This window comes from Gouania willdenowi, chromosome 15 (assembly GCF_900634775.1).
Source record: "Gouania willdenowi chromosome 15, fGouWil2.1, whole genome shotgun sequence".
NCBI lineage: Eukaryota > Metazoa > Chordata > Actinopteri > Blenniiformes > Gobiesocidae > Gouania > Gouania willdenowi.
The window spans coordinates 10,922,559-11,066,737 of NC_041058.1; the positions used below are offsets into that span (position 1 = coordinate 10,922,559).

General features: G+C 37.3%; 2 protein-coding genes across 3 annotated transcripts; both read right to left on the reverse strand.

Annotated features, from left to right (window-relative positions):
* Positions 1 to 1,138: 1,138 nt before the first annotated feature.
* Positions 1,139 to 119,022, reverse strand: adam12b (ADAM metallopeptidase domain 12b). 2 transcript variants are annotated; one of them, XM_028468579.1, is made up of 23 exons: positions 118,642 to 119,022; positions 96,855 to 96,979; positions 94,479 to 94,552; positions 69,995 to 70,073; positions 66,555 to 66,631; positions 65,964 to 66,153; positions 63,095 to 63,160; positions 62,352 to 62,423; positions 61,837 to 62,006; positions 59,945 to 60,029; positions 54,349 to 54,497; positions 32,532 to 32,709; positions 24,674 to 24,763; positions 21,017 to 21,212; positions 20,806 to 20,914; positions 20,161 to 20,359; positions 16,878 to 16,955; positions 13,498 to 13,606; positions 13,051 to 13,189; positions 11,436 to 11,544; positions 9,927 to 10,166; positions 2,878 to 3,053; positions 1,139 to 1,670 (listed from the first exon to the last, which is right to left on the reverse strand). In XM_028468579.1, exons 1-23 carry the CDS (start codon positions 118,730 to 118,732, stop codon positions 1,619 to 1,621), a joined length of 2,853 nt encoding a protein of 950 aa, XP_028324380.1. In that variant the 5' UTR covers positions 118,733 to 119,022; the 3' UTR covers positions 1,139 to 1,618. The 2 variants fall into 2 exon arrangements, with proteins under 2 accessions (XP_028324380.1, XP_028324379.1); XM_028468578.1 differs by having other exon boundaries at positions 13,051 to 13,237.
* A 7,178-nt stretch (positions 119,023 to 126,200) lies between these two features.
* Positions 126,201 to 138,943, reverse strand: LOC114476922 (uncharacterized). Its single transcript, XM_028468937.1, has 7 exons — positions 138,138 to 138,943; positions 135,060 to 135,217; positions 132,788 to 132,968; positions 130,480 to 130,543; positions 129,787 to 129,886; positions 128,867 to 128,938; positions 126,201 to 126,230 (listed from the first exon to the last, which is right to left on the reverse strand). Exons 1-7 carry the CDS (start codon positions 138,871 to 138,873, stop codon positions 126,201 to 126,203), a joined length of 1,341 nt encoding a protein of 446 aa, XP_028324738.1. The 5' UTR covers positions 138,874 to 138,943.
* Positions 138,944 to 144,179: the final 5,236 nt, after the last annotated feature.

Consider the following 144,179-nt stretch of genomic DNA (forward strand, 5'->3'; position numbering starts at 1 on the left):
AAAACAGCAAAAAGCATTTGATTTACTTGCATTTTTCTGTGTACAAACAGAGCAGGTATGCAGGGCAGCAACTGACTTAGTGGTGGAAAAAAAAAAAAGAAAAAGAAATAAAGCACTGCACACCCGAAGAGAACATAAAAGTAGGATGAAAGAATAGCGCTATGAAGTTAACACTGAAACCCTCGCCATGTAGCATCAAGTCATCTCACAATTTGAAAGAAAAGTGCCAGACTCAAAGTGCAACAAACACACTTCGAATCTAAAGAGCGATGCTGTGAATGCATAAATAATTTCAGCATTGAAGAATAAAGACGACGGAACATTTCAACAAGATTGTTGTAAAAGCCATGAGATGAAAAATGAAAAAAAAGTGCAGAGATACGGTAAAACATCACATTGTTGAACGTGGTTAAAAAGAAGCTTTGGAAATAAAAAAAAGCACAAAGTCTGTGGTGCAAAGTGAGAGTAAAGTGTTAAACGTACAAAGGATGGGGAGTTTTTTGGTGTTGCTGTAATTCTCTGGAACTCAGTCCATGTCAGATGTGTTGACACTGTTTCAGTTCAGCCAACAATTCAATACCAACCTCAACCGTGTTAAAACACCTTTTCCTCTTTGTGAACTTATAAGGTCATAAAACAACCTGATGCCAAAGCAATAAAAATCAGAGGTTTGAGGCTTTATACTACTCATGTTGCTATTTTTTATTAGATCTTTTGATGAATAACTGAGAAAACTGATGCACATTGTGAGAAACAACGACTGAATAACTCATTCCAGTAAGTTCATTTTGTCTTCTTTTAAAAAAAAAAAAAAAAACATGTTAAGGTTTATTTTATTTAGTCAAGGATTTTCAGGAAATTTCATCTACTGACATGTTTCGATAGGTGATACGCCTTGATGTGTCCCTACGAGTTCTCTCATAAGAAAAGCATCAAAGTATTTTCTGATGGCTTTCATGTAGGGACACATCAAGGCATATCACCACCGAGGATTGCTGGCAGTTGACAGTCGAAACATGTCAGTAGATAAACTTTCTCAATAAATGAAACCTTAACATATAACTGAATAACTAACTTCCAGAAAGATAGAATTTGGTGTTGCATACTACATAAATATAGGCAAAAGTAACCGATAGCTAAATTGACCACAGGCTTCACTGACTGCTCACTTGTGCTCCATTTCCCTTTATTATCATCCAAAAAAAAAAAAAATTAAAAATTTTTTGCAATTCTATTATTTAAGCCACATCACTGAATATAAAAAACATTGTGTTTTTCAACCGTATTTCATTTCCAAGAAACAAAAAAGACTAGAAATCATCCTGGAATGGCACTGGGTTTGTCTCGTTTTCAGTCTTTTTGCAGAGAAAAACAAAGGCATCGTCACCAAAAAAGCGATTTGTACACAGTTGAGTTTAAATAGTTAAATAAATAGTTCACATGTACCTGAGCATGGACAGCAAAGCACCTCATGGAGGCATAGCACCGAGGTGTGATGTTCGCCCCCTTTTCACGAGAAACTTTCTGACACCGGACCACACCAGAAGGTCTCACAGAGTCTCAATAATTAGTGCAAATAAACGGAGTCTCTGTCTACGCATTCATGATGTCAATGAGCTCAGCCGTCCTTCTGAGTCTTTGGTGGTCTGTAGGGCAGCGCCGGCGCAGATCTGAAAGAAAAAACAGAATATATGCAATAAATATAATATTACAATACATACCAGAGAAATAGCATGGATGCAAGTTTTTTTGTGGAATGGGAATAGCACCTGATTGAGATTGAGTCACAAACACTTAACCTCTAAAGCTATGGGGTTACACATGTAAAAACTCGGTCATTGTTTCATTGCCGACATATTTCAAACATTTAGCTCATTTTCCTCCCATTTAGCTAAAATATGTTCTATATCATTGTTAAAATATGTCACCATTTAGATTTAACATTTAGATTTAGACTTAACAATTAGATTTAGACTTAACATTTAGATTTCAAATTTAGATTTAGATTTAACATTTAGATTTACATTAAACATTTAGATTTACATTAAACATTTATAATAACTTTAAGATTTAGAAATTACATTGACATTTAGATTTATTTTTCATGTTTAGGTGTTGTTGTGATTTTATACTGTTACCTGCAGTACTACCTGCCCAGATGAATCCTGAATTGTACACCCTTGCCTGAGACTATCGCTGAATACTGCTAGCTGAATACTGCGAGCTGAATAGTGCAAGCTGACTACTGCTAGCTGAAAACTGTTTGCTGAATACTGCGAGCTGAATAGTGCAAGCTGACTACTGCTAGCTGAAAACTGCTAACTGAACACTGTTAGCTGAATACTGCTAGTTGAATACTGCTAACTGAATACTGCTAGCTGAAAACTGTTAGCTGAACACTGCCAGTTGAATGCTGCTAACTGAATACTGCTAGCTGAATGCTGTTAGCTAAATACTGCGAGCTGACTACTGCTACTTGAATACTGCTAACTGAATACTTCTAGCTGACTACTGCTCGCTGACTACTGCTAGCTGAAAACTGCTAGCTGAATATTGCTAGTTGAATACTGCTAACTGAATACTGCTAGCTGAATACTGCTAGCTGAATACCGTTAGCTGAATTCTGCTAGCCTGTTCGCAAACACATTCCAAATGAGCACCAAGACAGTCTAAAAATTAAGAATGGTGACAAAGTTGATTAGAGTCTAAGAAAACCAATCTCCCTCAACACCATAACATCCTTTAATTACGGTTTTATTTGGAAAATAATTCATTCACTTTGTAAAAAGGCGCCAGATTCATCACTTAGATTAGATGAAGCCAACTAGTCACAGAGGGGCTTATTATGGCGTGTGATTGCAGTCACATTGCACAGACCTGCTGGGTAAAGGAATGGATGGGAGAGGCCTGGGCACTGTAGGGATTGGTATGGGGAGGGGTCCATTTCCTGGGATGTGGACCATTGATGCCTTGGTGCCGTGACTCAGACGGGAACTTCTCCCGAGTGGATCCGCAGGAAGTGGCCTCTGCGGCGCGCTGGGTTTCTCAAAGTCCTTAAAGAAAGGATCAAATATCCATTCAGTCATTATATTAAAAAAAGAAAGAAAATATAGTGAGCTTTCTCAATAATTCAGGGTTAAGTTGATTGGACCTAAAGATATTTCACTAGAGGGCACTGTGGTCTCAGAAATGTTCTTAGCGAAGCAGCTACAGACAGAAATGGATGAATTCTTCAATCTCCTCTTGCTCCTGGTCTCAACCATCTATTAAGTTGCAGTAGTGTGTGCGTGCGTGCGTGTGTGTGTGTGTGTGTGTGTGTGTGTGTGTGTGTGTGTGTGTGTGTGTGTGTGTGTGTGTGTGTGTGTGTGTGTGTGTGTGTGTGTGTGTGTGAGTAGACAGTTATATGAGGTGCCATCATGTGTTGCTAATCTACTCAAAAGAAGCGAGTCACTGACAAACATCTGCTACCACCATCACTATTTATGCACATTTACCCACACCACAACAAACATAAAAACACACCCAAAAAAAAAAAAAAAAACAGTAATTTACACTAATTTACAAAAAAAAAAAGAACATTCTAATCATCATGTTTTCATATTACTAAGCACAAAGGTTCAAACCATCCATTGTTCAAGCCAAAAACCTTCGTGATGTTGTTGTCACAGCAACGTACAGTTATTTTCCCGTGAGCATTTCTCGCTGCATGACCCTATGACTCAAGCACAACCTGGCTTCACATCAGCTCCCCTTTCACAAATTCTTCCTCACAAAGTAAAGTACCACCTACAATTTATTTCAGTATTTGCAGTTGAGGTTCTACGAGAAACTCACAACATTTCTACAGTTTGACGTCATCTGGCTGTTGTGAATAGTCTTTCAATAGCAACGGTGGAAATAATGTTCATTTTTCAGTCGCTGAAGGAAACAAAACAGTGGGCCGGACACAGTTCAGTGTAAGTGCTTCATGGTAAAAACAAACCGAGGGACAAAATAGGTTTAAACCCCAACAGAAATGCTGGAAAATCTTTCCCTCGAATCTTGATCCTATATAAAAAGATAACTGAGATTTGCAGAATTTGTATTATTTTACATGCTGGGCAAGGTAAAGTTTAAACAGTATACCACACCCAACCTCATGAAAACACTTTTGATGTCCTACATCGACCAGAGAAGAGAAAGATTAATGCAGGAGCTTGTAATATAACCCCAGCCTAATTGCAATTCTGTTTTTTTGCAATAACTAGAGCAGATAAAGAGAAAATATAAGATGAGCTAATCTCAAAATGTAAAATTCCCAGTACAAACTAACTCATCAATAATGTGTAAAGATCCATGCTAGACTATATAAATGACAGATAAAACTCATTAATTATTCACATAATCTATAAATAATTTATCTGATGGTGTTTGGTTATATTTGGGGTAATTTCTGCCTTATAAAAGTTGTTTTCCCAATAAATAATATATGATGTGCATAACAAGAAGCTGTTAGTAAAATTTCACTTCAGTGTTCTTTAAATCCAAAACAAAAGGAAGCAATCTTTAAAATGAGTTAAAATTCCTGAAAACAGCCCAAAGCTGTTCATGTTCAGCTACAAATGAGAAAAGCCTTGAAGAATAAAAAATGTTATGATGATGCTTTGATGCAGTTAAGCTAGGCACAGCAGGCCATGCTTTACTTACAGTTCCGTGAATTATCATAACTGACACTACTTTATATTCCTGGGATTATGACAACGCTGTTGGTGTCAATAGGTGTGGGTTTAAAGGAACGGGTGAAGAAGATAGAAACCTGCTATGAACATTCGTTTCAGGTGCATGTTCTGCTCTTCGAGTGATGCAAAAACAAACAAAACACAATTATCTTTAGAAATACTGTGTAAAAAACCAAAAATTAGGAAGCTTTATGCACTGGAGTGCTTTGATGGACTGTGACCTGCCAATGTTGTAACTACTCTGCCTGGGACTCATCCAAGCCTGGACAAGCAGCTCCCAATCCCCTTAATTGAGGATGGATGAATAGTTTGCATTCTCCGTGGCTTTAGAAATCTTTTTTGAACTTTTGCCTTCGAAGCACCATTCAAATTAAAATCCAACACTTTAATATCGGTTTAACTGTCCCTTGTATTTATTTATTTGTATAATTTTCTCACCTTGTCTATACATGCTGTGGAAGGTCAACACTACATGTAGTGTAATCTTTTTGAGGCAGCAATGCATGTTTTATTATTGTAATCAATACATTTCTTAATTTTTTTATTGCATAATTGTGACCATCACCAGCCCTCCCTAATGAAGGGTAAGTAAATCTTTATTAAAGGGAGAATATAAAAAGAGGGCAGTGTTACGCCTATGTGACAGGGGAGAGGAAGTCAGGGTCGGACAATGGAAGGGGTGGCAAAACACTATTTTAAGATGAGAGTGCGTTGCGTTGTTACTATTGTGAATACAGTAATGCCTCGTTTATCGCAGGGGTTACGTTCTAAAAATAACCCGCAATAGGCGAAATCCGCAAAGTAGTCAGATCTATTTCTTACAATTATTATACATGTTTTAAGGCTGTAAAACCCCTCCCCACACACTTTATACACTTTTATAAAACAGGAATTAACATTTCTCTCTAGTTTAAACACTCTCAAAGTTCAAACCTTTGTAGATTTTAAAACATAAACCTGTTTTCAAATAAACAGCACTTCACAGTCACACTGCTAGCAATAAAACATTGATGCCGAACGCATTCAGAGTCTTTGTTGACGATGGTCTTTATAACCGGGAACGGACTAAGAAGGTTTAGGCGTGGAGGAGAATCAGCGAGGAGGTGGTAGTAGCAGGTAAAAGTTCTCTCTGTAGCACTGAGCTAGGATAGCATTAGCAGCTAATCACACTGGCTTTTTTCACTGGTAGCTTATATTTATGAGTGGAGAAAAAGGAGCACACCTCCTCGCTTCAGCACAGGCAGTGAAACTTACTGAGTTGGATGCAGAACACAATACACGTTCATGCGCTGCAAAAAAAATGCATCCAAAATTCCACTGTAAAAAAAAATTATCTGTGAAACACTGAGGCCGGTGATGTATTTTTCTTTTAAACTCCAACATTTTCTTTCCACTGAAATAAATAGAAAAAATATAATTAAGTCTTTTCATTTTAACTTGATAAAGGGATGCTGACACAAAGGCGGCTGAAATGAAGTCCTTTAAGCATACGGACACATACGAGAGCAGATTGTGTTAGTTATTACAATGTGCGCAGATACACGTTTACTTCAGGGATTGACGTCCTTGCCCACCTGCTGTTAGATCTCTACTGAAGTCTCCCTCCTGTTTCTGACCTCCATGTGATGCCTGTGCTGCTCCATCTGTTATTCTAATGGTAAATGAGGCGATAGGTGCAACCAATTAACAAAGTGTTAGAAGTTTGCAAAGATTGGCTTCTTAAGGAAATTATATCCTTAGTTTGCAATTACTCACTAATGGGGCATTTGCAGCAATGGATGAATTGAAACCAACAAGAACAATCACATGTACTAAATGTTTTTGTTCTGATGAAAAAAAAAATGAAAAAAAATGAATAAACCCATTAATCAACCAATCTATCTTGCATATTTTCCTTTCATTAAGCACAAAAGTATTTAATGTCGAAATAATCATACATCTGTAAGATTTAAGAGTAAATTGTGTGCTACGGCTGGAAAAAAGATATTCTCCATCCTAAAGAATGTTCACATGAGCCATAAAAGAATCATTATAGGAGCTTAAAGCAGCTGGAGATTATTCTTTTTATCTGATAAAGACATATAGTGTAAGTTTCATGGATCAATAAATCTAAGCACATTTGCTCTAAGGTTGAAATTGGTGCTCAAAAATGTGTTGTGATCTCCACTGAAAACATTATCCTAGTGCCACTGTCAGAAAAGTTTCATGCATTGCATTGTGGGATGTGGACTCCCGTAGATGGATGCATAGAAGTGTTTTTCCTTCGTTCTTACTGTGATTTCTTGTGTTTCTTCACCAAACAATGAGGGCAGTGATTTGCCTGACTCCATTTTGGTTCTAGTTTGGTCCCAGTATTCCCCATAATATCACTTCACTCCGAGAGACATTACATTACGACTAGATTCAGATCTTTCTGTGTAATACGCAGAGTAAACATCCACATTGTTTTGGAGCAGCTTTGAATCTGTGAAAAGACCAGCAATGTGTTGGGGAGTCACTTTGGCAGAGTGTTTGGGGGCAAACACAAGAAAGTACGGCTATAAATCTGATTTAAAAAAAAATTGTTTTCCTATTGTTAAATATGTATTACATTATTTAGTTCTATTGTGAGATGTTACTTAATGTCATGTATAGCAAATATATAATAAATATGGGTGTCTAAAATGATCAAATGGAGATCTTCAATCCACAGGGATTATACAGTAGCACAGGGGTTGAGCGCTACAAGACACAGCTTTATTCCAAAGTCACAGAGAATATTAGTTCTATTTTTGGCAGTGAATGAACCATTCTTTTATTATTTATTTATTTATTTTTTTACAAATAAATTGATCCTGAAAGATAACTTCACCAATTGCTATTAAATCCTTTCATCCCACCTGAATGAAAAACCTTGAAGCTTGTCAAAGCGGATCTATACGGTTACATCTTGGCTTTAGCAGAGAAAAAGTGAGTCACCACAAAGCCAATGATTTCCTTCCTTTTGAGAATGCCACACACGTGTGAATTTTTAACGCACCCTGTTGTGGCTCACATAGTGCAATACTCTATAGCTTAACCCTGCACACCACTGCACCAAAACTGAACCGAACTTTGATTGCCCCCCCCCCATCCCAGCAGACAGATGGATTTACTATCTACAGCATTCGATACTGCTACTTCAGCAGAAAGCAATGCCTCACCCAGGAGCCACAGAGAAGGAGACAGATTGAATTTTGTAGTCAATATTTGGTCAAGCACGACGGCTGCAGTGTAAAGAGAGCAATGAGTTTCAAAGTGCACTCCTTAGCTGAAATCTGTAAAAAATAACCATGCAGGTGGCAATCTGTAGAAGTTTCAGACCATTAACTACAATTTGCATACATCTCACATTATTGCAAAGTTAAAAGAAGAAAAAAGACTTTCCTAAACCACTGGTTTTAGAAGTTTTAATATTTTAAGCAATGCATCCAAAACGTCATCCCGGGATCAATGTTTGAAACTATTGTAATACTTCTATTGTAGTTAGATATCAAAGTATCCATCCATCCATCTGGACCTGAGTAGATGTTTTGATGTTGCAGATTTGGCCTTAACTCACCCTATGCTTGGCGTGCGCTGCTTATGCCCTGATTGGATAGGCTTTAACGCCCCTTAAGCAGGATGCAAGTGCACAGAAGATGGACAGTGGAATAGATTTCACTGCTGTCCCAACACTTTGAGGTGTACTACATAATCTTCCTTGGCAGATGGCATGCAGCACAGTCAGGGAGTTGTGTGCGTGTGTGTTTAAATTGAGGACTTTTCCAAGGTCATGAATCACTTTTCTATCTTCTTTTAAAAGCCACAGAGAATGAAGCAGGCTTAGGAAGAATGACTGTGCATGTGCAATTCCATGAAATCTAAGAAAACCTCATCTGGTGTGGAATTGTCTTCGAAGCAACTAGCTTTAATATTTATAAGTCAGGGTCTTCTGAAATGCCAACGATTCACTGAGATTTAAAATAAATGTGACTTTACAGGACACCTGGATGTTCATTTCAACCAACAGTAAGAACGATTGGTAGAATATTGAAGGACAAACCATAAACTTATTGCATGATTTAGATTTAGATTTAGCCAAAAGTAATGAACAGTAATAAATACACACCATGGCCCTCATTTATCAACCTTGCGAGAAAAAGGGTGCAAATTTGAGTGCACATTTAGTCGTTCGACAGGACCAATGATTAATTATTATTTTTTCTCTTTGTCTGCACATGCTGTCTAAGGTTAACACTGCAAGAAGTACAATCTTTTATAGACAGCAATGCGTGTTTTGTTATTGCAATTAATTAAATTAATTTATTTTATTGCATAATCATGACCATCACCAGCCCTCCCTAAGGAAGGGTAAGAGGAACTTTATTATAGGGAGGACATAAAAAGAAAGGGCAGTGTTACACCTAGGTGAGGGGGAAGGGAACAGGGAAGAGGGAGTCAGGGTACGAAATGGAAGGGGTGGGAAAGAAGTGACTGCTTTAAAGTTAGAGTGAGATGTGATGTTATAGTTGTGTATATTGTGTTGTGAAATCCATTCAGCCAGTCTGGTGACAAGTTTGGGGCTCAAGTATAATGGTGGCGGCCGTGACGAGAGGGAAATTGGTATTTGGGATCAATGTGTCTAAGGTTAAGCCCAGTATAAGTTCATCCCACAGCCCAAGACAGGCCAGTGCTTCCAATACCAAAGTTTGTGCAAGATCCGCTTCTGCAAACCCAGGCGCCACCCTGGGCCCGAAGGTTTCAGTTTCTAATTTGTTTAATTCGTTTTAATAATCAGTTTTGATCTGTTCTGAATGTGTGTCTGCTTATACTTAAATGGCCGCTGAAGTTTGTTTACTATTTTATTTTGTGACTCAGCCACATTTTGCCGCTGCACTGAAAATCCACAAGAACACACACAAGAACAGACCTGACGGGAGACCTGTGTTCATAGCGTACGCTCGCGTCAAAATTGATTAAATATTGAATATGGTTGAAGGCACATTGTACGCTCAGATCTGAACGTACGAACGGTAAATGAGGGTCACTGCGTTTAACAAGGTAAGCCATACACAGTATTTACATGGTCCATTAAACATGTGCAAAAGTACTATAACAGTTTGTTTTCCCTGGTATGATAGAGAGGATATATAGATTGTATACTAGTTGAGGAATCAATGCATTTAATTTCGTTTTTACCAAACCAACCTGTTCTGCTCTGTATGACGGCTGCTGTCGAGGCAGACTGAGAAAAGCCTGGTCTCGGGGTGGTGACATCGGTTGGATCCCGCGTTGAGTGGGTAGAGGTGGCAGCATGGGCTGGCCCACACTCAGAGACACCGGCATGGGATGGCTGATGTGCAGCGGCTGGTAGAGCGGCATCCTTCGCAGGCTGTGTGAGTGGAAATTATGTGGAGGGAAAAGAGGCTCTGCACTCAGGAGGGACGTCTGAAAGAAGATGGAGAGGATTCAGGAATGCAGTGTGATATTGTGCCAATGAAAAGAAGACGCTGGAACTATAACTTATAAATGAAACTTATGTCCTGGTTTGACATTTCAATATCTCGCAAGTGGAGATGGTTCATCTAAGTTCGAAAACACATCGCTGTCAATACATGAGGTAGTTATTTTGTGCGGTTACAAAACTCACTCGACTTTCCTGCTTTTAGCTTGCAATATCTTCCTTCATTTTAATTTGTCCAGTTATTGTTTTCAATATTTCAATGCATGCTACAATTAGCTATGTCTATTGACCATGTCTTTATAACCTGTGTTCAGATTTTCTACAATTTAAAAAATGTAAAAGTAGACAGTTTGCATACGCAGAGTTTACGGAGGCAGGGGGAGCAGTGCCCCCCCCCATGTTAAAAAAAAAAAAAAAATAAATATATATATACATACTGTATATACAAATATTAAATGCCATAAAACAGTGACAGTACAAAATATATATGAATTCATTTGTTGTTTCCAAATTATTGAGACTTTAGGTTGGTTCTTCTTCTGTTGTGCAATTTTTCTTCACAATGTAAATGGTGAAGCAGCACTGCGCCCAGCAGTTCATGTATGGTACTGCAGCAAAAATGACGCAGAAAGCGGCCGCCGGCCTGATTTTATCATGAATTTACAACATTAAATGAAGTATCGACATAAATTTTCATAGTCAACATTATCAATTATCTTAATTATTTATGCATTATTGTATGTGTTACACACGTTGTGGTTGGCATAAATCTCGAGATGGTCTACAGATTTAATTCTATTTTATTCTTTTGCCCCTCCCCTGGCAAGAATTTCAAACTCCACCTATGAGAGTTTGTAATTTTATATCTTACGAAACTCATTGGTGATAATTACAACAAACAATCCAAAACCCATTTACTTTGTCAGCCAGAATCAATCAACTCTGCCTCTTTTTTCATAAAAATAACCCTCTTTCACAATAGCGCCATCATTTATATATTTTCAAACTACTGAGGAACTAATGTCAAGTAAATCATATTTCATTATTTTGTTTTGTCAACAAGGCTGTAAGCATGGCAGCTCTGATCAGACACTCGGCTGGAGGTTGAATGAAGTGCTCTCGTATTTACAGAAGAAACAGCCTTGTACACATCTGTGCTCACAAACACAATATGCGCTGAAAACGCAGTAAATACATAAGAGTGAGAGGCGGCACAGTATACGTAGGTCACTGTGCGTTGAAAAGGGACTCACCTTATAAATGCTGGCTGCACAGGGTTTGGGTGGAGGCATGCGCTGTGGTGTGGGTCTGTACAATGACTCTGTCCTCAAAGGGCTGGCCGGTTTGTTGGCCTCCACAGATCTACAAACAACAACATGTAAACTAAGCGGAGTGAAGCACTTGAAGTTAGTTATACGTTTTCAAGCCATTTATGGTAAATTGCCAACATTTAACTTGAACATACTGGATTTAGTATTTCATCCACTATTCCAGCAGAAACTTTGCAACAAATAATAATTGGTCTGACTGGGAGCTAATACAGTTTGCTGGATTTAATTCTAACAAAAGGCAACCTGGTAATTAGTTGCTTTGTTATCCTTTCACTCAGTATGGAGTCAACTTCCTTTTCATTAAGTCATTGAGCTAAAAATGTACCTATAAATGTGTGCACTCTGTGTTGATTACTAATAGATCCACGTTTAGTTTGCATTTAGCATTTACTTTATGTATTTATTTTTTAAACTAAATTCTGAAATATGCAAAGAAACAACTGAAAGCAAAAAAGCAACTAAGTAATTGTGATAGCATTTAAAAATCCTATGTTAATATGTAACTAAACCCCAAAACAACTGTTTTTTTCCTGCCGAAAACAAACGTAAATGGGTGTGAAGTAGTGTTGTTGATTCATTATTGCCCTATTTTTTGGTTGTAAAACGTAAGTGACTGCCCTCCATGGGTTCAAACTCTATTACAATCATAATTCTTTTATCAGATAAATCCATAGTGTAGGCTACATTGATCAATAAATCGAGGAACATTTGCTTGAAAAAAAAAAAAAATGTAAAAGGCTGAAATTACCACTTAAAAGTTAGTTTTCAACTCCACAGTGAAAATTCATTTGTTGACATTTTTGCGCATTGCATTGTGATGGTGGAGATGAAAACAAACTTTAAAGTGGACATTTCAACCATTTTTGTTTCTTTTTGGAGTAAATTATGTTCAATTCATGGATCTATGATAAATATACTATGTAATTCCAACAAGTTCATTTTGTCTTCATTTTTGAAATAATATGCTAAGGTTTCATTTATTCAGACAATTATTTTCAGGAAATTTACTCTTATATCTTGACATGTTTTGACTGCCAAATGTCAGTCTTCCTCAGAGGCATCTACTGATTGCTTTCATGTGTCCTTAAATATACGGTTTATATGGTTTTATCTAATCAAAATTATTGTGGGTAGCAGGTTTTTGTCACTGTTGGCCCCGCCCCTCCAATAAAAACTAGCACTAGACTGGTATCTGTGAAGACGAGATTGTATTGTTAAAATTGTGAATAGTGAGTATTGAGTAGGTAGTTAGCATAGCATAGAATGTTCTTTGGACAATTTATGGTATTGAGTGGGCGTGTCTTAAATGCTACAGGAGCCCCACCCATAATCATTATACATTTTTTTCATTCCGAGGCGCGCATCAGCAAAAACCCTGGGGTTTAATTACACTTTAATGAAGCCTGGGGGAAATAATATCTGGACCCTGACGCTCTGTCTCCACTAACCTACTCTTTAGAGAGCAGATTTTTATAATACGGATCAGTCTGATGCAACACAACAGGCTCCATGCTTTGACATGGAAGGGACGCAGTACCTGAATTTGTCCAGCGTGCCCTTCTTGTTGGGGAACATGAGATGCAGCAGAGTCTTCCTCTTCACAAAGACGATGACGGTGGCTATGAGCAGGGTGACCAGGGTAACCAGGATTGCCACAGTAATGAGCACACTGTCGGCTGATGCCACATATGACAACACGCACATTAATACACACACACGCACATCTACAGTACAATGACAGGACATAATGAAGGCTGTTACAGCTCGGCCTCGTCAGCAGGAAAAAGTTCACATTTCTGGGCTCGTTTATGCTTTTCACATGCTTATTCTTTCCAATTGATCCGCTAAATGTGATCAGATGTGTGCTAGAGTAATCACATTTGCATAATTGTATAAGGAATTCAAATGGAATTTGTGTTTTATAATTGTGTTGGTGCGAGTGTGCTTACAGGAGTGAGAATGGTGATTTAAATGTATACGGTACCTGCCAGTCTCATAGGGCCACTGTCAATGCTCCCACCAAATCCCACTTTTTCACAGAACGGGGGGGCCCAGTTTGCTTCACAGTGGCAGTTTTTCTTATTGTTGCACACCTGAAAGCAAAGAGTCATGGATATATTAAAAACATTTTGTGAAAGCACCACAGAGCTAAAATGGTAAACACTTCCAGAGAGCACTCCTGGCACCTTTCTGTATGGAGTTTGCATGTTCTCATAGTGCTTTGTGTTTTTCCCCACAATCCAAATAATGTACGATACAGTAATTTGAGTTTCTGAAAAATCTTCTTATCTGGATCATTGATCCTGACCACGGTACCATAAATCATTCACACAAGGCTTCTAAGAAATTTTGATAACACTTTACTTTAAGTTTTATACATAAGGCTGATATTACATTAACATTATTATGACATGACACATGTCATTAACATGGATAAGGTGTCATGAAGGATGTCAGTAAGTGTTGTTTGTTACCCTAGTCCTAACCCTTCGTTAACCTAACGCTAATCCTAACCCCTAACTCTACCTAACCCCACTATATCCCTCCACCTCCCCCAAAAAATGCCAACATAGCTCCAAAGGTGTCATAATTTAGCAAACGACAATTAATGACAGCCTTCATGACACCTTATCCATGCTAAATACAGATCGTAACAGCGTAATGTCAGCCTTATGTATACATTTCAAGTAAAGTGTTACCAAAATTTCTATTCCCATTAATAACGATACAGTAAATGGAAATGTATGGGCACCCCCCACTGTTTAAAGATTAATCACAATAAAATGCACAATCCAGATCTGATCTGGATGAAACTTGGTGGGGCAGTTGTGGAACCAACGTGACATAACTGAATCAGATTTCATAAAGATTGGTGAATTACAAACCAAGTTATAAGTTTTTAAACTTCACCAAGGATCAGAGATAAGGATTTTTCAATTTTTGAAACTGATCCAGAATCAGTACATTGATCCAAATCCCCTAAAATGTTTATGGGAATCTTCCATGGTCTCTTTTGTCATGTTGAATTCTCCTTCTGTATTTTAATACCTTTTACATTTTAGGTTGCCTTTTAAAATCTGGCCAGGGACACCAGATGAAAACTAGCGTCTTTTGGCTAACTCTGACTCATTCACAGTATGTCTGTCTATTAATGTGCATAGTCCACTTTAAATAATGAATAAATTAAAGCTTAAGCTTAAGGTCTATGTTTGGTAAAAAAAAATGTTGTCAAAATCCGTTTGTTGTAATCCTGCTAACAGACAAAGCAATTAATAATGAAAAACGCCAGTGAAAATATCAAACACCTTGGTGGAAGTAAATGACTAACTCCTTTGAACACATTTACATTGATTAGCATGTTTATTTATTCAGTTATTTAATTTGAAGACAATGACAGCGTATGCACGTGTTTTCGAATAGACTAAATGTGTAAATGTTGGAGTCAATTCAGTGTAAATTTTCTGTGCAGAAATAAGATGAAGCAGTGTTTCCTAAGGCGGCGCTGCTGTCCAGCTGTTGGTCAGAGGAAGGATGTAAAAAGGGGGTACAGAGACAAGTGCACAGCTGTGGGGATTTATTTTAGTTGTCTGTCCCTGCCTCCATGCCACAGATCTTCCTTCTCACTGGGTGATTGGGTTAAGAGGTACTTGAGGGCTCAGAGCGACAGATTAGGAGGTTCATGTTTTATGCTTGAAAGAGGGAAAATATTGCTAAAAGACATCTCCAAACTAACCCAATATAAATGTATCCTGTTAAGTATCCCAGATTCAAAGCGTAACATTATTTGATTCTTTTTTTCTCAGGTTTACTGACAGAAAACTTTCTACCATTTGTCAAAAACTCCTAACAATGTACTGCACATTAAACGCAGCTACCTGCAATAAATTATACTGTATCTACATTATGCTAGGCAGCAGCAATAAATAATTTATACTGTCTTATATTGAATATTTAATCGTAACAAGTTGAAACCAGAATCAGTCACTGGATTATTACAGTCACTTCTTCACGCATCATCTTTCACCAAAATGCGTTCAATCCATATAAAAAGTTTTAAACTTTCTTGTAAATGTGCAGTAGTGTGAGTAACAGAAACTGATTACTTGGAATGAATTGTATTTTCCAAACACCTGCAGGAAAATTCAGAAATGCTGTTTTCCCAGCCAGGTTTTCCAGTGTTTGACACATGAAGTGGGAGAAAAATAAGTCCACACACATATTTTTTTTTTCTAGCTTGAATGTCTTCTGCTACTTTATGTTTTTGTGTTGGGTACATTTAAAAATGATGATTTTTATTGGCTTTTTATTGGAGCATCCAATTTGGCCTGTTGGAGAAACTAAAAATGACTTGAATCATTGTGTAAATGAAACTCAACAATCTTTGCAGGGGCTCACAGTTTTCCCGGTGCCTGTATCATATGATTGCAGTCATTTTAAATGTTAAACAGTTGAAAAAACTTAAAATTCTTACAAATTATTACATAATATTTGCCTTAATTAAACAGAAAATCTACAAAATTTAAAGTGAAGAGCCTGTTGGAATTGATATTTATCACGTATTGCTTGGATGTTGTCAGTTTCTTACATATTTTGTATTTTATGTATACACACAAGTGCAAACTAGGGCACAATAATGTGGAAATGACTTGTTTTCCCACATAAAATCTGTGGCCCACTTGAGATCAAACTGCTCCACATTTGGCCCTTGAACTAAAATGAGACACCGCTGGAATAATGCATTGAAGGGTGTCTGAAGATTCTCAAAATAAAAAGACAAAAAAAGAAAACGTACAGAAACTCTTTGACATAAAAGCCACCCTGACAGTGAATAATAATAATCCAGCCTGCAGTGAATGTGTGTGATTCGCTAAACTGAACAACAGTGTAAATAAAAGATAAAAGCTATCCCAATTGAATAATTATTAAGAGTAACTAATAGATTTATTTCTGTGCAGGAAGTGCTTCTTTCTGTGCTGCTATGGAATGAACACAAAATGTGTTTTTGTCCAGTGTTCCATCATTTCCTTTCCTCTGTGTGTAGTCAAAAGATGATAAACAGCCGTATAAGTGGATCCCTAATGATGGCGTTAAATTGAATTGATTTAACCTCAGAGGAACAATAAAGATTGATTGCACAGACCGAGAGCAACGGCCATAACTCGTAAGCAACACCGTAAATTCAGCCATATCATGATATTGTTTACAATTGCAGGTGAAGGAACGGCCGTAATTTTTTTTTTCTGGCTGACCACAAAAAAAGACAAACTAGTTAAATACGGTCCCTAGCGGCTTGTAACACAGTTTCTCATGCTACAATGCATAATTTATAGCTAAATACAGAGCTAATGGATGCTTTGCACTCACCCCACGTCTATTGCATTTCCCAGAGCACTCATACACACCAAAGATAGTGACGTTCTGGCACTGCCGATTCAGACACACCTATAAAGAGAAAATTATTATTACTGAACTATAAAAAATGAAGACAAAACATAGGACTAGAGGCTCTATGCAGAAAGTTCTAGCATTTAGCACCGAACCACTGCTGCATTTAAATGTTTCATCTGTATTGCAGTTTGGAATGCATATGAAAATGTGATGCACACTCGGTTTCAAAGGCTATAGTGACACTACATCTCTGCATTTGCTTTCTAATCATGCATGCTTAGATGTTTCTTTCCTTCTACAGTCTAAAAACATAACAATTCTCACATTTTCTTCCTCGGTAACAATGCCTGCTTGTGATTGGTTGTCCCTGTACATTAAAGAACTGCAGGTGGTGACCTGACTGCATTTATGCATGAGCCTTGTGTAAAATGCTTAAGCATTTTGCAACAACAATCATTAACAAATAGCCTACTGACCAAATTATTTTGAATCAAATGGAGAATTATTTTATTTATTATGCACTTAGAAAAACACTGAAAATGGCCTTTGTCGTCATTTTTTTTGCAATTACAATATGGCAACATAATTCTGTTTAAAAAGAGGCGTAAAGAAATGATCCTTCCGAGGTATGTTGATAATTAACTAGCACAAGGTGCTCGCTTGTTATTTGGAGTTAAAAGTTGTGGGATATGGTACGTTATTTATAAAGGAGGTTTAATGAATGTAAAACACAATTCTTTCATGGTTTCTGTGTATTATATTGCATTGATTGTTTATTCACAATATAGTTAAATTGAGATTTTGTGCAAGTTTAAGTTAGGAAATCGAGAAAAACTAATAGCGGTAGGACTAGATACGTTCCGACTCCTTTTCGTTCATGTAAACTGAGATGCTATACTGTTTTGTTGTTATTTCTTGATTCTGTATTCATTTATTTTAAATCGTTTTTGAGTTGTCATTTACATGATCAAAATAAATAAACTAAATTAAATCAAATCACATCAAACATAGTATTTTATACACTAAATATAAACAAACAGCCTACTGTCAAATTATTACTGAACTAAATGGGGATTATCATATTTATTAGAAAAAAAATAAAAATGGCCTTTATTGTAATTTTATGGCTATTACAATATGGCAACATATTATTTCATACATTAAATATTATATTAAAAATGTTAAAAGCTTTGAATAACAAACTAACTTTATTGTAGTAGGTTGTGTTTAATGATCAGAAGTGTATTAACCATATCACACGGGCTCTTATTATAAAAAGCTAGGGATTTTCTGTGTGTGTTGGTGCAGCTTTTGATGATAAATTCTGAATGAAGTGTTATGTCAATGTTTACGAATCAATGGTTAAGTATAGGCACCAACAAATAAATATTTTATACAGAATGCCCTTGAAAAATCTACATTTCTAGGCAAAAAACTGGATTTTGGGTCACTATTGTGAGAGTTCTAATGTTGAACTAAACTAAAATCATGTGCAACACAGTGATGTTTGCTGCAGAACAAATGTTCCATTCATTTCAAGCTCACTTTAAAGTAGAACCTACCACTCAGGCAGCTTCATCATACAAATTACAAACCATAATCTAGTTATAGAGGTAAAATAACGAAGCACAATATGCTGTGCAAAAACAACGATTGCCTGGAAAAAAAAGAAAACCCCTGCTGTTGGATGCTTTCATGTAGACAATACGGCCTGCATTGAGAAAGCAGTTTGGAGCACTCAGCTTCCCTCAAATTGCTGCTGCTGTGCGGTCCGTACTCTTTCAACTTAATGTGCTGATTGGCAAGAACCATTTAAAAAAGAGCTTTTTCTGTAGAACAAAGGCCCACAATATACACCCACCTTCAAGGCAAGGAGTAACATGGAGAACTAAAGTAAAAGTCAAGTTATCACAGTGAGCATCTGTTTTCTGACAATTCCACCATTCCTCACAACACAGAAAGCCAGAACCACGGGTAGGGTTTTGTAGGTTAGTATAGTTAAACAGCCCAGGGAGTTTGGAAAGGCATTGCAGAACCCATGTCTGATTGGATGAATCTTTTAGCCTCCACCATGTTTAAATATATACAATACCATATATACAATATAATTGCCGCCTTGCATAGTGGCCGGTACCGATATTGATCCGATGCGATATCAACACAAATCATCCATAGTTTTATTACTTTTTTTGTTAGAAAAGGCTTGATCAAGTGATGTTACTCAAACATACACATGCCCGGTTTTTTCATTGATTACCTCAATTGTTAGTCAGAGGGTGTGTTACTCCTTTCTTACTGCAGGGTGAGCCCAAACGCCTCGCTCCAATTTGATGACGCATTCCCACTTTTAAGCTCTCTGCCATGATTGACATGTAAAAATGAATGTGAGTGGGTGGGAGGAGGGCAGGCCGTCCTCTGGCCCTACGTCACCGAGGGGGGAGGATGAAGTCAGCGTCCCGTTTCTAGACACGCCCACTCATAAATATGCAGAAGGAGGCCGCAAATCAGCCTGTTTGTGTAGAGTTGCTCAGAAAGTGACTTTTCAGAGGCTAAAACTCTGGAAAACAGCCGAGTTTGGGAAAAATAAACCTCAAATACTATGTTTTTGGGGTTCTTAGGACAAATGAAGATGGCTGAAAAATAGCATGACATGGGACCTTTAAAGTTGTTATTGGCTAGTAAAATAGGAACACTATGATTTCCTGTGGGACGTAATGAAAATTAAACAACTGCATAAATTAGAAGAAAAGTGTTGCACGTTAAAACTTAAAGTGAAAAACTTGAACATTTCATGCTTTTTAAACAGGTAACCCTTTGGACTTTCCGCAAGCTTTGAAGTAGCTCACAGTCTTAGAAAGGTTGGTGACCCCTTCTCTAAATCAACCAATATCGTCCATGAATCCAATCGGCAACAACGAATCGTGATTCGAATCAAATCGTTGATAAAACAAATTCTTACACCCCTACGATGTAGGCAAACTGAACTGTGCCAACAAGGTAAACAATCAGCTCCAGGAACTTCTGGTCATGGATAGCTTGGATGAAAATATATTTGCAATTGTTTTAACCTAGCCACAGCGTTTTCACGTCTGCTTATGTTGGTTGCAAGGGCAATCAGAATGCAATACATCCTCAAAGCATGGAGTATCCACTTAAACAGATTGCTGCATCTAATGAATAATCCTTTACTGAAATTTGATTACCCTAAATTAAGTGTAAATGACTTCCTTCGGTGAAAACTAAGGCAACAATCACTCACCATGCCGTCATCACATCTAGTACCAGCAAGAACCAGCCCAGGGTCGGGCATGTCATCGCCGAGGTAAACATGTGTTCCTCGACATAGAATACGTCCTCCTTCTTGCTGTGGGATGTTGGTTTCAATAGACACGGCATTTGTTCCGATCACAGGACGGTTTGCTCCACCCTGGCACTGAATTTTACCACATTTAGCATCCCTGTAAACAACAAATGTGTTTTACCTGTAACATAACAGCAACAAACTAATCATTTGGGATATTTCACAGTAAGAAACAAAAAGAGTAACACAAAGATTAAAGTATGCTGAAGATAGCAGCAATCTTTCAGTCCTCCGGCCATTAAAGCAATTACATCAATTAACAAGAAGCTTGATTACAGACTTTGCCTAAAGGAAGAAGATCGTTAGAACAATTAGACGACAAGAATAGCCGAATAATTAACATTAAAAGCATTCTTAGAATGTATCTGCTATCTTTCCCCAATTACTTTTCTTAGTTACGTTGGCTTCTATTTGAAGATCAAACGCCATACTCCACAATAGATGATCAATTATGAAACTATTAGGCTAATTACATGAGCTCGTAAGGTATTTAGGCTCTTTTCTTTTTTTTTTGGAGGACTTCCAAGTACTGTATGTACCTACTTGGCATCGCATTTGGCAAAGGAGCCTTTGGAGTCTTTTCCACAGTTCCCATAAGGATCCCCTGCGGAGTTGACTCTCTCAAAGCAGATCCCAGGGGCTGGTTTGGCTCCTTCAGACATTAAAGCACCCGTCAAGACGAGGGAAGAGATTTTCTTTTAAAGATATATTTCAAAAAAGACAGTTCAACTTGTCATTAGGCGCACTGATTTACCCGGCCCCCACAGAGTGATGCACTGCTGCTCGTGAGTTTGACAGATGCCGTTATAGCAGTAGCCTTCGACGTGGTGACAAGCGTGTCCATCATGGAGATAAACATTGGCGGGACAGTGAGGACTGGCACCGGTACAGAACTCTGGCAGGTCACAGGAGTTGCTGGGCTCTCTGCACATGGTGCCTGCCACTTTAAGCTGCAAAACACATACACCAAACTTAGTGGTGGTAAGGTACTATTGTAGCCACAGCTGCCCTGGGGCAGACTGACGGAAGCGAGGCTGAAGGAGTGCGCCGTCGGCCCCTCCGACCACCACCAACACTCACTCACACACTACATTCATACTATAGGTAATGTGGGTGAGGTGTCTTGCCCAAGGACACAATGACAGATACCACTGGAGCAACTGTCCCCCACTGTGGCACCTGGAATTCTCAGTGGTCTCCCATCCAACTACTAACCAGGCCCAGACCTGCTTAGCTTCTGAGAGCTAATGAGATCGGCCAATGACGTGAATCATCCAACCATTGCGTAGCCTATATATCCATTTGTATCTTTGTAGAGGGTGCCTACAGCTTCAGTGAAATTAAATTCAAGACTTTTTAAGACTTTTTAATGTAATTTCAAATAAAATTTAAGAACAACTTCACAGTAAACAGAATGAATCAATTACATAGAGTTAGGGTACATTTTTTCCAGTGTCTAGTGCAGACGTGCAACTGGCGGCCCCCAACGTAAACACACAAAATGACAGTAAAATACAGAAAAAAACTCACTCAAAACACACAAGATGACAACAAAAACAGATAGAATTTAATGAAACAACAAAAATACAAAAAACAAATAAAATGAAGAAAAGCCATTAGGAAAAATATTTGTTGGACAGACAATTTTCTTGAAATTTACATTTCCCCATGTTGTTAAAAGTTGCTACAAGCATGACGAACATCTACACAGAGTCCTGCTGCAACCATGTCACTGTTTTGTAGTTGGTTCCGCTGTCGTGGTAAATTATATATTTAAAAAACAATGAATGTTACCATTCATTTTGAAACGTGAGACTAATTACAATCATAAAATCATACTCACTATGTATGGAATTTAAAATTTTTTAATGACAATTACAGCCTTATTTTTTAGATTCAAGAATTTTATGACTTTTTAAGGATCCCCAGGAACCCTGTTGTAGACATCGGGGGTGTCAAACTCATTTTAGTTCAGGGGCCAAATATGGAGCAGCTTGATCTGAAGTGGGCCAGAGATTTTATGTAATTTCAACATTATTCTGCCCTAGTTTGCACTTCTATGTACACATAAAATACAAAGTATGTAAGAAACCGACAATATCTAAGCAATAAGTGATACATATCAATCCCAACAGGATCTTTACCCTAAATTTCCTAGATTTTGTGAACAATTTCTATTAAATTAAGGGAAATATTATGTAATAATTTGAAGAAAATTGAAGGATTTTGTAGGAATTTTGAGTTTTTTCAACCGTTTCAAATGAAAAATGACTGCAATCATGCAATATCAGCAATGGACAAACTGAGTTTAATTTACACAATGATTCATGTTTTCTCAATCATTTTTATTTTCTGATGCAGCCAAATGATTGCTTCAAAAGGACGGATTTGGGCCTCGGGCCATGAGTTTGAAACATGTGGTATACATCTTTGTACAAATGCTTTGTCCTGTTGTGTAAGTAAATACCTAACAGCCCTGTACTGCAATTCATTCAGTGGAGGCTCATACATTTCAACTGGAGTAGGCTAAAGGGAAGCTAAAAATAAACTACGTGGTGTCACTCTTGATAAATGTGATAAAATGGGGACAAAGTATACTTAGTTGTTCATGGCTGCAGAGACAGGTCAGTAATTATACAAACTACAGTAACTGGTTGTTCAGTGACCTATTTTATACTTTCTTATATATCTACCTGCGTACATTACTTGACTGCAGTGGTTATCTGTTGAATAGACTTACTACAACGCTGGATTCCACCTATTGAATTCTCACAGCACATTATCGTCCTACGGCATTGTGGTCCAAATACCACCTCCACCAAGGAGGCAATTTTTTCACTGGCATTTATGTATTTGTTTGTTAGTAGGATGACGTCAGAAATGCTTAATGGAATATTTTTTTTTAACCAAAAATGAACCTTATGCCATGAAAGATTCCATTAACTTTTGGAGGGGATCTGATCAATATACTGATTAAGTATTACTTTAAATAAATTGAAAAATCCCATTAGTGAAATTGAAATTTCCAATAATTCACATCTCAGCCCATAATTGACAGATATTTATGAAATTTGACTTAGTCATGTTGAGTTTTGGTTAATGTGAAATACACATAAGTTAAGATGAAATGGTTAAACGTAGTTGCTTAGTAGTTTAGAATTATCAACGTTTAAAACTGTTTAAAAATACCTGGATTATAAGTATATTAATACGTTAAAAGCTTACTTTTAACAATCTGATTTTGTTTAAAACGAACATTTATATATACTGGTACTTGATTTGTTCCTTTGTAAAAACTTGACAGATAAATACTATACACGCGTTTAACACTGTCAAAATTGGGTTATTAAAATGCAAGTAAAATACCAATAATTTAAAATAATTGAATAAGTCGAAAACCTTGTTTAGCAAAAAAAAAAAAATAGTACTGATTTAAAACTGCAAAACAAAATGTAATACTTGGAAAAGATTGATGAGCAAAATATGATTTAAAGGAAGGAATGACAAAAAAAGTTGAATTGTCCTTGTGTTGTGTATTTTTCCTTTTTGAGGTTTTACACTTATGTACCTACCAACAAACAATACTGTCAATAAAAAGGAAGAAGAAATTGAAGGTCTGGTTCTTTGAGTGAAACAGTAAACACATCCAGTAAAGAGAAGTTGTTTTTGAGTCAAGAACAGCACAAAATAGATAGAAAATATCGACACACAGTTGAAACCATTTATTGATATTTTTCTTCCAATAGTATTGTGGAAATGCATATATTGGTGAGAAATATTGGTAAGAATAAAACTTAATTTAAATCCAGTTCACTAATAAATATTTTAACTGGAAGTGCAATTAAAAGACATGTTTTTTTCTGTGTATTTCAAAAGAAAACTAGGTGCTTCTGCAAGAAGAAAAAAAAAAAAAAAAAAAGCCAGAAGAAGTACAGATTAAAGTGCGAGGCCAAAATCCACTTTTGAACCATTCACACATACAAACTAAATATCTTGCAAATAGGCTTTTATCCTTTTATCTAACACTGGACATTGAGGTGTCTAATGCCAGGAGGTCAAACAGAAAGTGCTGTATCTCTAAACACAGACATTCATTAATTTCAGTGAAGAAAAAAAAAAAGGAGAAAGCAATTAGAAATGGTAAAACAAAACTCTGTGAAAGCGCACCTCACTAAATCAAACACTAACTTGTCCTCCAGCAAAGTGCCCATTGTGATTAAATACGTAGCTGGAATGAGCTGACCTGAGATCAATCATAACCTGAGCATACTGTATGAGACTCTAAATGTCTTCATCTGAGTCATTACACTGTTGAGTGAAAACACATTTTCAAATTAATAGAAGCATGTGGGATAGGTGCGTGAGAATTATGTGAAAAGAGGACAAAAAAGAAATTAGGAAAATCTCTTACTCTGCAGTCTTCACAACATTGTCCGTGGGCACACACAGCGTCTCCTTTGAGGGTACATGTGGTGGCATTGCAGCATGGGTTCATGCATTCCTGGAATGAAATAAAGACAAACCAAATGCTAAAACATGTGATATTTGACATCTGTTGCTCTAACATCATCACTTCCAGGTCAGAAAAGGTCACATTGTCTGAATAAGTAACTGACACTGACCACAAGCTTATACAGTATGTTTTAGATGTGTCAGTACTACATTTGAACTTGAAAACAGAAAGAATTGATCTAATGACCCCACGTCATGACCTTTTCTGCAACTCAGCAGCCAAGGATTTTATTTAAACAATTGTCTTTTAGTTCTGATGAACACACATATATAACACAAAGCATGCTACGGAAGGTAGATTCACTCTACCTAAAGACAAATAAAATGAAAAGTACTGTAATGTACAGGGCCATGGTGACATGGAATGATCTTCCAAGTCCAAAATTTAGATTTAAAAAACTGCTGAAAGAAAATGTATTAAAAAAAAACAGCTCTCGGTGCCAAATGATGTATAATCAAAGCTACTGAATACAATTAATTAGGGTAAATTTGATTAGTTTTATGTGATCTATAAACGTATATGTATATTGATAAATAACTGTAAACGTACACTGATATATTGTAAATGCATATTGCTAAAAAATCAATCATCTGATGTTAAAAGCCAAGTTAGACACATTTTTAATTGGAACGAGGTCCGACTGTATGAATGGCGTTCTTGTTTTGTTTTGTTGTTTGTTTTCTTTGTTGTGTGATGTGTTATATGTAACTGTATACTGCACTAATGAGACAATTGTACTGTGTGTGAACTCCAAAAAGAGTTGCAATGGCTCTAGTCAAAGCTAAAGGCGGGCATATACTGTGAGATTTTTTCAATCGTTGTACTCAGCTCCAGCTCAAATTGTGCAACTAAATTGCAGTCAGAATGCTCGTAGCTCACAATTTATGGTCTCATACTATACGGACCAACTCTCTGACACGACCTGACTGCTCAAACTGTACGTCCATAAACGATACGCATTATTTGTGACGTGTTACCGTCCCAACACTACTTTTGACAGTAACAAGTACTTTAACGCAATATTTTTTGAAAGAAATAAACTCAGTTCACGTTACAACGTGGTGCGTTTGTCCATTACTTGGCTAGCTGCAGTATACTTCCTGTTTACAGTGGTGCTACATATTTTAGTGGGATGCTGTGCCAACCACAGTACAACAGAAGAAGAAGAAGCATTGTCGGCGTGTCCCCGTTTACAATAATGTGCGCTAATCATAGCGAGTCAATGCGAGAGCAAGACGAGATTCTCAAGAGTAGAAATACGCGCATTGTTTTATCAATCTGCCTCCAAATGATAAGCTCTAAGCTAGCATTGGTGGACGCACTGGATGTGGGAAGCCTCTGCACCAAAACAACATTGGCTGGATTTTAACCGGACTGTGACTATTAGCCAGGGACAGATCTGCAAAGCTATTGCACGGTATGTTGTTGAATATATGCAGCCTGTTGCTACTGTGGAGTCACTGCTTTCAGCAGCTCGTTAGCCTGATATCATGTCATATGCTTTGTATTGTGGAGCTCAGAAAAAAGCTATGATTTTTTTTTTTTTTTTTTGGAGAAGCTGTTTTGTGCTTTGTATGCACATAATTTATGGTTGATTTATAGTTGGTCGAAATGTATTCCAAATGTTAATTCAGATTGCTTTCATTTATTTATTCTGGAAGGTTTTTGAGTGTTTATGTTGGACATTGTTGTCGCTAGTGTTTGAACTTAAGCTTTAAGGGAACATTCTAAGGGCTAAACACAACTGTTTTCATGATGCTGAAGCCACTTTACTGTTTGATCTTTAATTCTGAAAAATATTCATGTTGTGTTGTGTTATTGATTTCACAATTTCTTGTTCCTTGGTCTGAGGTAAATAAACTGACATTGAAAAAATACTATGCGTTTCAGTCAGATTGGTGTTTGTAAAGACTAATACTGAGCAGAGTTTAGTGCTGTGAATGTAAATAATTAGAAACTGTGGAGTTGGATACAAAAACATTTCATTTAGCAGAGGCTTTTATCCAAAGCAATGTTAATACAGGAGCAGTAGTGGTAGGAGGGTTTTAAACCACACACGCTTCCTTAACCACTATTCCTCCACTGCAGAGTTGATTGTGGAATATTTTCTGATACAGCACTGATATGAAGCTGTACGAACACAAATGACTGAAAAAATTATACATTCTTTAATTCTAAGTAACTTAAAATTTACTTTTTCCAGCAACACATTATTTTTTGGTGTAGGTAATCAAAAAAGTAACTGAGTTACTTTGTCAATGAAGTAACTAGTAACGGTAACTCGTTACGTTCTTTAGTAACTAGCACAACACTGCACGTCGGGGTGTTGTTTCCAGGAAATGCAACTCTGAAGCGTTGCCATTTTAAACAGAAGAAGAAGAAGAAGAAGAACCTGGAAGTGGATAGACACTCGCAAATCTCAGCAAAAAGAGCTTCAAAAAAGAAAAGGCGGCGATGTGTGTGAACCAGGAACTGGCTGGACAAACGTGGGCAGTACAGTCCGTCAATTCTACAGCAGTCCTATGGTGTTAGCTAATGCGCAGTGTGAGAGTTTGAGGTAAGCTCTAAACCGGTCCGTGGCACTGCTTCGACAGTGCGATACTTTCACGAGGAACAACCAGGATTTCAAACACACGATTTAGCCGAGACTAGGCCCAATCCCAAAAATAGACGCACAAGTCAAAAATCGGTTCAAAATGGACCAAAAATCACAGTGTATGCCCGCTTTAATGGAGATACAAATAAAAAGAGACAAAAAACACCATGGGTCTGTGGGTTGTGTTGTGTTTGGTTTTCATGTTTATGCTCACATAGTCTTTTTTATGCTGGTAAGGGGTTGTTATTTTGTGGTTTCTCTGTGCTTCTCTTGTTCTGTGTGTGTTTATGGGTTTTAGGCCCTTTCTTGTGCATGGCAGCCCTGTCTGCACTGTCTGCAAGAGTAAAGAGCATGTGTAGATCTCTTCTTTCACTCACTGAATCCTTTGGTCTCATTGAAAATATCAGCAAAAAAAAAGCTTTGTTAAAATGTGGCATCCAAACTGCTAGACAATCCCCTCTTTAAATGGATGTGTGCGTTTATGAGTTTTCCTGTTTAATTCCCAAGCCTGACATGAGATAATTGTTTAGAGAGGGATGGAAAAACGTTGCTTTTATCTCTGGGTCTAAGTAGGCTGGCAAATTAAACAAGGGGGCTCCATTGTGGTGATATGATGCTGGTAACATAATTATGTAGCTTGGTGTTTAGGTGGTGGTCGAAACATATTGTCTCCATTTAAATACCACCTATCATTCTTGGAATGATGTCGATTGAGAGGACAAAAGCACCGCAGAGTAACAAAAGCAACACTGATGTCAATTGTGAGAAAAACACTGACTGTGTGTTGAGTTCCTGTTGCTCACCAAGGACAGTGGAATAAAGTCCCTAGTGAGACAATTCTGCTGATCACGTCATGTCGGCTACACAGAAACCTCCCAGTTAAACTTTAATGCTTATCAGATTAATATTTCAATAGCCCCATGTTAGAAACACCAAGAAAAGGAATGTGGAAAACCTGGTTTAATATTCAAAAAGCCAAAACTGTTAGTCAAATCTATCTCATACATATTTCATCAACAATTTGTATCTTCTCAACCAATTAAAGGTTCATAGTGATCTGATTTTTTTGGAAAAATGATTTTAGAGACGTGAAAAAAAGAGTTATTTTGAAATAAAGGATTATCATATATTTTTTTTTAAATGGGGACAAATACCGGTAATAAATCTTTTATTTTCTTAGATAGAAATTAATAGAATACATAGTGGCTCTAGCTTTGTTGGGGTTTTTTGTGGATTGTTTGCGTGGGGTATTTTTAATCTATGTAAAGTTTCAATGATGTAAAGCACTTTGAATGTTATTTTATGTGTGAAAAGTGCACTAGAATTAAAGTTTGATTTGATTTGGAATATGAAGAGCAAACAAGCTTGTAAAATGTATTTAAAGTTAAAGAGAAAAAGGAAATGGGGGCATACAGTATGTTCTTTTGTATAATGTTTATTCAATGACTATTTATTTACTGAAGAAGTATATGCTTGCGATGGTTTAAAGCCCAATATGTTACATCAATGCAAATGTTTATTTGCTATTATTTAAGCTTTATTTTCATGTTACATTCCATGCTTAATGTTATTTTGTGTCTCGTTTGTTGAGGATGCACTCAGCTTTGACTTCATTGTTCTTTGTCACTCACTTTGACTAATTTGTAGCCCTTGAACAGAGTTATGATATCGCCACAGTGGCACATGTGGAAAACTGACAGAATATGCAAACAAAAAGACGTGTTAGAGACCTTGGCTGGTTTGCTGGACGGAAAAGATATTTTTGGCACAGCCTTCGCATAATCCCACGAGCTGAGCTTTAAGTTATTTGTGTTTTCTTAGGAGGCTCTGAATGACCTATTGAGACTTTCTGTGGTTCTGGATGACTGCTTAAAACACTGGTAGATTTTTATTTTGGTTGGTCATTAAATTTGTCAAGTGAGAAACATTTTCTGAGTGTTTTACTCCTTTTTTTTCCCAAGTCTGTTTATTCTTTGGGCATAAATTGATATAACTTCTTGTGAAAAGGTCATACATTATGATTCACTGAACATGTGAAATAGTTATGTGTTATGTTATAATAATTGATTTTCTTAGGCACGTTTTTATATTTTTTAGAGCCACTCACTGTGAATAATGAGAGTCGATATAAAGGGTAGAAATAAATGGTAGAGAGATGGCCATTTGGACAAGGGTGGAAAGTAATCACTCCGGTAGCAGAGATTTAACGCTTTGCTTGAAGTTTTATATACGTAAAGCTGACATTATCTGTCATTAGCATGAATGAGGAGTCATAAAGGCCGTCATTAAAGCAGAACTAAGTAACTTTTTCACCTTAATAAATCCTTCTCGTAGTCCCTCTGAGCGTAATACAAGTGTTTATGGGGTGATCGGGGGGTCTTTCATCCCCCCCTGCTGTCTCTGGCCAGAAAACCACACTTGCAACTTTCCCTGCATCTGACCCGGTACCCAGTCTCGCAGCTCTGTTCTTGTTCTTGCGACAACACGTACTGCTTTACAGCAGCCCAATACACACTGAACGCGACTGCAGTCACTTCAGTCGCTTGAACACAGTGGTGCTTTTTGGTCACTCCATCACTTCATCGCTCCAGTGACGTCATTGCCAGGAAACAATTGTGTGTGTGTGTGTGTGTGTGTGCGCAGCAGGATGATGGGAGACAATTGGCTGATCAATTCACTTATCAAAAACAGCTTCGCTTTTACGATATAAATGGTCAACTTACTGAGTTACTAAAGGAAGAGTTCACTCAGAATGTAGGCTTATTCAAGATTAACCGCTTTAATTTTGCCCCGGTACATTTAGGAAGTCTCACTGTAGCGGGAAGAAGGAGCTGCTGCCTCGGGGGTGCTGCGTGTTTACGACAGTGACATAACCAAAAGGGATCTTTAGGGGGAGCGCTAAGCTAAAGTTACTTAGTTCAAGGGTTGTTTGCTAAATTATGACACCTTTGGAGCTATCTTGCCATTTTTTGGGTTAGGTGGAGGAATATAGTGAAGTTAGGTGAGGTTAGGGTTAGGGTTAGGGGTTAGGTTTAAGGGTTAGGGTAACGAACGACACTTAATTACAGCCTTCATGACACTTAATTTATGATAATGACAGGTAATGACAACGTAATGCCAGTCTTTATGTATAAAACTTCAAGTAAAGTGTTAGGAATTTAACCTGCTTCATTGTTACAGGTAGAAAAAATTAAAGCAAGAGTAAACTTTAAAAAAACATCAAGTTTATATGTTGAGGTATAAAGACCAGGCATTATAAGTGGGTGGATTGAACCCCAAACATCTTGGATGTTGGTGAACGTTTTAGAGAAATTGTCATTAATCTAGAAATAGGTCAAAGGAAATTAATTTATTAACAAATGTCCTCAGTTTCAGTTTAGTTTATTTCGTTAGGGGACAGTGCAATTTAAATTAAACATGAGTAAAAAAGCCAGAAAAAGCAAATAAAATACATTAAATAAAATACATTAAAATACATTAACATGACAAACATACATGATAGAAAAAACAAATCAGAACAACAGAAACAATAAATTGACACATTAGGCAACATTAATTAAAAAAAAAAAAAAGAAAAAAAAAAAGCATAGATTTGCAAATTTGTGAAGATCTGGCCAACTTAAAAAACAGTACTTTTCCAGAATCAAGCAGTGATGGTAATATTTTGTTTTTTTGTCCATTACTTTGATAGCTTGCTTATATAAGGTTTCTAATGGCTCTGGTTCTAAGGACTCTGATTAGCTTGGGACCAGCTTGTTAGACAATAATTAAAATGGCTAAAAATCATTAAAAATCTAACATTTTGAAAGATTATATCTTATTAACGCGCGCTTTAAAGGTGAGATGTGAATCAATCACCAGTCCGGGATATTTATATTTGGGGACCGTCAGTAGCTTTTCCCCCGCCACATAAATTTCAGTATCATGGGAAGCACTCTTGGTTTTACTAAAAAACATGGAAACTGTTTTGGAAACATTAAGCAGCAAACAGCACTTTTTCAGCCAAGATGTAACGCATTACATTGATTTGGTGAGTTTGGCTGCAACAACATCTTTGGAACGACCATGAGAAAATAGGACCGTATCGTCTACATTACGAACTCGACTTCGAGGCAGACCGAAGTAAAGGCTGAACAAAAGGGGACCTAAAATAAATCCCTGTGGTACTCCTGTGGCAACATAGTGCCACATACTGAGTACGGCAACACAGATAAGATTCCACCCAATTCACCATACTATCAGAGAAATTGAAATCTGAGAGTTTTGAGCAGAGGACAGTATGATTTATGGTATTGAAAGCTTTCCTGAGGTCCAAGAACAAAAGTCAAAATAAAGTCAAACTGCATGGGGTGGAGAGAGGGGGAGCTGCTGTTTAAATGTTGGACTATGTGCTCTGATGCAAATTTCTCTGCTATTTTGGAGATGGCTGGGAGAATGCTTATTGGTCGATAGTCATTTAACGAGCATAAGTTACAGGATTTAAATACTGGAGTAACTATTGCCGATTTCCATGCATTGGGAAACTGGCCAGTTGTGACAGAGACATTTATAATGTAGGCAATGGGACCAGCTAAAGCTGAACCAAGCTCATTAAGCATGCTCGTATCGATCCCAAAGACGTCCTTAGCTTTAGATGATCTAAGGGCCCTGATAATGTTTTTAACTTTGGTCTCAGTTGTGTTTGAAATCCTACAGTATTAGTTTATGATAGCAAGTGAACATGGTAAAGATAAAAAAAAACCCTGGATGGATAATTTATACACTATTTTTCTCAAGTGAAGCCTGAATGAGTAAATGTAAACATCATCTACATTCTAGAAAGTAGCTGTGCTGATTTACTAAAGGTCTGCGCTTGTAAAAATGTGCACAATGTGCACAATGTCACCACACGCACTGATAGACTAACCCAACACGATCAGGTTTGTGCCTGTCAAGCACACAACATTACACGCACAATCCGTTTAGCGTGTTTGCTTCTGATGAATATGCAATGTGGGTGTCTAACATATGCAAAAAAATAGAGTGATCTCAGCAAAGTCTGAATGTGCACAGATTCACGCTGCAAAAATCCCCCACAGCAGGTGAGGAAATAGTACATCCAAGGTATTTAAGCACATTTGGCAGTAAATCAGTTCCCATAGTCTGCAGGCTCTTACTAACCTCTGGCTCACCACAGTCACACTCCTCTCCTTCTTCTACGTAGCCATTGCCACACTTCTGTCCTCCATAGAGAACCTTCACCTCGGGCATGTTGTAGAGACACATGCCAACGCCTTTCTCCAGACTGGCTGCAAGGTCCTTCTTGCTGCACGTACTAAAGATGGTTGGGAATGGATACCTTGAAAGAGAATGGGAAAACAAGCGTAAGAGATGCACTTTAATGTGTCAAACCCAATACTCCCAAAAGCAAAGGTGAATTATTGGTTACCAGTCTGACTAACTATCTTCCATAGAGCTTTTTATTCCTATGAATGTTTAATTAAATGAAACCTTAACATAATATTTCAATTCTTTTGTGAAACGTTTTGTCAGACAGTCACATAAGGTGAATGTATAATTTGCATATAATCAATGCTGTTATGCCAATTTCCATGTGTTTTGGAATTGTATGTTCTTAAAGTGTCAAGTTATAGTTTTTTTTTGAAAAAATTCAATTTCACACTGAAAGACATAAAAACTAAACTGAAAAAAACTGATACAAAGCTTTAACACCAAAATAACTACCCAAAAGTAGAAATGCATGGACAAAAACATCAAGAAGTGGAAAACTGCAATCCAATCAAAGGCAAACCCTCGCATGCGTCCTGGCCATTGTCTTGTGAATACAGTCTGATTCCACTTTGATTACAGAGGTGATGTTCAGTGTCCTGATCTGATCTCTTGTTAAAGATGCACAACATATGCATTCTTGATACAACCCCAGCACATGGCACTGAGGTAACAACCATGTGCTTATTCGAGCCAAAGACACACAGAGAAGCTGTGTTTTTGCTGTGTGAAATTTGAATAAGTTAGTGCAGGGTTTGGCTTCAAAAAGAGGAGACAGGGTGGCAGGGGAGGAGGAGCGAACAGCAAGGACTGTCAGGGGGCAACACAGCAAAAAGAAGATGCCATTGGACACTTATATCACTCGACTTTAGACAAAACATGTCATACAGTGATACACACTCCAGCAATGAGAAGCTGACTGGGATCTGCAAACGCAATGGTGTGTGGAGGCGGTCTGAGAAGGTTCAGGCCTGACTGAGCTGATTTGTGAAGATTCAATAGTACACAGAAGAATATGTTTGTGCAGCCTGCTGTCGGACAGAGGTGGGTGGAAGGACGTCTAATGCCTTGCCTTTGCCTGAGGAGGATTCGGTCGCTGCAACTGCTGCTACGGTTATTTTACTAGCACTTTGAGATTTGGTGTTAAATTTAAAGTGCATTACAACCTTTTACCAAGGCAACACACTAAAGTTTGTACAAAGAGAAATATATTTTCGTAACTGCCTTTTATGGTTGAAATCTCTGCTTTAAATTCACTCGGTCAACCTTTAAATGTCAGTTGCTTTCAAATACTTTGTTGTGATAAATAAAGTTGAATTGAAATCATTCTTACACCAACCAAAAGTCCATTTACCTCCTGCTTCCTTCCTCCTCACACAAACATGCTGTGCTGCATTCATGAACCTGTTGCAATGAGGCAGCATTATTACATATCTCATTAAAAACTAGTATTATTGGGAAAAATAAGAATAGATTTCAGGATGCATTAAAGGTTTTTATGGCTTCAGAATTTCACACAAACATCATGACACCAGATCTGAGTGGAATCAGCAAGTGAAAAAGTTTTCCTTGCTCGAGGCAAAATCTCCCTTGTGTAAAGTAATGACTGACTTTTTACTACAACGCCAATCAGTGAACATCAAACAATAAGGCGCTAGTGCTGGGGTCCGGACGTTTCGGAGAATCAATGCAGCAATGCAGTGCCCACTGTGAATGTGAAGACCTGCTACACACTGTTGACCACGTCTTGAACAGCTGCACCAAACACCGGCCACCAAATGGTAACCGAGGCCTAATGAACCTGGACAACGAGATGCTGCTAGAACGGCTTGCTGCAACAGAGCTGAGGATCTGAAGACATATGCAAGAAGAAGAAGAATCAATAAGGCTATGTTCACACTGCTCAATTCAGATTTTTTGTTTGGCAGTTCACATTACTATTTAAAATGTGACATTTATGAGATTCCAGTGACTCTGAACTGACTCGTAAGCGCAAAAAAACAGTAAAAATAACGTAATTAGCTGCGTTTCCATTACCCTTGGAAATGTGCAAAATGTAAATTGTGCACTAAACACTGGTAATGGAATTTAAAAAACACACCCAAATATCGCTACAAAATCTTTACGCTTTCATGAGGAGGAATGTCAGACGTTTCAATATTGAAATGTGTTGCAAAAGCTCAATGGAAACACTTTTCACGCAAATACCCGTCACAGAACGTGATGTACCTAGTCACATGACTAATGCTCTCTGAGGAAATATGGCTCGGTACGTGTAAACAGAAGAAGAGACCAGGATATTTCTTAAAATCATTACTGCCACATTAGACGTGAAACAACAAAGGAATACGGAGGTTCTGAGCATCTGTCTTTCTGCAGCAAAGTCTCGCGAGATGAGATTTCATGGGGGATTTCATGCCAAAATCAACCTTCAATGAAAACACGTTCAAAGTGCAATTATACTTTGTCGACATTTACAAATATCGCTCTTATTTTGCAAAGATCTGTAATGGAAAGCCAGCTACTGTTGTTTGTTGTTTGCAGTGTAAGCCGGAGAATGAAGGAACAGGTGCAGAGGAGAATGAGGATAAAGCAACATTAGCCAAATTATTTGTTTAGCTTTTTGCGATGCTGATATGCTTTCAAACACATAATTACGGTATGAATCTTCAAGCTTTGTTTGTATGGAAGTGTCAACCCATACACTTATTAGGTCCAAGACCTCGCTGTCCCTCCGTTGACTTGCTCCGTCATTGCTATCATCCGTTTTTGCAAGGCTCCCACTAGGCCGAATGATGATGTGCTAACGTATCAAACGTGAATTAGGTTGCATTGAAAAAAATCAGATTTGTATTGGATTCAGGATCACATTATGAAAGTGGTTTAAAACTGATTTGAAAAAAAAAATGAAAAATTTTTGATTTGGGCAGGATTTGAGTGTCCATACTGCTTTTAAAAAATCCAACCTCATCAGATTTGGGCCACTTTTGCCTGCAGTGTGAACGTAGCCTAAGATTCCTCACCCAGGAGTGGTTCTAGGCCAAATTCCGCTTTGCTTTTGATGGCAAAATTATAATCATTTTGCTATCTGGGTCATAGTTGTATGGTTTTCTTACTGTATTTTGGCCTTCCTCCAAGTCTCTCCCCCCATCAGTTCCCACACACGCAACTTCCTCCTCCTCGCGGACATGTCGAGTGTCACTGCCTGCCCCCGTGTGTTGATCGTTTTCTCTCACGATCGCAACACTCTCAATAATCCACTTAGTTCCACACATTCTCGGGTCGAATGTGAGCTGCTTTGCGCTGCTGGTAGCTTCACAATCTTCCCTTGTAGTGCCATTTTCTGCCTCGTCCCTGGCTTCTCCCTCCCCAGTGATGGTGATAATCATGGCTAATCTCTCATCCAAAGGTGCGCTGCTGCCACCTACATGGCACCAGTTGGTCACTACATCATAGTACAAGCCTGATATTCATGAGAGAACTCCGTCACACTGTCTCCGAGCAACCACCGTCGAAAAACACAATTGACGTATTTTTACGTCAATAGCAGCGAGCAAGTTAAGATATCAAAACTGAATTGAAAAAAATTAACACCCTTGATATCTATTTAAACATTGGCTTTATTTGTCCATCAGTCTTTTCGTTAAAGGTTAAATAAATGCCTTATAAATTCCAACAGCATTCTTTTGTGGAATTGCTCCAATCCTGTTAATTGGCCATGTGTGCATTTGGCACAACAGCTTCTGTCTTCACAGAATGTTGGCAGTATAACCAACGGAAAACTTTAATTCATGCACTTTTTTTTTCAACAAACAAGAGATGAATTGCTAAGCACGATGCGGTAAGAGAACTGATTTTAAAGACTATTATATAGACTAGTGTAATCCGTCTGGGAATGACAATTTTCCTATTTTCTTTGAGTACGAGTGTAAGTTGGCATTTCACAGCAAAGTCTCTACAAATACTGGAAAAATGGCAACGAAATGAGCCATGGTTGAAGTTGTAAAGTTTGTCAAAGTGAATCACCTTTAACCAACTTCTATTTTGGCAGGGATTTGGTTATCAGCATGGCTTTGATAATTGAGCAGTGAATGTTAAGCTGCGGCTGATATTCCTCCGGGTAAACAGCTGCCCACTCCATCCTCGTAACAAATGCAGCATCAGCCTAACGGTTTTACCCAGGGATACGTGCAGCCCGCTGCCTTCAGCAGTTCTTCACCACAATGAGCAAATGCACAGACAATGTTGCTCTGTCCAGGCACAGATGAGTGCACAATCAAGGACGGGCGGGATCTGCTGCGTTACTTTTTTTTATGTCGCTGTGCTACAGGCTGAATATCTATGGCTAACAGCAAGAGCAAGAAAAACCATCTCTGAAAACAGGAAATGGGCAAAAACTCTGAATGTGTCAGATAGGCAGCAACTGAGAAATATGAAAACTGATGTTACTGTGCGTTCTTAAAAAAAATCATACCAACTATAATCTCATGAATATTATTTCAGCAAACGCAACAAACGATTTAAAAAAAATATTACAGTAAAAACCACAAATGAGTAAAAAAAATAAAAATGTTTTTTTCTTGGTTTATTTTGGTCTACCATCATTATAGCCATTCTTCGAATGTGTTGTGATGAGCTATTTAATTTACAATGATAAATATCATACTTGTATAATGATAAAAAATAGTTCATATTATGAACTATATGTTCCAATATTTAATCTACAATGATATATATATATATATTATGATGATGAAACGAATACATCAATATGGTAAATGGACTTGATTTATATAGCGCTTTATCACCACACTGAAGCAGTCTCAAAGCGCTTTACATATCAGCTCATTCACCCAATCACTCTCACATTCACACACCAGTGGGACAGGACTGCCATGCAAGGCGCTAGTCGACCACTGGGAGCAACTTAGGGTTCAGTGCCTTGCCCAAGGACACTTCGACACATAGTCAGGAACTGTGATCGAACCCCCAACCTCTCGATCAGAAGACGACCCTCTACCACCTGAGCCACGGTCGACCGTGAACTACTTGATGAACTTCTTGGTCTACATTGATGTGTATAATCTTTTTATAATATAATATAATGAACTATTTGATTAGCTACTTAATCTACAATGATATATATATATTTTTTAATTTTTTAAATACAATGATAAATATAATACATCAATATAAACTACTTGATAAGCTTCTTGGTCTACAATGATGTGTATAAGCTTTGATAATGATAAAAATAATATATTAATATGAACTATTTGATGAGCTACTTAATCTACAATGATATATGTACAGTATATGTATATACTGTAAATGTATAATGATAAATACAATACATCAATATAAACTACTTGATAAGCTTCTTGGTCTAAAATGATGTGTATAATATTTTCAAAATGATAAATATATGTTAGTATTAGGAGATAGATACCTATCTTAAAAATAGCTCTTAACAATATCTTTATTGATTAGTGCTTGCCTGTCTTTGTATGTTTTTTTATGTTTTTTTTGTCACATGATCTCTCTTGCACAGCACATGAGCACCTGTTCTTAGTTGTTTTAGTCATGTCCTGATGAAGACTGAGTTGAAACGCGTTGACACGACATGCATGCATTGAATAAAGGATTTTACACCTCAAGAGTGCCTCGGAACTTGAGTTTTGACTGCTTCTGCTACTTTGTATTGTTTTTTTTTACATACTGGAGAGGCAGACCACTGATTCCCTTCCTCAAACTATTTTTTTTGTAGTTTATGAGAGCTTCATGCACCATAATACCTTCTAGCCTATGCAGCAACAAATGCGCTGCGACAAAAGTGTGTATATTTTATTTTTTTTACAGCTAAGGCCACCCACATGCTCTGTCAACCAGGAAATCAGCCGCAGAGCAAATGTAGGTTTTCCCTGGATAAAATCAGTTTAGAGCTGCACGCCTCGCTCCAGGTGTATTCTGCTAAAACAGAAGTAATCTGTCTGAGCACCAAATCTAATCAGACTGCTTTGGCCTCGGCTCTTATTACTGTTTGAAAGGCATATGCATAATTTTCATTTTGAAATACCAGACTTTGTATAAGATTTTACTTTCATCAAGAGTTTAGGGCCACACACACACATCTGAGAAGTACTGTCTCATTGACTTTGACTCCCTGTAGAAGAAAAGAGGAACTGGCAACCTTCTTGCATTTTTATTTCCCCCTCTTGGAAAAACAGTGGGACAATACACTTGGAAAAAGTTAGACTTTTCCAAAGTAAACAGGAAAACTTCAATAGCAGTGTTTCTCAAATGGGGGTACGTGTACCCCTCGGGGTATGCGATGGCATTACAGGGGGTACTTGAGACAGAGAGAGTAAATTAGTAAATGAAAGCATTAAAAATATGGGGTTTTATAATCACACTGAATATTACCAGCAACACACAAAACGACAACAAAGATACACTAATTAAGAGAAAAATACACAAGATCACTACAAAATACACAAAAATAACAGAGAAACATACAATACGGCATAAGAAACAACACCAAAAACACACACTGAGATAAAATAATTTAAATAATACACACAACACACAAAAACAACAACAAAATAAGAGAAAAACATACTGAATAATAAAAAGAACAGACAAACAACAACAAAATGACACCAAAAACACAAAAAAGTGAAGAAAAACAAAACACAAAATGATGATAGAAATGATTTAGATTAGAAGATGAACTGAAAATACAAAGGTGAGTCTTGGTCCCACACTAGATGGGAGATGACTGTATATAATCAGAACTATAGAAAAATAAGGAGGCACTAAATACTGTTTAATTCCACTTATTTATAAAGTTAGATTCTTTAAAATGTGTATACTTTTCATTCCATCATTATGCTCTATACTTGTCTTTTTTCACAGAATTCTTAGCAAAATGTAGTAGTCGGACAAAAGGGGGTAGTTGGATTCAACAGTAAGAGAAAGGGGGTACTTGAGCCAAAAAAGTTTGAGAACCACTGGTGTACAACCTTGCTTTATATGCAATAAATCAAAGATGTGCACTGGACTATTTGAAAGTTGTCTTGAGCAAGACAAAAGTTCAAACAGAAGGCCAAAGAAAAGAAACGCATAATGTAGAGGCCAAAACAAAGCCTTCAAAAGAAACACAATATCTACCCAACATAAATCAAAAGAATTGTTTTTTTTATTCTGAGAGTTGAGAGCTTGTGTTTATATATATATATAATTCTATCTTATTTAAGGCGTAAAGGTGCATACTGACTGTCCCGATGGTAACCTGACACAGAAGTGAAAAGAGTACTGATAAATCCTACTCAAGTAGAAGTACCGTTACTTGATTGAAATATTCCTGAAGTACATGTACAAGTAAGTCATACATAAAAGACTCAAGTACAAGTAAAAAGTAGCTCAATTAAATAGTACTCACAGTAAAAGTTACTAGTTACTTTCACCCCCCATGTTTATTTTTGGTAATAAATCTTGCTACGGTTCCCTTGCATACAGTAAACATCTCATGTATAGACTTGAAAAGGAAGAGATGAAATCTCTTAATTGTGGAAATTTATTTTCCACAAAGAGATCTGTATAAAATAATAAGAATTATTACAATAATTTTAATAAAAAAACACCAATAAATTCAATTAAAAATAAAAAAAGGCTCAGGTTCGAAGTATAACTACATTTATGAACTCTAAAAACTGAGAAAATAACCAGTGTTCAATGCTGATTTGGCGCCGTGAAATACGTTTAATCTGGTTGGTTGGCTATGATGTGATGCATTTGATTGTTGTCTTGTAATTGAATTTTTGTGTCCGTTGATCATTCTAAAACAAAAAATAATAATGTACTTCGTAATGGTTGGGTGTAGAAATGTAACAAATTAGTATACTTCTTTTAAAACGTACAAGTAACATTACTGATTTAGAACTATACTCAAAAAAGTACTATAAAAGCAACTCAACTACAGTAACATGAGTACTTGTAATCCGTTTCTCTCACTTCTGGAAAGCCACGACCCATGATAATGGAAAAAGCCTGGGAGGTCGGGATTATAGATTCAAGTTCTCTACTTACCCTAATGACTGAAACAAGAAAGAGGTTGTTTACAATCTGGTACAAATTACAACTTAATCTTGCACACTTTAATTTTTTTTTATTGTAAGTATTAACTCAGTCCGTTTTGTTCGACGTGGAGGTGCACTTAGCTTAAGGTATTAGAGTAGAAATTATCTCTTTTGGAACTTAACTTGAGTGTGTAAACACACGCACGCACACACAGAAATGCTCGAAACTTCTCTCACTTCCTGATATTTATTGTTTATAATCTGTCAGTCAAATTGCACTGCAATAATTAAAGCCTTAACGTGCCTTGACCTCATTTACACCTCAATGGATCTTTTAAATGAATTAAAGAAAAGAAAAAGAAAATCAGACGCTCCCTGCAGAAGCAAAACTGCAGCTCTCACAGTGGGGCAATGTTGGTAACCTCTCTTTAAAGACATCCACTTAATGTAAACACGGGATCTAACAGCACTTTGAACAGGCATATCTTTGCAGCAAATGTCTCAATGTAGGCAATCATTCAAAGGAAATTGATGTGAAATGTCACTTTAACCTCTGTCCAGCCAAGGAAACAATTAAGCCAGGTGATTTACAGTAGCCGCGTGTCGTCTCGTCATATAGACTCGCTTTTTCTGTCCGGGGTCGCAGGGGATGCTGGAGTCTATCCCAGCAGACATAGTGGCCACAGTTACAGCAAAGTATTGGAAATCAAACTATTCTGCTTCGTGTTTACATGGAAATAGTAATTCCGAATTGAGATTTACATGGAAAACACATTTATTTGCCTTTATTAAATTCCGCTTTCGATCTGGGGTTTGGGATGGGTTCTGATTGGACAGGGGGCAAACGTGACATATCACGTCAACTAGAAAAAACACACAACAAAGCAGCAGCTCGACAAAAACATACTGTTTCACTTTCGTCAGCTGAGCAGGAGAAGGGAGATAGAGTAGTGGAGATATACACTACACAGGATTTTGAGTGGAAGGAGAACTTTATCATGGGCTGCACGTCATTAGTGAAGCTCTGTGTCCTGGTGCAGGGCTTCATGTTCCCTGATGAAGCCCCTTTTGTTTGTTGATGTCCGTTTGTGTGTAATAAATGTGTTCGCGTGAATGTTTATGCTTCCATCCAGCCGCTCCTTATTTTAAATCCATGTCTTCTTATTAAATAAATAGTTTCGGCTCGAGTCCAACACTTGCTTTGGCAGCCATCTTGGATTATGTCGTCACCAGCGCGTCATCGCGACAGGACAGGCATGCACAAAACGACCGAAATTAATTTAAACCGGAATAAAACGTATACAAGATCGAGGAATTATTCCATTCGGAATTACAATCAGAATAAACAAGACATTTAATTTGGATTTAAGTTTAATTCGGAATGGCAATTTTCATTCAGTGTCCATGTTATTCCATGTCCTGATGAAGACTCTGTGAGTTGAAATGCATCGACATGACATCCTTGTATTGAATAAAAGTTTTTACACCTTTTTTTGACATACTGGAGAGGCAGGTCACTAAGTCCCTTCTTCAAACAACTTTTTCAGAAGAGCCCCTGAGGAGCGCCTTACATTTGATTGTTGAACACGAGACCCCACGCAGCACTCACCCACCCCTGCTCTACGTTTAAACCAGCCACTTAATTTGGATTTAAGTTTATTTTGGAATGGCCTTTATCATTCGAAAATAAGTGTTTACAAAATCAGTTTAAAGAGGATTTATTTATTATTTTGAATTAAAGGGGAAGTAATGCTCTCATCTAAATCTAAAATTATGACTTTTGTCTGCTGCCATTTGCTCTTATCTGTTTTCCAGTAATTGGCAAAATAAAAAAGCATTTTTGTTACATATTTCAAGTGTGTTAAAGTGGCACGTACTGAAACAGAACAGAGAATCTGCAAGGGAGATCATGATGCAGAGCGAATTGAACTGTGAATATATTAAGTTGGAGTGACGCAGTCCTTGATGTACCACACAGCTATGATCAGATGGAGAGCCGTATTGCGTGGTGCAGATCACCTGTGTCAGATCATCTCAGCGATGCAGGTCAACTGGTTGAAATGATGAGCAAACGTCAGAGAGAATGTAGAGTGAAAAGGATCTGACAGTGGAAGCAGCAACTACAGCAGGGGCTTCTATTTGCTCTCCATCAAGCTCCAAGCCAGGCTACATCCTGACATTCAATTCAATTCAATTTGTATAGCACAAAATACAACAAAGTCATCTCAATGCGCTTAACAAAATATGAAGTTCAGGGTAAGAAAGAAAGAACCCAACAAGATCCACGCGAAATAGTCGCAAGTAATGGTCTGAAGTGTTGACCATTACATGTAATGGTCTGTGATTGTGGCCATTACAGATGAGACCATGTCCATTTTAGGTTATTGCTATTATACAATATACACTTTAGCGAATAAGTAGGTTTTGAGTTTAGTTTTAAAGGTGGAGAGAGTAGCAGCCTCCCATACTAAGACTAAGAGCTGGTTCCAAAGGCGAGGAGCCTGGTAGCCAAACGCTCTGCCTCCTCTTCTACTTCTAGACACTTCTAGAGTGTTCCGCCCGGACAATAGAGCACTAACAGATCATGTAGCGCTTTGTAGGCTAACAGGAGGATTTTAAACTCTATTCTAAATTTTACAGGAAGCCAATACTGGAGAAATATAGTCTCACCTGTTTGTACCTGTTAATAATCTCGCTGCAGCTTTCTGAATTAACTGGAGACTTTTTAATGAGATATTGAGACATCCTGAGAGTAGAGAGTTACAATAATTTAGTCTTGATGTAACAAATGCATGGATTCGTTTTTCAGCATCATTACGGAGGAGAAAGAAGGCTGTCCTTGAGATTTGTTTAATATGAGAGTTAAAGGACAAGTCAGTATCAAATATAATGCCTAAGTTTTTTACTGTGGTGCTGGATGACAGAGCAATGCCATTCAGAGACACTATTTGCTCTGATAAATTCTCTCTGAGGTGTTTTGGACCAAATAAAATCAATTCGGTTTTATCCTGGTTAAGAAAGGGAAAGTTACGGCTCATCTAGGATGTGATATCTTTAAGACAAGCCTGGAGTTTTTTTTTTTTTTAAAGGATTTTTTGGGCTCTAGTGGCCTTTATATGACAGTTGCTTGACAGGAAAGGGAGAGCAGGGAATGACACGCAGCAAAGGGTCCCAAGCCGGGAATCGAACCTGGGACCGGCTGCAGGTGAGGAACTACAGCCTCCATTTATGGGGCGGGCGCTCAACCCACTGAGCTAAACAACACCCCAAGCCTGGAGTTTTAATAAATGATGAGTTTCATCTGATTTCATTGACAAATAGAGCAGTGTATCATCGGCATAGGAATGGAAATTTATATTATGTTCTCTGATAATGTTACTGACTGGAAGCATACACAATGTAAAGAATGTCGATCCCAAAACTGAACCTTGTGGAACTCCATGATTAACTCTGGCGTGCCCTCAGTAGAGATTATTAACATGAATAAAGTGGGTTCTGTCTGATAAGTAGGATTTAAACCAACCTAGTGCTGTTTATTAATTCTCAAAAACATTTTCCAGTCTCTGAAGCAATAAATGATGATCCACTGTATTGAAGGCTGCACTGAGATCTAAGAGCACCAGAACTGAGACCAAACCTCTGTCTGAGGCTAAGAGGAGATCATTGGTTACTTTTTTTTACTGTCTCTGTGCTGTGATGGCCTCTAAAGCCAGGCTGAAAGCTCTCATATAAATTGTTCCCATGTATGTGATCATATAGTTGACCTACGATGACGTTTTCAATAATTTTGGAAACAAAATATATTGGCCTATAATTGGACACATCACTTGGATCAAAGGTAGGTTTTTTAAGAAGAGGTTTGATTACAGTGGTTTTAAAGGCCTGTGGCACATACCCTGTTACAAAAAATGTGTTAATCCAGTTCACCATATTAGTGCTAATTAGTGGAAAAACATCTTTAAATAGTAGAGTTGGGATTGGGTCTAAAAGACAGGTTGTTGGTTTAGAAGCACAAACTACTGGGGTCAGTTCAGATAGACCAACTGGAAGGAAAATATGTAAATAAAAGCTACATGTTGGGGATGTTGCAGGAGCTGTTTTGTTTAAGAAATTATTGAGCACTCCTGCAGGGGTGGCATGTGTTTAGCCCAAGCTAAGCATGATAGACATGTTTGACCTTTCAGTGAAAAACATGCTGCAACATGGGCAGAGTTATGTGGTGACTAACCATGAGGAAAGAAAAATTAAAAAAATCCAGGGTGAATTCACTGACACTGACAAAAACCAGCAGGCCAACAAAAAGCTTGTTCAAGTTTGAAAAGAAACTAGCAACAATTGTATACCCTACCTTGATTTGTCCGGACAAATATTCACCTCTCATCCTCAAAGTCAAGCTGAAGGTTCCTGCTGTGCTTCATCACTTTTCACAGCTAGGAGGAAGAGGCTTCTGAAGCAACACGTGTGATGATGCAACAGTTAGCACAACCGCTAAAAAGAACATCCCACTTTAAATATACCAATGCTCGTCTTTTGGGCAAAATTAGTCTTGATTAATTTTAGTTTAATTAAATGTTTTTAGCTCTTCTGTCTTTGTTTACATTCAGTCTCAGGCAGGGTTGTTTTTGATTACATTTTTCAATTACATATATGTCTTCAATTATCCATGTTCAATTATAATTCAATTATGGTTACGGTGACCAGCATTTTTTTCCAATTACAAATATAATTAACTATAATTAACATTGTCATTTATCATGCCTGACTGGATTTTAAGCCCAGTTTAAGTGTGACTCATCATATTTGAACTAGTTTTAGGGTCTTATAATAGCCTTATCTCTGAAAAAAAAATCCTAAATTTTTCACATTTTTTGCCTTGCCTCCGAATTAATTTTTTAACATTAATATTTTTGTCATTTCTCATGCCTTACTGGATTATCTCCCCATTTTAAGTGTGCTCATCATGTGACTATTGTTGCGTTCTTTTGTTCTTATGGACCTTATATTTTGTTGAGCGCACTGAGATGACTTTGTTGTAATTTGCGCTATATAAATAAAGTTGAATTGAATTGAATCATATGTAAACTTGTTTTTAGGATCTTATGATAGTGTTATCTCAGAAAAATTATTCCACTTTTTATGCCTGTAAACGAATAAGTATCTCCAATAGTGCTTTCTGTAAACAAAAAATAGGGTCTTTCTTACCAGTGACACCAGTATAGTGCAATATTACAGCAAACAATATATAGGTTCCTTCAACAAACGAGAGTGAGAAAGCCGAAAAGGTTTTGGAAAAAAATAAAAAATAAAATAAATAAATACTAGCATATCGATAATCGATCGTGCGGAAAAACATCGCAATATATCGCCGTATCGAGATATTGTCACACTCCTAATTATAATTACAACATAAATGTATACAATTATCAGTTATGTGATTACAATTATAATTGACCCCAATCCTGGTCTTCGCCATGGTTTATTTTTCAGAGCTCATTATATTCATCGTAGGTGTCCATGTTTACACGCTAATGTTATTCATTGCTCACTCCTCACAAGTCTCTGTTTGAGTTTATCGTCTTATTTTAACAGCGGCGGAAAGATGAGAAACAAATGAAAGTACAGCTTTGCTTTTTCTCCTGTCTATCCAAGCATAAAGCACCTATCTCCATCTCTTTCTCCCTCTGTATCCTGGACCCTGATTGCAGCTGGCAGCGTCACTAATAATCATGTCATTTAGATGCAGCCTGTCTGCTGCCCCATTAGCAAGTCTAAGCTGAGAGTATCCCAAACACACAGTCAAACAAGCTACACACAGCTCTCCAACGATGTGTTTAACATTCTGAAGGCATCGCGTGAGCGGGTCAAAGGAGGTAAGTGATGTTCCAAAAAAAAGACAGAAACCTGATCTGTGATTGGAGGAAATGAGCTGTAGATTGGTTTCTGAAATTAATGGTTTTGTCACCAGGAAACTCCATTCCAGCTGATAGCTCAGGAAATTGAATTTGAGAGATAAACAGCTAAGCCGCGCTTCAACTTCAGAATTTTTGTCGTAGAAGACATTTTAGACACCCTTAAAAAAGTGAAAAAACGTGCTGAAACTCAAAGTTTAAATATTTTAAAAAGTAATAACTCTTTTACTTGATAAGTGAACCAATTGTTGCATATATATCTGTATTATATTTGTATTGTCATTATTTATCTTGTTTTATTTTTTCTACTGTAATGTGTGCACTTGTATTTAATCATTATTCAAGTAACAGCCTTTTACTTAATTATGTATGTTTTTATTTCTCTTTAATTCTTTCTTTGTTTAGTGTTTTTTCTTTTTATTTGTAAAATTTCTTGAGCATCTGTAACACAAGTCATTTCCCCCTGGGATAAATAAAGTATTTCTGATTCTGATTCTGAAAAGAAAACATTGTAAAGTTAGTCAATAAACTGTGTTTTAGGACACGACATCGTGTTTCGCCAAATGTAATCGTGCATCATCTTTTCCAGGGTTAACATTTCCAGGAAAACATATTTCTTCAGAAGATTGAGGTGATACAACTTGACCAGTACATACAAAATGAAAAACAATCAATTGAAACAATTTGTTCTCATAGCCACCATGAGCTAAAATAAGACACCTGCAGTGAACTGTGAGCTTAGTCAGTACAGTAATCAGTACAGCTTACTTACAGTCAGAATAGCAGGCTTTTTGTTATCAGAGTAGAAAATGACCATAAAAAGCTGAAAATGGACTGATATTCTAACAATAAGCAGTAAGGAGGTACAAGCATTTGCAAATTCTTGAAAAAAACTAACCAGAATACAGTGGAATTGTATTGTTGTTGCTTGAAACCCCCACGACCCTGAAATAGGACAAAGCAGGTCTGAAAATGGATGGATGTTCAGATTTTGGATTATTTTGCACCGAGCCAATTCGAAGCAGCCTAACATTTGGACATGCAATTTATTAGCTGTGACTCATCTAATAATTTTTTTACAGAAAAAGAGTGAATTTCTTAGAAAGCTTTTGGTAACAGAAGTGAGCATGTCTACACTAATAAAATGTGTCTAATTATTATGCAGGTCTTTATAAAATGTTCCATCTTGAGTTCATTACTGCTTTGATTGAGTCACTCCAAATATCAATATTCATGTCTTTCATCAGCACCAATATTCACAGTGCTCTCAGACTTGATCAATGAACAATTAGAATTATAATAATAGCCAAAGAGTAAAAAATTGATATTTGCTGTCAGTGCTAAAAACACAATACAACCAGGGAAAAATGTCAGCTCCCCACAGTGCATTAATTGATTCAGCTCCCTATAGAGCAAACAGAGCAGAGGGTTTCAGAATAAAAGGTCACTGATCATCTCAGAACTATTAATATATCGGATTTCATTTGAAAAAAAAAGGTGGGGAAAAAGTTCCCAGACACAGGCCTGTGTTTTATAAATTACACAATAAAACTATGACTAACTGTAAAGGAAGGTACACACATAAGAATTTTCTAAATATCAAGAGATTTTATATCTCTCACATAACCCACACATGGAGATAAAAAAAAAAAACAGGTGTTAAACAGTTTTGATGACAATGCGTGTGGTATGTTCCATAACCTCAGCACAGCACACCACACAAAGGACGATTCTGTCGAACCTCCGAGCCTGAAATCTCGTGTGATCAAACGTGATCTAACAAGCCTCGACAATTCTAGCAAGTTCACTTTGACTTCTTTTTTCAATAATATGTTAAGGTTTCAATTATTCTGAAAACGTTTTTTTCATGAAATTCACTTTGAAATTTAATTTCATCTCCTGACATGTTTCGACTGCCAACTGCCAGTCTTCCCCAGAGGTGTCTGCTGATCGCTTTGATCAAAGTGTCCAGAAGTAGAACAGGAGGCAGAGCGGGAGGCTGCTACTCTCTCCACCTTTAAAAATAAACTCAAAACCTACTTATTTACTAAAGCGTACACCGTATAATTGCGATAATTAAAGCAGACAAGGTACCCTCTGCACCCGGTACAAAACAAAACCTCTTCTGTAGTGGTAGCATTTGAGCAGGGAGAATGGCCGTATGAAGTTTAATATTATTATTAACCCAACCACTAGGAACGAGTGTATCATAATGTTTTTCTGCAGTCTGTGCCTTCTCCTCGCCCTGTGTTGATGCTGGAGCTGGCAGTTCCTGGTCGATGGTTCATGGCTCAACAAGTCTGGAACACTCTGATGGTCTATCCGTCCATCCTGTTCTGATCGTCCTTCTGTCCACTAACCCAAACCAGTCAAAGCAGATGACTGCCACCACTGAACCTGGTTCTGCCGGAGATTTCTTCAGTTTTTTCTTCTGTCGCTAAATGCTTGTTCATGTGGATCTTGTTGAGTTCTTTCTTTCTTACTATGAATTTTATATTGTTAAGCGCTTTGATATGACTTTGTTGTATTGTGCGCTAAATAAATAAAGTTGAATTGAATTGAATGTGTCCTATGAGTTCTTTCTAGGCGTGGCCAGCCTGACAGACCTGTCAAGTTGTCGCCCGATGGTCTAGAAGAGAGTCTCAGGTGTGAGAGAGTAAAAATGTTCCCTCGTCTCTGTTGATATTGAAGCTCTGCTTCCTTCTCTCAAAGGCTTCTTTGATCCAGCGTTTGTGTTTGTTTCCTTCTGTCTCAATATTTATAGCCTAGAGGTGAGTTTTTTTTTTCAGCTTTTGGCTAATGCCATTAGCCTAGCAAATCAGACCTAAACGTAACTTTGGAAGCAATCAAGAAAGAGACGATGAGTATGATTAGTTGTGTTAAAGCAGCACAGCCATGTTTGTTTACATCAGCTTTGTTGTTCGCCTGCTTCCATGCTGGCTCGCTTTCGATTGGCTACATGCCTTTATGTTTTATTTTTGGCTACATTCCGTTCTACATCACATTTCTCTGAGACAGGACTCGGTGATCATCTGCTTCCCTTCACATACAAAGATTCTTGGTCATAAATATTTAACACGTCAGGGTTAGGGTTCACTCATTACACATCTGATATCTTATAAGATAATCTTACAAGACCTAGAAAATTGGGCGTTTGCTGTCTTTGTTGAGAAAAGAGGAAAATCAGGACAAAAACAGCTCAATTATCTTCATGTGTGTACCCCTTTACTCATTGTAGGCAGGCTTTTTGCTTTTGAAACTTTCAGGATGACATCATTAGAAAGCTTTGGCTGGTGCAGAGCTAGCATTAAGTCCTCACAGCAGTGTGCTTAGTGCATTGGCAAACACGTTCCAGTATAAATCCTATGTGATTAGTATGTACCATGTTTGAGTTCTAGCTTTGGTTCTCACTGTTTTACGAGAAGAGCAGGATGAGCTCACCGCTGGCTGCAAAAACAAGCTCCCATTTTGACAACCCCACCTTTCTTCTCTCAATTTGTAGAGGAAAAAGGTCAGATGAGTTTTTCTGGAATCATTTTCATAGTACAAAGCAGATATATAATCATTTATGTCTACAGCACATTTTTGAAGGGTATACTGACCACACAAAAAGCTGGCAATAGTTTCTATCCTGAATGCATCCTTGGATTTATCACAACAACTGAAAGGAGCTTTTAGTGGCTTTTAGTGTCAGCATTTGATCATTACAGACACAATTACCGCCAGTAAAATCTAAAAGCCCAATGAATTCTTATGGATTTTGTATTGTACTTTTTTGCTCATTCTTTTGTTGGCATAGTTTTGTCTAAAATCAAGAACTGCATTGTTGACAAACTTGTGTACCATCCTTCAACTCTGCTCATTAATCCTCCAAGTGATCTTTTTTCTTTTTACTCTCCAACTTCATGCTTCTTTTTGTCACATGATAAGATATTTATCTACATGTTTCTTATGTTCTTTCTGACAGGAGGTTTATCTGAATGTTAACTGAGGCTTCAATGTCACACTTTTTAACTTATGCCTTGCAAGCTGTTTGAAAGCTGCTAGTAATGTTCTACATTGGGAGTTTGCATGTTCTCCAAGAGCAGGGGTGCCCAATGCGTCGGTCGCAGAGGTAGAAGAAAACTCTCCTCCAGCCCAAAGTCGCCCGACCGGGGACATTTTTTTGCAGCATCTTCAATAAACGTATGTGTTTGGAAGCCATTGAAGTTCTTCTAAAGAACAAAGTGAGCTACAAATACTGAAACGCTCTGTGTGCTACTGACTGGCACTGCTAAATGTGTTTTTTATTGTGGGTCTTTGATGAAGTGAGCAGCTGTGTTTGGTGCTTCGGTGGATTTGAATCTGTGAGATGATTTGAAATGCTACTGTAAATAAACAAGCTGACCATCACACTTTCACACAGTTTTGGTTCTGCCAACATGAAATGGAACGGCATTTTCAAAACTGTTTTCTTTATTGTATTTTACATTTTTTAAATATATTTCAATTCAACTCAGTTTTTAAGCGTTGCTGTTTCTATATTATTATTGCATTTGAATATTCTACAAATATTTAATTATTTTAATTATTAAATAATTTGAATCGTGTAAATATTACAAGTATAACCCCTCAACACAGTAGATTGCAAAGAGCTGTCTGTGGTAGAGGTAGCTTGCAAGCCAAAAAAGTGTGGGCACTCTTGTTCTATAAGCAGGTTTATAAAAATGAAATTTTGAACAACTGAACTATTGCAGACAAGCCTGGGATATTTCATGAACAAAACTGTGTCCAGGCCTGTATATTCATCTGTAATATTTCTGACTGCATGAATGGATGAAAGATGGATGGATACTGACTAAAATTCTACATCGGATGCACTAAATCAGGTTGTACAGCCTGACGACTCAACATTGTCTGATTTGGGCAGTGTATCTGCGACTGCAGCCTGCTCCTAAGGGAGCTCCTCTGGGAGATGTCAGCAGTCTGCAAAAGGTTGGCGACCTTGACAATAATAGACAGCTGTTCTGACTTTGCCCCAACAGCTTAAAAGCTGTTACCAAAAAGTATAACAGAGGACACTGCCAACCACACACTAAGAGGACACATCGTTTCTATCTTCAAAAACAGACTGAGGTTTTCCAAATGGGACCCAACTTATCCTGTTCTGACAAAACAGGATCTGTTTTATTCGACCAGTCCAGGAGTTTGTCCACCTGCACATATTGCAATGTTGGAGCTGAACCACCAATTACTTTGAGGTCGAGACATCAATACAGCTATGGTTGGATTCAACTCTAAAAACAAGCTTCTTCTCATTGTTTTTTAACCTTGGCTATTCTGCAAGTATACAATGTTTGATTAGGAACATAACAATTCCCTTTATATTGTAATCATGGCATAACATTTGAAGTGTCTAAGTAATGTTCCCGCATTTTTAATGTCTCACTTTTAAATACTCTGCAAAAAAACAAAAAAAAAAAGCTGCTAATCATAATTGGCCGTTACCATAGGAACACAAAGCAGATAGTTGCAACATTGCACTCAGAGAAGAGGGAAAGTGAACACTCTAAGCCTGTATTAATTTAATAATGTCAGTAAGTGAGTCAGTCAGGGTTTTCTCTTCTTTACCGTCTTATGGAACTTTATAAGTCTACATCTATTGTTTTCTCATGGGATCCAGCATTTGGCAGACTCCCCCATCAGTTAGAATCTGTGACTGCACCAGAGAGTCGCTCTATCTGCTTGTTTACTAACAGCTACACTGTCCCTCACTTTAAGCTCTGTTATCGTAGCGACCCAGGGCCACGTGAGTAAAATGCAGAGGTGCAGTTTTAGCGCTGCCTGTAGTTGTGTGTGTGTGTGTGTGTGTGTGTGTGTGTGTGTGTGTGTGTGTGTGTGTGTGTGTGTGTGTGTGAGCCAATCCTATCTAATCTGACACAGGATGGAAGGCAGGGCACACCCTGGACATCTTGTCACACTATCACAGGGTTAACACACAAACTATCAAAGGCACACACACTCAAACAATAACACCAATTTAAAATCCAACCGAAGATAGTGGGAGGAAAACAAAGTATGTTAAGATAAATTCAGGCATGAAGACACTGAAGTTGATAATGTCAAAGAGTGACTAAACCCCAAACCCACTTTTTTATGGTGAATACATACTGTATGTATTTGGGTATTAAGTAGTGCTGCTGATTTATCCTCGTCCAATATTAACATTTTAGCAAAAGTTTTTTAATTTTGTGTATTTAGTTTTAAAATGTTAGAGTGACTTATTTAGATTATCGTGCGTCACCAACTTTCACTGTTGGCCCCGCCCCTCCAATAAAAGCTGAGAGGAGGGAGGAGGGAGGAGGGTTTCCTCCAATCACGTTTGTGACTCTGTGCTTCTATAAAGATCAGATTCTGCACTAATCAGAGGGTTCATCAAGCTAACTGTGTGTTCACAGACATATCGCGTGTATCCCCATCTGTGTGTGCGAATGTTCGTGTAGTTCTTGTTGCGTGTGTGTGTCTTTCTATGTGTGTGTGTCAGTGATAGTGTCCATAGTGTTGCGTGTGTGTGTGTGGGTGCAACTTCACATGGGGACTGTGTGTATGTGATTGTAGTTGTTGATCACTGAAGCGCTGTGAATATGCAGCGCTCCCTGAGTGGGCGTGTCTTACTGCTTCAGGAGCCCCGCCCATAATCCAGGCAGTTTATGAATTTCCCTCCTAGTGGCAGGTCAGCAGAAAGCAGGGGTTTAGTTACTCTTTACGGATGAGTGAGGTATCAGGAAAACCTATCATTTATCGAACCAAACGGACTCATGTCTCAGCAAAACCTCCGTCAGATGAAAAGGTCTCACTTGTTAAACCAAACACTGTCAAATGACATGGCCTCAGGCTTCAAAATAAAAGTCATCAGACTCAACAGCCTCAGACCATAAAACCCGACATGGTGGGTTTTTTTTTAAGGAACCGGAAGTACACAACAAACTTTTCAAAAGTTACAATATATCAACGTATTGTTCGATTATTAATTATATAGTTTAATGAAACGTTGATATATCTTAAAGTGGCAGTATTATGAAAAAAATAACTTCATAATGGTTTTTCTACAGTGATATACTGTACATTCCTTTAACCTCATTCAGAAGGCCAAAGTTTAAAAAAGTTATGTTTCCTCCCTCCCTTGCTATTCCACATTTTGTAAAAAGTGTTGAAATTTTCTCACCTCATGACTCATAAGTTGATAACTCCTCCTCTTGACAGCTTTCCACTTACTCTCGTATCTAAAGCACTACATATTAAAGATGCCACGTGTATTTCTGGTTTCTTCAAAATTTGCCATGTTGTGTCTTATGGTCTGAGGAGGTTTTATTAGAGGCCATTTAGTCTGATGACTTTTATTTTGAAGCCTGAGTCCATTTGGTTTGATAAATTTCCTGATGGCTCACTCTGAGACCTGAGGATGTCCTGAAATGTACACCGTAAAAAGGGGATAAGTTAGAAAATCAGTGGTCAGACAGATCAGATGAAAATGCTTTGGGCAAGTTTAGAGAAACATACAGTAGATTGTTATCTTTGGACAAGGAATGCTGCACATGGTGCTGCCGGAATAGATGATGTGACTATGGTTAATGTTTATACTGAAGTCACAAAAGATGGGAAGAAAAAACTCTATGAGCTACTTGTTAAATGATAAATATCGCGATTGTACCAATAGACAAACATTTGGCGGCAGCGTCTCACCCTGTGGATGGGGTCATGATGCATCCGCCTCGATCAGCAGTCATCCTGCATCCGCAGCCTCGCTCCGGCGTGTCGTGGTTCATCCCAAAATTGTGCCCTAACTCGTGTGCCAAGGTCACAGCTGCACCCAGTGGGTTCTCTGAGTGATCCTACCAAAGAAAGACAAAACATAGCACGCTAATCACTAAATTCATTCAACACTCTAATTGTCTTGGTAGGAAGGATTTTAATTCAAGGGGAAATCTCTGTTCAAAGAGGAAACTTCCTAACCTGAAAACTTTTACCCCCCTTCCACTTTTTTCTATTACTTATTCTGCTCATGGCAGCATGACTTCGTCTGTCATTCTATTACCCCTGCAGACCAAATCATACCAGCTGCCAGTAGAGACTCTTCCTGCAGGAAGCTACTTAAACTTGCAGCTTTATAAATCGGGCCCGGCATTGATAAGCAAGTCTGCCCTTCACAAGACGGACAGAGATGGAGGAGGACAAGAAAGAAGTTTTTGGAAAAAAACAAATCAAGGGATACGGTATAGAAAGGAGAATTATTGTTATTATGTTGTATACCCAGAATGTCCTCCACAACCAAAGTCATTAATGTGTTAATTTGAGTCTTTGCTTTTAATAGTGAGCGTGTGCATATATGTGATATTTCTGTCAGTTTGAAAGATTTTAAATGACATTAATGTGTTTATTGTGAACCAGCCGCGACAGCCTGGAGTTCTCTATGACCTTATACGTGATATGGAAGTATACTGGATTCATGCATAGTAATCAGTAATTTTACAGCAATTAATTTGACTCAAATCAGTACATATTGTAATACAAAAATAGATTGATTAAGTGGAATAGTAATTTACTTAATTACAAAAAAAGAAGAAGTCTGGAATGGACTTAGCACATATTGAAGGATTGATTGATGAGAGGAGTTATGAAAAGTATCCAACACTCATCAATCATCTTCTACATTTGACTGCTTAACACTTCCGTAGCCAAAGACTCAATAACTGAGGATTAAAACTTTGATATAGACAACAGCAGACAAATAGGTTGGTTTCTATATATGGATTCCAACCTTCAATTTACAAAAAAAATGGCCTTTTCCGACATAATCTTACACTTATCTCAGTCATCAGTCGAATAATCTTTTATCTTAAATTAAGACGAGATAATTATTCACTCATTCATTCAAGTGTAGGCAAAGACTAAAAAACTTGGCTGATATCAGGGTCAAGTTTTTTACTTCACAGTTGTACATTGATTATTTTCTACTTCAATAATACTTAAACACAACAACCAAAACCAGTGAGAATAAAGGTATATTTTTGGTATCTGCAAAGCATGAAGTGCAAATAGTCACACGGACTGGACTCAACAAGGAGGAATAATAATAAAGAGATTTATTAGCAAATTTCAGGTTTAATATAATAAAAAAAACATGTTTTATACACCTAATAGATCAGCTAAAACTAGAAAAACAAGAACCACCCTGAAGCTACATTTGCAATCAAGAAACTCCATGCAAAAAAAAGCAAGCATATTAAAGTTAATGTAATTCCATGGGCTCAAGATGAAATTCTGTTATAATTCACTATATAATAAAAAATAAACCCAGCATGTGCATCCACATTGATCTACTAACTAGGTGCGATAAAGACTGCATCCATCAAACAAACAAAACTATTAATAATTTAATGTGTTTGCCTAGCACACACATTGTGAGTGCATTTGTTTTCCAGGTTTGACACGCAGGTCTTAACTGTCACAGCTTTACCCAAAGCTGGTGGCAGGTCCTGTTGCAATGAGGAGGAGTCGGCTAAACAAAAGGCAACGGAGAGAACAAATCTTTTCTACTTCAATCAATACTTCTGGAATTAATTCATCAAAAGTGATTCATGTTATGTCTTACAATTAGAAATGAGTGATATTGTCGGTCCACAGATATTATCTAACTATAATTTGACACAAAATATAAAAATCGGTACTTGTTTTTCCACCGACATTGAAAAACCAACATTCTGATTTTTGAGAAAATACATTAAATACAAATATGGCATGTTTTCCATAACTAAAGTTGAATAAGTATCTTGGTTATGCTCACATTCGTAAGGACTAAACCGCACTCCTTTCCATGTCTCAGTTTACAGTAACATCTGTATTCCTTGATGCCGCCGGCGGCATCAAGGAAATGCGATCTGGCACGCTCTGGGGTGCTTGGTCGGTGCGCCTGGGGGCCGGCGGGGCAGCTTGCAGCATCCCCTTGGTGCCCTCGGCAACTATGGGCGTGGTTGTCATCCCTGGGGGCGCTGCTCTCGGTGCTGCTTCCGTTCCGGGTCCTTCTGGCCTGGGGTCCGGACCCTGCTGGCTCTGGGCCCAGCGGCGGGCGCCCGCCGGCTGCCCGTTCCGCGCGGCTCTGGCCATCTGCTGGGCAGGGGCCTTGGCTCCTCTGCTGGGGTCTCGGGCGGGGGGCTCTCTGGGCCCTTCCCTCGGGCGGTTGGGTGCTTGGGTGTGGGTGGGTGGGGGGGCTGGATGCTGGCGGGGGGCCTTGGGGTTGGGGGTTGGGGTCGGTGGGGGGATGCGCTGGGTGCTCGGCTGCTTGGGGCTTCCTCGGATGTGTGTGTGGGGGACGGTGGCTGCCTCTCGGCCTGGGATCTTGGGAGCATCTGGGGGGTTGCTTGGCCGCGGGGGGGGGGTGGCCTGGGGCTCCCTGGCCTCCGCTCTTTCTGCTGGCCTGGCTGCATCTGCGGGCCCAGGGCAGTTCCTGGGCTTGCAGTAGCGGTTTTTTTTTTTTTGCACATATGCTGGTATACGAAGAACAGTCTATTCTTCCCCACCTTTTCTATTTCCTGCCTTGAGTCTCTCCTCCCTGCTCCCTTTCCCCCTTCCCCCACCCCCTCCCCCTCCACTTAGGTGTAACACTGCTCTCCCTTTTTATATCCTCCCTATAATAAAAGATTTCTTACCCTTCCTTAGGGAGGGCTGGTGATGGTCACAATTAAGCAATAAAATAAATCAATGTATTTTATTGCAATAACAAAATATGCATTGCTGTCTCATAATGATTGCACTTCCTGTGGTGTTGACCTTTGACAGCATGTGCAGACAAAAAAAAAAAAAAAAAGACTACTTTTATTCAATCTTGTTTTCCTCAGATCATTTAATGTCTCCCAGATAGCATCATATAGTTTATCCTAGGTATATTCAGATTTGCAATAATTAATTTTGCTTATTGATCGCAGATGAACATGAAACCCTCACTTTCCAACCCAATTTAGCACTTTTTTCTTATTAAAACAGGCCTAAATAGGAGTCAAAAATGAATGGATCAATAAGTAAATCAGGCCCTTTAGAATGCTGTTAAGTCAATGCAACATTGGCTGGATAATATTGAAAACCCTGTTTTTTAAAAAATAAATATTGTCATCATTGTGAACTCTGACGGGATGATTCACATGTGCTTCCTTTGTACGTAGGTTGGCCTTCAGGGTCACTTCCTGCTCCGATTAACCAGCAGCGTCATGACACATCCAGGCCCATTCCTGACAGGAAGTGTGGGTGAACGTTTCCCTCGGTTTTCGTCACGTTTACCCATGCGTCGCACATCCACAGTGAATGTAAGTTTCAGACAGTGTTTCCTGACAACTGAATGTAATCTGACTCTCAGCAGAATTGACTGAAACTCTCTGAAGCGGCAGCCATTGCACAGAAGGTCTTTGGCTTTGCTGTGAGGGGTAGAAAAAGGCCTTACCAGACTGTCATTTTAGAATTATTTGCCGTCATATGAAAACGCCCTCAGACAAGACAACGGTACCACATAGAACAGCGGCTCTCTAACTTCTTTGTACCTCCTTTGTCTGATTACAACATTTTGCTCCGAATTCTGTGAAAAAAACAACTATAGATCATAATGATCGATTGAACGAGTGATAACACACATTTTAAAAATCTCATTTTGAAAATACAGTAGGTGGTTCCTGAATAGATTTATTTCTATAGTTTTTATCATGTCCGGTCATCTCCCTCCTGATGTGAGACCAAGGTTGACTCTTGTATTTTCAGTTCATGTCCTAATAATGATTATTTTCATCATTTTTTTTGTGTGTTTGTTGTGTCATTTTGTGTATTTGTTGTCTATTCTTTTAATTATTGTTTTTGTTGTCATTTTTGGGTGTTGTTGGTATTACTTAAATTATTCTGTCTGTGTGTGTGTGTGAGTTTTTGGTGTCGTTTGATTGTTTCGTATGTTGTTTTGTGTGTTTCTCTATTATTTTTGTGTATTTTGTAGTGACCTTGTGTGGTTTTCTCTCATTTAGTGTGTTTTTGTTGCCGTTTTGTGTGTTGCTGGTAAAAGTAATAGTAAGTACTTGTCTCTCTTAGTGTGTGTTTTTGTCATTTCGTGAGTTGCTGGTAATATTTAGTATTATCAATTTTTTTACTAAAAATAAATATTATATTTTTAATGCTTTCATTTGATAATTTTCCCCTCTCTCTCTCAAGTACCCCCTGTAGTGCCATCTCGCATCGTACCCACATTTGAGAAACACTGACTTAGAACATAACTCACAGATGGAAACATGTAGAAATAATGAACATCAAAGTAGAATAAGACGTTTGTAGCACATTAACACTCAGTAATGTATGGTTTTCGAGGCGGTTCATCTCTTCTGACTGCCCTCTAATTGTTTATCTGGCTCTTTAATCTGGATCGAGACCATCTGCTTTGTGTAACTAATGGTGAGGACAAACATCTGGAGAAACCGCATCCCAGAAAAGGCCAGCAGAAAGCATTAACCATTAGGAGTGGATACACATCTGGTCTGTGTGATAATGGCATCGGGCAGATAACCACTTTGTAATTTGGCCTGAATGTCAAAGGCTGGTGGAAAGCAAAAGGATCTAAGCAGGCAACTAATTTAGCATGCATGCTGATTCAGGGCACCGAGGGGTGAAGCACAGTTGTGTGTAAAATATGCACTTTGCGTCAAAATTTCGTCTACGTGTGAGTGGTTATAAACAATTTATCACTTCTCATAAAAATGTAAATGGAGTTCACTTCTCAAGGGGTGGCATTTAGTTAACCCAACCCCCCCGCCCCCCCCCCCCTCGTGCTTCTCCAACACTGTCACACCACATTCAGAGGAAAGATCAGCAAACAGCGTGATGTCGGTCGACTCGGAGCACAATTAGCCAACATTGCACTTTTTCAAGCTGTCATCCATCAGCAAACTGTAAAAAGTCCCATAACTGAAACACAGACTGACGATTAAATGGAAACACGTCATTTTAGTAATGAAATGTGATAATGGTCATTAAGTTTTACATGACAACGTGTCTGAATACTGTCATTAATACCATCAAATTTAACACTTGTGACAGATAAGCTATAACCATAGTGGGCCGAATAGAGACACCCCATTGTGGACCATTATTGCACATAAATAGGCATAAAAAAGACCAACTTCCGGCTTTAAAAGATGTTTGAGCAAAGCCAGTTTCTAAAATTTTTCTGAGTATCACACTTGAAAAACTCATCACTGGCCACTGACGATGTCCCAGCACATAGTAAAGAATAGACGCACACGTGTTTCATACTAACCATGACAATGCCTCCAGACTGCTCAGCTGTACACATGCTCATAATGGGTGCCATGCCAATAGTCGTGCCCTGGAAGTAAACACCACTGGAAAAAAGCAGAAAGAAGTAAAGTAATTTGTTACATTTCTACATCCAACCGTTACTGAGGAAATTAATATTTTTGGTCATTATTTTTTAATTTCCGTTTCATGGAAGGCACATTGAACATAATCCTTATGTTCTTAGTCGTGCCATTTCTGAGTTCATGAATGTAGCTATACTTAGGGCCAGATTTTTTATTTTTTTTAATTGGTATCATTTTTTTTAATTTAATTGGTTTCATTGGTATTTTATTTTAAAAAATTTTACATTTTTTTTTCATTTTTTTTTTTTTTTTACAGACCTTTTATTTTATACAGATGCCTTTGTGGAAAATAAATAAAGGTCCAATTGTGCAAAATTCGGTCTCTTCCTTTTTAAGTTTATACTAGTGCTGTCAACAAATTAAAAATATTGTGCAATGAATTAAATATGCTCTGTGATGAATTCATCTAATTAATCTCTTTTTTAATCTCACCTCAAAATTGCTGAGAAACGCCATTAACTTGAGGTATTTTCATTTAAATTACATTATTATGGCAGATCATGCTCTGTGATTAATTAATCTAATTAATCGCTTTTTTAATCTCACCTAAAAGTTGCTGAGAATCGCCCTCAACTTGATGTATTTTCATTATTGTGACATACTGAAACATTTATGTATAACAAAGTAGTTTTATAAAGTCATTTATTGGTTGTTTTTAACAGACTTGAACCATTTACATTCCACTGTATATGAGACTATAAAGGGCTGCTGACACCTTTAGTTTACACCATCAGGGAGAAAAAAAAAAAAAAAAAAAAAAAAAAATATATATATATATAATTGCTGGAGTAACATCAAGTAATCACTGAGCTCAACATTCTCTCCCACCGATAGTGGTCGACTGTCCACTACAATCATTTATCCACTGACTTTCGTTCCAGTGTAGCGTCCGTAGGACCGCTGTCCGTGCTAGCTGCTACATAGTTAGCATTGAGGTGGGAGGGCCAGAAGACCTCCGTTGATCCACAAACTCTTTCTTGCACAATTTGCACGCAACTGGGCTTTAGTTTTCCATCTGGTTTGTTTTTTTTGTTTTTTTAACTAAAATGAACGCGCAGAAAGACTTCTCAGGTTCTACCATTGTACTCAGTGCATCAGTTTTATGGGTTTACCAGAAACGCGTGTAATGAGAAAGGTTCCGCGCTCTTTGGGGTGCAAAAAAAACAAGCAATTAACGCGATTAATTTTTTTAGCGCGTACATTTTTCCTGTAATTAAATAAATAACGTGTTTAGGTGACAGCCTTAGTTTATAAATAAGATGTTTACTGTATGCAAGGGAACCGTGGCAAGATTTATTACAAAAATAAATATGTGGGGTGAAAGTAACTTATAACTTTTACTTTGAGTACTATCTATCTTTACTCGTACTCGTGTATTTTATGTACTTGAGTACAATTTCAATCAAGTAGCAGTACTTCTACTTGAGTAGGTTATATCAGTACTCTTTACACTTCTGGGTCTAGTTAATGTGCAACCTTTTCAATATTAGTCGTTTTTATGTCATGCAAAATAAAAATAAAAAAATAAATCACATTATACAGAATATAAATTGTTGATTTAGAATGTATGTAATGCAAACTTTTAGTTTTTAAATGATAATTCCAGCAAAATTCAAAGGATCTTCTAAAAACCCAGATGTAATGTACTGTATGAGTAACTTTATAGTTAGACGAGCAGTTAAAACTGTGCAGGTGAAGATTGGTTTTACGGCTCCACCAGGAGAAATTATGGCAGATGTTTTCCGTATTTCATTGTGAAGGTATCAACCTTATGAGCTGAGCGTTGTCATGGGGTTTGGTTGGCAGCAGTTTGACTTTCCTCCAGTCCAGGAACTCATGCAGCGTGGTGAAGGGATCCTGAGTTATGGGACATTTATCCGAGTCACTCCACACTTCTAATCCCACCAATGCCACCCGGATGTTCAGAGCTCTGTAGAACTGAGAGTGAAAAGTAAACTGATTACACAAATTTTCAAAAGACTCTTGAACATGGAACACACTGTATACACTGTGGTGATTAGATTTACTGGATTATATTACTGAGGCATGTTCCCACTTCTTTTTTCCCCACTTACGGTAATCAAAGTGATTTAATTTGAAAGTACATGCTGTGTATGCCTTCAGTAGATCCACATGTCTGGCAAAGGTTTTAAGCAGACTAAGTTTAGCTGCTTTAGCTGAAAGTAATATATAATGCTGTCATTCCATTAATCTGCGGTAATAATTCTATTTTTAGAGTAGTGATTTATCCCTCCCGAGGAAAAAGGGAAAGGAGGATTTTACCTTGTCCACATAATTGGCTATTTCCGCCAGTCTCTGTTTCACCTTCTCCAAGTCTTTCCCATGTTTTTGAAACTGTTAAAAAAAAATAGATGAATATAAAGCACATACAATGGGTGCTTCTCCGCAAAAAACAAACACATTTGAATATATTTATCTGTACAGATGAGGAACATTACAAATAAGTCCTAAGCAATACATTTTTCATTTTTAAAGCAGTTTTTCAAGCTGTGACCATCTGGATTTTGAAATAGCTCCAGCGTAAATGGTTCAGGGTGTGAGCCACAGGGTGTAAGACTCTATTGGCAGTTATGACAACCTGCAATTCTTTTTATCCCAACTGCAGCTACATCAGAAATAGCTCTTTCCACCCCGCTGGGCAATCCACCTGCATCGATGCAGGGCCTCAAACAAACCCAACAACTTATTCTTGATCCAACTTTTTCTTCTGAGTTTTTATTTGTTCATTCAGGTCTGACCAGAGCATTTCCAGCAGGAAACCCCACACAAGGGTTTATCCACATGGGTTGTCCTGCTTCACTGAGAAGTAAAAACAGGACTTCCCGTCAAAGTGAAACAGCTAGCTGGTCATTGCACACTGACCCAATTTCCGTAGCTCCAGTGGGATCTGCTCTACCCTGATTACAGCTTGCCCTGTGTTTTTTCATTCTTCTCCAGCCCTTTTTCCTGTGTTTTTGATGCAATGTCTCTTATATTGTGAAAGGAAAGTAGTGCACGTGAGTTACCTCTCGGTTGTCTGCAACAATAATCAGTTCCACGTATTTTGTTGTCTTCTGAGCACTCCTTTTGTGCTAAAAGAAATGTGAAGAGATGCAGAGAAATTAGAAATGTTTTAAACCTTATAAAGGCCTTTTTATTTACAACTACACTGATAGCTTCCCAAAATCTAAACATACAATAAAGTGTAAGTACACCCTAAAACCATTTTTTTTCTGCTGAATACATACTGTAATATTAGGTATGCAGTAGTGTTGTTTATTGTTCCTAGTCCCACTCTTCACATTTTAGCTTAAGTATTTAAATTTTGCATTTTTTGCATTGGCTGAGATTAGATCAGTGGCGTCTCTTTGGATCAGTAACATCACTAAGTGTCACTGTTGGCCCCGCCCCTCCTATAAAACATGGGAGGAGGGACTAGGTTTCATCCTCTCACAGTCCTCGATTGACAGTTCCATGCAGAACTGTGCAGCGCTGTGGGGGCGGGGCTGCTGTGACTAGACGTGTCTTAACAACTCCAGGAGAAATGCCCATAATCAAGGCATTTTTTAAATTTCCCCCTAGTGGCATATCAGTAAAAACCTGGGGGTGTACTACTTATGAAGAGCACAACTAATATATTATAATGGGATACTTACAAACGATAGTACAGGTCTACAAGGCCTACTTGTTTCTTCCTTGTTCAACCTGGGGTCTATTCTCCCATCTGGACTTAAGCATTTTTTTGCCCGCCTTCAGTTACACACTTTTCTCCTGTGTGTATTCTCCGGTCCAGGTTTCTGACACGCCCATTACGCGTAAGGTCTGAAGCAAAGGAGGCGGACTGGGGCATGATTTGTTTGGGGGGGGCTGTGTAGAAATCACGGAACATGGAGTTTTCTCAACGCTTGTAAATGTCATTGAAATCGGTGAAAATGATAAATTACCCTTTTAATTTAAAACGCCTTCAACGTTAAACAATGTAACTGGTTGATTTGATCAGATTATCGATCTGATTATTGCAGTGTGAGAGGATCGGCCGCATTCTTCTGTCCGAGTCACACCTAAAATCTCTCCTTTTTCCCCCTCATACAACAACAAATGAACATTTGTTTGTGTGGAAAGCCTGATTTCATGAACTTTTTCCATCCCTGCATTCAGAAATGATTAGCGTATCATCGTCATCTGTCACCAATACGGAACCTGCTCTAAAGCGTGTGAGTGCGCTGCAGGTTCGAGGAAATAACCTTGCAGAGCGTCCTGAGATGTTTGCATTGAAACAAAACCATTGGCTTCCTACATAAAACGCAGTTTTAAATATAAATTGTTTAATGGCTTATGGAGCTGATGTGAGCGAGTCCAAGATAAGCCTCATTTAAAAATGTGTGGGAACAGTTTCTGGTATTCATCCTCTCATGCAAATTTCACCAACCTCCGCATATGACAGCTTGTTTCATTATTATTTACTCTGTAGTGGATCAAACTGTGGCTTTACATTAGACATAGTATGAAAATAGTTGGACATCACTGTGGCAACGTGGACAGAAGTCTGCATCTGTCAGAGTTTTAATTAATCAAGCAGCAGCAGCTGAAGCACAACTCAGGTGATCACAGCTCTCAGCTCCACGATGCACGAGTCCAAGTCCATATTTCTAGGAAAATGACCTAAGCAGACTGGAAAATACGAGTTAGGCCAGATTTGAATGGGAACGCCCACATTTCAGGGCTGCTCCACCCAGAGTGAGTAACTGGGATGGAGGCACGCAGCGACTGACTGACTTAAAGAACCCATGTCATGTTATTTTTCAGCCAGGTTTATTTTCCCAAACTCGGTGTTTGGGTTCACCCTGCAGTAAGAAAAGAGCAAATCACCCTCTAACTAACGACTGAGGGAATCAATGAAAAAAACACTTTGTGCATGTGTATGAAGCCCAAATAGCACTTTTATGATGTTTAAAGCACAGAAAAGTTGATTCAGCATAACATGGGCCCTTTAAGTACAGGGGGAAAATAGTGAGCAGACAAAAACAGCGCCACTGCGTGTCTTTTTGGACTTACTCGCATGGGAAAATAGACCCTGCGATTAGCAGCTTGCACAACTTTCAGGAGCTAACTGCTATTAACATGATTACCTAAAGCTCAGTGAATGAAGTTTTTAGCACTTTTGTTTGTCAGAGTGTGATTTTCACAACATATTCAGCGTTACATTTCCTGTTCATAATTTGTCTGAAGCCAGCTGAACTCCTCTACATGCTTCTGTTGTGGAAACCCCAAAGCGATGTTTAATGATGCTTCTTTGACAATAATTACCATTAATGTTATGATAATCTGTATAAAAAAATATTTCAAAAGAAATTACAATTTATATCATTTACTTATTATTCTAAAGGTTTTAGTTTTGCAAACTGAGTGCTACTACAATGATTAATCATAATATACAAAAGGTTGATTATTTTGGTCTCAACAAATGTATTCTGTTTAATCACTGCTTAATAGAATACAAATAAATTGCAGCTTTACTCAAGGATCATTAAAACAGCACCCTACATGGAAGTGAATTTCACTTTCAGATTCCAATTGAGTTTTTAATGCCAGGAAACATGGACAGATGGATGCTGCACCTGTTCCACTGAAATCCTTGGCTTAACCTATTGCATGAACATTGACTCTTAGCTCTGAAAACAAGATAAAATTAATATCAAACTTAAGCTATAACCTGAGCCGACTGCTATGTTTAACAAAATGCCACATACAAATTTCTTTCTAATCAGTTGGAGGAGTCTGTCTTTCATTTAGAAAATGTTTGACCGTAAAATACGCAACAAAATTGTCCATATGAATGACAGTGTAATTTTTAATTCTAAAATCAAATGGAAAATAGTTGTGCTCCTATCTCACCCTTGTGTGGAAGGACTGGAAGGGGCTTTTAATGTGACTTTCAGGGGCAACTGAGGACATGTTGAAGCCATGGCCACAGGCTCCCGGGGTCAGCCGGAGTTCTTCTGCTCGGTAGATGAAATGAGCACCAGCGTCATTGCTGGGGACTGGTTCAATGATGAAAGTTTTGTTTTCAAGTGAGATGAAGCCTCTGCAGAAATAGAAAAAAGAAATTTAAAACAAAGAAACAAACAAAGAAAAACACAGCAGTTAATGTATTATTAAAGGAACGTCATGACTAACATGCTGTCTTCTGTTTTGGTAAATGTTCAATTCGGAAGGATATAAAACTGTGAATCTTAAGCCTAAGAAATATCTTGTGTGGAAAACTTTGTGTTATGATGGATCATTAGAGACAGCCAAAAAATAATCATGGATTTACACAAAAAGCTTCTGCAAACATAGACAATCAAATATGACATTTTTTCCCTTACAAGCTGTATCAGTGATGGGCTGCCAGAGAATTAAGTAAATATAACTATTGCAGTGGTAAATAGTCATCAAAGGGCAGATGATGCAGCTTGAATTCAAAACGATGCTTGTGTTTCTTACCGTAGGCCTGAACAGGTGCTGAGGGTAACGTCAGAGTTCGGATGTGCCAGCACTTCCCCATGATAGTAGCAGTTACTCTAAAGAGAGTTTGTTCACCGCAAGAAGAAAAAAGAGAAGAAAACATCTGAAGATCAAAAGCTGAATCCTACGATGGCTTATTAGGGCCACATTGAAATAAAAAGAAATCTGAGCACTACAAGATTAAAGTCGTAATTTTACGAGAATAAAGTCGTATCTTAAAAAAACTTTATTCTCATAAAATTACAACTGTATTTTCATAAAATTACAACTTTATTCTCATGAAATTACAATTTTATTCTTATACAATAACAACTTTATTCTCATACAATTACAACTTTATTCTTATAAAATTACAACTTTATTCTCATACAATTACAACTTTATTCTTATAAAATTACAACTTTATTCTGATAAAATTACAACTTTATTCTCGAATTATTACAACTTTAATCTTGAAATATTATGACTTTAATCTCCAAAAATAACAACCTTATTCTCATAAAATTACAACTTTATTCTCATAAAAATACAACTTTAATCTCATAAAATTACAACTTTATTTTTGAAATATTACAACTTTCATCTTGAAATATTATGATTTAATTTAATAAAATTTCAATGTTAAGATACAACTTTATTCTCATGAAATTACAATTTTTTTTCTCATGAAATTACAATTTTATTCTCATGAAATTACATTTTTTTTCTCATGAAATTACAATTTTATTCTCATGAAATTACAATTTTATTCTCATAAAATTACAACTTTATTCTTGAAATATAACAACTTTAATCTCGTAGTGCCCAATTTGTTTGTATTTCAATGTGACCTTCGTAGTATCCAGATATTAATGTCATTAAATTATAAATTGTGATTTTATAGATGAGTGAAAAGGACCTCATCCACACACACAAACACACAATAAAAGCAGTGTTTCCGTTCTAATGACTGCACTGTCACTCCTACCTAACTTAAAAAAAAGAAGAAACAAAAAGACACACTAACACAATTCCGACAGTGTCCTTCATCCTGATCATTTGAATTAGTATGCTGCAGAACAAGCCGTCCACATAACAGGCTGCGTGACATTAATGCAGCCTACACAGTAACATGAACATGCAATTCACTAATTGTTGATCCTTTATTATTATTTCCATCAGGCCAAGGCGACCAGAAGGAATATTTAAAGCTGCACAAACACAACAAAGAAAAGATTTGTGCGTGAGCTGAAGGATACTGAGGAAATTTGTCTTATCAAGTAGGGAATACAGACCTCTACTGTTTCAAACACCCCGGGTTTCTTAATTCAGCTGTTATTTACTATGCTGAACCTTTCCCTTAAACACCACAAGGAAACAGTTTGGACAAAGAATTAATGACTTTTAACTCTTAGCCATGAATTGTTTTAAAATTCTGGCACCAAGTTTGGCACCAGGTAAATAAAAAATATAATTTATTGGACTTGATAGGAAAGTAATGCATGAGAGACTTTTTATGCCAAGGTAATATCTTGTCAAAAATAGTGTTAGATACATTTTTAAAATTTTTTTTTTTTGAAACAGCACAGTGATAAGTGACATTGTGGTTGTAATTATTTGGCGTTGCCATCTTTGCCGGAATAGAAGCAGGAAAATCACTCTGCATTCAGATTATTTATAGTACATATCTTTCCGCTGACTTGTGATTAGCATAAATTGAACCGGCCGTTGAGTGCATGCGTGCGACTACATTATGCTCATCAGAGACCATACAATAGGTCCATTTGACAGCCCTGAAGCAATGGTTGTAACATCTTCCCACACAAAATTTAAGGTGTGTGAGACATTCTGTAAACTGACTTGTCAATCAGACAAAGCTTCTCCGTGTGGGATTTTAAATTGCAAATTGCTCTCCCAAAATGAGATCTCATAAAATGAAAGATCGGTTATACTTAGGTGGTTTGAGCAGTGCGTGAACTGATTTCAAAATGTTGGACAGGTCCTAAAATTTAGAGTGAAAGCAATATATTTTGGCACACATATTAAAACAAGCAGTCAAAAGCCGGATGACAGTAAATATCTTGCAAAATAGGAGAGGTTGTAGAAAGTGATGTGAAAGCTTGGAGGAAAAAAAAAATAGGGGTGTCTCGATACCAGCCTGAAAACGAATATCAAATTTTTGCAATTATTTTTTTATTTACTAGTACAGTGCCCGTTGGAAGTATGTATTCATATAGTGGGAGTTTAAGTATAGTTAATTATGACCAAATGAGTATGTGTTTGAAGGTTGGATGTACAAAGAGATGTACATACTCTGTACTCTGTAGTGTTATAAAGGGCTATATTTGCGGGTGCAAAATAAAATAGCGTGTGCAATTTCCCAAGTTTAATTCTATGGGACATGCACATGATTTTTCTAATTCTCTCGTGTTTTTGTGCATTTTTTGTATAATTATTGTTTTTTGTTGCGATTGTAGTGTAATTCTGGAATCATTTTGTGTATTTTTGTATCTTTTTTGGTGTCGTTTTGAGCAATTCTGTTGTTATTTTGTGTATTTTTGGATAAATATTTAGTTTTGAGTATTTTGAATCATTTTTGTCATTTGGTGTGTGTGTGTGACTCGCTACTCCGTGGCTCACACACACGCTTTAGCCGTGCACATGCACGTACACCAGGGACTCACATCAGGCCCAATCAGTGAGATTTGAGAGCTTTGCTAGTATATCAGTGTGAGCGCGGCTGCTCAGATGCCCCTCCCCCCTCTCCGGTCTAAACTATCTTCCTCTCTCGCTCGTGTGTTTGCAGTCCGTGTCTGTTTGGCTGCGTGCCCAGATATTGGCTCTGGCCGCACACGTGACTCTAGCTCATCCCTAAAAAAATGTGAACTTGTATGTAAACATGTTTACTTGAATAAAAAAGATGTGTGAATATTTACACAGGTTCATTTTTCCACATCATCATTTGTGACATGAAATTCATTTCACACGTGTATGGATGTTCTTCTCTCATCACATTCTACAAAGCTCTCCTATTTTTCAACATATTTACCATCATAAAACCAGACCAATAAAAGGGGATTTCAAAATAAAACCCTGATGGCAACATTGGCTGAAAAGCAACAAGCATAAAAACAGCTTATCATCAACTAGGCCAGAGGTTATACGGTATGTCCAGCTCAGGGAGAGCCGGAGGCTTTACAAAAAATCACATGGAGTCACCTCGAAGCAATAGAAAATAAAACTTCTCCTTGAACTGTCTACTCCTGTAGGTTTTTCAAAAAAAAAAAAAAAAGACATATCAGTAAATCCAAATGAAAACGTTGTCTTTCAAAAGAGAGACATTTTAGAGCACTTGGGAGAGTTGCTACACACCAGCCAGATCATGAAAAAAAAACAAAACAAAAAAACAGAACAAAAAACAAACTTGAGTGCCATCATACCGAGAAGTTGTGAGTGCCGGTGACTGCACTTCCATCCTGTCTGTAATGTGTCTCTGTGTAATGGCTTGCAAAAAGACCCCTGAGGAAGACAAAAGACACACAAACACAAAAGAATTTAATTATCTCTATGAATCTGCATTAGTGAAGTTACAGAAGGGAAACTTTCCTAATTGTGCGTTTATGTTCAAAATGCTTGTGAGAATTGGATGAAAGATTATGATTGTTCTCTGAATTCCACACGTCTTGCAATCATTTGCCACTTGAGTTGAATTCCTGCTGAGGTTATCATTTAGTGCATGTGATTTTTTGTCAGCGGATGTGCATGTCTTTGGAATCAGTATAAACTGATTGTGTGTTTTTCTCCTCAGGCTGTGAACAGATGGACACAGTCGGCGACACCCAAAGCATTGGCAGCAGAGAAGGAAGAGCACCCATTTCGTGCAGATGCATAATCACATTGATACGGGGCGGGATCGTCACAAGAAGGCGCACACATGCACCAAATGTAGAAAAAGACAGGAAAAGACAAAGACGTAGGGCAGACATAGGCAACTGGTGGCCCGGGGGTGCCCCAAAAATTGTATTTCAAGAAGTTGGAAGGAATGTGAAGCCCAACATAATACAGAAAATAACTCCCAATACCCACAAATTGACAGCAAAGTGCACAAAAAAAAACACTGCACATTATAGAATAGCTCTAAGGACACACAAACTGTCAACAAAATTACACAAAATGACAGGAAAATACAGAAACAACAAAATTACAGAAAGTGACCCGAAAAAAGGGATGGGCGATATTGATTATTATTATTAGTATTTCTGGTATTTTCACGCTAACGATAAAAATCATGATAAATAAAAAAATTCACAACTTAGTGTAAACAGGTTCCTTACAAACACAAATAAATCTGAATACATCAACACTGGACACAATAAAAAAGGCTACAATAGCTGCTGAATCAATATCACGAGGTGATATTTTATGATATTTGTGATATTTGTTCATGTGGATCACTATTAGTGTTGTTTCATGCCATTTATTACTTTCCTCACTTGAAATGAAATTATTTTCTTAAAAAAAAATGAAAAGAAATTATCGTTTATATTGTGGGATGACATATTCTTACTGGTGAGAATGTTTTTGACGATAAATCATAAACGATAAAATATCGCACATTCCTACTTCAAAATCGCACAAGTCGACAACATAAATGCATAAACACCAAAAATAACAAAAACACTCATAATGAGTGAAAACTGACCAAACCACAGACAAAAACAAAAAAAAGACAAACCCCCCACCCCGATTTATGCTCAGATAAATCATTATTCTAGTGCTGACACACTGTAAATGTTGATGTGGTAGGGCTGCTCAAATAATCAAAATTTGATTACGATTATATATACAGTATATATATATATATATATATATATTAAAAAAAAAATGTTTTATTCACTAAAAAAAAACAAACAAAAAAAACACTATTTGGGACATCTACAAATAATAAAGCTTGGCACACACGTTATTAATACTAACTTTGAGTTGTTTAATCCACACACATGCAAGCTCCTCCCCTCCAAGCTAAAGCTAGCCTGCATGGCAACACAAGGAAAGATGTTGCTCGTGGTCTTCAAACATGGCAGGAAAAACGCAGCAAAAACACTCAGTAAACAAGTGGGAAGTCAAATTCTCTTCTATGGGAACACTTTGGGTTTGATGATAAAGACCAAAAGCAAAGACGCGTCACGTGCAAGAAGTGTTTTGTTTTGTGCAAAAGTGCACATACTTGATTTTAGTGTTTGAAGGATTTTATTTATATTTAAAGAAGATATTTTATCTTTTTTTTGTACAAAAAATGAATAACTTTTTGGTTGACGAATAATTGTTTGAATAATCGTGATTTCAATAACGACAAAAACAATCAGGATTATTATTTTTTCTATTAACGAGCAGCCCTATAATGTGGCCCTCGGATCTTTTGCCACCTAGCTCATTTCTAAAATTAGCACCATTACCACCAGTCCCTCTCATTTCAAATAAATAAATAAACTGGTATAAAAAACACAGAATATTGCTTTGAACCATATTTGTTTTTGGCTCTAAAATCAGAGAGAAGCTGATAAATAGCAAAGCTTGTCAAATCATTTTGGCTGAAAGGAAAGTCGATTCCAAATATCCTGCATGTAGAGAAGATGGGATTTGTGTCATGCGTGGTAATACCGCGACATTCCCGTGCCGTTTTATTGAGGGCACGTTGGAAAAACCAGCTTTGGGCAGCCGTGGCCTCTCTGTGTAGTGGGCAAAGCTGTGGATTTACATGATGGGATCTCCCTGTAATCAAGTCCTTGGCAGTGGTTCACAAGTACTCGTTTGATGAAGACATGAATGTTCAGAGTTGTTTGAAGGATTTCCTTTTAGCTCGGTGCTGTGAGGACACTATACCAACAAAGCTGAACTGACCATACAACTTTCTTTGATTGTAAGTTAGCATTAAGGATGTAGTTTCTTATAATTATGTCTTTTTTTGTCTGTATTTTTTTTTATCAGAACACAAATCCAAGAGGGGTTCAAGTTAAAGATAGTACAAAAAACACTAGCTTTTAATGGACTTTTGCACATTTGGAAAAAGATGGTTTTGGCCACTAATTAAAGATCTAATCTACAGTTGTACTCCTGGCAAGCGGTCATAAATACAATATCTCTGTTAAACCTGGGATAATGTTCAAAGGCATGCACCACTAGAAACTAGGGATGGGCCAAAAAAATTGATTTAATCGATTCATCCGATTTATCAAATATGTAGATAAAAACAATTTTTATTTGGCAAATTCGAGTTTAAAAAATGAAAAATAAAAAAAATAAAAAAAATTCCCACCAGTTTTTTCTGACTTTTTCGCGTTCCGTCCTTGTGGGTTACTGTAGTGCGATGTGAGCCCGCCCCCTTTGAGTAGGCTATATGTGACACAGGCATTTTTCATTATTTATTCACAGTATGCTGAGATGCTATGGGAAGAGTTTATTATTTCTTTTCATTGTAATGCTATATGTTATAAAATATGTAGTTATCTGATTTCTTAATCAGAAAATTGAAGCTACTGTGAAGTTGCTGTTGCACTTTTGTTTAAACCTGGGTCAAAGCTTGAAATTGTTGAATGACAGAGTCTCATTTACTTTTTATTTGGGGATTGTTCTATGCATTTTAACTTTTGAATACAATCTCAGCAATAAAGTTGCACTTTTGACAATATATCTGATGTCTGCAGTCAATTTTAAATGCATTGATTTCCATTGAAAATGGAATCGAACTCAATTTTTTCTTTAGAAAAAATAAAAAAATTAAATATATATATTTCTTTTTTTCTTTTTCCTATGTCAGGATTTTGAATCTTGTTCCTGTACATTTTACTATGCCATAGGTCAGCGGTGTCAAAGATATTGATCTCAAATGGGCCACATATTTTAGATGGGAAAACAAGCAATTTGAACATTATTCTACCCTATAAAAATATGTAAAGTAATGGAAGTTACAGATAATATCCAGTATTTAACTATCCTTGAGTTTGTGACCAAATTTTCTTTCAATTTGGCAAAAATGTGTGGAATAATTTTAATGAAATTGCAGGAAAACAGAGATTTCTTTTTCAACAATTTGCAATTTAAAATGACTGCCATCATGTGATAAAGACATGGGAAAACTGTTCACCCTGGAAAATCGTGTGGATATTCATTGAATGTATGTAGTTGGAAGAGCTGAGATATCTAAAACTGAACTACTTACTATTTCTACACAATGATTCATGTTTTCTGTCATTTCATCTTTATGCTGTGGGCCAAATTTGATGCTCTAAAGGGCCAGATTTGGCCCCCGGGCCTTGAGTTTGACACGTGTGCCATAGAGAGTCCCATTTAATTCTAAAAAACACAATGTTCCAGGAACAATAAATTGGCTGGTGAAAAGACTTGGTGGCTCGAGGCTGTGAGAACCACAGGCATACGTGGCCAGTGAGCAAACAGGTTATGCTGTTATATAAAGACATATAGTCGACACCCACACATCAATACATTAAGTATATTGTTGCAACCCTGTGCATTATTTAGTGTATTTAGCTTTGAACTACTTGCAGAGATGTGCTTCCCTTAAAGTACATGTATTTTCTATTATTTTTACTTGTGTGCAAATTTTCTATATTAGTACAGTGTCGGTTGGAAGTATGTATTCATATAGTGGGGGCTTAAGTAGAGTTGTCAATTATGGCCAAATGAGTGTGATTGAAGGTTAGATGTAAAAAGAGGTGGAATATACTCTGTAGTCTTATGAATGGGTATATTTGCAGGTGCAAAGTAACTGCTTTAATTTTATGGGACATGCGCATGATGAATTGATAAATAAAGTTTGTACCAATACTGCAATTTAGGTAGAATCTGATAAAAACATAAATTTAAATAAAACTATTTATTTAGCATTTTGAAAAGGAATTATTAATTTCCTAAAAAAACATGATCATAATATACATAGCAATAAATAACAGTTAACCTAATGTGACTTTAAAATAATAAGCTGTTGGCTTCCCCAAGACAAAATGAAAGAGGTGAGAAAGAAAGAACATGTGAAATTTGATATGGGAATTTTTTTTAAAGTCCAATTGTTAAGACACAAAACACATTTTTAGCTGCACTTTTAAAAAGAAACTATTATGCAGTTTTTCATACTTTACTCTAGAGCCAGAATTTAAATGAATAGGCTTCTTCTTCATTTGTACTATTTCTTTAGTTATTTTATTCAGGAATTATTTTTTTAATTGCATTGTTTTGCATAGTTTCTCAAGGGATTCTTTTGACAATGACAGATAAACGAAAATAGTACAGTGTTTTTTTTTTTTTTTTTCGAAGAAAAGAAACATTAATATTTTTCAGTCATCATTTGTCTACAGTCTCATTTTGTGAAATAAATCGTGAGAGAATCGTATCGTGAACCCAGTATCGTGAATCGCATCGTATCGGGAGTTGAGTGAATCGTTACATCCCTAAAATAACGGATGCACACACTTGTGGTATTTGGAAGCCATTGACAAAGTTTCAGGTCGAACTCATACCGTGTCGGGGAGATATTTGCTCCACAAACACACACACGCACGCAGACCTTTGCTGCTTTATAGATAGATATGCATAAGTCAATACTGGATTGAAGTGTGCTTTAATTCACAAGACACGTTTGAAAAATAATTAGCAATTTAGTCTCAAAGGTAAGTTGTAATGAATTGCAGGCTCTTCAACAGCAACTTTTAAGTGGTGGAAAACAATAGTAAATGCCCCACACAAACTTCTTCTTCCCCCAAGGAACTTTTCTTCTTTATAAATTATTCACAGAAAAACGAATCACTTCAAAATGTTGTATAAATAATAGGTTTTTTTTTTTCTCCAACAGGAGCATGTTGAACCGTACAACATTGTTTGTGTAATTAAGAGTGTGATTCACTGTTGTGAAAATGCCTTGCAGTAAAATCTAAATGAAAAGACGCCCACACAAAAAACACTCAAGTGTGTTGCTGCAGCGGCTGATCCATAACCTTCAACTTCTAATCCCCGATGTTTCAAATAAAACCTACCTTATGTTCATGCACCCATCATCCCATCTGTTGATAGGAAAATGAATAGCTGAGAAAAGCCCATTGTATATCCTGAACAACAAGCAGTAAAGGGCTGCCACATACTGTCCATGAGTCACAACAGACGACCAAACACACAATAAGAGGAATAACACAATAATTACATTATTTAGTGCGCTTAATATCATATTTTTTCGGACATTCAGAATGCTATGGAAACTACAGAGACTAATTTACATTAATGTGGCTCCATGTGTAATATAATAATTCACTATTACGCAAATTCCAGCGAGCATGAAACCATTGGAGGCTCTTCTTACAGTCCTACTCCTTCCTTTGAAGACACCAAACTTCAGTTATTTCTTTTAATCTTCCTTTCCACAAGCCTAACCCTAAGCCTCCCCATAAAGCTGCTACTTATATTATGACTTGAAAAAGAGCAGACTACTCGAGAAGGAAAAAGGACAGATGAAGAGGAGCAGAGGAACTAAAGAGGCGTGGCTGACAATTCTAATTCTATTTCCCCATAGGGCTGTGCTCCAAATTGATTTACATACAGCTCAGTGTCCGTTCAGCTTATGCTTGGCACCGATGGGTGCACTTGAGTGTACAAAAGCAGCAAAGCCAGAGCAAACCAAGAGCAAGGATGGAAAGAGTGGGGGAAGCAAAAAAAAAAAAAAAAAAGAAAAGTAGAACGAAAATCCCCTGACTTTCCTTCACACTCTTGGTGTAAAAAAGATTTATTAGGTGTGGCACAGCAGCAGTTCTAGTTACAAATAAATACAGCTTTACTCTATTAAAATACATGGAGTCACAAAAAGGACAGTCTTTCACATGAAAATACAGTATATCACACCCAAACATTTACAGCGGATGGCAGGTTTTCTAAGTGTACGTGGCTTTAGTTTTTTTTTTTACTTTCAGGGGTTTGAATTTTCTAAACAAGTCGATGCCGAACAGCTATAAATACACACTATGATACAACTTTTTCATTTCCGATATGATACCGATATTACAGCCTTGCATATCGGCCAATACAGATATTGATCCAATATCATACGTGATTTTTTTTTTCTTTAATAGAAATATAATAATTACTAACTATGTACAGTGGAATGTCAGAAAAGGCTTGATCAAGTGATGTCACTCAGAAAAACTGACCTATTTATTATTAATCAATTGGTTACATACATTTTAATCTTCAACATAATATTTACGTATTCTACAATTGAATGAAATAAATGTAAAAAAATAAATAAATAAAAAATCGGAAAAAAACACGATATAATTTTGGGCAAATCAAAAATAAAGTTAAAATGACGAGAAAAAAGTCAAAATTTCGACAATAAACTCAAAACACAACATTGTGATAAAAGTCGAAGGTTTGTTATTATAGTCAAATCTACGGAAGCGGACTATGGTCAACTCACCATATGACAACAACAGTCTCCATCAAAACTGGCCCTAATCTGTTTCCGTCGTATGTTGAGGTTTTGTTTATTTAGACAAGAAAATAATGAACAAATAAACGAATAAATGATAAAACAAAACCTCAACTTAACATGCTATTCAAAAAGCAGACAAAATTAATCTCGCTGGAACTTTTACTGGTTTTTCCTTCCGAACAGATTTAGTTTTTGGCATTAGCTCTTCAAAGTCCTTAAAGAGATTACAATGCTGTGTTTATGAGCTAACAAAGAAAGAATCTCTTTGTTTTTAAATGCAACTTTGAAGTATATTTTAATGCATTCATCGATACACGGCATTTTGTAGAGGGCCATGATCTTGATATAGATATTGTATCTTGAGTTTATTTTTGACATTTTGACTTTAATCTTGTCTTTTCGACTTTAATCTCAACAATATATTTCAACTTTATTTGCAAAATTTTAACTTTAATCTAGACATTTCAACTTTATTCTTGACATTTTGACATTATTCTTGATTTGCCCAAAATTATTTCCTCCATCAATATTGGCCCTAATCGGTTCCGTACAAACCTTATTAGAAAGCAATTTTATTTTAGGATCTGCCTTCTCCATAACATAACACATTCTAGTTGATGGATTGCTGACAGCTTGGCATCATGCAGATTTGTAAGCTGCACGTCATGAGCAATCCAATCTGAAATGTGCTCTACTGCATTGACAGTGAAGGCCAACGTAGTAGAAGAAGCCCTTGGTGAACAAGCTTTATGAAGAAGTGCATTATCCTTATGGAAGTTGGCATACTGTAATCACAAAAGTGTGTGACAAGCAAATAACCTATACTCATCTTAACACCACCAGCATAAAGTATTTTTTACATTGCTTTTATGTACATCTGAAAACCTGTAAAAGGGTCTATGTGTAAAAGTCACAGAGGATCAGCAGTTTCAGAGACTCAGATTTGGCAACCAACTTGGCACATAAAAAAAAAAAAAACCTTCCTTCCTATTGCTGATGCTTATTCATACAAACCTGCTCATCAGTTAAATGTGGGTATTGAATAAATCTGAGAAAATGTATACAATGTAGTTGTTCATGGCAATGTTCTTAGGGATAGTGTTAGCCTGATAACAACACTCATAAAAAGGTAAATGGACTTGATTTATATAAAGTCAGTCCATGTCATTTCAACAAACGGCCCACGCACTTCGAGTGTAATTCCTCTATTGTTGGATTGTTCATAATAACTATTATGTTTTTTTTTTTTGATGCAATGTTTTTTATTTTTTGTATTACTAGTGAAAATCCAATAAACAATAAATGGTTAAAAGACACAGAGGCAAGCTTAAACGGCCTCATGTAAATATTGCAATATTTGCGGGTGGTGAAATAACCCAAAGTTGGGGTCCAAAATAAAAATGAGAAGATTTTATACCCCAAGAAAGGGTAAGATTTATACAATATAACTTAAAACAGATATTAGATATTTTCTTACATTACCACAAGCAGTTGTGGGCCAATGAAAATAGTTAAAAAAAGTATTTTTTCAGAGTTCAAAAACCTGTCACCCAACAACAAATGCATAAATCTGACTACTCATTAGTGATTGAACAGTCTATGTACATAGCTTAAAGCTGCAATTACAGGGAGCTGAGGCATATGCAAAGGTATTAACTGAAGGCCCAAACCTAAACAAAAAATAATAATTAATTTTGAGGTGCTGGCATGTCCACCAAGTAGGTTGTTCTTGGTAGGTCTTTTTGGATATTCTAAAAGAGTAGGTGGAGTTGTGTTATTACTAGGGATGTAACGATTCACTCAACTCCCGATACGATTCGATTCACGATACTGGGTTCACGATACGATTCTCTCACGATTTTTTCATTTACAAAATGGGACTGTAGACAAATTTTTTTTTTGGGAAAAAAACTAGAAAATACTGTATTATTTTCCATTTATTTTTCATTGTCAAAAGAATTCCTTGATAAACTATTCAAAACAATGCAATTTAACTAAAAAAAAAATCTTGAATTAAATAAATGAAGGAATAATACAAATGAAAATGAAGCCTTTTAATTTAAATTCTGGTTCTATAATAAACAATGCAAAACTGCATAATAGTTCTTTTTATTTTAAAAGTGCAACTGAAAATGTATTTTGTGCCTTAACAATTGGACTTTAAAAAAAAAAAAAAAAACCGTCATTGCACTGATTTACGTCATATTTGTTTGGACCAGCAGAGGGCGCTGGTAACCCAGTGGTCGGTTGGCATGCAGATATCTTGCAGTGAAGAAGAGATGCTATGCAAGCAGACAGAGCTAATAGAAAAACGTGACTTTTACAGATATTCAAGTAATATTACAGATATTCTTTCGGTGCTAAAGGGGTAATGAATCATTTATTGACATATTTAAGAGTAGAAGGCGGCCAGACAGAAGGTATTAGCAGACTCCGCCCGCCGCCAACACTTCCGGATTGCGATTCAATTGTCAGAAAATCGATATCAACCATGATACCTATGAATCGATTTTTAACTGCCTTACGATGAATCGTTACATCCCTAGTTATTACACCAAATTTCAGTTTCCTATGTGGCTTAGTTCCAGAGATATTGGAAGCTGAAAATGGAAAATAATAGGGACGCACGAAAATCAACCAATCTCACTAAATTGGCCATATCTCAAAAATGTTGTCTATGAAAACTAGGGATGCACCGAAATGAAAATTTGTGGCCGAAGCCGGATAAAATATAAACGCTTGGCTGAATACCGAATATTGAATGCGGTTGTTAAGTTTTTCACAATTTTTTGTAACAGTGGCCAAATAGCCTAGAATACATTTTTAGACATGTTTTTTAAAGAAAGTAAATATTTATTGAATATTCTGACATTTTTTAAATATTGCAACAAAGTTTTTCATTTATATTAGGCATTCAAATAAAACATGCATTCCAAAAAAAAACTAAAGTGCATTAAAGGGGAGGTATGATGAAAAAAATAACTTTATAATGGTTTTACTACAGTGATATACATCCCTTTAGCCTCATTCAGAGTGCAAAAGTTGAAAAAGTTCTGATTCCCCCCTCCCTTGTTGTTCCACATTTTGTAAAAAGTCAGCTCCAAAAGGCGAGTTGGATTTTGTCCCCGTTGGCACGCCTCCTAGAATGTGAGCTCCTCCCTCTCCAATTATCTAACAGCTAAAACAAAACACTGCGGTTTAATATAGAATATATATTATACTTTATTGCCATATATGTAAATACAAACTGCACTATTGGACGCCCAAACTGCACTACTTTTTCTGCTGCCAATCGTGTTGAGAGTCACTGCTTGGAGCCAAGGCCATTGTTTACACACATCAGCTGTTAGCACTCCATGCTAATGCTACACCAGCCTATGTAGCGAGACCCGACATAGCTTGTGAACTGAGGAGGAAACGATGGGGATGTTTACGAATTGGTGGCTCACAGCGCTAACAACGAACTTGGTTGTGGAACTGGACAACTTCCAACTTTTACGCGATGACGGATGACTAAGAGTGGAAAGGAGAGAGTCTGGCTGTGTTTGTGTGCGGAAAGGAGCTGCTGCTCTGGTTCTACAGCAACGCGCACTCACTTTTCTGACTCAAAATCACTGCACGTTGTCTGATTGTGTCATTGCGTCACACGCTACTATTCGGCCTTGCTTTTAACTCACTCCACCAAAGGCCGAATGTGGATTTTTTTGCAATATTCGGTCGAATATATTCGGTTACCGAATATTCGGTGCATCCCTAACAAAAACTATGGTGAAAACTTTTCGTCAACGAAATCCAAATGTCCAAATGCCTAGCATGTATTTCTGAAGAAAAAACAAGATAAAACCTAAATCCCTAACATTTCTCAGTTTTGAAGGAGAATGACCTTGCAGTTAGAAAATTCCAGAAATGACTTTGCCTAGGCACGTGTCAAGCCCACAGCACACAGTGTGGTGTTTACCATTGTGTTCATGTCCAAATACAAAAAAAAAATGTCCTCGGTGCCTTTTTAATCGTGTGTGAGAACACGCTCATTCAAAAAGTGTTTTTTCTGATCTGACTGTGTACCTTACCTCAGGCCTCATGACTATGTGTGTGATGTGGTGCCTGAGGCAAGTCAAGCCATCAGTAAAACAAACCACAGGATGGAGAGATCAGTCTGCCTGGGCTGGAGAGCAGAGGTGAAGGATGAATCATGGTGCAGCAATATCTTTAGAAAATGCTTCTATGTCACACACGCTTTTTTAAAAAGCTAATATATGATGGCAAGTTGTTTATTACAGTCGAGGCAGATGGCTGCCACCTCTGAACCTGGTTCTGCTGGAGATTTCTTCCTGTTAAAAGAAAAACTGTTGCTTATGCTTGTTCATGTGGATTTGTTGGGTTTTTTCCTTTTTATTACAAATTTAATATTTTGCACTTTGAGATTACTTTTGTTGTAATTGCTGCTAAGATGAATTTAATTGAATGACTGGTTGAGTTGTCATATCAGAGTTCTCAATGAGCAATAAAATAATATGATAACCAATAAGTGGTAATATTGTACTATTACATTAATTTTGGGCTATAGCATCCACTTGTCTGTCATTCATATATACATATTTATTTATTTTTCATTTTATTTATCTATTTATTTATCTACATTTAAAAAGTTAATTTCCAAGACACAGTGAAAAGCACAAAGTAAATAGATTTTTTATAAAACATTTAAACATTCAAAAAAGGAATAGGAAGAAGTTGGGCTTATTTAATCCTACCCCTCTTATAACCACTATAACCAATTTATCTGTGAGCTACTTATATACAGTATACATACACATATACGCATTAAATTGTAAAGTTTGAGATTCCAAATAAATAAATAAAAGCATAAAGATGGTTAATATAATGGGTGGCTTGTTTTACAACATCCAAACACCTCATAAGGATAAATAAAATTCTGTCGGGGCAAAAAAAGGATTAAAAATGCTGTGATGTGCAATACTGAACACTTTTATATTTTCAAATGAAAGTCTACCTCAGTTTAAGAGCAAAAAAAAAACGCTTGTGTTATCATTTTCTTTTCAAGTACAAACTGCTTAGCAAACAGGAGTCCAACCCTTGGAGCTGTTTCAGATTGAACCATTTCATTGCTGCTGCTGGCCCACACATCCGGAATATTCACCAGCATTAATGGCTCCCACACGAAACATATTTTCCCTCTGAACTGTACAAAGAACATGATGTCATATTTCCTCTACTCCCTTTAAAACATAGCCAGTCAATCTACAGGCTGGGGAAAAAAAATTCTCATCTGTATTCCAGTAAAAGTGAAACTAATGCATGGATCCAGTACATCCTCGTGACTTCTCTGGGGGTATAATCAGCTGTTATAATGCAGGCTCAACATGTCCATCATGCGCAAAATTACCCTGGAGCATTTGTATCCATGCCACATTTTTCACCACAGAAGCAGTTTGTGCTTGTGATCCTGGGAATGACTGCATTAAATGTACAGATGAACAAAGATGACCTAATTTGGAGACTTTTATTGCCCTTATAATAGAGAGTAGTGTATTTCTTGGCACTAGATGATGAATGTATAACCCCAGCAGTAAAGCACAGGCATAAACTGTTGTAGACTAATATATATGTAAGTTACTAGTACTTTGCTACTACTTTTGTATAAATACCTTACTACATTTTTTTTCTTTCTTTTTTTTTTAACAATTCATCCTATTCGTTAAGATGTCACAGCTGCAAAGTAAAAATAAAAATGCCATCAAAGTTAGCCAACTGACCTCATATAAAATTCCATTATCATTACCTCACAGTAATAAAGACATTTTCAGCATATTAGCTATGCCAATAAAGGTAGAACATAAAACCCACTGTATTCGGCCAAATTGCACTCATCTTGATATAAAAATCAAGATGAGTGGATGGCAGCATAAAGGAAGAATCATTAGTCATACATTAGTTCATAATAACCCACTTATATTAGCCGAAGAAGCCATTTTTGTTCCATTTAATAGCATGTATGACATATCTCAAAATGTATTGGTTGAAAGAAAAAGAAAAAGAAAAAAGAAAGATTAACAGATTTAACTTCAAATTGGTATTACAAAACTACGTTTCGGGGTCATGGTAGGTTGGAGTACATCAATCATCTCAGATCAGGTGAATTGGAGACGAGGCTCCTGGATTCAATTGCACTGAAAAAACGCTGAATTATAAGACAAGATCTGTGAGACCTGGTATTCCTAATGCTAAATACAAAAACATCCAACATCCAGTAGATAAATAAATGTCTTTCTTTCTTTCTGTCTGCTGCCTTTGACACCGTGAAACATCAAATTCTCCTCTCCACACTCTGAACTTGGCATCTCAGGATATGTCCTGTTGTTGTTCAAGTCCTACCTCACAGGTAGATTCTTCAGAGTGTCTGAATCACATGGCTCATGGACAGGGGTACCTCAGGGGTCAGAGCTTGGTCCCCTACTCTTTGCCTTATACACCACCTCACTTGGTTTCTGCTACCGCTGCTATGCTGACAACATTCAGCTTTTCCTGTATTTTCCACCTGAGGACACAACGGTCTCAGATATTAGGGTGTCTGACTGATTTCTCCACAGTCCACATAGATGAAGGAACGCCACCTTCGACTAAATCTGTCCAAGACTAAGCTCATTGTCTTCTCAGGTTGTCCATCAGTTCAACCGCAGATCAGTGCCTGGCTTGAATTCAATCTACTTGTGCCCACAAACTCTGCATGAAATCTAGGTGTCATGATTGATGACCAGCTGAACTTTAAGGTTCATGTGTTCACTATAACATCAGAAGGATTTGTCCCTACCTGACACAACAGGCCACACAGCTTCTGGTACAGGTCCTTGTGATCTCATGCATTGACTACTGCAACTCCCTTCTGGCACATTTAAACCTCTGCAGCAGCAAGTCTGGTCTTTAATCAGCCCAAAACAGTACACGTCACCCTGAGGTTAATTTCTCTTTACTGGCTTACAATGGTAGCTCGAATCAAATTCATAACTCTTCTTCTGACTTACAAAACAGTGACAAACGCAGCTATTGACTACCTGGACTATCTCATCCCGATATACACTCCCTCTCACTCGTTACGCTCTGCCTGTGAAAGACGCCTGGTGCTCCCAGCCCAGCAGGGCTCCATATCTACAGCTAGACTCCTCTCCTCTGTTGTTCCCAAATGGTGGAATGAATTACCCAACTCTATTCGATCCGTAGTCACTTTCTACTTTCAAGAGACGTCTGAAGGCTCAAATGCTCAGGGAACACTTAGGCACTTGATCTGACCCTTATCTTCTTTGTCCTTAGGGGTAGAAGGAGTTAGATGATTTAACACCCAGCTCAACACTGTTGAGTGTTGAATGACAATGTTGATATTGATGTTGAGTTGTTATTTACTTGTGGTTATTAATTGTAGAAGACATACCTGTAGCTGTTCGAACATGAAAACATCTCCTAAGCTTCCAACTTGTATTCTCTTTAAAAAAGCCTTCAATCATTAAACCTGCTCTTTTCATAGACGCAGCACTGATTCTCCAATAAGATAATAGCACACAATCTGTCATTTTTTAGTCCATTACCCTGCAAACATGGTGGGGATGGAAACTTTCACTTGGCACTGGTGTATCAGATTACCATAAGGATCTGGGTGAGCAATCTGTCACCGAAGCTGTTACAGTCTAACATAAGTCATCCTAGTTGCTTTATATCGAACAAGAGAAGTCAATGATTGGCTATGGCTACGGCTGGTGAAACAGCAGCGCTTTTAAGATAATCAGACCCGGGATTTTTAGTCCCACTTGTTCACTGATGCATTATGTGTTGCAGAATCTCTGGAACATGTATTACATTTATTGCACAACATTACCAACCATAGGTAATGAAACAAAGCTGACCGATGTACAACCAACCCATGGAGTATCATTGCCCTTAGTTTAAAGTCTGCAGTAAATTTTGAAAACCTGTATTAAAAACATCCGTCTAACCACACATCTATCAAGTCATCATCTTTCCATTACAGTAATCAACTAAAAGTATTGAAACTAAGACTTTATTTGAGTGTGTGTGCTTGCTTACAAGCACACACACTCAAGCATCTACACGTGTGTGTGCACGTGTAGATGCCCGTGGCCCTTTCAAGACTGATTGCCAACCTTCTGTTCATGCTTCAGCTTTTGTGCTGAAATCTAAAAAATGCAATGAGGATTCTTACATGTCAAAAGCATGTCCCTAGAGATGTGTGCTTGTTATGTTTCCCAACATATCTTTAGAGTAGCAGATTATCAACTGTATGTATTATTCTCCTGGACTGTTGGATTTGTAAGCTCTATCCCTGACATTTTACAGTAAGGGTTAAAAAAAAAAAGAAAAAAAAACACCACAGTGCAATGGTGTTCTGGACAGAATGGTCCTTATTTCTAATGGGTTTCTCTGCAATTGACCTGCACACTGTATAATCGTGCTGCGATATTGAAAAGGGGGCAAAAAGAAAGGTGCTCTCATTAAAGGTTTAATGGGAAAAGGTTTTTGCAGGTTCTGTGTGAGACCTGGTTATAATACTTTCCATTGCAGGTATTTGTCTTGGACTCGGTATGGTAATTTCATTATCCCCTCCAAACTAATGGCTCCATTCTATCATAGATGGATAAAATATGTGTGGTAATGTACAGATCATATCTGCATTTTATTACAATGATAAATCTATCTATGGACTGCATGGTAATCCAATCACACAGGATAAGATATGGGTTTCCTGCTGATGCAGACGAATGACACCTGGGATAAATAGGGGAATTATGCACCATCAACATATGCAACCTTCACTCCACCGTATCAAAATCTCCATTGAGGATAAAAGATTTCCCAGCTTACTCTAAGGCAATACTTTTTTTTTTTTTCAATGACTCCATGCAGAGCACATCATGTAAGCGCTTTTGATTAAAAACACCTGAAGCTATATTGAGAAGAAACAAGGCTAATACACTACCTTGTAGAAGCTTTTAACTGTAAAAAGGTGGCAAATAATTTACTGTACAGGGGACATCAGTGATACCCAGCGGGCATGCGCAAAAGCTTTCATACTCAGTACATACAACATAAAGTGATGGACAAATTACCATACACAATAAAGCAACTCAATTCAATGTGTGTTAGTGGAATAGTATATTGAACACAATACTACTAAAACTACTGAATATGAGGTAGGGTTTCAATCACAATAACTATACTTGTTTTTCGAAACGACAAATTGACATCAAAAGTTTCTCTTTGGTTTAAGGTAAAGTTGTGGAAAAATACTTTTTGTTAAAAAAGTACAATCACGTAAGGTCAAAAGCTTGGCCAGTGAACACAAGTAAAAGAATACCACAGAGAGTTAATTTCCTGTACAGTACTTGAAGGTTATTTGAAGCACTTTAAAAAAAAACACACACTTTTAACAACATGCCTAATGCTATGTGTAAGTAGGGTTATTTATGGGATAAGTGTTTTATGAATATAGTCAAGCTCTTATGATTTATAATTTTGCCCAGAAAGTCACTGATCATCCCAACATACAGTAGTTCTCATCACTACTTTAGTGTTAGGGAGGCAGAAAGAGTAGGCTAACCTAAAATAGGTTGGGAATAAAAGCCCTTAAGGGGACTGTAATAGCCTTGAAGCTTCGTTCCGACGGTCAAAAAAATTAGACTCTTTATTCTTAACCAACACTTTAAGCTACTTTTCTCCTCTCTTTCCCTTTTCCCTTCATGTCTTTCATAATTGGGCAAGATTCCCAAAGGGCACCCTGCATTATACACAAATGCTTTAGCCAACTACTTAAAGATGGCAGGAGGCAAAGCATGATATGTATCAAAAACCATAATACTATCGAGGGAGAAGAGGTGGAAATCACAATTGTTGGTCAACCAGAAAAAAGAAAAATACTTGGCTTAAAACATAAGCACATAATTTGGTAAGAGAATTACAGTATGACTAACTGCAAGGTTTACTTGTTTACTGTATTATCATTTTATTCTTATTTGTATTCTTATTATTGTTCATGGTTATTTATTCATTCATCGTCTAACCCACTCGTTCTGGTTCCGAGTCGAGTGGGTCTGCTGGTATCTATCACCATCATTATTATTATCATCATTAGCGTAACTTAATGCAGACAAATTATCTTAAAATAATGCAGAATTTGCTGAAAAATAGCAAGTAGGAAGCACCAATGCTGAAAAAATTAGGCAAGTTATTATGGGTTATAGCTGTTCTTGATCCGGACTCCATACAAGGCGAAGCAGATTCCTATCAGAATATTGATTAGCTGCAGTTGGATTATTTTGCAAACAGAAAGACTGTTTGAAGAGCAAAACAATGTTTCATAGTTATTCTAAGATAATAATAATGATATTTTGATAAAATAATTCAAGGTGATTTGTCCACAGGTTTTCAGTCTCTGGAGCACTGGCGAGTATCGCTGTATCTCAATGCAGGGATCATGGCTCAAGTCCTCCTGGTGGCCCCAAACTTTCTACCAATAAAGACTTTTCCCTGCAATGAAATTTGTATTTTTTGATGCCCATTAAGCTTTGAAGCAACACCTGCATTAGAGTCAACATTTTTTTAAAAAAAGAAGTTTAAACCAATGTATTATTGGTACAATGGTGTACCTTTCTTAGCGTGGCAAGAGCCAGATTGATGTGTAGCCCTCCCTCTAACTCGAGTTCTCCACATCGATCTGGGTCTGTGTCTGGCGAATCCTTTCGGAACCAGGGAGGGACATGAACAGAAAGCTTGAAGCTGATTGGGCGAAGCGTCTGTCCACCATGATTTGTACTATCAAATCACACGATAAGTAATTATTATTTTGTCATCGGCATGCACCGCAGAGACGCTGCTACAACAACAACAAGGCTCCGTTGGTGAAAACTTTCTTTTGGGATAGTAATGCTGCAGTCATTATGTCGTTGAGTGACTTTTGCTCACGTCTTTCTATTTTGATTCCAAGCTATGCTAATAGTGGTAGCCTAGCTAGTTCCTCTCCCCGCAACTGCACAAATGCAAGTTTTGCTTTGGCGCTTCTGCCTTCGTCACACGTGGATATCTCTCCCTAAACCACAACACTGCCTCATGATTGGTTCGAATCGTTTTGGTTCGGATTAGAAAGGCAAAGGTGGGAACAGTACAAGATGGATTCTGGTGTATGTGAACACCAGGAGAGTCCATCTTGCAGGCAAGATTATACCTTTCTAGTTATCACAAAAATAATAAAGGTGCACGCAAGACAGCTACTAAACTTCTTGTAGGTGGAATAGTCTTTTATCCATGAGGCATAAACTAGTTATGACAGTACAAAAAGGCCTTGGCATCGAAATGAATGTCATACAAAGTCTTGACACTAAAGTCCATGTTTATACAAATGTAGGGACAAAGGAGCCGCCCGAGGTCCATGTTCTCAGCAGGTTACTGACAGGGTCTCAGGCTGTGGTGACAGAGGAGCTACAATACACAAACATGATTGTCTAGAGAGCGTGGGAGGCAGGCGAGAAAAAAGCATGAGAGGGTAGAAAGTATAGTCAGAAAAAAGAGGAATGGTGACAGGAAGAAAGCATCACAACAACTTGATTATAGATATAAAGCATAACAGCTAGTGGGAGCAATATAAGCCTTTGTGCAAGCTGTAGCAGACTGTCAACGTGTTGTTTTAAAAGTTTATTGCTGCCCAACATCCAACAATCATCCGCTTTCTAACTTTCTGACTTTGTTCAAGTCATCAGATCCACATTTCTCTACCCAGGCTCAACAGATGGACAACAACACTGTCAAGTTACACACACAAGCATTATTTATTCATTTTGGAACTGATAGCTAAACAAGCCAATTCTTTGAATAATCACACAATCAGCTCATGACCATGACATGTCCAGAAAACAGTATCTTTACTTGGCTTTGAACGCTCCCCATTGAGTTGAATGTGTTATAACTATCAAAATACTGCTTGCAAATTTGAAGCATTTACTGAAATGGCAATTGCATCTTCGCACTCTGAGGATGTTGCTATGGAAATCCCTTTATATTCTTCTTATCAATACCATAATGCCAATGTTTGGATGTGACCCTGTCCTTCAGGGAGAGGCTCGTTCCATTTCCTTCTGCTGCAGAAAAAAGTCAATCAATGTTTCCTCTGTGTTCCCAAAGAAAATAGTATAAAAATATTCACTTCTGGACCCTCGTTGATGGTAATGGGATTGTTTTGAATTGCCTTTGGCTTCAAGGAGGATGCTGGGATATCAGTCTTCATTACTAAAAGGACTATTAATCAACAGGGCAGCTTAAACATTGAGTAGTAAAAATGTCAAGCACCCACACTTCATTCTGACAAAATAGCAAACCAATTTAAAGGCTGCTCTGTGTTCAGCAATGTTGTGTCACTGCATGTATGTCATTGGTTGTCTTTCCATGAATTGTTTGCTAAAAGGCTGCAAAGATTTTACTTGAATAACGATTTCCCCTGACGAAAGTATGTATGAACTTCATTGGAGTCTTGAAATTAACTTTGGGAATATGTGTGCCACTAACCGTTCGTCTTTCTATGTAAACCTTGTTAAGGACTCTTAAACTGACCAGAATGTGGCTTACCATGGTTTAATTTACCATCAAAGATATAATGAAAAGAAGTAAAAAACCAGCAACAAAGACAAAAGTGATCAGAAAAAAGAGAAAAAACAATAAAAACATCTAATATACTTAAAATCGAGGATACAAAGAGAGAAACCTGTTGCCTTCAGTAAACAACAACCTTAAGTTCTTGGAATAAAAACCAAATGTACAAATGTAGCTCACTAATTTCAGATTTCATGACGTCGGTTCTAAAGAGCAGACTTATGAATCTCAGGCCTAATGGAGGCAGCTAAAACTCAGCATGAAGATGATGTGAGTCATTATTCAGAATAGAAATGTTTTTCATTTCAACCTGCTTAAATGCTATACTTAAAAAAAAGAAATTAATGTCAGGTTTGCAAAGCATGGGACAGATTGGATAAAAGCTTGGTGAAAATGGTTTTGGATGATTTTGCCAATGTGGATGAAGGCAGTCAATAAATGGTATTTCAATTTTAAAATGGCATTGCATTCCTTCCCAATAATTAATAGGAACTTCATAAAAACTCTTAAATTGAAAAATTTCGCACAAGGTCTCACAGAGCAGAGAACTCTCCTAAAAAGGCTTTCTCTTTTTTCTTTGTCTGACAAAGACAAACTTCGATACAAGCCTCCTTATCCCTCAGACAGTACTATTGAGGTCTTTAATCATGACTAATGTAAAATGTCTCATGTGACAACCATTCATCATTAGAAGTTGGCTTACTGTGCCAGTGATCAATGCTTGACTTTAAAAGAACTTCTGCTGCCGCTGAGCTCGGTTTCATCAATGCAATGTGCCAAGACCTAAATATTGTATATGACACAGTCATTTCTCTTGCTCTTATGAAAACAGGCAAACATTTCCTTGATTTAGACTGTGTCAAGACAATACGTTTGATTGAATTGGCCTTTGGGTATAACACAACAGAGAGGGAAATCAGGATCAATTACTATTGTGGAGATGAAGCACAAAACAAAACCAAGAAAAGAGCGGCAGTTTAAAATAATACCTCCAGCCTAAACTAAAAATGTATAATAAGCTTTGCACAAAATTTCCTTTGAATGCTGAAACTAATGTATTTGTGGTGACACTTCAAGGCACGAGCTGCATGTTCGCTCTGGTTCAGTGTCTTTTCTTTCACCCAGTATTGCTGATCTCCACAAATAGGAAGGACACAAACAAGATTACCTTTCCAAAATGACACGTCTTTCTTTATATAAATCTGGGGGATGGCGGTTGTGAGGACAGCTGCAGAGGCAAACTAACGTTCTGACAAATATGAAAGTTTATTTCGTCACTTTCTGTCCACCCTCTTTAGAAAAACCAGTTCACATGAATGACACTTTCTTTTCTCATATAAAATATCTAAGATCCTATTTAATTTTTAGTTGGTTATATATTCATATAAACATCTTCTCATTCAGGTTAATTTGATCTCCTGAATTCAGTCTATTTTTCCTGCCTTGCTTTTACCTTTGTCCACCATTTAAGAGTAATAATCTAATCCTAAATTCTTACATTTTTGTAACAAAAAAAAAAAAAAAACTCAGCAATTGCTTCAAATTATGCTTTTACTAGGTAATTATATTTCATTTTAATGAGATTCCCTTTTAATGGGAAATGTCGGGTACTAATATAGATCTAAGAAATTAAAAAAACATCAAAAGCCTTTTCCTCTGAGTTCCCTAATCCCTCCATCTGCCCCAAACTGAATGAAAGTGCTTTCAACCAGACAAACACTGGAGGTCAGAGACCACCTGTTCTAAGTTGGCTGAACCAGTGAAGCGATATCCAAGCACACATCTAGCCTGACAGCAAACAAGCCTGACGGGAAAGGTATCACGCTCCCTGGCTGGTCACAGAAGGGGACAGATGACTCATAGCTAATACTGAGGTCATTTAAGGTCACAGAAAAAACTGAAAATAGAAGATTTAGGGGACAGATTTTTTTTTATTCATTCATCTTAGTCATATTTACGGTGGCAAAGGTTTGGGGCCACACCCATCTTCCTTAGGATGGATCCGTTTCCTGGTCAACAGGCAGTGTACAAACTCTCCTATGTCTACAATTTTGAGGAAAAAAAACTGTGTTTGCCTGGTTGAAGTAAATGCACCCTTAGAAAGATCAAGTAAACATTTTAGACAAATAAGTCCCTCTGACCCATGACCGTTGGGAATAAATAGATCTAAACCAAATCCCACTTGACCGATGTATTATAGCAGAAGTAAAGATATTATAAAAAGAAATGTAACAATGAGGATTAATTAATTTTAACAAATGTGGTTTTTGACGCAGTGACTAAAATATAAAACTCAATAGAAATAGATTGGGGCATTTCATAATGAACACTCACACTGTCTTTGCTGTCATCCACTCAATTGCGATCAATAGGTGACCCGGCCTCTTTTATTTCTACAAAGATCTGAAAAGACTTGTGAATAAAAAAACACTTTTGTCCATTTTAATCAATATAGTGCCCAAAGATAATGACGCATTTGTTCATTACAAGAAAGTGGAATTAGAGGTATGATAATAAGAAACATTCTGCATTAAAGCAGAAGTAAGTAACTTTTTCACCTTAATAAATCCTCCTTGTAGTCCCTCCGAGGGTAATACAAGTGTTTATGGGGTGATCGGGGGGGTCTTTCATCCCCCCGCTGTCTCCGGGCAAAAAACAGCACTTGCAACTTTCCTGCCTCTGACCCGGTGGCAGTCGCGCAGCTCTGTTGTCGTTCTCGCGACAACACGTACACTAAAGGTGTGTTCACACTAGGGCTGTAGTCAACCAAGGAAATGAATGGTCGACCAAGACTATGGCACACGTAGCGATTAGTCAACAAAAAACCAACAAAAACGGAGAATGAATGAGCAGGTGCAGAGGAGGACAAGGAGAAAGATATTTCCATGTTCTTGTGCAGAAAAAAGGATTGATTTAACAATCTTAATTTGTTCCCTCTCTGATCTGAGGACAGTGCACTGTGCTGACAGCTGAAGCGCAACACTTTTTTTTTTTGCAGTGCAACACATACTCACACAGCTGTTGCTGGCCATAGAATCATTTTTAGGCATTAAATAAATTATATTGATATTTAATCCTTATCACCTATATAAGTACATTGCATTTTTTTATTTATTTATTTTTTTTAACGGTATTGAAACTGGTATCATTGCTGGTCGACCAATGAAAATCTTGGTCGACCACGACGGCATCGACCAATTAGTCGACTAAACGACCAAAGTTGGCAGCCCTATTTCACAGTGAACGTGACTGTAGCAACTGCAGTCACTTCAATCGCTCGTGATGAGTCGCTTGAACACAGTGGTGCTTTTTGGTCACTTCATCGCTCCAGTGACGTCATTATCAGGGGACGTGTGTGTGTGTGTGTGTGTGTGTCTGCGCAGCATGGTGACAGAGGAGACAACTGGCTGATCACTTCACTTAACATAAACAGCAACATTTTTACAGTATAAATGGTCTACTTAAGATGTTACTCAAGGATGAGTTCACTCAGAATGTAGGCTTATTCAAGATTAACCGCTTTAATTTTGCCCCGGTACGTTTAGGAAGCCTCCCGCAGCCCATCTCTCTGAAGCAGGAGGGAGGAGCTGTTTACGACAGAGGAGGTGTTTACGACAGAGACCTAAACAAAAGGGATCTTTAGGGGGAGCGCTAAGCGAAAGTTACTTAGTTCTGCTTTAGCTATCTATACATGTTACAGTGTTCTTAGTTTTTAGTTTACGGTAAATAAGGGAAGTCATTTAAGGCCAATTACCTGACAACTTAGAGGTACATTGGTAAAAACTGCAAATCTTTACAGCTACTGTTGTAATTTTGGACTCTTGTCAATCATCTAATCAATAACAGGAATAGTCTGTTCAAGGTGTTCGTCCACTATTTTGTCCAACTTCTGCGTCGTATTGTGTCACAAACACGTCAGATCTCAAAGGCGAAACGATTCCCGATTCAACTTGTGACATCAAAAACTGAGAAAATTTGAAACGGAGCACTTTTCTCTGTGTTGTAAGACTTACACAGACCACAAACAAAGAACTGGATGGGTTCTGTGCCGGTGGGCATTCAAGTTTCCTCACATGTGCTCAAAAACACTGCAAAAGTGGATTTTTCACAATATGTTTCCTTTAACATAAACATAAGTGATGCAAGCGTTCCAGTGAGATTGGACAGTTTCTTTAGATTTTATAAACTGGCTTATCATCTGGATTTGCAGCAGAACAATATGTTCTCCATCTACAAAAGTATTTTTTTTTTTTTCATATAACACATTATCAACCAGAGCATGCATATGTTTATGAACAGTACGCGATCCCCACATCTCAGTTCATTGTTATTTTCTGCCATATGGAATGAAGAGGAGTGCAGAGAGGAAAGGGAGGAAAAAAACAAGTAGTAGTGGATGAGTGTGTCCTCAGAGCTCTTATATTCTTTACAGCTTTCATCTCACTGTCCCTCAGAGAGTGCATTATAAAACAATCCAAACACAAGGGGATGTATTATTTTCTCTTTCCTTCAATCTGAAGTATAGACTACAACTCAGGCCACTCATGTATATCACTTTGGCATGCAAGTGGAGGGGAGTATTTTGATGAATGTGTTGTATATTAACACTTTAATGATTGTGCTAATCTTTCTCAGTATGTGGATCTCAAACTATAGGGTGCACTTTGGATGTAGCGTGTTAAATTACAGTCATGTTTGTTTTTTTGTGCCCTCAAAATTTAGAAAAGCACTTCACGTGTGCAAAAAACTCCCAGAAGGAAACATACTCATTTTTCTCCAGCGACAGGATCAGCTGTTCACCTTCTGCTTGTATGAGCAGCTGGAGCGATGCAAGAAAACCCTGGAATGAAACATAACAAAAAAGTTAGATTGAATACCATTGTCTAAGAGAAAAAAGACGTTTTCTCTTATTTTTCACCGCCTATGCATGATACAGACAAAAAAGTAGGTAGAAATGAGGGCATAAATGTATTTTCCTTGTAAACAATCTGCTGCACACGTGCTAGTTTTCCCGTGAATTGGACTATATTGATATCACACACTTGATATGTTGATGGATAAATATCAGGTTAAGCAGGCACGACAGCAACAAACTTCTAATAAAATAACGGCTGCAGTATCAGACCACAGCAAACATATTTTTATTAAAAGCAAAGAAATAAATCAACATAATCTTAAAAATAAAGCACAAAAAAAAGTTAATACCAGAAGGAACACTGTAATGAATGAATGAACAAAAGTAAAGAGTAACTAAACCCCAAGTTTAAAAAAAAAAAAATGGCCTTGATTATGGGCGGGGCTCCTGGTGCAGACTATGCTATAAACTCTCCAAAGAACAATCTATGCTATGCTAACTAGCTACTCAATACTCAATATACATCTCTATTCACAATTCTATCAATTCAGCCTATTTGTCAGATTGCAGTCGACAGTTGCTAGTTTTTATAAAAAGGGGCGGGGCTAACAATGATCTAAGAAGCCACCAAAATGTCACAAACCACAATTCTTAGCCAATAGCAAAATTAAATTGCAATAGTAGAGTTTTAACCCATAGAGAACAGTCACTCTTACATTTTTACAGCAAAATATGCCAAAGAAAGAGTTGTAAGAATCTAAAACATTACTTCATACCAAATACATTTGGAAAAAGTAGTTTTGAGGTTTAGTTATTCTTGTTAGCCTTCCTTAGAAATCTGTCAAATACAGAAATCCCCCCAAACATGGATGTTGGAGACTATTTCTTTAGAAGCCTACAAAAATGCAGGATAAATAGTGTTTTGATCTTCATCAAAGAAACTTATTATGAACAGAGCAAAGCATGATCTGTGCTTTTTAGAGAATGATTTATCACAGTATTATTTGAGGACAAGAATAAAGTGTTTCAAAATTATTCTCACAATAACAAAAAAAAACAACAACAACAATCCAGGAGGTTTCATGAGCACCAGGCATATGCTCAGTGTGATACTGACATGGTTGGGTTGTTATTTCCAATGTAGTAGTTGATCTTTTATGATGACATTTCCTGGGACTGCTGGCTGATGCCCTAAGGCATGTTTGTTTATGTGTGGAGAGTCCCTGTCACATTGTGTGTCCAGCACAGATTGCGAGTAATGACTGTGCTATTCTCTATTCTATGACTTCTTGATGACCTTCTCTCAGAACACAGAGCAGCTATATAAGTGTGTTATTCAAGGAGTTTTTGGAGTCTTATTGTAGTCTCTGATAAGAAAGTCAACAGCTGGCCTTATGGTCACTTTAATTTGGAGAGGGACAGTTTGTAGATAGCCTCCAGTCAAATTGGTGCTTTCTTTTCCACAAAATGCCAACTCTTAGCTGCATCAGCAGATGGGTGACTATTTCTAGAGAGGATGAAAAGTGCATGATTATGTTTATAAAGCCAACATTTTCATTGCCCACATTGGTGTGACATGTTTGCCATGTTGAGAGACTTCTTCAAATGAATGACTTGACTTTGAAATGGAAGTAGAGGGATTGGGAGGTTTGGGGGGGGGGATTTAGCAGATTTTTTAGATGGTGACTTCCTGGACCACTGTGAGAGCTATCAACACCTACGCATTTCCCTCCTCTGGATGAATTTTTCCCAAGTTGTGGTGGAGGGGGATGCCAATTTTTTTGAAAAAATTCAAAATAAATCCAGCTGTAAGTGGGACAAGCTGGTTCTCACTGCCTGTGTACAGTAAACACGAACCAGAAACATTCTTAAAGCTAATTATTTTACTGTATGTGTGCAATCTACATTAAATATTAAAAGTAGGAAACTACAAGGTTTGCAAAATGCTACGACATGGCTTCAAGCTGCCACATGTCCTCAAAGAGTCAGGTTTTTTCTGACAAGTAAAACTGTTCAAAGGCTAAATACCAAAAAAAAAAGGAGATAGTATGCTTTACCAAGAGGACAAGAGCACATTCATAAACAAGGGAGAGAGCGCATAAGAAGAGAAAAACTCAATAAAGAAATTGACCCTGTAAAATGCTGATTAAAAAGACACATTGGATTGAAGTCGACTAAACACTGATGCAGCAGAAGAGGCAAGAAATACACAATCACATGCCCTCGGAAATGTCACATGGTTGTCAGCAGTAGCCTAAAGCTGCTAAATAGTCCTTAGTGTATTTACCCTGTCTGTGAGATGTGAGCTCAGAGGTCTGCGTTCCTTGCCCTTCAGCACCAGTGGAATGGTGGTCTCATGTAGTTCAGACATGGGAGATACCCTGCGATCTTCAGCTCGGTCTGGTAAAGTTCCTGTAAGGACATCAGAACAGTATACAGAAACTTTAGATTGTTTTCAATGTCATAAATGTTTCTCGTTGAAGGTCTCATGACTCATTTTATACAGAAATGTATGCTTCTTCCCACGTCAACTTATTAACTCATCATTTTGTTTATGGACTAAGCATCTTATCACCCATTGATGCAATGTTTAAAGACACACTCTCGAGACCATATTTGAAAGGTTTTGGTTTTGTCTCGGATTTGAAAGCATCTTTACTCGGTCTTGTCTCGGACTGCCCGAACTCGGGAATTTTTTGTCAAGACCGGTCAGGACCAGCACTGATTTCTGCTATTCTTCAACTTTACTAATGTGATAATGAGGAGAAGAACTTGGTAAGATGATAAATATCTTTGATTCATGCATTACCCTTTTTTTGTCTGTCAACTGTATTTTAAAGAAACTAAAGGGAGAAAGTTATTTAACTGCTCAAACTTGTCATGGTTTTTGAAATAGATTTTGATGGTCTTGTCTTGGTCTCGGGTTGTCTCGGTCTTGGTCTTGACTCGGTCTCGACTCTCACAAGTCTTGGTCATGTCTTGGTCTCAGTGCATTCTGGTCCCGGGCTATTTTTTCTTGGTCTCGGATAATGTGGTCTTCAGCACAACCCTATTGTATGTGCTGAGTCCGTGCTAAACAAATAGAGAGTATCAAATGTAGGAGATTTCAAATTTCATTGTACCCTTCCCAAGTCTTGCACTCAAATTTATCCAAAATGAAAAGACGGTATCAACTAAGGGTGTTGAAAAAAATCGATTCGCCGATATATCACGATATTACGTCATGCAATTCTCGGATCAATTCTCCATGCATCCATATTGATTTTTATTTTTATTTAAAAAAAATAATAAAAATAAAAATAATATGCATATTTTTAATTTTAATTTTAATTATTTTTTACCTTTATTTAACCAGGAAAATCTTTTCCACTGCAGGAGACATTGTAACTGCACAAAAATTAGTGCGCTGAAACCTGGACATGTTGACTAGCTTGTGTTTTTTCAATAAAATCTAAAAAGAAAGTACTAATGTCCTGCATTTACTTGTTGCTCTTGGAATATACCTCAGTTAAGTTGCACTAAAGCCATGTTACACTAAAGTCAAAGTTGGTTTTAAAGCCACAGGCAGATTGTATGTTATTTTTTTATTTTAAGTTGTTGGCACATGGCATGTTAAAGCCAATGTTTTGAGTGTAAGATATGCCAATAAAATATATTTCATACATAATGTTCTTATGATTAGTTGTTTCTTAAGTCATATATATATATATATATATAAATATATATATTTATATAAAACTGCAATAATCGCCTTATACCTTATTATCAGGATATATCATATCGTGACCTATATATCGGGATACAAATCGTATCACCCCTAGTATCAACAATAGCAAAATTGAGCAATTTGCCATCTTTCTAAAGGGACACTTTTAGCTTGCCTATATTATAAGCAAAACAGACTTCCCACTTAATTAAGTGAGCTTCTCTCAGATTGGAAACATATTTTAAGCGTATTACTGAATTAATTCCTTCCCCTGATATATAAACACTGATTCATTAACACACATTAGACTACAATAGACAATTTCTTAACAATTTTGTTGTCACTTAAAATATTAATTTCAATGTTTCACTTGTTTGTCTGTTATGTGAAAGCCTCGGAAACAAGATAGTACATTTACAGGGTGTATTTCATCAACTTATCAATGGAGTCAAGGGAAAAGCAAACACGGTGAATCACATTTTTGTTTACACCCCTAAATTGAGAAACACGAATTGCCATCATGGTGCATGATAGGAAGAAGACGGGTGAGGTTTTCTTTTCCCCACAGATATCTTGTAATCTGAAGATATCAAAACGATCCACTGATAAATGTCCTCTCATTCATTTGTTGAATGGACGCTAGTTATAGCATATCCAGAAAAACATCAATAATATAGGAAAACTGATACGCTCCGAAGGCAACACTCAGCTCCATTAAAGATTATTGACAATGGTAGCGAGACAATGTTATAACCCACTGCCTTTTTCAGGGAGTGTATGTGCTTTTCCCTGAAGAGCCATAGCAACAAGACTATAGCCACAGACTGAACATCAATAATGGATGTTCTCAGAATCTATATGAGTTATTTGGAATTTTTTCAAGGGGGAGGAAATAAAAAAACAACAGGGAAAGAAAAATTGTCGTTCTGTATCTTTACATTTTCTTTGTATCTAATTTTCTCTCTTTCTGTTTAGGTCTGATATAGAAAATTCTGAGCGCTGATTTCAACCTTTTTAAAGAGTTTATGATAGATTTTTGCCCAATTAAAATGAGCAATAAACAGAATGATGCATACATATATGGATAAGATGAGGCATAGAAAACCACATTAGTGCTTGGAGTTGAATGTGAGATTCCCCTTGTGTGTTTCCCATCCCAGCTCTCCATCCACTGCTGCCTCAGACTGTCTGTCCCTAATGCTCCCGCAGCCTTCCTGAGCATGTCTGCACTGTAGAAGGCCCTGCGTGTTTCCCTGAGAACCACAATGAATGCTAGAAACCCAGAGATAGAGCAGGGGCAAAGAGGTGGGGGTTGTTTGAGTTTCCAAGCTCTTATGTTGAATAACGAAAGACAGTCGTCGTTGTTTACTGTAGTAGCTAGGCGTGGTCAATACTGCTTCCAGACACAATAAAGCATATGTCTTTCCAGATGGACAAAAAACAATATATTTGATAACTGGTATGTCTTATTTTTGTATTCAAATGTGTGAGAATGTGTGTACATTTGAATTGATTTCTGTATCATGTTTAAAGCTTCTTGACGAAAACAAATAGCTCCGACTTCTAGAGCCCCTTTTGGGGATTCGTTACGTCGTAGCCTCAGTGTGGACTGAACTCTCCATTTATCCACCGAACATAACAAGATAACAAGGACAACTCCTACGTTTAATAGGACATTTAGAACTGTGCTGGTGGCAATTTGTAAGTTTTAGCAGCAGACAAAAAAACAATCATGGACAGACAAAGCAGCATGACTGAGACCACAGTTCTGTGGTAAAAAGACCATTAAATAAAATGCCAAGCAAACGTCTAGTTAATAAAAAACTGCAACATTTTCACTATAGGGTTCTTTACAAATCATTTTAGATGTGTCAAAATGAGTTTGTTTTTGTTAAACAAAAACTATTCACAGAGCAGAACAGAAGCCAGAATCAAGACGGAACAAAACACTTTGTCCAAAGGCATTGTATTCAGAATCAGAATCAGAATTCCTTTATTAATCCCAGGGGGGAAATTGCTACATTAATACAGCCACTTAAGAGAAAAAAAAAAACACAAATAAAAGAATAAAACGTTTAACAAAGACGAAAAAAAAAAAACGTTAAATAAGTGTATAATTAAAAAGTAGATTGTTAAAAATAAGGATCAGATACACACACATTACAGTAGTAAAAATAAACTAAGATAGATAATACTAATAATAATACAAATATACAAATTATATACAAATATGATAGAGATATTTACAACAATCAAGCTGTGAGGTTGATCGTCACAGACAGGAATGATTTTCTGTGGCGTTCTGTGGAGCACCGTGGTGGGATCAGCCTCGTGCTGAAGGTGCTTCTGTGACTGACGAGCACATCATAGAGTAGGTGGGACTCATTGACCAAGATGGCCTTCACTTTGGACAGGGTTGTCCTCTCTGTCACCACTGTCAGAGAGTCCAGTTTAATCCCCACAACGCCACTGGCCCTGTCTGTTGAGCCTGTTGGCATCTGCGACCCTCAGTCTGCTGCCCCAGCAAACAACAGCGTAGAGGATCGCACTCGCCACCACAGACTCATAAAACATCCTCAGCATTTTTCTGCAGATGCTGAAGGACCTCAGCCGCCTTTGGCCCTTCCTGTAGAGGGAGTCAGTGTTCCTCCCCCAGTCCAGTTTATTGTCAATCACTACTCCCAGGTATTTGTACTCCTCCACAATGTCCACACTGACCCCCTGGATGGAGACAGGAATGACTGGCCTCTTGGTTCTCCTCCAGTCCAGAACTAAGTACAAAAGTGTTTATAGTTCTTCTGAGAACCCACAACTTTACTTTATTCATTCATTTATTTTTGCGTTTGTCGTGAAAGAGGGAGAGATGAAGAGTACAAGTGGGTGTATGAATAAAGACAATGACCTTAAGGCTCATCTGAAGGATAAGAATGAAGTATTTTTAATGTCTGCCAGATACTGCCCAATATTGGATGATTTATGTTGTGTTTTTTCTGGTCTAACACATTATTTTCAAAAGATGTCATTGAATTTAGCAATGCTCCCTCACCGCCACATATTTATCGTTTAAACCTGATGTGTTGTCAAGTCAAGGACAAGTGTGCCGCACAGGGTCCAGAGGGACTTTTTTGAAAATAAAGAGAAGGAATGTGATTCATAAAAGCTAAAAGCTTTGATTTTGCACGGTTTTAGTTACCCAAAGTGCTTCATAACTGAACAAAACAAAGTTTACACTCCACTAGTGAAGGTTCGTCTAGTTGAGTTGTACAACCTGGGTTCTTCAACGGGTACTATGGTTTCCTCCATGTTTGACATGTATCATACATGAGAAATAACCAAGTGCCTTCGATTATACTAATTTCATTATTGTCCATTTCAGAGTACCCGTTTCCATATTATTTGTGTTTTATTGGCTTCCCAATAAAACTATTTGATGTAATTACTGACTAAATGTCCCCAAATCCTTGCCCAATAGGTCATAATTCAACATGTTTGAGAAGCAAATGTTTTAATCAGACAAATCCGTAGTGTAAGCCTTATAGATCATTACATTGAAGATCCTTTGCTCAATAGAAAAGATGTAAAAGACTCAAATTGCTGCTTGAAGTTTTGTTTTTATCTCAACTGTAAACACTCATTGACATTGTTAGAGAAGTTTTGCACATTGCATTATGGGACTTGGAGTCCCCTACACGGATCATCAAAATGTGACGCCTCATTGTATTATTTGGTGTCTCTTAAGTTGCAACATTTTGCACAAAGTGCCACAAATCTTGCAAGTCTTCCAAACACAATCTTTAAAAGGGAAATTATCATGAAAATACATGATATTCTCCCAAAACATGGAGGTGAGGGTATATGTGTCAAAACTATTTCAGTTTAAAAAAAGATATTAGTATGATTTCCATCTGTTTTCCTTGATCACAAAAAACTGGGAACCCTTACAGTATAATCCTGTGTGAGTGTCTAAGTATCATTCAGCAAGACAAAACAAATTCAGATGCCCTCAATTCAATATTTGTATTAGCATCTGAGTGTGTCTGGCTGCTAATGTGGCAGATATTGTAAAGCACTTTGGAATAGCATAAAAGGTGAGAAATACAATTGATAAATAAAGCCTATTTACTGATTTTACCATTAGTTGGAAAGAAACGCTTCTGACCGTAAAAAAAAAGAAAAAAAAAAAACACGGAGGCTTCTGCGCACACACAAACAACACATGCGCTACAGAGTTCTAGAGTAACAATTACAAATCAAACATAATGTAAATCAAGCAGCAGTAATTACCTTTCAAGCAGAAAAGTCACCAATTCCATCTTCTACTCCTTCAGACCATACACTGTAAAAAAAAAGACGGCGCTCCTGCCCGGGCAAGGGGCGGGGCCTGTGAGCAACAGCTGTCAAACAGTCCATCAAACACAATCCTGGCTCTGATTGGTTCTTTTTGCTCGGTCACGGTGCTTTCTGACAATCCGCCAAAGGCTGCGGCAGGAGGGACTCAATGAGCCTGTTTTGTAAAGCTGTCCTTACATAGTGACAACTTTAGCAAATATGACAAAAAGTTACTTTTATCAGAGTTGCAGACTGCACCTTTAATGAATGGAATTCTTGGTTTCCAAGAACACTGACTTTTTTAATATTACTGGATCTTCAGTGTGTGCTTTTCATGTTGACTTTGTACAACCCACGTCAATAAGTATTATCTGTCATAGCTTCAGTTGTCAAAAAAAAAAGAAGCATTCAATTCCAAACTGTGTAAAAATGTGACAGTCATCATCACTCTTTTAGGCTTGATCCTCTTTGGGAACATTTTAAGTAAAACTGGGTTAATCCCTCATGTTTTTGTGAGAGTGTCATCATTACTCAGCCAAACACAGTTGTACTCCAATATTATCCACAAAGAGAGGATCAGCTGAGAGTCATTCATCAAAAAAAAAAAAAAAACTTAAAGCTAAGAAGCTGTTTCTCTTTATTTTCAATGTCGCTCCAAAAAAAGTAACTGGTTTGATGAGCTCAAACAAACATTATTTCCTCAAACACTTCTGTGCTTCCTCGAGGATAAACTTGAAAGCTGATAATCTGTGGCCACCTCTGATAAAAGGGAAAGCACAGATAAAAACAGAAACTAATAAAGTGAGCTCCAGCTTTTTCATCTAAACCCCATTACACATTTAGTAATGCACCAGTTGAACCAAGAAAATACACTATTCATAATTCTGATGATGAAAATATAAACAGCACATAGTTACAGTATGTTTAGGGGTTTATAGATTGGATACCCTTCAGGCCTAGAGAAAAATGTTACACCGCTGCTTCTTCCCTGCATCTCTCTCTCTCTCTTAAGCCGAATAAGATTATAAACACTGTAAGCAAGGTCACAACTCACGGATGAAGGACGTGTATTAATTTTGTAAAAATAGTGTTCACGGATTACTAGGAAGAGCTGAGGCATATTGGGGCTTGTAAATGTTGACCCTAAAGCAACTTTTGACATTCAAAACATTGTTTAAAGAGAGTGAAATAATATTACACATCAATATTTGACACTACCCGATGCAGCAAAAAAATGCTCTTCTGAAGCTCCCTCTGTTAATGCTCTAAAAGTGTGATTAATGAGCAGAATAGCCTTACTGAGAAACCTCAATTTTCTTTTTTCTTCTTCATCTATAGAGGCAATGATGACACAAAACAAAACTACAAAGAAAATTGTTCTTTGCCAGAGAGCTGACGAACAACACACATTGGAAGTGAGTTCATCCCTTTGTCACTGCATTCAATAAAAATCTGGAACTAATCCAGACCCATTTCTGGGAGTGCCTGCGGTATTGATCATTCACATTGATCATAAAATGGCAGAATATTAAGCCGAGTGTGAGTCATGACAGGTGTTAATATCAATGTGAGTAGCTTTTTGTAAAGTCCGTTCATAGAAAATCTTCCAGGGAAGAAAGCAGTTGAATTGCTTCTACCATATTCGATTCTGTCTCTACTTGGGTTGGTTTTTCAGTATCTACCCAATTACAGGTTCTATAGGAAAATTGGCCCTGACCTAAATCTGGCAAATGTTGCCCCACCCACCTAGTCCCTGACAAAGAGAATGGTGAATGAGGTTGCTTTGAAACAGCGTTCCTTGCTATTTAAATGGAGCTGTTCCTTGAGGTAACAACTGCATATACTCCTATAAAATCAATATGTGAAACCTGTGAAGTTACTCTGCTATTCATTTAATTAGCTGTGAGCGAGAGAAGTACCGTAGTAAGACATATTGCTAATCTTTAGTAGCGTCTTCTAAGATTATATTACATGTTATTACAGCAAGTCTTGTCACAGTATGGAACACAGTACGAGGCTTCAGGTTCCTTTCATAACAAACACGTCTCTCTTCAGCACATCAAAGAGCAAATTTTACAGTCCTGCTAGTTAAAAGGATTCTCATGGATCTTTTTTTTTTTAAAGAAAAAAAAACATGAATAAAGCCCTGCTGCTGACACAGTTCTTCAATATCTTGCTTCTCAACTAATAAAGACTGAAAGGCAGTAATGGCATTGTTTAGAAGAGGGAAATGGAGCATCCTGAAATCTTTGCTAGAGATGAATTAAGGCTTGATGGAATATGCAACATCAAAGCAAAACCTTTTAACAGAAAAGACACACACAGAGAACATTGTGCAGGTATTATTTTCTGCTTGGTTGGTCATTTCACTGATGTATTTGTCATTGCTGTGTTTAATCGTCACCTAGAACTTGATAAACTATCCTTCTGTTATTACTGCTTTGCTTTGTCCAGCAGTAAGATGGAAATTGCATCTCTATTGAGACATTCATGACGTGAGCTGCAATGTTAATGTTCAATGATGAAAGACTGTTTCTGTGTTTCAGAAAATGTCCTTTAATGTCTATTTTAGTATTTATGAAACAGCGTCCCTGACAAATTCTGAATTTGATAGAAAATACAACCGTCACATTTACATGGCACAGTGATAGTGGTATGTACTAAGTCTTGCCTCACAGCAATAAGGCCGTGGGTACTGGTTTGATTAACAGGTATGGCACCCGACACGTTTCTTTGGAACAGTTGCATATTCAACCAGTGGTTGCGTCACTGTTTTTTTATCAGGTGCCTTGATTTCTTTTCACAGTTCAAACACATGTTTGGTTAATTGGAGAAGACAGAAGATATATTAATTCATCACTTGGGGTGTAAACCAACAGTTTCATTACGATATAATTTCACATCGATTCTTTTGACAACAGATATTTGCCAATATCACTAAGTCTGCCACGAGTCGACTTGGATCGATTCAGGGGCCTTCAATTGATTCAAGACAATATCTATACACATTTAACACAATTAACTACATTTCTAAAAAAAAAAAAAAATACCAAGCAATTCTGATAATTTGACAATTTTATGGCTGAAACGCTTCAGACGCTTCATATGATAAAATGTGTATCTGCATGGAAAATCATCAGGATTAATTTCCTAAGTAATTATACAATGTCTATCCCATTTACAAATATAAATACCTACATACAATATGTATACATACAATATAGTAAAAAAATAGGCTATACAATAGTTGCAAAAAGAACAATTTGCCAAGTTTTTAGTAAGTTTCGAACTTGTCAACCAGCGCCGATTGATGAATGATGCACCTGTGGATAAATGCTCCTATCCAAGCTGTGAATTACATTGAGGTCAATTTAAGTCTTTCATTAGCCCTGAAAGCGGCAATAAACAGGTTATTGAATATTCCCCCAGTCTATCCTTCACCGGCTGATCCGTTGAAAAAGACAAAAGTGTTTATCATTTCACGCACAGGCCAAATATTTTGAGCTTCTTATTTAGAGAAAGAGAGAAAAAGAGAAAGACCTTAGACAGGGGTTTAGCCTCACCTTCCACCAGTGAGGATACCCTGGAGTATTCATTGCTCAAGTTGAAAAGGTGTTAATCCTGCATGTGAAAGCTGACAGAGCCGTTCCAAAAAGGTTACCTCATCATTGAGCTGCTTTTGCAATCACTGGCTTTCGAAGGAATAACAGTAACATAAGACTTCCCAAAGTGGGTCAACATGACTCCCTCCTGTGCCCCATTCCCATCCTGTGGGAGCAACAATAGGGAAGCCAAGATTAGGTCATTATACCCAGAGTTAGCAAGATTTAGGGATTTGTGGAAACTAATTCCAAAAGTCAACTCTACCAATAATTATTCGCAGAAAAGTTGGTACACGATTTTTAAAGGGATCCTCCACTCTTTTCACAAATGTGGCCTAAAACCTTGGAAATGTCCTTATTAGAAGATCTATGCATAACAAAACGCATTATTTTGCACCATATTTGTTTTATTAACTTTTAAAAAGGGGACGACTTTACCTTTTTTAAGGAAAAACTTGGATAACCATCAAAATGTCCATGAGTCCAAAAGGTTTTTAGCTGCATCTAACAACTGAAAAAAAAAAAAAAAAAAACGTTTACAACTTCAAATATTATTTTTTAGATTGAGCCTGGAATGAGAACGGTACAGTGTTACTTCTCATTTTACTCTTATATAAGCTGCACAAACAGTGGCTACCAACTGTTTTTAGTTTTCAATTTAAAATGACCCATAGCTGCAGAATAGAGCACATATCACAAAATGTGAACACGCTTTGATCAAACACGGGCAAACAAACCTGATAAGACATGCAGTCTCCATGTGACTGGAACTGAGCCAAAGGGCTCAAAATATAAATTTGTTTTTCTGGAAATGGGGGAAACACTCAGACTCTAGAGCTCAATTCACAACAGCACTGACAGAAGATGTGTTATTTCCCATGTTTCAAATATTTGGATTCATCCTCACTTTGAGCTGTGCGTTTTCTGCACTGTACATTTAAAACGGTAAATATTTTTCATTTAAATCGTATTAACAATGGCTGCTTGTCTCGCAGGTAAACCGAGGTATTTGTCTAGTTTTAGACCCGTTTGTCCTAATTCTTCACTTGTGACTTTTTAGATGCTGAAGCTCATAAACTTGACAAAGTTAACGCCTAATGGCGGACGATATGTAGTAAATTAAAAAAAGCTGTGCAAGGTGTGAATCATGAATTGCTAACTGTGATAGGTGCATTCCCACACATTGTGATTGAGTGTCTAGAAAATGTGACAAACCATATTCTGCCCATAAACCCTTTAAAAATATACGTGTAACGATTTGGCTATTTATTGTATTATCCTGTGATTGAAATTGCATGCAGTGTCATCTGAAGTGAAGTGTGCTTTTAATTTGTTGTGATGAACAAATGGTTCAGATGATTATGGCTGTTTTGGAAAATCATCTGAAGCATGTAAAATGTAAAATTGTTGACTCTATTAACCCTATTACTTAGCATATTTTGTATGATGAGTTAAATAGCTAGTAAAATCATTTAAATATGGAAAGATAGTGAAATAAAACTGAAGTGTAAAGTGATGTGTCACAGAAGTAGAAACGGGTACACCTAGAAACAGAATTTGGGACATTTTTAGAGGTCGACCGATATGGGATTTTCAAAGGCCGATGCAGATACCGATTTTTTTTTATTTTTAATTCAGCCGATGGCTGATATCTAAAGCCGATTTTGGAGGCCGATATTTGAGGCCGACGTGTTTTTTTAACACTCATATGATATAAATGCAGGGTCCTTCCTTCAGTCAAGTGGTGGCTGCAGCTGCCCACATGGTGCCTGATCAAATATCCTTATCCTATTAAGGATATAATGGGATATGGATATTTGATCAGGCACTATTATATTATATCCTTATCCTTTTATATCAGCTTTTTATTTGTCCTACCTCTCCCATGCACATGGTATTATTATTATTACTTTTTTTTTTGTTGCTGTTGTATATTCATACACCCAAATGGATGTTTTTTATGTTCTTTCTTTATTCCTTTAATGGCTGCTCTAAAGTGCTAAATTAATTTTTTTTAAAAAAAATTTAAAAATCAGCGACGGCCGATCTTGGAAAAAAAGTCCATATATCGGCCCGATATGTCGGCCAACCAATATATCGGTCGACCTTTTGAAGCAGAAAATCTGAGACCAAATGTATCTATTTGAAGTTTGAGAGCAGGCAACTATAGTCTTAAAATATCAAAATATCAAAAACACCCAAAAATCATTAATGCAATTTAAGCAAGGAGAGTCCAGGGTTAGAACTCTGCCAAATTCAAGGGATCAGGCGGCCCTTACTGCTCCAGGCAAAGCAAAACCAACCTCGACCTTGCAGGTCTCTCAAATCAAAATGTATTTACGTTGTAGAAATATTCTCTCGGAAGATCTCCCATTCCTTCCATCAAAGGCAGTATGAATTTGAGGCTGACTGCTAGAGACTAAGGCTGGACCCAGTTGTCAACGTCTCAATAAAAATCCACTGACACTGAGGATTGGTGACCCTTTGTGCAGTAGAATTATTGATATAGAACGACCAGGTGGTGCTGCCTGCTGGGCAACTGTGTGAGGCTTAAATACGAATGATGTCCTGGCATCATTTCACTCTTATTGTTTTGTTTTTACCCACAGCCCAGTGAAACCTAATATTTCTTGAAAAATGTGATCCCCTTGGGGGGGAAAAAAACAAAACTGCCTTTCTCAAGACTTTATCGTCATCATCATAATCATCATCAGTTTCTTCATGTGCACTAAATTTATTCCTTTCTTCTTCTGCTTCATCTCCAGCAACTTGCTTATTATGAAAGGACAAACTGAAAATGATATGTTTGCATAGCCATTTGTCTTCATTTTTCTTTCTCCCATAAATATCAACAACCTGATGCTCCGAGAAAAGCTGTAACAGGAGACTTCATGTTTCTCTCAGATGCTACATCGATTTAACACTCCATTCTCCATCTCTTTGCTCAGCTATAAAGAAAACTATATTTTTCTCCTCACAACAGGAGAAACAAATAACATTCAAAGTGCTTGGAAAAAGTGACACGGTGGATCACTGTGTAAAGGTATATGTTGCATCTGGTTCCATGGCTTTTTATAGTATTCTCATTGCTGATGCAAGATGTGGCAGGTGTGACAGCTGCCTGTCCTGGCCCTCTGTGTGGTGGACTGATGCCTTGTTGAGCTGTCACCAGATTATTCATAGTTGCAAATAAAACATACTTTTCCCTTGCCTGTATATACAATATACACACTATATATAAACTAGGCAGTGGCTGTCCGTGCTGTTGCCGTATCAATATACCAACATTAGGGTTGGGCATCATTTGGATTTTAACGATTCTGATGCCAATTTCGATTCTTGTTCTAAACGATTCTCGATTCCGATTCTTTGAGTTGTGCAGGTCAACAGGTCACAGATTTCACAAGATCATTTTTTAGTTTGAAAAAGCCTTTACACAGGCCATTTTCAATAATTCACTTAGTTGATACAGTTTAATTTGGTTGCTGTACTGTAACTAGGGTATTCAATTACAAAGGATTCCAGCTGTAACTGTAAAAGTGAAACTTGCTGAAATAAAACTACAAACAAGTTGGCAGCAGTCTAAGAAACTAAGAGCTACAGGTAGATGTGAAACTAAAAACCAACTCAAACCCTGGAGCAGTCATGTGACAAATCAATCAACAGTTCTTGTTGAGAAAGATTATTATTATTCTGGATACAGTGGAAACAGAAACTATAAAAAATAGTTATATTGTGAACCTATTCATATTGTAGGGAACATATTATATACAAATATGCAATTGGAGTCTAAAGCCACAAAAAAACCCCACTTTAAAAAGAAAATAGACCTCTTTACAGTTATGTGGGTCATTCTGCGCTTGCGCGACACACACACGCACACACACTGCAGTCACGTTCTGAACGCATCTTATACAAACCCTGCGTAAAAAAACAGAGCAAGCCGCGGAAACAACTAGTGCGGGCATTTAGGAATCGAAAAAAATAATCAAAATGCAAACATCTTTGTAACGGTTCTGGAACCGGAAGTACGGAACCGGTTCCTATTTGGTTGGTGCCCAACCCTAACCAACATTCTATCCGTACGCACGAACGCTTCTGAACAAACGTAACATGGTCATTTGGCTAACTTTTACTTTATCTGGAGTGTTTCAGCATGCTTTTATTCTCTCCTTGTGTGTGTGTGTGTGTGTGTGTGTGTGTGTGTGTGTGTGTGTGTGTGTGTGTGTGTGTGTGTGTGTGTGTGTGTGTGTGTGTGTGTCTCAGATACATCAGCACTCAGCCGGCAGAGATATTTTACCTTTTAAACCTCAATGTACTGTTTATAAGCTTTTCCCACTGTAAATGCATACGAGCCGGCACCCCTCTCCAAACTTCCATTTATTACCGGTATTTTATTTTTGTTTAAACAATCAGAAATCTTATTTTATATATAAACGAATATATAAATGAAAACAAATATTCAGCAGATGTATTACTTCTGCTGTCACTTGCTCCCGGACCATGACGCCTCCGTCCTGTTATTAAAGTTGTGAGTATCCACACATAAAGCGCACCGTCACAATAGGCCTAACCCACAACGTTAAAGGAAAAAAATAGTGTCCTACACATCGCAAAATACCGTACTTGAGTGCAATTTCAATCGAGTAACAGTACTTCTTCATGAGTAGGATATATCAGTACTCTTTACACCATTGAATGTTACATGTTACACAAAGCAAGAGGTTAAATCCCACCAATGCCGTAATGAATTGAAAATGGGGAGAGAATTTTAAAGTAGGGCCCGTCCTTCCTTCATGGTTAAATAAATCAATGCCAGCATGTCCTTGAAATGTCAAGTCACAGCAACTCCAAGGATTTTTAAAACTAACTGGGTGAAATGATACCCTTAATGGGTTAAGCAGGACAAAAAATATACTGTATTTTAACCAGAATGGCAACCATACACTAAAACACACAGGATGGGTTTGAGTTACATTGCAGGAAACTACGCTGAAAGGTTGGTCAGGATCCTCAGAGACCAGAAACAATGTGTGTGGAATGGATGTGAATATTCTGTGGAGGTATTTTTTCCCATCGCAGTTGCCTTGTTTAAACATCACAGACCTTTTAATCTCTCTAATTAATTCTGTCTGAAGCTAAAGTCTAACCTGATGATGTGAATCTGTGATATCCTCAAATCTAATCCAGGTCATTTGGTTTTTAGCTGTAATCATGCATTTTGGTTTTCTCCAATCAGAGCAAAAAAAGACAAAAAAAAAGAAAAGAAAAGTCAGGAGCCGATATGCAGAAGAGAAACAAAGAGTCAGACAGGGACGGGGAACCATAGACATGCTGTGTTTACAAGTCTTTGATAAATCGTTCTGTTTGATTCTGGACCTCATGGGACTACTTTTATTTCTGCTGAAGGAGTTCAGAAAGCACTGGAGCTCTACAAGGCGCTCACGCTTCAAATAACAACACACAAGTGGTTTCTCAAGTGTGCCCGACAGGCCGCTCATAAATGTAAACAAGTTTTTTAAAGGCTAATGAGTGGACGGCTGGAGCGAGAACCAATCACCTGACTTTGATTTCATAGATTTTCTGATTGACCGCTTTGAAATTTTGTATTAAACCAACTTTGATTAAAAATGAATCTTTTTATTTAGTTTTTTTATATATATACAGGAGGAGTCTGTTATTTACCACTCAGAAAACCAGTAAAGGTGCTTTTAACATCATTGGTCTTCTTTCAGCTGTTGAGGAAACACAATTTCTAAAGATTTCATGAAACATGAGACAAAAAAGACACAAATCACACAAACTGACTAGAAAAAAGCCACTATTATTTACCTGCACTAGGGGTGGGAACCTCTGGATACCTCACGATACGATAAGTTACGATACACGATACAAAGCTCATGATAACGATTATCTCACGATACGACGACACTGAGATTATCGATATATTGGTCAGAAATCAATCTATGATAATCTATTACATAAAAAAGAAGAAAAAAAATGATGTGAAAAAATACAGTTTTTATTTTATATCTCTGAAAGACAATAAATTAAAAAAGTGTCCAAAGAACAGTGACACTATTTTAGTGCAACATTTCTGTAAATAAGTGTCAACATACCAATGTAAACGAATAAGCATCACCAACAGTGCTTTCTGTAAACAAAAAATAAGAAATCTTTCTTACCAGTGACACCATTATAGTGCAATATTCCAGTAAACAATATATTGGTTCCTTTAACAAACAGTGACAAAATTTCTGTGAAGACGTACCTGCATATTTTAGTGAAAAAGCAGAAAAGGTTTTGAAGAAAAAAAAAAAAATCAATAATCGATCGTGCGAAAAAATATCGCGGTGGCTAATTCAAGAATTATAGAATAAATAGTTTGTTAAGCTGATGTGGGATTTCTCCTTCAACCTAGATTATTATTTATTTTATTAAGTAAACCACTTTTTGATGAATGCTAAATGTACAGTTAAAAGTAATTTCTTACAAAAACACGATACAACAAAGGATAAAACAATTTGTTGAATGTAGACTTTAAAAATTCTGCAAAGGTCTATGTCAGACATGGGCAACTGGTGGCCCGGGGGCCGCATGCGGCCCTTGGTTTACTTTTATACGGCCCCCAAAGTAATGACCAAAAAATACACAAAACAAAAGCAAGAATACATTGAAAACTACAAAGAAATACAATATTGCTGGAAAATACAGTAAAAGACAAGAAAAACAAAAAAAATACTCCAAAAAAACACAAAACTAGAACAAAAATGAACAAAACGACTCCAAATAACACAAAACAGCAACAAAAATACACAAAATGACAAGAAAAACACCAAAAATGACTCTGCAAATCCACAGTACTAACAAACAACTAAATGACAACATGAATACACAACATGACTCCAAAGAACATACATTTTTACAGGACAAAAATACACAAAAGAGCAGAAATGCACAAAATGCAATCATAACAAGCAAGACAACAACAAACACACACAGAGAATGACAGAAAAACACACTATTTATTCTTTCATTGGTCATTATTCTAAATTCTGACATGAATGTTGATAATGTGGCCCTTCAATCAGACAAACACATTTTTGTGGCCCATGCTGTGATAGAAGTTGCCTAACTCTGCTTTATTTGGTCCCAAAAAGCTAAAGACTCACCCAAGTCTGGAAGAAAATGCTTATTGTGATTCAAAGACTTTCCTTGTTTGCTTTCAAATGAACCAGACAAATTAATTTACTTTAACAATTTAAACTTCACCAATTCCAAGCTATGACAGTAACACATGACAACTAGATTTGTTTGGGCACTGATCAGAGACTACATCTCTATAGCCATAGAGCTAATGCTTTAAGACTTACTTAAGGAATAGGAATACCTCACCTGGAGCTGGGCAAAAAAAATCGATTTAATCGATTAATCAAATTTGTAGATAAAAACAATTTTTATTTTGCAAATTTGAGTTTAAAAAAAATAAATAAAAAAAATAAATAAATACATTTATTTGCACTATTCTGAGATGCTCAGAGAAGAGTTTATTATTTTTTAATTGTAATGTTATAAAATATGTAGTTATCTGATTTCTTAATCAGAAAATGTAAGCTACTGTGAAGTTGCTGTTGCACTTTTGCTTAAACCTGGGTTAAAGCTTGAAATTGTTGAATGACAGAGCCTCATTTACTTTTTATTTTGGGATTGTTCTATGCATTTTAACTCTTGAGGACAATTACAGCAATAAAGTTGCACTTTTGACAATATCAGCATTAAGCATTAAAAAAAAAATCCAAAATCGAATCAAAACTCAAATCTTTCTTTAAAAAATCGGAGACTTTTTTTAGGCAAAATTGCCCAGCCCTAACCTCACCCTATGGGAAGCAACTCCCCCCCCCCCCGTAATAACTTAAAATGCACATGCCAATTTTATACTGAAGAACCAATGCCTCAGTCATTGAGAGCAGCCCTTGGGCATTGGATTCCAATTGAGGTTGAAAAAAAAAACAATGCAACCAGCTTTTTATTGAATAAACACACAACAGACAAGTGAAAACTCAGAGGGTTGAAGTCAATATCCTACAGATTTAAAAGTGTTTGACCTATTTCAACGCTCTACTCGTCAAAACTATTTTTACCCCCCTGCGTTCATATCTGAGCTCACTGTGCGAGTGAGCACTTTAATAACCCCAGTTGAGCTGATGTGCGAAGTGAACACCTCCAGAAACAGCATTTTCTCCGCTTCAACACCAGCCTGGCTAATTTTCAGGAAAGCTTTGCTATAATTTGTGCCATACTCATTAGAAATGTGATGCGCCCCAGGCTTTGTCTTTGGAGCACCAAGCCTGTGACAATAAAAAAACATGCATTTCCCCCACTCTGGGCATGTGTTGCAGGTGATTTGCAATGGGTAGGTGAAATGTGAATAATTAATCTGAGTACAATGTCTATTTATAAAAGTGCATGGACAATGGATTAAAATAAAGGCTTTTTGTAGTTTTACTTGTTGGTGATGTTTTTGTAGGGAACTGAATGTCAAGTTTGATAAAAACCCAGACAAGTAAAGTGCTTTGAGACTATTTTGTTGGAGAAAAAAACCTTTCAAAAGTGAAGTCTATTTATTTACCATTCATGATCGCACACCTTTGTTTTTGAAGGACCTAATAAACCAGGGCTGTTCTCCCATAACCATAACTAAAGTATTTGTTTTCTCTCTCTCTCTCTCTCTCCTGCCACACATTAAGTTTGTTTTCAGCATCTACTATAATGGTAGATGTAGCACATGTAGAGCTTTGAACACCCTCAAGGCCATCCTGACTGAATTAGAGACAAGGCTCTACGTCATAGAGCTTTCGCTGCTAGCTGAGGGAGCTAATGAAGCTTAAGGCAGAGTCTTCCAACCGCTGGAAAAGACTGTTTACATTAGCTGTGTGCCTGGAGTTTTTACCATTTACACATTTGACTTCTTTGACATGCTCAGCAACACATTCATTGAAGAAAAATGAAGATTAAAAGATTGTGTGACTTTACACCTGTAGCTGCAGACGGATGCAGCAGGAATGGCTTCACCTTGACCAATGTGTTTTCTTTTCTCAATAAACTTTTCATTTGGCAGCAAAATAGCTTTGCATCGCATTGTAAATAATACTGAGTTTTTAGTCGAGTGTACGTGCTAAACTCAGGGCCCAACTTTGGCCCTTCTTAGCATCCAATACTGCCCACAACAATGCATTGGCACAAATGATGTCATGGACCATCATGACATCACAGGAAAAACAGTAATTATAATTAACATATAAAACTAGGGGTATCCTCCTGATACAACTATTTCACTTCCAATGAAAAACTGACGTTGTAGCTTTGAGTATTGGCCGATACCGATATTAATCCGATACAAAATCAGAACAAATCATTCATACTTTTATTACTTATTATTTTATAGAGTGGAATGTTTCTTGACCAAGTGATATTACAGAACAATAGTCAGCAACAGCATGTATGAGAAAAACTGACCATTTCTTATCAATCAATGGGTTATATGCATTTGAACATTGGCTTAAAAATATTAACATTTTCCATTATAATAAAATGAAATAAATGAATAATAATTAAAAGACCCTGAAAAATAACAATATTAAAAACAAATGATGTATCTGAGTGCTTTGTATTAGAGATTTTAGATGCAGGTCGATATAATTCGAAACATGGTATTTTACTGATATTAGATGAAAACAGTTATCCTCCAAGCTTTACTGATTCTGTTAGTAAATGTATATCTATAAAGGATAATTTGGGGCAGAGTATTTAAAAAATGCACTTAATTATTTCACAAAATGCTTGGATTCTTCTTCTCCAGCCCACATAAAATCAAATTTGTCCCTGAATTGTACTTATCGTGTTGAGGAATAATAATAATAATAATATTAATAATAATAATAATAACTAGAATATTTGCTTTTCCTGAAGAAAATGCAAGTGATGATGCAGGTGCTGGCCCGCGTCGTGCCTTAGCCTTAGCTAGCATTAACATTAGCCTAATAATAACATTAGCCTAGCATTAACATTGAACTAGCATTAGCATTAACCTAGCATTACCATTAACCTATCAATAGCATTAACCTAGCATTAGCCGAACAATAGCAATAACCAAGCATTAGCATTAGCCTAGCATTAGTATTGACTTAGCATTAGCTTTAACCTAGCATCAGCCTAACAATAGGATTAGCCTAGCATTAGCCTAACATTACCATTCACTTAGCAGTAGTTTTAACCTAGCATTAGCCTTAGCTCAAAAACGTTTATCATGTCTTCTTACTACTGTAGACGTTTTTTGGTTCTTTTTCCTCCTACACTTAATGACTGGAAACAGCATTAGCATTAGCCTTGCAATAGCATTAGCTGCTCTATTTATATTGTAGTTTCCAATGTTGTCACAGTGTTCTTAATTTTCATTGATGTACCCCCATGACAATTTGCGTGTCCCTGGGGGTACCCGTACCCTACTTTGGGAACCGAGGCTCGACTGTGATACCACTGTGTAGGTCGCGTTGGAGTGTAATAAGTGACCATCAGGTTTGCAGTGTAAACTTCAATTGCCCAAAAAGGGAATTATTGATTTGCAGTTAACCGCTTATATAAAAGTGTTCCAGCTTTTGTTGTACATGATAACTGGCCCAGTAATTCCAACAATCCATGTCAATAGGAAACAATACAATTAGGTTACTATTTTAGGATACAGTTTTTATGGTATTCTTCATGTAAAAAGAGACTTCTTCCAATTATACAACAAAACAAATACAATTGTTTTGAAGTCACAGGGGCAGCCTTGGAAAAGAATAAATACGCACGTAGCGGTTTTTGGTTATTCAAGGTAAATAATGAGGATCACCACAGCAACAGTGTGAAAAGTCGATGGTGATTATAAAATATGTGTGTTTATAAACTAAAGGGTTTCTGAGTGCAGGCATGTTTATCTTCACTCACAAAATGCTGATGCAAATCCACGTCACCTCATCTCATTTATAGATAAAAATCAGGATCTTGAAAACCTGAATAACAACATCCTATTTATGTTTTTGTTTAGAACCAAAGGAGAAGCTGCTTCCCTCTGGATGCTAAACTCAGCTGTTCATTGTGACAAAAGCCCGACTTCCTTTTATTGTTCTGTCTCACAGCGCACACACAGATGGATTTAAAACAACAAACTATTTCCTCCGCGCCTGATCCCTGTGTGTGTGTGTGTGTGTGTGTGCGTGCGTGCGTGCGTGTGTGTGTGTGAAAGAGAGAGTCCCATACAGCCACCTCAATAAATGATGAATGAAATTATACGTGCATTCAATGTTTAGATAACGATGGTCAGGCTGTGGTTTAGTTTAACATCTGGATCAGACCATGACTAAAGGTGTGCAGTGCCATGAATCTGGCGATACGATATCATTCACGATTTAAATGTCACGATATGATATATTAAGGCTGGGCGATATGGACCAAAACTCATACCTCGATATTTATCCTCAAAATAGCGATATACAATATAAATCTTGGCTTTTTCTCCTATAAGGGACAGCATGTGTGAGTGAGTGGATTGTTCTTTTCATGCAGTGGCTCCTGAAATAAGTGTTTTATACAAAATAAGATATAAAATAAAAAAAATATATTGGTAAAGGTGATATTGAAATTATATATACAGTATTTCCAAAGTACAAACCTCGATATATCTTGCATCTCGATACATTGCCCAGGCCTATGATATATCCCCATATTAAACAATACGATATACATTGCGGTTTACCACGATAACAATAATTACAAATTTCATCTTCACAAGTACAAAATGATATGAAATGCAATTTATTTCATTTCTTTGAAATTAAAATTAGAGGTGTCTCAATGCGATATTGATATCGGTCTGGTAAGGAAACGAATATCGGACTGCATCTAAAATCACTGATATGAGCTTTCTGATCAAATGTTCTGCTCCAGCACTTTTAACCATAGGTGACTGTTTGATTAACATCACTTGATCAAGCCTTTTCTAACATTCCACATTACAAAATAAGTAATAACAGTATGTATGATTCGTGCTGATATCGTACCGGATCAGTATCGGTATCGTCCGATAAGCAAGGCTGCAATATCGGTATCATATTGGAAGTGAAAAAGTTGCAGCGGGACATCTCTAATTCATATATTAAAAACAAGCGGTATATTTACCAAACTGTCAAATTACATTTTTCCAAAACGTTTAACTTTTTCTTTTACAACAAGTTCTGATAAGTGATTCTTCTTCATAAGTTCTCTAACGCAATTAAATTGTTATTTTGGTAAAAAAAAAAATATTTAAAAATCGATTTGGATATTTTTTTTGATCGAAACGATAATCTCACTGTGAAATATCGCGATATATCGCCAAGGGGACACACACACACACTTACCATCTTGTAAGTCGGAGATCATGAAGTCTGCGGAGCTCAGGAAGCAAAGCAGCACAAAGACCAAGTTCCTCCACCTCCTACACCTTCCCATCGTGTCCACTCAGAGCCCAGAACCAAAAAGGTTCTTCAGTAGAACCACAGGGTCAAAGCTCCACACGGAAGTGTAAATATAAGCAGGAAAAATGAAGAGAAAGAGAGAAATAGTCTTCTTCTTCCTCCAGACCCGTGCCAGAAGCAGCACGCGCTCACTCCGTCCGAGTCCGACAGCTGTGAGAAACTTTTCACCAGACACACCGCTGATAGGGACAAATGTGTGACACACACTCATACGCCATCGTGTGTGTTTGTGCGGAGAGGTGATGCTGTACCCCGGGTAGTGAACGTGGGAGAGCGACAGAAAAAGGCTGAATGAGAGGATGGAGAGGAGAGGCGGACCTGCTGCCATCCCCTCTCGTACCAGAGCAGACACCCTCGAGCCATGTGCGCCTCTCAGCCTGCAGGGTCCTAGAGCCACCCAGATCAGGGGCTGCTGTCACTGTCAAACATGCAGCTCGTGGACCAAATTTAGCCCGTCACTGGATCGTGTTTGGACCATTGAGTGCCAGAAGTGTGAATTAAAATTGTAAAGGAAGTTTTAATATAGATAGATAGATAGATAGATAGATAGATAGATAGATAGATAGATAGATAGATAGATAGATAGATAGATATTTTTTATTGGCTCTCTTCAAACATATACAATACAATACAAAGAATAAACATCAATTTTTACAACCAAAAATGGAATAAACTGAAGCCATAATTGCTTATCGCAGGGTCCCCCAAATATAGCCTATTTTATTTTAATGTTTAAAATATGTTTAACCCCATATACAGTATGTTAAGCGTTATCTCCAAGTGAAAGTGCTGCATACCGGCAGCATCATTGAGCGGCAATCACGAGATCTCACAAATTCATGCAAATCCACTCTCCGCCTCATTTATGAAACTGTGCGTAGGTAAGATCACTTCAGCTGGCGTACGCTAAAAGCCAGGAAATGCATACGCAAAAAAAAGATGTTAGCGTTTCAGTTATGGAAATTTGGTAAAAGTTTTGTAAAACCTTTGAAAAAACATTGTGAAAAAAGTGTGGGAACCCTGTTATCGAAGCCCATCCCCAAACAATATTATAAAAGACACAATAGAAACAACTCAATAACAATGGTATTCATCTGTTTGTCAGCTTATGTTTCAATAGAAGCAAATTATTTAGTTTTTTTTTAAGTATTTTTGAACATAAACAGAAATGCATCTTCTTTTAACATTTGTTCTAAATTTAATTTTCAAAAATATAGGTATGAACCCCTCCTAAATTTTATTTTTCTTCTCTTAGTTTAAAAAGTGATATAATACCCAAAGGAGCATCACCATCATACTGTTCTACCTAAAGCTCCTCGACAAATTTAAGTGAAGATATAAAAACTTTATTCAATGTCCATTATCTTGGTCAGAAATGAAAGTTAACAGCTTTATCTAAATTTACCAAAATGTAATTTCACCGGTGTTTTTTTTTTTTTTTTTTTAATTTGTTTTATTGAAAACAAACAGAACATTTTAATCAAACATAAACCTTAGGACATGGAAGACTCCAATACATTTTGAAGGGGATCTGAATCAATACACTGTACTGATACTGGAGTTTTGAAAAATGTAAAAATCCCTGTTTCTCATCATTGAAATTTAAAAAAGTCAATACGTCCGTTTGTAATTGACTGATCTTTATTAAATTTGATTCAATAACTTCAGATTGTTTTTTTAATAACTCCACCAACTTTCATTCAGATCAGATTTGAATTGTGCATTTGATGGTGATTTTTCCATAAAATGGGGGGTGCCCATACATTTGGAACTAATGGCCCAACTAATGGGGATGGAAATTTCTTCCAAGCCTTTAACGTGTGAATGATCATGGTACCATGATCAGGATCATTGATCCAGATAACTGGGAATACTGTATCGGGCAAAGAGGATATTTGGCGATTGGCGTGAGGTTTGTGCTGTCAGTGTGTTTGTTTTGTAATTAAATGACCAACGTTTTTCTGCTGTTTGTGATTTGTGTTCATTTTAATTTTTCTAAAATAGTTGGAGTAGGATTGTAAGCCCAAAGCTTTTTAATATGCATATATATATATTGTTGGGTAAAAACATGGATGTGTTGTCCTTCGGGAAAATCTTTAAATGCCTGCTGATGGGGTTACAAACTGATATTTTGAAAATGTCATGCTGTTAACCTGTGGAACACAAATAGTTTTGCTGGGAGAATTCTCATGAAAGATTTGATTTTGTCAAATGCAAAATGATATCATGATGGATATCAGTGTAATCTGAACTTATAACTGAAAGCAAATATCAGCATTTAGGTATTATTCACTTTTAGTGATATTTAAGAAAGTGTCTGTAGGGTTGCCATACGGACAACCCCCGGTGCTATTGCTACGGTTACCGAAGTACAAGTACGTAGCGTCGTAGGGTTAGAGTTAGGGTTAGGTTATAACCCAATATCGCAACAATTTTTAGCGTTAGGGTAAGGTTTATTCTTAGTCACGCAACCTAAACTGGCCAATGACTGACCTATCACGTGACCTAAACTGGTCAAATAGGGGCGCTGCATACGGACAGAATTAGGGGTGGGAACCTCTGGGTACCTCACAATACGATACGATACGCAATACAAAGCTCACAATAACTATTATCTCACGATAAGACGATACTGCGATTATCAATGTAGTGGTCAGAAATCAATCTACGATAAACTATGACATAACAATAAAAAAAAAAAAAAATGATTATTTTATATCTCTGAAAGACAATAAATTGAAAAAGTGTCCTATGAATAGTGACACTATTTTAGTGCAACATTTCTGTAAATAAGTGTCAACATACCAATGTAAACGAATAGGTATCACCAATAGTGCTTTCTGTAAACAAAAAATAGGGTCTTTCTTACCAGTGACACCATTATTGTGCAATATTCCAGTAAACAATCTATTGATTCCTTCAACAAATAGTGACAAGATTTATGTGAAGACCTACAGTACCTGCACATTTAAGTGAAAAGGCTGAAAAGGTTTTTAAAATAAAATGAAAAATCGATACTTCACGCGAGCATATCGATTGTGCCAAAAATATCGCGATATATTGCCGTATCTAGATATCTTCACATTCCTAGATGGAATGTCGGTATATTGATACGGCGACCGTACAGATAGCCACTGCCAATATTTAAAGTCTATGTAAAGCCTGAATGGGATTGGGACTTCCTCTGTGAATCTTCTTACTAAAGTAAAAGTGAAAATGATAAATGATAAAATTATATTTCTTCAGTTCCCAGTAGAATAGTGTTCAGGTGTACCTGATCTAGTTTAATATACAGTAGTTCTTTTTCACGGCAGGTAGAAAAGCAATATCTTCTCTTTGTAGGTGTTTTTTCACTTCAACTCTAAAGTGATACTACTTCACGATAGTGGAAAAAAAAAAAAAAATGAACAATGAGAAATTCGTCACTTTACCTAAGATAAAATAAATTATTTCTGACTTGGGTCCTTAAAACCCCAAGTGCGTCTGTTAATTTGCATTTTCTCCTTGAAAAGTTTTTATTAGACCTCATTTTCTGTTGCTATAACTCATAGCACTTGGACTGATTCAGTGAAGCTTTTTCTAATAATTGCCATGCTTTTAAGTCAATGAATCCTTGTTTTTATGTTTTTATAATAATAATCATAGGGTTGATAGTCAGATCACCTTTATTGTTGTTACATGTGTAGAGCTACATACATTAAAGTTCTTTTTCTGCATTTAACCCATATTTGAGGAGCAGTGGGAAGGAAATGACTGTTACTAAAATGATTACAGGTTGTTGTTTTCTACAAAACGTACTGTATTTATCTCTTGCTTTTGTGCATTTCAGATGCTAAAAGGCATTGGGAAGCTGTAGTCGACTTGAGGAGCCCCAGAGCATATTGCTCACGCTTTATGTAGATGGCTGTGTGACATGGAGACAAGTGATGCATCTGAGAGACAGAGGATGACAGAATGGAGCACGTCTCCGTGTGCACTGCCAGACTGTCAGTCCGTGCCCAATTTCTGAAAGAGTTGTGCTATACACCCATGTGAGACATCTTTGTAATTTGGCTTTGATGGTGACACATTCTGCAATGTTGGATTTTGTAATGACAAAGCAATGTGTGTTTAAGGGTGGGTGGGTTGGGGGGGACCTGGGCTTTTAATGTGAAAGGTCCTGATGGGCAAGTCGACATTGGCTTTCAGAGAATTTATTTTCTAAATAGTTGTTTGAGCTCAATGGCTGAGCAATGATGCTTGTTTGTGTGTGCACAGAAGGGTTGGGGTCAATTACATTTTTCAGTTACAATTACATTTTTAATTACCAATTTTCAACTACGACTAAAAGCATTTTTTTTTCTTTACAAGTAAATTACAATTATTTTGCATCCTCAGAAAGTCAATTACAATTACGTTCTCATATACTAAAGTTCAATGACAAATAAATAAGCTAATAAAAGTTAACCTTCCTCTTGTGTTAGCTTTCTTTTAACATCATTTATGGTTCCTAAATCAGCTGTAAAATACACCAAAAACAAATATCTATCTAATTTCTTTACTGTCTATTGGTTATCTTGTTATGCTTCCTAATAAATGAAAATATAGGTTTAAATATTTTTGTGTGGGCGTCTGAGCCCTTTTTGTGTCCGTATACCCCTAGATTCAATTATTTTTTAAATAGGAAAATGTGGGAAAGCTTGATATGATACATACATATTTTGATAATTGATAACTACATATGTGTAGAGCTGTACATAGATCTGCAACATGGTTCTCCAATTTTGCATTAAATTATAATTGACAATTTTCTGTAGAATTTTCATGCCAATTACAAATACAAAGTCAATTATCTCAACTCAATTACAATTTAATTACGATTACGAGAGCAACAGATTTTTAAAAATATAATTATAGTTACACGCTAATTGTACTTACGAGTTTTCATGTACGCAATTATAATTGTTACTTCAACCCTGGTGCACAAACACTTACTCCTGTTACGCTTTTCACATGTATTGACCTGAAATTAAATCAAGTTTTTTAATCAAATATTGATCTTGCTTTGCAAGTTTTTTCATATTTTGTTTGTGTCCAGATTGGGCTTTAACTTGTGTCAACATCACACACAGCAGAAAGAAAGATTGTGAGGCTGGTGTCAAACTAGGACTGGGCAATATATCGAGATTCAAGATATATCAAGTTTTCTATTTGACGATATAGAAAATTACAATATCGCCTATAACAATATATATATTTTTATAGCTTATTTTGTATCAAAATATCTATTTTAGGAGTCGCTGCTTTCTCTTGCCGGTATGTAACTCTACTAAGGCTCTGATTACATTTGTCACCTGTATTTATCTATGTGAGTTTGAAGCCTGGCAAGTAAATCAAATTGCCCACGGGCACCATATTGGTGACCAATGTTCTGGTAAGACTTCATTTGAATTAAAAATATTGAGATTTATATTGTATATCACCATTTTGAGAAAAAAAATGAAGTTTTGGACTGTATCGCCCCAGCCCCATGTCAAACTACACACAGCCATAACTGCACACAAAAACTGTTGGTGATATCAGGAAAGTAGATGATAGAAAGGCCTTTGGAGATGGGGATAGAAAACTTGTAGATAGAAAACTTTATGAAAAACATTTAAAAAAAAAAATGTGCTCAACAGAACACATTTGAACCTTGACTCTTAAATCTTATTGGGAAGTTAAAAAGTGTTTACTCCTACCAGCCAACTCAGGAAAAATCTACTGCAGCAGTGCAGTTAATATTTGTGGGTTTTTTATTAAACCTGGAACATATATAGTCTTTTTCCTCTGCATATCCCAGCAGGCTCAGTTAAAATGCCACAGAGGTTTAAGTCACCTTTACAGGCAATATATATATGTGTGTGTGATTCCAAGCTAAGCTCTAGAGTCTCCTCTCTTATTACTATGTCATCTGTGGTTCGGGGCTCTGTGACAAAGGCCTCTTTCACAGGCGCTGCAGATCTCCTGAGTTCGATTAGTTTGAAATTCTACTGTTCCGGATGGGAGGTAAGGGCCTCGAGGCATACGTGAAGCCAATCATGAAACTCATCGCCCCTCCTCCCCCTCCCCCTCCTCCTCCTCCTGTGATACAAACCTTTAGAGCTGTAACAGACATTGATTGAACACCACCGCTTTAGGCAATGCTATTACTTCTACATTTCCAGTTAAATGACACTGTTCTTACAACACAATGAGCTTGCAATAGTTTATTTAGTTTTTGTAAACACGTCTGACCAGAGGTTAAAGCAGCGGATAACTCACGTTACTGTAATTGAGCATGCCTTCATGGGTACTTGTACTTTTTTAAGGATATTTCTAAATCACTAATTTTACTTGTACTTAAGTATGTTTTTAAAAAAAGTAAAGTAATTTGTTACATTCCCACACCCAACCTTAACTGAGTAAATGATTTGTTTTTGTCAAATACATCACATCATAGCCGACCAATCAGATTAAACGTAATGCACAAAACAGCATTTGAGTCAGTTTTTTTAAATTCTATTTTGAATTGAATTCATTGGCGTTATCTATCTATGAAGCAAAGAATCTCTGTCTGTGTGCTCCTCAAATGTCTCTGCGAATCAGGCTCAGATTGAGCTGAGGCTTTCAACACGGCTGCTGCTTGGTTCAAGGGTGTGCAACGTTGGACTGCAATGACACCGTTCATAAATTATTTCATAAAATTATCTTAAATGCAGCTTCGCAGAACAGCTCAATGTTGACAGGTAGTCATGGTAACTCAGGATAAGTTGAAAGCTGCACATTTTTGACAAACATTTGATTTTATACAGATGCCTTTGTGGAAAATTAATGAAGTTCCAATTGTGAAAGATTTGGTCTCTTCCTTTCTAAGTTCATACATGAGATGTTTATTGTATGCAAGGGAACCGTAGCAAGATTTAATACCAAAAAATAAATGTGGAGGGTGAAAGTAACTAGTAACTTTTACTTTTTACTTGTACTTGAGTAATTTATATGTGAGTTCTGTACATGTACGTGCACAATTTCAATCAAGAAACATGTACTTCTACTAGAGTAGGATATATCAGCACTCTTTACACCTCTGCTACTGACAATGTTTCGTCAAACTATCAGATTTCTTTGTTCTCTTGTAAATGTATTATTAGAAACATGACAAATATTGAAGCTTTGATCATAAATAATGTGTGTCAGTTGAAGGTGAGGAGGTTTGACTTCTTTGTTAATGTACAACAATGATTAATAGCTCTGTTTGCTAGCAAAATACATGAAGCTTATTATTACATTCTGGCAGCACAGAAATACAAAAAAAAAAAAAAAAAACGAAAGAAAAACTATTAACTGACACTTAATCTGTCATAGAAATTACATTTTGATGAAATGCAGAGAAATGATGAACGAATATTTTCAGCAAATGATCAACTTTTGTCTCTGGGATTAGTTTATCTTTGCAGGATCTGGTCCAGAAGTTTCTGCAAGACAAGAACACACAACTTATAATCACACCAAAGCAAGTGTACAGATATGAAACCCAACACTCCATTACAGTAACTCTGAGAAAAGTTTGATCTTTACGCCACTGTTTCTCAAATGGGGGGGGGGGGGGGGGAAGAGAGAGAGATAGAGGAATATTAACAAATAAAAGAACTAAAAATATGGGGTTTTACACAAATTAAGAGAAAAATGTACTGAATAATAAAAAGAACCGAGAAATAGCAACAAAATACACAAAATGACACCAAAAACACATGCAGTAAGAGAGTAAAATACTTACTATTACAAGCAATGCACAAAACAACAACAAAGACACACTAAATAAGAGAAAAACACACAAGATCACTGGAAAATACACACAAAATAACAGAGAAATATACAAAACGACAAAAGAATCGACTCCATAAACACGCACACTGAGAGAGAAGGATTTAAATAATACACAAACACAACAACAGAAACAGACAAAGTGAGAGACAAATATACTGCATAATAAAAAGGACAGACAAACAACAACAAAATACTCAAAATGACACAAAAAACACAAAATCATTTTGAAAATACAAGAGTCAATCTTGGTCCCACACCAGGTGGGAGATGACCAGAATCTATAGAAATAAATCTATTCAGGCACTAAATACTGTTTCATTCCACTTATTTGCAAAATGAGATTCTTTCAAATGAGTGTTATCACTCATTCATTCCATCTATTTGCTCTATAGTTGCTTTTTTCACAGAATACTGAGCTATATGTTCTAGTTGGACTTGAGCAAAATAAGTTTGAGAACCACTGCTCTATGCCATCCGTCGTTTAAGTCCAATTCTACATGCATTCTCAGTAACCCGTGACCAATCTTCACTGAGCATTTGTGTGGTTGAAAATTCCAGCATCTAGCATTTTTATATGAGGAAGAAACAATTCTTTTCCTCAATTTTTGGTCGGTGGGCTAAACTGATGGTTTCATTTTCATGGGTGGCAAAGGTCACAATAGCATGTTTCCATAACAGCCACATCACTGATTGCTGGGTGTGTCAGTAAAACACACTGGTGATTTATCCTCCTCTCCATTTCTTCAGAAACTAAATACACACCCGACACAAACCTGATCCTCTTTAATTGAAGGCAACAACAAATGCTCACATGCACAGCGTGCCGTAATTATTAAACCTAATTAGAATTACAATAAAATGTGAGAGATTGGAGATGGTTTGTCATATTTTTCCATATTTTACCAACTGACAGGGAATATATTGTCCTGGTTAGAGGGAATAATGGTTGGATGAGTGAAGGCTCACCCACAAGCTGAACAGATAACTCCAGCACAGTGTGTCCTAAATACATCACTCATTTGCCACAAAACCCTGTCTGTTGAGAAAGGTGGATTCTGCCTGTTGTACTTTAGTTTGGCACGACTGAAGAAACACAAACTAAAACCTCTTTTTTTTTTGCAAAGAATATTAAATAATGTGGCAGTGCTTTTGTATGGCTGATAAAGTAGAATATAAGAGTTACCTGATTTTATATGTCTCACAGATAATGTTAGAGTGTAATGTTAGAGTTTGTATTTATATGAAAACCACATACCGTATATAACCAGATATAAGTATAGGCAAACACAAATGTATATATATATATATATATATATATATATATATATATATATATATATATATTTCTCCTTTGTCTGCACATATGGCAAATACAAAAATACAAAAATATGAAGGCCAAACACTAGCTTTAATAGTCAAAGAGGGACCTCTGCTGGATAAAAATGAAATAGCATTGTGTTTAGTAGAGAATGGGAGCAGGCAATATTCTAGTATCCTTTTATTTTCTCACCAAATTTAAGATATGGTTGGACATACAGTTCATCTCTTTGACATGCCCAAAAACTGTTTAGTCAAGAAGAATAACTAGATTTTCTATAGGTAAGCTGGGTCAATTTTTTATTGTTTTTTTCTTTCTCTGCACATACTGTCGAAGGTCAACACTACAAGAAGTGCAATCTTTTAAAGACAGCAATGAATATTTTGTTATTGCAATTGAATAAATGAATTTATTCTAATGTATAACTGTGACCATCACCAGCCCTCCCTAAGGAAGGGTAAGAAACATTTTATTATAGGGAGGACATAAAAAGAGAGGACAGTGTTACACCTAGGTGGGGGTGTGGGGTGTGGGGGTGGGGGCAGGGTATAGGGAGTCAGAGTAGGAAATTGAAAGGGTGGAACGACTTGACTTTTATTAAGTGAGAGAGATATGATGTTGTAATTGTGCATATTGTGCTTATTGTGTTATTGTGTTGTGTAATCCGTTCAGCCAGTCTGGTGACTGGTTTTAGGTGATACCTAAAACTGGTATTTGGGATCAACTTGTCTAAGGTTAAGCCCAGTACGAGTTTATCCCACAGCCATGCCAGTGCATCCATGACCAATGTTTGTGCAAGAACTACTTCTGCAAACCCAAGTGCCGCCCCTGGCCCAAAGATGCAGCCAGACCAGCAGAAAGAGCAGAGGCCAAGGAGCCCCAGGCCACCCCCCCACGACCAAGCAGCCCCCCAGACGCCCCCGAGATCACAAGCCGGGAGGCTGCCATCGCCCCCCACATACACACCTGAGAAGGCCCCAAGGAGCCGAGGACGCAGTGCACCCTGTCACCGACCCCAACCCCCAACCCCAAGGCCCCCTGCAATGCACACCCCCATCAGCACCACGCACCAGCACCCAGGGAAGGGAAGGCCCAGAGAGCACCCCCCCGCCCGAGACACACATTTTTTATTTTAAAACTAAAGTGTTTTTGGTATAAAAAACAAAACAAGAGAAAGTTTATCTCCTACATTCTTAAGCTCCTTCAAAATTATATGTATAGTTGGCTTTACTGGGTTTTAAAGGTGTACCCAGTTCATGTGTATGGCACCAAAAACAACATGTTAAATCCATATGTATGGAACCAAAAACAACATGTTGAATCCATATGTATGGAACCAAAAACAACATGTTAAATACATGTGTATGGAACCAAAAACAACATGTTAAATCCATATGTATGGAACCAAAAACAACATGTTGAATCCATATGTATGGAACCAAAAACAACATGTTAAATCTATATGTATGGAACCAAAAACAACATGTTAGATACATGTGTATGGACCCAAAAACAACATGTTAAATACACATGTATGGACCCAAAAACAACATGTTAAATACATGTGTATGGACCCAAAAACAACATGTTAGATACATGTGTATGGAACCAAAAACAACATGTTAAATACACATGTTTGGACCCAAAAATGACATCTTAAATACTGTAGTATTATAATAAAAAACATCCCAAGAAACCTCAGAATGAACACGTTTATGGTAAAACATGAACTTTGTCAAGTGAGTCCAAGCCTAAGCCCAGTCGTCTGCTGTGTATTTGTGTGTAAAATAGTTGCAAATATTTATACATTAAACTTAGAAACATCGAACTCTGAGTTGGAGCATTTTTTGATCGAATGTCCACAAATCCCTGTTGTCATTATTTACCTTCTTAAAGACTTCTGCCCGCTGTCTATTAGTTTGTGAAACCGCCCTCCTCTTCTCCTCCTCCTTTTTCTTTGTCACCTCTGGCAGCTTGTTGTAAATCCTTCAGACATAAATAGAAAAAAGACAAATAAAGAAAAAAGAAGCAAAAGGCCTGTTGTATCAGAGATGTGAGGGAGGCTGAGCCAAATGCCAGCATCACACTGCCACACAAAAGACAGGTTTTTATCTGGTGGGAGTACGACCAGTTAAAAACATACAGATGCCTTGATAAAAGAAGCCCACACAGAATACTTCTCCACTCCTACAACTATAGCCAATTTGTAATGAGATCCCTCAAGTCAGATAGTGTTGCTTTTGAGTAAAAAAAACCACACACACACACACACACACAATGAGCAGCCTCCATCTGTTCAGGTGTGACTCTGCGAGATAAGGACAGAACAGACAGAAAGAAAAGATAAAGTGTATAGAAGGAAGTCGGCAAGACATTTAGGCATCAAACATCTATTGTGTTCGTTCACCGCAGGGACGTGTGCGTAGTTGTGTACATGGATGACAGATATGACAAATGGGTTGACGGATGGCAGTGGATCAAAAAAAAAAAAAAAAAAAAAAAAAAAGAAAAAAAGAGAGGAAAGAAATACAAAAAAGTAGGACAGGTGACATCAATCGGGCTTGGTTTGGAGGACTCACCGTCTGGACCTCAGCTGCATCTCTCTGCCTGATATAGACCTCTCTCTAGGCTTGAAAAGGTTATCTGAAACACACACGCACACACACACACACACACACACACACACACACACACACACACACACACACACACACACACTAATATATGTAAATTAAGCATGCATATGCTAATGGACACTCTAGGCTGTGGGTGATCTCAATTTTACTGATATTTTTGTAATTGAAGATTGTCATTTTTGCATATGAGCCGATCCACTACAATTAGGTTTACCTCAGTGGTTCCCAGCATTTTTTGGATGGTGACTCTATTTTAATATCATAAATTCCTGCAGACTCCAAAGACATTTTTCTCTATTTTTTTTATTTATTTAAAAAAAAAAATTTTTTTTATCATATTTGTTTTACTGTGTAACAAGGATTAGTGCACACAGGCACACAAGTTGCAGCTCAGATATTATTATACTGTATTTTATTTTAACTAGATTTATATTTGAGAAAGTCAAAGTTGTTTAAGATTGTGCTGTGTTAATTTGAAAAGTAATAATATTTTAAAAAGTAACAATTTTTTTTTTTAATCATTACTAGACATTTCTGGCAACCCCATTTAAATTTTGGGTGAGCCCCCGTGGGGCCACGACCCCAAGGTTGAAAAACACTAGTTGACCTCCTCTGTCTCTGACTAACGTGATGTGATGTGTCATCATGAAATCCTAATTAGAAATTAATCCTAATTAGAAATTAATCTTCAGTCAGTGAGTACCAGACAGTAATTTCCTCCTTGATCTTCCAAAGCTAAAATAATAAATGATCCCTTTTTGTTTTGTTTTGTTTTGAAACTATCTTTTTAAAACTATCAAGCATCAATTTAATTAAAAACTTTCACAATAATAAAGTGCTTTAAAAGGATTGGGAGGTACACGTATTGATGCTGATTTATAACTTAATGGTTTTTCTGATTAAAATGTATAACATTTCTTAAAAAAAATAATAATAAAATGTATCACATTTCAAAATAAAATGTATCCTATAGATGAGCGAGACTACTGCGAAATACGTGTGTCTTTTAGCATTTTAACTGACTGGCCATAATATTATGACTATTGTTTATTAAGGCAAGAGCAACAAACTATGGCATGAAGTGTATCTTCTAATACTTCTTGGATAAAATTACTATTATTCACACCAAATTCAAGCGTTCATAATGTTAGCCTATAAAAATATGATCATTTGAATTTAGTGTTTCATTCCTGGTTATTAGTAAGTAAAACCCACCAATAATAATAATTGGTGAGACTACACCATAAATACTAGACTAGAAATTAAATAGATAACATTTTCCAGGCCATTATTAAAAGATTGAATGTATTCCCAATTTTGTGATTTTAACATTTTGATAAACACTGTAAAATGATGGATTTAATTAATTACTTAAAATGTGTGTGTGTGTGTTACCAAATTATTAGATTTTTTGTTAAATTTCAGATGACTGGAATTAAATGAGCTGATCTGAAGGTATACAGTATGTGTGTATATATTAACTGATCTGCAGTACTTAATAATGACCAGTAGAGAGCAAAGTTGGATAAATGCCACAATGATTATTATGTGACAACGTGCAGAAAATCATGTCATCATTTCTAAGAAAACAGCTGACATTATTAGAATAACCCGTCCATACAGAAATGAATCAGGATGACGTAACCCTGAGATCATCATTTAAAGAAGAAGAAGGAAAAAAAAAAAAAAACAAAACACTGAACTTGAACCAAAGAAAGTCTGAAATACCAACACGATTAAATGTAACACAACCTCTAGTTCCTTAAATTAATTCCTCAAATTGTGAGTAGTTGTTTTGGAAGTTTTTCTGCAGAAATCCACCCCCACAGAGGAAGGAATGAGACAGTCTTTGTTATTGTCTTACAACAAAAGTGACGGGCACTGAGGGCAGAGAAAAACAGCCATGGATCACACAGTGCCAGGAAAAGGCTGTTACATCCCTTCATGCTTGTTACTAGCTTCTCTTCATTTATCTCGTCATTTTTAAGAATAAATGAGTAAATAATGAGAGCTTTTGGGTTGTTTTGGGGACAATAAACACTGATATATGTTAATTTCTCTTTTATTACACGTCTGAAATGAATCAGGGCTGAAGTTTATTAAGATTCTAAGAAATGTGATTCATAGGAGCTAATTTATGGAATAGTTATTATGTTGCCAGATATTTTTTAGCTTTGACTAGCCACATGGTTGATCAGTGGGGTCAGGATGGGATGTTCCAGTTTATAATTTCTCTTTACCCTTTACCTACCACTGAGGGGATCTGGTATGGTGCAGTTTCTCTTTTGGTAACTCTGGTCATCTCTGAGACACTGCAATAAATCTGGAGTTGAGCTCTGCATTGCTTTTCTTCTCCAGGCCCTCTGTTCCAAACTCCTCACCCGACCCTGCGATCGACTGATGAAGTCGGGCCTGAAAAGTTCCAGAGCCTCCTGGGGTGGGGAGAGAGGGTAAAACATTTGCAGTGTAAAGATCTCATTCTGGGGAAAAAAAACACACACACACACACACACACACACACACACACACACACACACACACACACACACTAAACCCATTAGAAAAGGGAATAAATCTAAACTTCGGTGAAAAAAAGAAAAAGCTTTATACTATTTTTCAACCTTGAAGGGTTTAGAGAACTTTAATTATGGGCTAGTGGATGCTTAAGAGCTTTACTGAATCCTTACCTTCACATTTTAAGCCACCTTATATAACTTGATGAAAATAAAATCACAATATTTTCTTTAACAGCATGACTTATATGATATATAAAAAAAAAGGTTTGAAAATGTTCTTACACAACTCAAGCTGTCAAAGCTTCTGTGAAAAACAAGCCTGTCTGGTAACAAACATGAAACCCATATGATGATGGTGGTAATTCTAAAATAAAACCATTGCTTTTCCATAATGGAGATGACCCTTTGCTATCTTTTCTTGATACTAAACACTGTTACTAGAAATTTGTTGGAAAAGATGAGCATCATTTACAGTATGTCCTCACAGCTTTACACATTACAACAGTTTTTAATCCTTAAAAAAAAACAAAAAAAAAACAGCATACAACAAGGCAAGGCAAATTTATTTGTAGAGCGAATTTCATACACAAGGCAACTCAATGTGGTTTATATGATTAAAAAGTGCAACAGAAAACATTCAACAGCCTAAAATCAATAAGAACATTTAAAATAATCAGTAAAATCAATTAAAATCATAGTCAAACACATTACATCAACAACATCATGACCAATAATCTCCCTCTCAATCATACGCAGTAGAGAAAAAAGTGCCTTTAACTTTGATTTAAAAATGTTCACATTGGATGCTGACTTCAGCTCTGCTGGCAGTTTGTTCCACTTCTTTGCAGCATAACAACTAAAAGCAGCATCACCATGTTTACTGTGAACTCTGGGCTCCACTATCTGACCTGTGTCCATAGATCTGAGAGACCTGCTGGGTTCATACCTGACTAACATCTCACTGATGTTTTCTGGACCAACCCATTCACAGATTTATACACCAGCAGCAGAACTTTAAAGTCTATTCTGAGGCTGACTGGGAGAAAGTGTATTGAGTAATGTATTCTGACCTCTTTGTTCTGGTTAAGACCCGAGCTGCAGCGTTCTGAACCAGCTGTAGCTGTTTGATGCACTTATGGGGGATTCCTGTCAGAAGACCATTACAGTAGTCCAGTCTGCTGGAGATAAAAGCATGGACCAGTTTCTCCTGATCTTTCTGAGTCATTAAACCTTTCACTCTGGAGATGTTCTTTAGGTGGTAGAAGCTGTTTTTGTGATAGATTTGATCTGACTGCTGAATGTCAGATCTGAGTCAATCAGAACACCAAGGTTTTTGACTTGGTCTTTAGCTTTTAAAGATCGAGACTCAAGATACTTGCTGACAGCAGTCCTCTTTCCCTTGTTACCAAAGACAATCACCTCCGTCTTGTCATGATTTAGTTGAAGGAAGTTTTCACTGATCAAAATTAGAGCTTGTTGTGCTACAAGAGTTTGAGATGAAATTTATTTCACAAACGTTTTAAAAGTTGTGGGGGAAAAAAAGAGTCATTATAGATCCGGATGTACAATTTCTTCAAAGGTGTTGGGAGTAGGTAAACAGTGATTTATTGGTGTTTTTTCTGAAGGAGGGTTGAGTTAGTTACCATGTAAATCTGTTTTAAGATCAGCTTTATAGTATTTCTCCAGGAGTATAAAGAGCACAATCTTTAGAGCCAGATGATGACATTGGATAATATCTGCAGGAAAAGTTTTTCAACTCAAGGGACTAACTTTTAGTTTGGTGCGAAACACAATTTTTTGAGGATAAATTGACTTTTTTTTTGTCTAATCTATAAAAGTAAACAAACCCTTTGTGATCGTGTATGATATGCATGGGTTTAAAATGTTGACCATGCAATATTCTTTGCACATGCCTCATTGATTGAAATGGGAACCAGGGACATGTCATGTAACAAATCGGTAAACAAAAAACAAACCCTAAAGAAATGCTAAATACCTATTTCTTACTTTAAGGCTGAGGGTCGTGCTGGTGCTTTTCGGAGGCGCAGACTTCTTTCTGCAGTGATGTTGGTGAGTTTCCTCCAAGACAAGGACACGATGAGGTCTTGAGCTGAAATTTTCTGTTTTATCAGCTCCACTTTGCACACTGCAAGTTTTGGGGTCCACTGGGAAGACACAATGATAAGCAAAGTTTAATTTGGCCAAAGTGAATAGCAGGGGGCAACAATAATGCAATTTCAAGCAAAAAGACATCAATGTGTAAATGTGTGCTAAGCAGCTTCTGATAACATCTTCTAAAGTTTCTTCCTATGCCACAAGGAGTTCTTTTTGCAGTAGTTAAAGGACTTCTGAATTCCATCTAAACTGCTATGAAGTGAAGAAAAGAACAGACCTTGAATTGAACCCGATTTGCTCACACACAAGCAAGCTCGATGCATGCACTTACAAACACAGCCATACCATAGAGTGGAAAACCCACTGGGAACATGAGTGTGGCCAATGAATAATGCAAAGGAAGACAGTACATCCATCCTCCAGCTGTAGCCTTTCATAAAATGCATATTTAACTTTTAAATATTCTCACGATTTGTAAATCTTGACATGACAGTGTGGCATGTGGTTAAATTGTCTCAATAATAATAATAGTCTCTCGCTGGAGAGAAAATGAATTATATGGTGCAATTCATTCATTCTTTAAAAAAGTCTTAATGCAGACCAACACAGCAACTGTTTTGCAGTATTTAGTGAAAACCACTACAGATTTTATTTCTTTCTGTTTAATTTTGTTGTCACATTAATAATATCTTGTGTTTTTACTGTGCATAGGCGTTTCTGGCTATAGGCAAACTATGTGATTGCATAGGGCCCCATGAGCCACTAGAGGCCCCCAAAGCTGAGTCTATGGCCTCAATTGTAAAAGAAATGTGTCTTTCTTTATTGCTAGTGTCCTACATAAATGTAGGGTATAAGAAAATATATCATAAGCTATTGCCAGTGTTTTTGAAGAGTAGTTAAGTCAAATTTGTGTGACCCGAAAGTTTAGGAAAGGATTAGGAATCTGAATGGAGTATGTGTGTCCATATTTAATTTAGGAGTTAGGAGAATTAGGAGTGTTAATCTAAATTGCCATTGATGTACCTCTTTAGTAAATGACGGCTTTAGAACATGACTCCCATTTAAAACACGTCTAAAGCTCTACAAAGAAAATTTCCCAACCAACTGCCCTCGACCCAATCCCTTAATGCTTTTTTGGATTTTGGCAAGCAATTGATTCCAACTTCTTTTAAGAATCTACTGTCAAATTCAGTGTTTATGTTTACCCATAATGCTGCGTTCACATCGAATGCGTCTTCTGTGGCACCGGACGAACCGCAGGGTCTGCAGAATAAAAAAATGTCCCGAAGCCCCGCCCACCAGCGAAACATCCAACTCGGTGAGTTTCACTGCCTGCTGAAGCGAGGAGCTGCGCTGCTTTTTCTTCTACATAAACCACCAGCGAAAAAAGCTGGTGTGATTTGCGGCTAATGGTATCCTTGCTCAGTGCTACAAAGATAACTTTTACCTGCTACTACCACCTTCTCGCTGATTCTCCTCCACGCCTAATCCTTCCTAGTCCGGTCCCGGTTATAAAGGCCATGCCATACAGCTCCAGGTGGTCACACACAGCTTCTACTCCATGGTTGAATGGGTGAACAGACCGATGTCCGTGTTGACGGCCTGACGTCATCATCAACAAAGACTCTGATTGGCTTTCGTCATGCAAAACAGTCACAGGAGTTCAATATTTTAAACTCTTGCGAATGTGCTGCTATGCGTAAAATCGGGAGCGCGCTCATACGGCCAACGCACTTGACGTGCGGATCGGACCGCACCACCACGCAGGAAAGATTTCGCATCTGGGACGCATCTCTCCATTGATTTTGTATGTAATCTGGACGTACCGACATTTTGTGACGCATTCCGGTGTGAACGCAGCATAACTGTTTACAGAGGTGGGTAGTAACAAGTTACATTTACTCCGTTACATGTACTGCAGTAACTTTTAGAAAAAAATGTACTCAGTAAATTTATTGAGGCATACTTCTACTTTTACTTGAGCATTTACATGTAACAGTACTTTTACTCGAGTACCATTTTTGGCTACTCTACCCTTCTCTGGAGCTTTTACATTTGTCCCCTCAAGTGAAGCAGTTGTCAGTCAAGCTCAACACCGGTCTGCCTGCCTCTGCAGCCTGCGTGAAACTTTTTAGTCATGCTGGGATTCTTTTCAGGGCCAAAAGGAGCAAACTGCTTTGGAAACACCTTGAAAATCAACTCCTGTTTGAAATTAACCCACACTTCACAAAGACTCTTTTACCTCAAAAAATGCAGGTCACCCTGAAAAGCCTGAGCTTATGTCACTCTTAAGTTTTAGCAGTTATTTTTGGTTTTTCAGTTCATTTATCTTTATACAATTAATAATGATACAAAATAAATAGCAAAAAGAGGTTCAGCGTCAAGAGGAGGGGAAGGCTTGAAGAGGGGATGGGGTGGTAAAAAGAGGGGTGACGAGGAGAGGGGTACAGGAGGGAGGCAGAGAGAGGAAAGGGTGATGTAAGGAAATGATGTAATGGAGAGAAGGTGAAATTGCTTTTATTCGTCACGTTTTCATTACAAAGCATTTGAATGTATAACTTCTAAGAATAGATATTGTGATTTTTATGTTTTAAGATGTTATTTTTTACTCTTACTCAAGTAAGTATATGGGATGACTACTTCTACTTTTACTTGAGTAAATGTAATTTACATGCAACAGTACTTTTACTCGAGTACCCTTTTTGGCTACTCTACCCACCTCTGGCAGTTTATTTTAAGCGGTACAAAGTGTATTGCTGTGTGGGATTTTTTTAAATCATTGAAAGGTGAGCAGTGCAGTGAAATAATAAGACTTTCCTCCCAGACAAAGTGTCACATTGAGCTTGTTGTTACAGCTTGAAAATGTGATCTTATCTACAATTTCCTTTGAGTGTGAGGTACTGAATTAAAGGTCACTTTATAGGAGTGTGTTGGGTTGTCACTTCAGAATCAAGGTAATGAAACTCCTACCTGGGCCGGTGCTGAACGTGTGCTGCTTTTGCCTAAAATTGCTTTGAACAGAGAGGGCTGCTTTATCTGCATTCTCCTTCAGCCTTGCAGGCTTTGTATTACAGTGGTCTGGTTCTCTGAATGACAATAATCCCAAAGCAGAGCTGCGGCGCTGCATGTCTGAATCATCAGCCTTGCTGTTACCATCATGCGTGGGCGCTGTTTGCCTGACCTTGCGTCCCCAGTGTTTAGATAGAGGCCCTCTGCAGTTACTCGAGCCACTCGCTCTGTCACTGCATTTGAAGCTGACTGACATTGCCTCTCTAGCTTTCCTGTAACCCTCATTTGTTTTGGCTGGTTTGTTTTGTGCTTGCGATCTGTGAGCAGACGACACACCAAGGGGAATAAACATGGCCGATCTATACACAGCTGGTCGGCCTGATCTTCTTCTTTCCAGTTCCTCAAGGGAAATACAAAGTGACTTGTCCAAAAACAAAATAGAGCTACTGAACCTCTGAGGCACCTCGTGATGGATTGAAGATTGGTAGCAAGGCTCTGAGGAGAACTGGTTCATTACAGAGGTGACGATCAGTCCTGGATTTATGTCCTCTTCTGTGCAACTCAGTCTAAGTTGTACAAGTTGGACTTTCCTCCTTCCAGGATCTCTTTCAGCTTTTGTACAGGCCTGTCTTAAGTCACACGCTGTCGTTTCAGGACGCTGCTCGCATATGTTAGGTTGGCAGTTCGATACTCTCATTGTCAGTTTGAATATACTTTTTCTCCCCAAGGATTCTGTCTGTTATCTTCTCAGGTTGTGGTGGAGAGGATGGCCATGAAGATTGCCGTAATACTGAAAGTAATGGCAGGGCTTCCAAGTTTTGATGGCGATGGAAAAAAATTGTTTTTCACCACTGGTTAAAACTGCATTGTAGAATTTACTATCTGAAGCCTGAGAGTAGTTGGACTGCGTTATTACTTTAAAAGGCACCCTCTCCTGTGCTTTTTACCACCACTCTCCATGACGGGACATTTCTGTGCAGTGAAGCAGTCATTTTCCTCACTTGAGGGCTATAAAGAGAAAAAGACACACAAAAAGTTCATATCACAGTTAAGCTCAAATGTGTGGGTTGGACACTTCTGTAGACTGAAAGGTTGTAAAGGAAAAATGAAACTCAGATAGAATATGAATACAACGATACTAGCTGTTGTAATTTAATTAGGGATACCTATTATCTGCTCTCCATCTCCTCTCATTTTATCATCAGTTGGCGTTGCCATGGCAGTTTGTAAAATGATGGACAGCATGTGGGGACAAATTATTCCTGACATTTAAAGCAACGACGCAGAAGGTACAATGCAAACAAACAAAAACACATCACTGCCGAATCTGAATTTTTACCTATAGAGATGAAAAAAAAAAGGTCTTTGATTTCACCAGATACTTGAAGTGTATTTCCCATCCTCTCAGTGTCTTTGTTATTATATTGTGCTGTTTAACATTTTCCTCTCTTTCTGTTTGAAGATCAAACAATGAAACATCTTCTGCGAACAGCTTCGGTGTTGACTCACATCCCAGGGATTCAAATGTCGGGAGAGTTTTACACAAATCTAATTTGGCATAATGAATGAATTTGCCTCGCAGAGGAATGTTTTTATGAAGTGGAGTGAAAGGAATCGGAAAACCCAGCTAAACAAATGTAAGAAAACAAGTTTCTATCTACTGTTAAAAGATTTACAGTAATTAAGGATTTTACTTGTTTGTAAAAAGAAAATTGATATTCATTGTTGTTGGTTTTTTGACACCCAGTATAGGTGGTGAACAGCTAACAATTTTAACACCTTGATTAGGCTTAGCTTGGAATTACAATGTGCTTTTAAAACCGTGAAATGTGAAATAATTAATTAACGTCCTCTCTTTTTGTTAAATGAACTAATAATTAGTACGTAATCATTGCAGAGGAAGTTATGAGTGGATCTTCCCTGGTGGCTGGACGGTAGTAAGAAAAGTACACAATTTTGAGCATTTTTAGGGGGTTTTCAACCCATGAGAGATTATTTTAGTGAAAATAACATAAAATGTGAAATTTAAAGTTAGGAATAAATGATTGGTTTTCATGTATTTCATGTGTTTCATGGTTTTCATGTGTAACAATCTGAATAACAAAATTGCTAATTAGAGTGAATGGTCGACCTGCACCACGGCGATCTGGCAATGCACCCCATTTGGAAAGCTTTGACCAAGTCACTTACATACATGCTTTTATCATTTGGGAGAACCATACTGACCACTGATGCACAATCTGTTACATGATTATAGTACTGTAGTAGAACTGAATAATATTGTGGTCTTTCATGAACTACCATAGCATTTAGGTTTTTGTTAAGAAAAAAACAAAACAGTATTTCTGTTGTTATTTGTGGTAACATTTGAGCATCATTCAGTATATTTTTAACAAAAACTACAGAACTAATAAAATGCAATGTTTCGTGTGTCATTTGTTTAGCTAACCATTAACATTATATTGCCAGCATTAAATTGCGGCTCTTGGTTAAAAAAAAAAAAACTCAAACATGGACCTAAAATATGGCTACGGATGCTCATGGTCAATTTCTGTTAAAGTAGATGTCCAAACAACAGTGCTATTAGACATTAGCCTTTCTCTGATTTGCTTATTTACACTTGCATTGATGAGCGTGACATGCTAAAGGTATGGTAGAACAGGGACAACCCATATGAGGATCAACAGAAACTTTTAAACTATTACATTGTTTTTCATCAATTTAACACAGCTGTTAAAAGTACAACAACACTGTATTCAATATGCATTGCCCCAAACCCATCCATGGTCCTGAATTTCAGCTGTCTGAAAGTTGCTCTGCTGAGCTCTCCTGAGAACAGGCTGTTTCTGTTCCTGCACCTTTAAATGCTAATGAGCTCCATCTGTCGAAGCCTACTTCTGTAGCTGGGACAGAATATTGGCACTTATGTTGATTTGTACGACCAACAACAGAGCAATATGCGTGTCTAGCTCTGAGAGACGACATTGCGAAACACTACTGCTATCTCACCGCTGGACACACCAAACTTCACCTCGAGGATGAATGCCCCCCTCTAGAATGTATCCTATCACCACTCAGAGGAGGTCGGCCTATGAAAATGACTCCTTTAGTTGTAGTAGAGCTGAATCTGAACAGCTTGTAGGAGCGCCGTTTTACCAGTGGGTGGGCTGCAGAGACCATGCAGGAATCGCTTGTTTTTCTTATTCTGGGAGTTGGCCGGCTCAGGGAGGACCAGTTTATAGATGTAGAGAGCAGAAAAAACGTGTTTTCCAAGAAAGTGTCTATTTGTACGGTTGCTGTACAGACAACCCCCGGTGCTATTCGTACGATTACCGAAGTACAATTACGTAGCGTTTTAGGGTTAGGATTAGATTTAGGTTTACAGTAGGTTTAGATTATAACCCTACATCGCAACAAATTTGGGGTTAGGGTTTTGGTTAGCATTAGATTTAGGTTTAGGGTTTAGGGTTACGGTTAGGTTATAACCCTACATCGCAACAATTTTTAGGGTTAGGGTCAAGTTTAGGGTTAGGGGTTAGATTTAGGTTATAACTCTATATTGCAACAATTTTTAGGGTTAGGGTCAAGTTTAGGGTTAGGGGTTAGGTTAGGGTTATAACTCTATATTGCAACAATTTTTAGGGTTAGGGTCAAGTTTAGGGTTAGGGGTTAGGTTTAGGTTATAACCCTATATTGCAACAATTTTTAGGGTTAGGGTTAGGTTTAGGTTAAGGAGTGGTTCCAGCGCCTCTAACTGACACGTCCCCAGCATCTCAGAGCAGAGAGAAGTGCTTGTTTTTCCATGATTTTTAGACCTAATTGCATATACTTAGCAATTTAGCTCAGTGTTCAATGACACGTTTCTGTGGCGAGACAAACTCATAACGCAAATTTATTTCTGCTTTACACGAACTTTAAACTTAGATTTCTGTTTCTGGAGCACCTATTTGAATTTTTTGAATACAGTGCATGCTGGCCTCCCAACTGACAGGAAAAACCTAGTTAGATACAAGAGGTACTTGTTTTTGCCCTGGATCTCAGATTTTACAGCGTTGACATGATTTTCAGGGAACAAACAAAGGCGAGGTTAGTCAGTGACTCCTTTATCTCCTCAGTGAGTCACAGAGTCTTAAGTATGCTACTTAAGCTGATAAATCTATAACATTATCTCTCACCAACATTGTAAATCTTTGATATTCCAGTGAGTTTTTACATTCATCCAAACACGCCTGTTCTTCCTCTCTGCTTCACCTCAATTAGCCCAGTTAGTTGTTTTCATCCAGACTACTCCTTTGATCTTTGTCACAGTCCAATAGTGTGTTCACATCTGGATAAACTAGCTCGACTTTCCATCGAAATTAATTTGTGTGCAGTGAAAGCTTCAGCAAGCCAGAGTTTGCTGGTGTGAAAACGCCCTAAATCTTTTGAACTTTACATTTGTTCTTGTATGTAGCAGTGGGAATTCTTCAATTTTCTGCATGTGTGTAAGATCACATGATTGCATGCTCTAGGCCTAGAAATCCTTTGCAGATTGACTCACGTGGTAGTCCGGGGCCTAAACCTGAGATTGGGAATCTATTGACTAACCTGACTATAGCACTTGTGTTAAACTCAAGGCCCTGGGGCCAAATCTGGTCCTTTAGAGCATTTGTTTTGGCCCACAGGTGAAAGAAAACATGAATTTATGTGTAAATTATAATTATATTATATATTAATATATTCCAATAATTTATTTGTAGATATCTCAGCCCGTCCAATGATACAAATTCAATGAAATTCCACAATATAATGCTTACATTGCATGACAGTAGATATTATTCATCTTAAATTCTTGAAAGAATCTTGCAATTTCCTTCAAATTATTCCACAAAATTTACCCAGATTAAATTTTAAAAATTGGCACAAAATCAACAAAATTTAAAGAAAAATCTGTAACCTTTTCCTTGAATATTGTAGGTTCTTTACATACTTTCTTTATCAGTTATACGCAGAAGTGCCAACTAAGGTTTATTAAAGGGCCCATGTTACGCTAAATCTACTTTTCTGTGCTTTAAACATCATAAAGTGCTATTTGGGCTTCATACACATGCCCAAAGTGTTTTTTTCATTGATTCCCTCAATCATTAGTTAGAGGGTGATTTGCTCCTTTCTTACTGCAGGGTGAGCCCAAACACCTCACTCCAATTTGATGACACGTTCCCACTTAGATAACAAAGCCACGCCTCCAGGATGCTCTCTGCCATGACTGACATGTAAACAGACACGCCCACGAAGGTGAGCATTTCAGCGTCCTTCGCGCAGTGCTACAGTATGTATGTATTTTCTACAGTCTATGTACGTATCGGCGAACGCCCCGCCCCCACGCTCTGTCTCGTGTTTATAAAGCAGAATGAGCTCGGCTACAGAGTGGGTGGGAGGAGGGCGGGCCGTCCTCTGGCCCTACGTCACAGTGTGGGGAGGAGGAAGTCAGTGTCCCGTCTATAGACACAAATCAGCCTGTTTGTGTAGAGTTGCTCAGAAAGTGACTTTTCAGAGGCTAAAACTCTGGAAAACAGAGGAAAATAAACCTCAAATACTATGTTTTTGGGGTTCTTAGGACAAATGGAGATGGCTGAAAAATAGCATGATATGGGACCTTTAAGTTGAAATTGCTGGTTTTCCCACATGAAATCTGTGGCCCCTGAACTAAAATGAGTTTGACACCCCTGGAAAATAGGAATAAATGTGTGCATGTGTGTGCCTGTGTTTGGCGTTATGGAACTGTGATGGACTCACGACTTGCGTAACTTGTGTATGACACACTCAATGACAGAGTATTGCTGTCGAAAATGTGTCTAACAGTTTGTGTCAAAGGAACTTAAGTAATGAAACAAATACAAACAGAGCTGTTTACCTCATTGATGTCAGATGTCAACAAACATCAGAATCTCCCCTGTCCGACCCTGATTTGTTCTTCTTTGTATTCCACCTGAACCCGAACACAAAATGACTCATTTTAAAGGA

What these genes read in the sequence shown, in the direction of transcription:
- LOC114476922 (XM_028468937.1), bottom strand. Translation starts at nt 138,873, where the DNA reads ATGAGAGTATCGAACTGCCAACCTAACATATGCGAGCAGCGTCCTGAA. An exon ending in CACGTTCAGCACCGGCCCAG is followed by an intron (nt 135,218 to 138,137) that starts GTAGGAGTTTCA and finishes GTGTCTTCCCAG; the next exon opens with TGGACCCCAAAACTTGCAGT. An exon ending in ATGCAGCTGAGGTCCAGACG is followed by an intron (nt 129,887 to 130,479) that starts GTGAGTCCTCCA and finishes TTATGTCTGAAG; the next exon opens with GATTTACAACAAGCTGCCAG.
- adam12b (XM_028468578.1), bottom strand. Translation starts at nt 118,732, where the DNA reads ATGGGAAGGTGTAGGAGGTGGAGGAACTTGGTCTTTGTGCTGCTTTGC. An exon ending in TAGCCAATTATGTGGACAAG is followed by an intron (nt 62,007 to 62,351) that starts GTAAAATCCTCC and finishes TTTCACTCTCAG; the next exon opens with TTCTACAGAGCTCTGAACAT. An exon ending in GGAAATGCAATAGACGTGGG is followed by an intron (nt 13,607 to 16,877) that starts GTGAGTGCAAAG and finishes CTTTGCTTTCAG; the next exon opens with GTGTGCAACAATAAGAAAAA.